The sequence below is a fragment of the Molossus molossus genome, unplaced genomic scaffold, assembly GCF_014108415.1.
Source record: "Molossus molossus isolate mMolMol1 unplaced genomic scaffold, mMolMol1.p scaffold_m16_p_2, whole genome shotgun sequence".
Classification (NCBI taxonomy): Eukaryota; Metazoa; Chordata; class Mammalia; order Chiroptera; family Molossidae; genus Molossus; species Molossus molossus.
Genome location: NW_023425355.1, coordinates 50,358,992 through 50,503,170, shown reverse-complemented (window position 1 = coordinate 50,503,170; position 144,179 = coordinate 50,358,992). Strand labels below are relative to the sequence as shown.

Genomic DNA, 144,179 nt, shown 5'->3' with positions numbered 1-144,179 from the left:
GCCTGTTCTTATGCCAGTACCAAACTGTCTTGATTACAGTGGCTTTGTAGTATAACCTGATATCCAGAATTGTGATCCCTCAAACTTTGTTCTTCTTTTTCAAGATTGCTGTGGCTATGAGTCTTTTTTGATACCGTATAAATTTTTGGAGTATTTTTTCTAGATCTGTGAAATATACCATTGGTATTTTAATAGGGATTACATTAAATCTATAGATTGCTTTGGGTAGTATGGACATTTTAATGATGTTGATTCTTCCAATCTATGAATGTGGTATATGCGTCAACATTTTTATATCTTCCTCTATATGTTATTTCAATGTTCTGTAGTTTTCTGAGAACAGGTCTTTTACCTCCTTGGTTAAGTTTATTCCCAGGTATCTTAAATTTTGTTGTCGTTGCAGTGATAAATTGGATATTTTTTTTGTTTGTTTCTCATTCTGTATGTTTGTTATTGATGTATAAAAATGACAACAATTTCTGGATATTAATTTCATCTCCTGCTACTTTGCCATGTTCATTTATTAAATCCAGTAGTTTTTTGGAGGAGTCTAGGTGTTCTATGTACTATATCATGTCATCTGTGAATAACTATAGTTTTATGTCATTTTTTCCAACTATGTTTTCTACTTCTCTTATCTCTGTGGCTAAGACTTCTTGTACTATGTTGAATAAGAGTGGCAAAAACGGCCATCCCTGTCTTGTTCCTGTTCTTAAGGGAAATGCTTTTAGTTTTTACCCATTGACTATGACATTGACTGTCGGTGTGTCATACATGGTCTTTATTATGTTGAGGTAAGATCCTTCTATTCCCACTTTGCTCAGAGTTTTTATCAAAAATGGGTGCTGAATTTGGTCAGATGTTTTTTCAACATCTATTGATACCATATATTATTTTTATCTTTCATTTTGTTTATGTGGTATATCATATATATTGATTTGCAAATATTGTACCAGCCTTGCATCCCTGGGATAAATTCTACTTGGTCGTGGTGAATAACTTTTTAAATATATTGCTGGATCCAATTTATTAATATTTTTTTGAGGAGTTTGGTGTGTATGTTCAGGGTTATTAGCCTGTAAAATTTTTTTTGTAGTGCCTTTATCTGGTTTTAGGATTAGGATTATGCTGGCCTAATAAAAAAAAGCTTGGAAGTCTTTCTTCCTCTTGAATATTTTTGAATAGTTTGTGGAGAATAGATATTAGTTCTTTGTATGTTTGTTAAAATTCCCTGTGAAGCCTGCTGGACCAGAACTTTTGTTTGCTGGGAGTTTTGATTACTGCTTCTATTTCCTTAGTTGGTATTGGTCTGTTCAGGTTATCTGAATCTTCCTGCTTGAATTTTGGAAGACTGTGATTCTAGGAATTTGTCCATTTCATCTAGGTTGTCCAATTTATTGTATATAATCGTAGTATTTTCTTACTATCCATTGTCTTTCTGTGTTGTCAGTTGTTACTTCTCTTTTGTTTCTGATTTATTTAGTTTCTCTTTGTTTCTAGGTGAGTCTGGCTAAAGATGGATCAATCTTGAGTATCTTTTCAAAGAACCAGCTCTTGGTTTCATTGATATTTGGGATTGTTATTTAGTCTCCATGTCATTTATTACTTCCTTGATTTTTATTATTTCCTTGCTTCTACTAACTCTGGGTTTTTCTTTTTCTTCTCTTTCCAAGTCTTTAAGTTGTAGGGTTAGATAGTTTATTAGAGATGTTTTTCTTGTTTCTTAAGGTAGGCCTGTAATGCTATAAACTTCTCTATTAGGACTGCTTTCACTGTGTCCCATAGATTTGGGGTGGTTGTGTGTTCATTTTCCTTAGTTTCCAAGAAGTTTTGATTTTTTCCTTGATGTCATGGATAATCCATTCATTGTTTAATAATATGCTATTTAGGTTCCATGTATTTGAATGTTTTTCAGTGTTTTTACTGTAATTGATTTCTTGTTTCATGCCAATTATTTTTCACATTTTTATTTATTTATTTTTGTTACAGATGTTTCTCCTTTTTCCCCCACTGATACGCCCATCCCCCCTCCTCCCCGACCCGTCCCCAGGTTTGTTGTCCATGTCCATTGGTTATGCGTACATGCATATAAGTTCTGTGGTTTATCTCTTCCCTCCCTCCTCCCTCTTTTGTAAATTGTCAGTCTGTACCCTACTTCCACGTCTCTGGGACTACCCTGTTCTTCAGACTGTTTTGTTCATTATATTCCACAAATAAGTGAGATCATGTAATATTTGTCTTTCTCTGCTTGGCCTGTTTCACTTAGCATAATACTTTCCAGGTTCCTCCCTGTCTTGTGAAAGGATAAGAGATCTTTCTTTCTTACAGCTGCATAGTACTCCATTGTGTATATGTACCACAACTTTTGTATCCATTCGTCTACTGATGGACATTTGGGCTGTTTCCAGATCTTAGCTATTGTAAATAGTGCTGCTATGACCATGGGGGTACATATATTCCTTCTGATTGGTGTTTCAGGCTTCTTAGGGTATATTCCTAGAAGTGGGATCACTGAGACAAATGGCACTTCAATTTTTAATTTTTTGAGGTAACACCATACTGTTTTCCATAGTGGCTGCACCAGTCTGAATTCCCGCCAGCAGTGTACTAGAGTCCCCCTTTCTCCACACTCTCGCCAACACTTGTTATTTGATGATTTGTTGATGGCGGCCATTCTGAAAAGTGTGAGGTGATACCCCATTGTTGTTATAATTTGCATCTCTTTGATGATTACTGATATTGAGCATTTCTTCATATTATGTCTCTTGGCCATTAGTATGTCCTGTTTGGAGAGGTGTCTATTTAGCTCCTCTGACCATTTTTTAATTGGGTTCTTTGTCTTTCTTTTGTTGAGTTGTATGAGCACTCTATATACTTTGGAAACTAACCCCTTATCTGATGTCTCATTGGCAATTATGGTCTCCCATACAGTGGGTTGCCTTTTTATTTTGGTTGTTTCTTTTCCCTTGCAGAAGCTTTTGAATTTGATGTAATCCCATGTGTTCATCTTTTTCTTTGTTTTTGTTGCGTTAGGTGATGTATCAGTGAAAATTCTGCTGCATGTGATGTCTGAAATTTTGTTGTCTACATTTTCATCTAGGATTTTTATGGATTCACGAGTCATATTTAAATCTTTTATACATTTTTAGTTTATTCTTGTGTATGGTGTAAGTTGATGGTCTAGTTTCATTTTCTTGCATGTAACTGTCCAATTTTCCTATTCCATTTATCTATGTGCTGTTCTTGTACCAGTACAAGGCTGTTTTGATTACAGTAGCTTTGTAGTATAACCTGATATCTGGTATTTTGATCCTGCCTACTTTATCTTTTTTTATAAGATTGCTGTGTCTATTTGGGGTCTTTTTTTTGTTCCATATGAACTTTTGGAATGTTCTAGTTCTGGGAAGTATGTCGTTGGTATTTTCATGGGGATTGCATTGAATTTATAGATTGCTTTGGGTAGTATGGACATTTTAATGATGTTAATTCTCCCAATGAACAAGGTAGGTGCTACCACTTTTTTATATCTTCCTCTGTTTCTTTTTTCAATGTCCTGCAGTTGTCTGCAAATAGATCCTTTACTTTTTTGGTTAACTTTATTTCTAGGTATCTTAATGTTTTTGCCACATTGGTAAATGGGATTGTATTTTTAGTTTCTCTTTCTGTGAGTTCCTCATTGGTGTGTAAGAATGCCGTTGATTTCTTGAAATTAATTTTTTATCCTGCTACTTTGCCAAATTCATTTATTAAGTCTAGTAAATTTTTGATGGAGTCTTTAGGGTTTTCTATGTACAATATCATATCATCTGCAAATAATGACAGTTTCACTTCCTCTTTTCCAATTTGTATTCCTTTTATTTTTCTTTCATGTCTGATTGCTGTGGTAAGATTTCCAGTACTATGTTAAGAGAGTCGAAAGTGGGCTTCCTTGTCTTGTTCCTGTTCTTAAGGGAAATGCTTTTAGTTTTTGTCCATTGAGTATGATGTTGGTGTAGGTTTTCATATATGACCTTTATTATGTCGAGATATGATCCCTCTATTCCCAGGTCGCCGAGCGTTTTTATCAGAAATGGGTGCTGGATTTTATCCAATGCTTTCTCAGAGTCTATTGATATGATCATATGATTTTGATCTTTCATTTTGTTTGTGTGGTGTATCACATTTATTGATTTGCAAATATTGTACCAGCCTTGCATCCCTGGGATGGATCCCACTTGGTCATTGTGAATAATTTTTTGGATGTATTGCTGGATCTGATTTGCTAGTATTTTGTTTAGAATTTTTGCATCTATGTTCTTTAGAGATATTGACCTGTAGTTTTCTTTCTTTGTAGTGTCATTTTCTGTGTTTGGAATTCGAATTATGTTGGCCTCATAGAACGAGTATTGAAGTGTTCCTTCTTCTTGAATTTTTAGGAATAGTTTGAGGAGAATGGGTGTTAGTTCTTTTTTGAATGTTCGATAAAACTCCCCTGTGAAGCCATCCAGGCCTGGGCTTTTGTTTGCTGGGAGAGTCTTGATTACATCTTCAATTTCTTCTGTTTAAGTTTTGTCTGTTCAAGTTTTCTATCTCTTTCCGGTCCAGGTTTGGGAGACTATGTGTTTCTAGAAATTTGTCCATTTTGCTTAGATTGTCGAATTTCTTGCCGTATAATTGTTCAGAATATTCGTTAACAATCCTTTGTATTTCTGTGTTGTCAGTTATTATTTCTCCTCTTTCATTCTGATTTTGTGTATTTGGCCTCCATGTTTTCAAATGTCTTTGTTGCAGTTGATTTTTAGGTTCATGGTATTGTGATCTTAGAGGATGCTTGATATGATTTCAATCTTCTTTAACTTGTAGAGACTCAGCTTGTGTCCTAACATGTGGTTTATCTTTGAGAATGTCTCATGTGCACTTGAGAGGAATGTGAATTCTGCACTTTTGGGGTGTAATTCTCTGTAGATATCTATTAAATTCATTAGATCTAGTACTTCATTTAGAGTCTTTTTCCTTGTTATATTTTTTCTCTAGATGATCTATCCAGTGATGTCAGCAGGGTGTTGAAGTTCTCTGCTATGATTGTATTGCTATCGATTTGTCCTTTGAAGTCGTCCAGATGGTTTTTAATATATTTGGTGCTGCTATATTGGGTGCATATACATTTATGAAGGTTATATCTTCCTGTTGGAAAGATACTTTCAATATTATGTAGTGGCCTCCTTTATCTCTAGTTATGGCTTTTATTTGAAATCCAATTTATCAGATGTGAGCATTGCTACCCTAGCTTTTTTTTCTTTTCGTTTGCTTGGAAGATTTTTTTTATCCTCACCTGAGGACATTTTTGCATTTATCTTCTGATACAGTGGGAAGGAGAGAAGCGGGGAGAGAGATAGAGAGAAACATCGATGTGAGAGAGACCCATCGAGTGGTTGCCACCCACATGACCCCAACCAGGGCAGGGACAAACTGCAACCGAGGTTCATGCCCTTGGCGGGAACCAAACCGAGGACTCTCTGTTACACAGACCAATGCTCTAACCACTGAGCAAAACCAGCCACGGCTCCTTGGAAGATTTTTTTCCATCCCTTTACTTTCAGCCTATGTGAATCTTTTGTTGTGAGGTGGGTCTCTTGTAAACAACATATATGTGAGTCATGCTTTCTTAACCAGTCAACTACTCTGTGTCTTTTTATTGAAGAATTCAGTCCATTTACCTTTAAGGTGATTATTGATATGTACTTATTTATTGTCATTTTTGTTTAGTGTGGTTATATTTTTCTTCCTATTTCTACCTCTAATTACAGCAGTCCTTTTAGCATATCTTGCAGTGCTGATTTGATGCTAATATATTTCCTTAGCTTTTTTTTGTCTGGGAAGTTCTTTATTTGACCTTCTCTTTTGAATGATAACCTTGCTGAATAGAGTAGTCTTGGATTCAGATTCTTGTTGTTTCATGACCTTGATTACTTCATGCCATTCCCTTCTGGCCTGTAGTGTTTCTGTTGAGAAGTCAGCTGAGAGCCTTATGGAAGTTCCTTTGTAGGTAACCTGTTGCTTATCTCTTGCTACCTTAAGGATTCTCTCTTTGTCTTTAATTTTTGGCATTTTAATTACTGTGTCTTGGTGTGGGCCTGTTTGGGTTTTCTTACTTGGAGCTCTCTGTCCTTCTTGAACTTGAATGCCTTCTTCCTTCAGGAAATTAGGGAAGTTTTCTGTCACTATTTCTTCAAATATATTCTCTAACCTTTGCCCATTTTCTTCTTCATTGACTCCTACGATGCGAATGTTACTATGTTTCCAGGTGTCCCACAGTTGTCTTAAGCTGTCTTCCTGTTTTTTTAATTGTTTTTTCCTTGTGGTTTTCTGATTGGTTGAATTTTTTTCTACCCTGTCTTCTAATTCACTGATCCAGTCCTCAGCTTCCTCTATTCTGCTGGTTAGTCCTTCCAATGTGTTCTTTATTTCTGCTATGTTGTTCTTCATTTCTTCTTGGCGGTTTTTCATTTCCAATTGGTTGATTTTCAGTGTTTCTATATCTTTACTCATGGTGTCGATGTCCTTACGCATGCTGTTGAGCTTCCTCAAGATCATGGCCCTGAACTCTAGCTCTGATAACTTGCTTAACTGCATTTCATTGATCTCATCTTCGGTAGAGGTCGCTTGTTCTTTCATTTTGGATTTTTCTTTGTTTCACCATTTTGGCTATCTCAGTGGGTTTTGGAGCCTGCCTAATTTTCCCTGTGGGTTTGGTGTTCTGCTCTTTGTGGCTCCCTCTACTGCATCAGTTCTCAACCTGTGGGTTATGACCCTCTTTGGGGTTCGAACAACCCTTTCACAGGGGTTGCCCAAGACTATTGGAAAACACATATTACCAATCATCTTAGGAATCGAGACACCAATTCTCTATTTGTCTCCATGCAGGCCTGCCCACATGCAGATATGCCCACATACAACATGAGGAACTGTATTAAAGTGTTGTGGCATTAGGAAGGTTGAGAACTACTGCTCTACTAGATTTGGATGAGCGTGGGAGGGCCCAAATTAAACACCACTTTCAAGTCTTACTTTCCTGGGTAGATTTGCAAGCCCAGGAAAAGTTCAGTAATTTTCTAGCTTTTTTCCTGGAGGCTATTAGTCTCAGTTACTCAGGGCCTTGGAATGTATTCCTCTGTAATATGTATAAGAGGATTTCCAGAGGGTGGGACAGATGCTAGTTGTTAATGAGCATCAATTTGTATTTCTTTGGCTCACCTGGAAGGGGCTGAATCTCCAAGGGAGGGGCTTCTGGTTTTCCCCACAGCTCTGGGAAGGAGCAAGCTGGCCACCGTCCTTTGTGGCCGTGACTCAGCTAAAACTCTAAGGGCCCTCCAAATCCTGGAGGTCCCCACAGAGTTCCGGTCCAGTCTGCCTTCCCTCTGCCAGACCCCAGGGTGAGTGGCTGTATCCAATTCAGTGCTCTCTTCCGACCCTCTGCTCTTTGGCACAGGGTTGGGATTTTAACCCCGAGGGCACTGCTTACACCTAAGAACACTGCTGCCTATGTGCTACCAGCCCACCACCCCCTCTGCAATCCTACCAGTGTCCCTGGTTATATGGCCCTTTCCCGCTGCTTTTCTGTTGCTTTTTTTCCAATGATTTGTCTTTATTTTAGTTGTAATTTCTGTTTGGTCCCGGGAGATCATCTGTGTAGCATCCATTCACTCCACTGCCATGCAAAGTTTTTGTTTCATGACAATTTTGTCTGAGAAGATGATTGATATGATTTCAGTCTTCTTCAACTTATAGAGACTTAGTTTTTATCCTAATATGGGGTCTATCTATGAAAATGTCCCATGTGTAAGTGAGAAGAATGTATATTTTTCAGCTTTGAGGTGAAATGTTCTATAAAAATCAAAACTATCTGATCTAGTGTGTCATTTTGGGTCTCTGTTTCCTTGTTAATTTTTTTGTGTAGAGGATCTATCCAGTGATGTCAGTGGAGTGTTAAAGTCCCCTACTATGATTGTATTGCTATTCTTCTCTCACTTGAAGTCCTCCAGAAGGTTTTTAATATATGTTGGTGATTGCCCTGGCCAGTTTGGCTCAGCGGTTAGGGCGTCGGCCTGCAGTCCAGAGAGACACGGGTTCAGTTCCCGCTAAGGCCATGTACTTCGATTGCAGTTTGTCCCCGGCCCTGGTTAGGTCGTGCGGGTGGCAGCCACTCGATGTGTACCTTTCACGTAGATGTTTCTCTCTCTCTCTCTTCCTCTCTCTCCCTCCCACTCTATCTGAACAAAAAATGGAAAAATGTTCTCGGGTGAGGATTAAATATGTGTGTGTGTGTGTGTGTGTGTGTGTGTGTGTGTGTATATATGTTGGTGCTCATATATTTGGTACACATATATCTACCAGGGTTATATCCTCTTGTTGTATCAATCCTTTTAATATTATATGGCGATCTTCCATATTTCTTATTATGGCCTTAATATTGAAGTCTATTTTATCTGATATGAGTATTGCTACACCAGCTTTTTTTTTTTTTTGTCTTCATTTACATAGTAGAATTTTTTCCATACCTTCCCTTTCATCCTGTGTGAGTCTTTTTTTTTTTTTTTTTTTTCCTGAGGTGGATCTCTTGTAGGCAGCATATATATGAATCATGGTTTCTTATCAATTGAGCTACCTTTTCACTTTTGATTTGAACATTTAAGCCATTTATATTTAAGGTTATTATTGGTTGTTTCTTATTTGTTGCCATTTTTATTCTTTATATCTGTGTTCCTCTCTCTCTCTCTCTCTCTCTCTCTTCTTCTTCTTCTTCTTTCTTCTTTCTTCTTTCTTTTTTCTTCTTTCTTCTGTCCCTTCAGCATTTCTTGCAGTGCCGGTTTAGTGGTAGTAAATTCCTTTAGCCTTTTGTTGTCTGTGAAGCTCTTTATTTCATCTTCAGTTTTGAATGATAGCCTTGATGGATAGCATAGTCTTGGATTCACACCCTTTCTTTTCATTACTTTATATACTTCATGCTACTCCCTTCTGGCCTGCAGTGTTTCTATTGAGAAATCACTTGACAGTCTAATGAGAGCTCCCTAGTAGGTACCCTTCTGTCTCTCTCACTGCCTTTAAGATTCTTTCTTTATCTTTAATGTTTGCCATTTTAATTATGATGTGTCTAGGTGTGGGTGTTTTGTGGTTCATCTTGATTGGGACTGTGTGTTTCCTGGACATGTGTGACTCCTTCCTTCACTAGGTTAGGAAAGTTTTCTGTCATTTCTTCAAATAAGTTCTCTGTTCTTTTCTCCAATTCTTCTCCTCTTGTACCCCTATGATAAGAATGTTGTTGTGTTTCATGTTGTCCCAAAGCTCCCTTAAACTCTCCTCTTGCTTTTTAATTTTTTCCCATTTGCTCTAATTGGGTGTTTTTTCCTACCTTGTCTTCTAACTCACTGATTCATTCTTCAGCTTTTTTTATATCAGCTATGTCATTCTTCATTTTTACTTGATTTTTATTCATAGCTTCTACCTCTTTTTTTTTATGGTGGTGTAGTTCCCACTGTGTTCTTTATAATTCTCATTAAGTTACTTGTAATTCTTACTAACTTGTTTGAGCACCTTTAAAACTATTACTTCGAACCCTTTATCTGACAAACTGCTTGCCTCCATTTCATGTAGTTCCTTTTCTGGTGTTTCCTACTTTTCTTTCATTTGGGGGTTGTTTGTATCACCATTAATGCTCTGGTAGTTCAGAGTCAAGTGAGGTGCATGGGGATGTTTAGGAAAGTCTGTGTGTATCAGATAAGGCTGCTATGCCTTAAGTCTTGGTGATGTGGCCTTCTTGTGCCACCCAGTGGATCTATCTCCTTGATCTTCTGAGCTGGGTTCTCTAGGAATGACCCTTGTTGCATTATGTGGGCTCCTCTGTAGAGTTTGGGTTTTGACTGCTAAATCCATTTGTGGGTGTGTTCAGCCTTCAGTGTTGTTGTCTTTGAGTCTCAATCTCAACTCTGTCATGCCAACAGTAATATAGGTGTTGCCAGAACAAAACAAAGCAAAACCAGACCAAATCAAAAATAACCCCCCCAAAAAATATCAGCATCTACAATAATAAAAGTAACTGCCTCAGCAAAAAGATCAAAAGACAAGCAAAGAAACAAAACACACACACACACACACACACACACACACAATACTAGAAGGCACGAGATCAAAAGAATTAGAAGAAGGAGAAAGAAAATGAAAGTAAAGAAGGCAAGGCAAAACCAGACCAAACTAGGAAGAACCTGAAAAAGAATCAGCATCAACAGTGATAAAAGCACTTAGCCTCAACCAAAAGATTAAAAGACAAACTAACAACACACACACACATGCATACATACACACAAGAAGAATACTAGCAAGCATGAGACAAAAATGGTTAGGAGAGGGAGAGAGCAAAAAAAAAAAAAAAAAAAAGGATATGAAAGCAAACAAGGCAGAGACCAGAAATAGAGTAAGTATGAAAAGTAAAAGGTAGAAAGTAATGACTGAAATAATGATAATTTTAGAAGTATGAATGCTAAATTGAATAGAATATAGAATAGGAAAGTAAAAAATGGGAAAAGAAGAAAAAAATGAATTAAAAATCAAAATTAAAACATACACACACACAAACAACCACAACAACAAAAAACCTTGGATCTGCAATTTATGGATATCACTGGGTTTTGCTCTGATGTTGTTGAATCTGGCCAGTTGGTGTGTAGGTCCTTGTCCTCTTGGGCAGTTCTCTGGTGCAGGCCAATGTGAATCGCTGTCCCTGCCTGGCCCTAGGCCTCCTGGCTGAAGCCCTTCAGGGCAGGGTCACAGGTAGTGGGCCTGGCTTCCCTAGCCCAGAGACTGGGTCTTCTTTGAGGCTTGCCACTTGAATATATTTGTTCTGGACTGCTTTTCCTTCCCCCATGGCACTGTGCTCTATAGGGTATCAGGTGCAATCACGATTGTTTAAACAGATTTGCATTGGTGGTGGTGCCTGTAGGAGGGGCAGGCAGTTTTTTAATCTCCTTCCAATACCACAGTTCTGCCTGGGTTGCTGGCTTCTCCTGGTTGCCACCCCAAGGAGGGAAGAACAGAGAAAAAAGAAGGAGAAAGGAAAACTGCCCTGCTTGGCTCTTTAATCTTTCAGCACAGCTGGCTCTTGCTGGGCAGGGTTTCTTCCCAGGCTCCCACCCAGCCAGTTGCCAGAATCCCCAGCAGCCAGGCTCTGCCTCTGGGGTGCCAATTTCCAGCCCAGAGCTGTTCCACGTGTGGGGGAAGGGACACCTCCTGTTCCTTTGAGGTGGGGAGGAATGCGCCTTTGTCCCCAGGAACTCTGGCTAGCCCCTATCAAAGTTCTTTCAGAGAATACTCAGCCCCTCAGATTCCCTGCTGTGTGATCCGTTCAGACCCCTCAGGTCTGTCATTCTGCTTTGAGGCCTCTCCCAGCTCCCACAATCAGGTTGATCTTCCCAGGCTGGTGTAACCCCACACTCACTTTTAGCCTGGGATTGTGCTGACCCCCACCCCACCCCCACCATGGGCCAAATCACCTGTGATTCCCACTGTCTGATGCTATGTTGCTCTCATTTGGGGATCTCTGTGTGGGACTGAGTCCCCCCTCCCCAACTCCCGGGGGACAGGAGTTGCACTGCTGCATCATCCCTATGTTTTCCCAGCCCTATTGCACAGCTATGTGAGTTGGCTGATCCACTTCCTGTCTTTTCCTATTCTCTCTCCATAATCTCCACTCCCAGTATTTCAATCAGCTATTTCAAGTAGAATGTTCTGCAGTTTAGCCTCAAGTCCGGTCCTGTGCTAGGAGCAAGTGGATGGAACTTCCTTAGGCTTCAGTTATTTTGCCTCCCTCCCATAATATACTTTTATGTTTAACAGTCCTTAGAATTTTTGTCTAAAGAAGTAAAAAATTAAATCTAACCTTTCTTTTGTAGAACCTGTTTGATGTAGAATATAAGAATGTGCTACAGAGACACATTAGAACTTAATCGTTTTGCAAACTATAAAAACATTCTTCTCATATCCTTTAATTCTTGTAATAAAATTCTTTAAAATCTTTAATGAAAAACTTTTATTGTAAAATGCACATGATGTAAAATGTACCATTTTAACCATTTTAACGTGTACAGTTCAGCAACTAGTACATTCAGCATTTTATGCAATCATCACCATTCTCTAGTTCCAGAATATTTTCATCATCCCAAAAGGAAACCATTTACTTATTAAGCAGTAATTCCCCATTACCTACCCAGCCTCTAGAAAACATGAATCTGCTTTCTGTCTCTATGGTTTGCCTAGTCTGGATATTTCATATCAATGGAATCATACAATATGTGACCTTTAGTGTCTAGTTTTTTCTTTTGCCTAACGTGATATTTTCAAGTTTCCTCCATGATGTAGCATGTTTCAGTACTTCATTTTATGGCTGAATAATAGTACGCATATACCACATTTTGTTCATTCTTCTATTGATGGACATTTGGGTGGTTTTCTCCTTTTGGCAATTGTGAATATTGTTATGAAAATTTGTATGCAAATGTCTGTTCAATTTCCTGTTTTCAGGTCTTTGAGGTATATACCCAGGAGTGGAATTGTTGGGTTATATGGTAATTCTAAGCTTCACTTATTGAGGAACCGCCAAACTTTCCATAGTAGCCGTTCCATTTTACATTCCCACCAGCAATGTACAAGGGTTTAAATTTTTCCACACCCTCATCAACATTTGTTTTTATTTTCTATTACTGCTATCCTAATGGGTATAAAATAGTTTTTGAATTTTACTTTCTTAATGACTGACTAGAGGTGTTGAACATCTTTTTATGTACTTCTTGGCCATTTGTACATTTTCTTTGAAGAAGTATCTATTCAATTCCTTTGGCTATTTTTAAAATGATTGGTTTGTCTTTATGTTGTCGAGTTTTAAGAATTCTTTATATATTAGGGATACTAGACCCTTAGGAGATATAATGGTTTGCTAATATTTTTCCTATTCTCTGGGTTTCTTTTCACTTATTTGATAGTTTCTTTTAAAAATTTTATTTTTCAGCCCTGGCCGGTTGGGCTCAGCAGTTAGAGTGTCGGCCTGTGGTCCCAAGAGACCCGGGTTCGGTTCCCGCTAAGGGCATGTACCTTGGTTGCAGTTTATGCCCGGCCCTGGTTGGGTTGTGCGGGTGGCAGCCACTCGATGTGTCCCTTTCATGTCGATGTTTCTCTTTCTCTCTCTCTCCTTTCCACTCTATCTGAACAAAAAAATGGAAAAATGGACTTCCGGTCAAGATGGCGGCGTAGGTAAATGTGGTATCATGTCCTCCCACAACCACATCAAAGTTACAACTAAACTACAGAACCATCATTCAAAGCCACCTGAAATCAAGCTGAATGGACATCCTACAACTACAAAATTAAAGCAACAGCTACATCAAGACTGGTAGGAGGGGCGGAGGCAGACGGGCTGGTCCCACACCCACGTGTGACGGATAAAAATCAGGAGGACACCTCTGCTGGGACGGTCCTCCCTGAGGACTGAGGGGTCCCCGTCCCACACCAGACGCCCTGCTCAGGATTCCAGTACCAGGAAGAGAAGTCCCCATAACTTCTGGCTGGAAAAACCAGCGGGAACTGAGGCTCAAGGAAGCTGATGCAGCTGGAACCCCAGGCAGCTCCTCGTAAAGGGCCCACGCAGGGACTTATGGGACTCACTCTCTCTAAGGTTAGACAGGAGGCAGCTCAAGGGGCACTAGAGACATACAGGGAAGAACTGAGCTGTTTGGCACTGAAGCGAGGGCTGGAGAGGGGGCTTTCTCTGGGACAAACATGCTGTCAGAGGCCTTTGTTCCTTTGGTGAGCCCTTCCCTAGGGCAGCAGACAGCCGCCATATCTGGGACTCCAGCAACCTGGCTCACACTGGTAGCCCTGCCCTGGTGATTCCCTGAGGCCCCGCCCCACCCAACTTTCAGGCCCACCCAAGCGGTTGCCAGTTGCTCAACTATAGGATTGGCCTGTCTTGGATCCTGCTTCAGGTTTTCCTAAATTCTTTCAAACAAGCATCATCTGGTCTCAGCTAGCCCCATACCTCTCATTAAGTAATACACAGAAACAAACAGGGAGGCAGCCAAATTGAGGAGACAAAGAAACAGGTCTCAAAGGAAAGAACAGAACAAAACCCCAAGAAAAGAACTAAGTGAAATGGAGATAAGCAACCTAACAGATGCTGAGTTCAAAATACTGCTTATAAGGATGCTCAGTGAACTTAGTGAGGGCCTCAAGAGCATAAAAAAGGACCAGTCAGAAATGATGGATGCACAGTCAGAAATGAAGGAGGCATTAACTGAAATAAAGAATGATTTACACAGATTCAATAGTAGAGTACATAAATCCAAGAAGCAAACCATCGATTTGGAATATAAGGAAGCAAAAAATGCTCAATCAGAACAGAAAAAAGAATCCAAAAAAATGAGGGTAGTGTAAGGAGCCTCTGGGACAATTACAAGCATGCCAACATTCGCATCTTGGGGGTGCCAGAAGGAGAAGAGTGAGAACAAGAAATTGAAAACCTGGTTGAAACAATAATGGCAGAAAACTTTCCTAACTTGGTGAAGGAAACAGACATACAAGTCTAGGAAGCACAGAGAGTCCCAAACAAGATGAACCCCAAGAAACCCACACCAAGACACATCATCATCAAAATGCAAAAGGTTCAAGACAAAGAGAGAATCTTAAAAGCAGCAAGAGTAAAGCAATTAGTTACCTACAAGGGGGTTCCCATACGGCTGTCAGCTGATTTCTCAAAAGAACCTTTGCAGGCCAGAAGGGAGCGGCAAGAAATATTCAGAGTGATGAAAAGCAAGAACCTACAACCAAGATTACTCTATCCTGCAAAGCTGTCATTTAGAATCGATGGCCATATAAAGAGTTTCCCAGACAAGAAAAAGTTAAAGGAGTTCATCACCACCAAACCATTATTATATGAAATGATGAATGGTCTTTTTGAAGAAAAAGATAAAATATATGAACAAACAAAATGGCAATGAATACATATCTATCAACAATGGAATCTACAAACAAAATGAACAGGCAGAACAGGAACATTCTCTTGGATACAGAGAACATTTTGTTGGTTGCCAGGTGGGAGGGGTGTTGGGGGAATGGGTGAAAAAGGTGAAGGGATTAAGAAGTACAGATTCATTGCTAGACTGACAAACCTCAAAGGGAAAGGGGTTGGGGGATGGGAAGAAATAAACCAAAGAACTTATATGCATAACCAATGGACACAGACAATAGTGTGGGAAAAGGCGGGAGGGGGTTGGGGGTGGGAGTGGGGAGGAGGAGTCAATGGGGGAAAAATGAGGAACATCTGTAATACATTCAACAATAAAGATTTTTTAAAAAATGGAAAAAATGTCCTCGTGAGGATAAAAAAGTATATATTTTTTAAGACTTGATAGTATTTTGATGCACCAAAGTTTTCATTTTAATGAAGTCCAGTTAATCTATTTTTTTTCTTTGTGTCATCTGCTTTTGGTGTGATAGCTAAGAAACCATTGCCAAAATGGAACCCATGATGATTTACCCCTATATTTTCTTTTTTTAAAAAAAATTTATATGTTTTCCTTATTGAATTTTGAGAGATGAGAGGAAGGAAGAGAGAGATAGAAACATGGATGTGAGAGAGAAACATTGATTGGCTCCCTCCTGCACACCCTCTATTGGATTTCGAGCCCGCAACCCCGGCATGTGCCCTGACTGGGAACTGAACCGGGACCTCTCAGTCCGTGGGACAATGCTCAATCCAGAGCCACACTGGCTGGAGTTTTTTGAATCTGTAAAATTGAACTTATTATGTCTGCTTCCTTTCCTTAGTATTGTTAGTGAATCAAATGAGATTCTGCATGCCATGGGCTGATGGAAGTGATTACTGTGAGACAGGATCATCTTCTCCCTAAAGTTCTGCATTTTTCCTCTTGTGAAAATATTTTTAAAAGATAATTAGTTGTTTGAAAATTCGTTAACATTATACCTAAAAGGGTGGTATGAAATTTGCTAGATTTTTAAAGACAACGCAAAAGAAAAGGCAAATTTTCCTGGAATCAGATCTACATGATGAAAGAGGCTTCTGTTCTAAAACTAACTGCAATATAGGCTGTGGAGTTGGCATCTTTCTTTCTTTTTTTCTTCAATTTTTTTTTTTCTTATTCTTACCCAAGGACACTTTTGCATTTATCTTTATTTATTTATTTATTTTAATCATTTTTGCATTTATATTCAGATAGACATTTTTGCATTTATGTTCAGATAGAGCAGGAGGGAGACAGGGAGGAAGAGAGAGAGAAAAACATCGACCTGAGAGAGACACATCGACTGGTTGCCACCCACACGACCCCAACCGGGGCTGGGGACAAACTGCCACCGAGGCATGTGCCCTTAGCAGGAACCGAACCCAGGACTCTCTGGTCCGTGGGCCAATGCTCTAACCACTGAACCAAGATGGCTAGGGCTTGCATTTGTCTTTAGACAGAGCAAGAGGGAGTGAGAGTAACATCGACGTGAGAGAGACACATCGAGTAGCTGCCACCCACACGACCCCAACCAGGACCAGGTACAAACTGCAACCAAAGTACATGCCCTTAGTGGGAAGCAAACCCGGGACTCTCCGGTCTATGGGCCAACACTCTAATTGCTCTTTGAATTAAGGAGCTATGATTATGAGGCAGAAAGATACTGCACAATTTTCCCTTTTATCTAACTTTCAAAAATATTAAGTTCTTAATACACCTCATCATTTATAAAATATTTAAGAATATTGAGTGTCTTCTTTAACAGGGTTTTGCATTTAATTATTTCAAGAGGAAATTAGGTATAAATAGGTGAAATGTTTTAATCAAAGACAAGAGTAACATGAAAGCTTCAAGGCTCTTAAATGCATGGGGCCTGTGTTAGCCTTCTCACCCTACTGTTTTGTAGGCAGTAATAAAGTCATTTTCTTCACAATTGAAGTGGACTAGAAAAGTTAATTGTTTTACACCAGTATATATAATCCCCACATAAAACAGATTATTAGGTTCTGTCAGCCAAGGATATGTATTTTGGGGCTATCAAGTTTTATTGTAATACTAGAACATTCTATCCATTTAATTTCTAATTTATTGATCCAAAGCACACCCTTAAAATGTGCTATTTATGTGAAGAAAGTGGGGTGCAAGAAGCAGTGGTGACTGAAGTAATGGTCATTTTTAGACTATTTTATTGAAGGTAAAAATAAGATTGGCACTTAAATACTAAAGGAAACTAACATGGAAGATGGGAAGGGAGAGTTTGGAATTTAAATGTATTAAGGTCTGTGTATTGTGCAGAAGGAGGATAAAGATACTATGCATATTAAAATGTAAGCATAACTAGAAACCTCACTCCTAAGTGACCATAAAGGGATGGAAACTTATGTATGCACAAAAGCCTATATGTAAATGTTTATAGTAGTTTTATTTATAGGTGCCAAAAACTTGAAAAAACCAAAATGTCCTTCAACTGGTGAATAGCTAAACAGTAGTATCTCTGTGCAGTAGAACATTACTAAAGGAATGAACTATTGACATATTCAATACATGAATAAATCTCCAATGCATTATGCTAAGTAAAAGAAGCCAGAATCAAAAGGCTGCATATGGTATAATTCTATTTACATTACATTATGCAAAAGGTAAAACCAGGCATAGAAAACAGATCAGCAATTAGCATTGGTTGGCATGGGGGAGGGGCTAACTAAAAAGGGATAGGCTGGTTTGGCTCAGCAGTTAGAGCTTTGGCCCTAGGACCGAAGAGTCACAAGTCTGATTCCCAGTCAAGGGCACATACCTGGGTTGCAGGTTCAATACCCGGCCCTGGTCTGGGTCATGGGTGAGGCAGCCAATTTTTGTGTGTCTCTTACATAGATGTTTCTCTCTCTCTCTCTCTCTCTCCATCCCTCCCTCCCTCCCACTTCTCACTCTCCCCTGCCCCCTCGACTCTATCTAAAAAAAAAAAAACAATGGAGCCCTGGCGGGTTTGGCTCAGCAGTTAGAACATCAGCCCTTGGACCAAAGAGTCACGGGTTCAATTCTGGTCAAGAGCACATACCTTGGTTGTGGTTTGGTCCCCACCCTGGTTGGGGTCATGAGGGAGGTAACCAATTGATGTATCTCTCTCACATCGATGTATCTCTTGTATCTCTCTCACATCGATGTATCTCTCTCTCTCTCTCTCTCTCTCTCTCTCTCTCTCTCTCTCTTTTCTCTCTCTCTTCTTCCCACTCTATCTGAACAAAAATGGAAAAATATCCTCAGGTGAGGATTAAAAAAAAAAGAAAGAAAGAAAAGAAAAGTTAGTACAAAGCTTAAAATAATATGGTAGAGATGGCACCAATATTAAAAATCAAAAGGCACCATAAAAAATTAAAATAAAATCCACTAAAATATTTCTCCAGCAAAAATGGGTTTATTTGGGCACAACAGAGAAATGCAATTTGGGACTTGAAGTCTAATGGTGAACAACGTGCAAGTCTAGAGAAACAAAAGAGAGGAAGGCTCTTTTTTGGATTTGGTAGACGCTATTGTAGATGAAGACTGTCCATTGCAGGAAACTGAAAGTTGGGAATATAATGAAGTGACTTTTCATTGTCTGAGTTATGTCATTCTCACTTTGGCTGAGCTGTTACTAGGCAAAGATAAATCTTTTCTTCCTCCTGCTGAAGTAGTATAGTAGTATCACTTTCTGTCAGATAACAAAATATGACTCTTCCTGTTGGGGTCAGTAGTGTGTTTTGAGTGGCACATGGGCAAAAGTTCTCTCTTCTAGCCTCTTGACCATTTAAAATAAATTTTCCTTTTATTAATTTTCACAAAGTCAATAAGAAAATTAGGCATCTCAAAAATGAGCAAAGAATATGAATAGGCAGTTCACAGAAGAGGAAACCCAAATGGCTAATAAATGTATAAACCAGCATCAAAAGGCTGCATATGGTATAAATCTGTAATGGGGCATGCAAAATAAAACAGTAAGGTACTATTTCACATTCATTAGATTACCAAAAAAAAAAAAAAGGAACAGTCTCACAGCACTAGATGATGGTGGCAATAAGCAATGCCAGCTCATCCATGGTAAGGATGTAAATTGGCACAACTACTTTGAAAATCAATATGATGATATTTAGCAAAGTCAAAGGTGTCCATATCTTATTTGAGCAATTCTATTCTTAGATATGTATCCTAGAGAAATTCTCACACTATGTACAAAGAGAAATATACAAGAATGTTGATAACCTCAATTAGTAAAAGAAGTTGAAACAAAATGTCCAACAGCTCAATGGATAAATTGTGACACATTTGAAAATAGTTAAAAATGAGTGAATTAGTATTATATCAATACAAATAAATCTCTAAAACAATGATAAGTGAAAATGCAAGATGCAGGATGATACACATCCAGTATGGTACTGGTACAAGTTTTTAATAATTTATTAAAGTTAAATATTTAAAATTCTCTTTTTAAAATTTAAAGTATAAACAATATAATGTTTAGGGGTACATGAATACACATGCACATTTGAGATAGTGAAATTTAAAAATTATCTTAAAATGATAAACACTGCATTCAGGATAGTGGTAATCTTTGGAGGAAGAGGGAGAATAGTAAAGTCAAGAGGGGAACATGGAACTTGAGTGCTATCTGTAGTGTTTTATGAAAATGTGCAAACCCTATAATCAAGCAATTCCACCTCATCCTGGAGAAACTCTTGCCCCATGTGCATGAGAAGACTTGTATATGAACATTCATAGCAGCACTTTTCAATCAAGTTTCTTAAGTAGCTCCTTTGAATTTTCTGTATGCTACTAACTTATTGTGTTTAATTTTAACCTATCAATAATTGATAAAGATGCCTTACAATCTTCCACCCTTTATTATTATGCAGTGACCCACTCAATCCCTACCAATGCATTTTGAGTTCCATTTTGTCTTATACTAATATAACTACCCTGGCTTTTGGTTAGTATCTGCTTGGTATAGCTCTTCATTACTTAACTGTCAGCCCTTTGTATTCTTATATTTTAGGTGTGTCTCTTCTGTATTAGCTGGATTTTCCCTTTTTTTCCCTCCCTAATCTGACTAACCTGTCTTTTAACTGGCAAGTTAAATCCATTTGCATTTATTGTGGTTATATTTATGAACATCTTACTGGTTGCTCTCTATCTGTTCTAATTTTCTTTGCTTTTCCCCCTTTCTCAACTTAAAAACTTTATTGAGTTTTGTGTATTTTCTTTTTCCATTTCCCCACTACTTATTTGTAAATTATATAGTCAGTTTCTATTCTTTCACTGATTAACCTTGACATGTTAATATATATGCATAACAAAGTTGAAAATTAATATCTAAATTCTACCAATTAATACAAGGATGTTAGAACACTTTAATCCTGACACCTCTCTCCCAGTTTACATAGTATTGTCCAGTATTTTAGTTTTACCCTCCTTTTAAAAAAGAACACTTCAGCCCTGGCTGGTGTGGCTCCTTTGGTTGGAGTGTTGTTCCATACACCTGAGGTGGCAGGTTTGATTCCTGTCCAGGGCACATACCCAGGTTGAGGGTTTGATCCCCAGTCAGGGCACGTGCAGTAGGCAACCAATTAATATTTCTCTCTTATTTTGATGTTTCTCTCTCTATGTCTCCCTCCCTCCCTTTATCCCTCTAAAATAAATTAAAAAACTAGTTAAAAAATAAAAATAAACACTTCAATTTAGAACATTAGTCTTTGCTCAAACACTGCCTTCTCAATGAGGCTACTCTATTTAAAATATCAACTTGTTCACCAACCCCATGATGCACACACTCCTGATTCCTCACTCACCCTGCTCTTCTTTATTCTTTTTCACATATCACATGTCACCTTTTAGCATATTATGCAACTTGTTTAATAGGGAGCTTAAGCTCCATTAGGGCAGAGACCTTTGTTCATTGATGTGTCTCAAACACTTAGAGCAATATTCAGCCATAGTAGATGCATTAGTTGCCTGTGTCTGCTTTAACACATTCCATAAATTTAGTAGCTTAAAACTGTAGAAATTTTCCAACAGTTCTAGAGGAAAGAAGTCAGAAATCTGTTTCACTGGGCTGAAATCAATATGTTGGCAGGGCCACACTCCATCTAGACTAGGCTCTAGGGGAGAATTGGTTTCCTCATCTTTTCCACTATCTTGAGCTGCATTTCCTGCATTCCTTGGCTCATGTCTCCTTCCTTCACCTTCGAAGCCAGCAATGTAGCATCTTCTTTCTCTGACTCTGCTTTCATCACATGGTTTTTTCCTTTCTTTTATTTATAATCTCCCCCTGCCTTTCTCCTATAAGAACACTTCTGATGTCATTCTGGGCCCACCCAGATAATCCAAGGTAATTTCATCTCAAAATCCTCAATCACATCTGCAAAAAACATTTTTTCTAATAAAATTACATTTTACAGGTTTCAGGGGTTAGGACCTCGTATCTCTGGGTGAACATTATTCAGCCACATTATTTTATACAAGGTATAGATTAATTTACATATTTGCCAATTTCCCCCTCACTATTCCTTCTGGCATCTCAGCTTCTCCCTCCCTCAGTTAATTTACTTTCCTTCTGAAGTACATCTCTTAGAAATGTATTTGGAGTAGATCTGTTGGTATAAATTTGTTTTTCATTAACTGAGAATGTTTTTGTTTCAACTCTGTATTGAAATATTTTTCTAGTCACACAATTCTTAGTTTTCTGGTTATTTTTTTCTCAGCACTTCAAAGATATTATTGCACTGTGTTCCACCTTCCATTATTACACTATAGAATCTACTGTTAGCTTCACTTTTGTTCCATTACAGATGATCTGACTTATCACTCTAATTTACATTTAAGGCAGCCACTTTGCAGCAGTTATTCTGCAGTTTCAATATGGAAAAGTGTGAAATTGTTTTTCTCTGTCCTGTTTGGTATATAATAGTGCGTCAATAGCATGTGCACTCATGTCTTTCATTAGTTCTGGAAAATACTCAGTCATTATTTGTTTTTCAAATATTGCCTTTCCTACATTCTTTCTCTTTTCTGCCCCTGGAAATAAATTTGACATGTTAGATAGAACTTTTCAATGTATCTTTTATGTCTCTTATCTCTCTTTCATGTTTTCCATCTCTATAGGCTGCATTCTGGATAACTTCTTTCATCTGTTTTCCAAGAAAATAATTCTGTATTCAGTGCCCAGTTTTCTGTTTAATTGAAATTTTAATTTCAGTTATTTATATTTTATTTCTAAAAGTCATATTTGCTTCTTATATAGGTCTACTTGGTCATTTTAATTGTTATTGCTATCTCATTTTTGTAGTTCTTTTTTTTTTTTTAATTCCTCACCCAAGAACATTTTCTTCGAATTTTGTTGTTGTTGTTGTTGTTGTTGTTCAGATAGAGTGGGAGGAAGAAAGAGGGAGAGAGAGAGAGAGAAACGTGAAAGGGACACATCAAGTGGCCACCACTCACACGACCAACCAGGGCTGGGGACAAACTGCAACTGAGGCATGCACCCCTAGCAGGAACTGAACCCGGCTCTTGGGACTGCAGGCCGACACTCTACTGCTGAGCCAAACCCACCAGGGCTGTAGATCTTTCCATTAATTAAATATTTATCTTACCTTAGTAACTATACATTCTGTATCAGATAATTCCAATATCTTAAGGACTTGGGAAATATAAGCTTGTTCTTTTCTATTCCTGATGACTCATTTATGGTGGTTTGTTTCCTTGTATTTTTATTACTATTAATTAATTTTGTTACAAATGTTCCTCCTCTTCCCCCCTAGACACCCTCCTCGTGACCCGCCCCTCCCCCCAGCATTGTTGCTATGTCCACTGATTATGCATACATGCATATAAGTTCCTTGGTTTATCTCATCCATCCCCGCCCCCCACCTACTCTGAGGTTTGTCAGTCTGAATTGTACTTCTTTCTATGTGTCTGGGACTATTTTGTTCATCAGCTTATTTTGTTCATTATATTCCATAAATAAGTGAGATCATGTGGTATTTCTCTATCTCTGATTGGTTTATTTCACTTAACATAATAGTCTACAGGACCCTCCATGTTGTCTCAAAGAATAAAATAACTTTCTTTCTTACACCTGCATAGTACTTCATTGTGTATATGTACTATGGCTTTTTTATCCATTCTTCTACTGATGGACACTTGGGCTGTTTCCAGATCTTAGCTATTGTAAATAGTGCTGCTGTAAACATGGGGGTACATATATTCTTTCTGATTGGTGTTTCAGGCTTCTTGGGGTATATTTCTAAAAGTAGGATCACTGGGTCAAATGGAAGTTCAATTTTTAATTTTCTGAGGTAACACCATATTGTTTTCCATAGTGGCTGCACCAGTCTGCATTCCCACCAGCAGTGTACTAGAGTCCCCTTTTCTCCACACCCTCACCAACACTTATAGTTGGATGATTTGTTGATGGCGGCCATTCTGACAGGTGTGAGGTGATGCCTCATTGTTGTTTTAATTTGCATCTCTCTGATGATTAGTGATGTTGAGCATTTCTTCATATGTCTCTTTGCCGTTTTTATGCCCTGTTTGCAGAGGTGTCTATTTAGTTCCTCTACCCATTTTTTAATTGGGTTCTTTGTCTTCCTTTTGTTGAATTGTATGAGCACTCTCTATATATTGGAAATTAACTCCTTATCTGATATATCATTGGCAATTATGCTCTCCCATACAGTGGGTAGCCTTTCATTTTTATGATTGTATCTTTTGCTGTACAGAAGCTTTTTAGTTTGATATAGTCCCATGTGTTCATTTTTTCCTTTGTTTCTTTTGCTTTAGGTGATGTATCAGAGAAAATTCTGCTGCATATGATGTCTGAAATTTAGTTGCCTACATCTTCTTCTAGGATTTTTATGGATTCATGAGTCACATTTAAGTCCTTTATCCATTTTCAGTTTATTCTTGTGTATGGTGTAAGATGATGGTCTAGTTTCATTTTTTTGCATGTAGCTGTCTAATATTCCCAGCACCATTTATTAAAGAGGCTGTCTTTAATCCACTGTATGCTCTTGCCACCTTTTTCAAATATTAATTGAGCATATTGCCTTGGGTTTATTTCTGGGTTCTCTGTTTTGTCCACTGGTCTATATGTCTGTTCTTGTGCCAGTACCAGGCTGCTTTGAGTACAGTGGCTTTGTAGTGTAACCTGAAATCTGGTAATGTGACCCCTCCAACTTTGTTCTTCTTTTTCAAGATTGCTGTGGCTACTTGAAATCTTTTTTAGTTCTATATGAACTTTTGGAGTACATGTTCTAGTTCTGTGAAGTATGTTATTGGTATTTTGATGGGGATTGCATTGAATCTATATGTTGCTTTGGGTAGTATGGACATTTTAATGATGTTGATTCTTCTGATCCATGAACAAGGTATGTGCTTCCACTTTTTTATATCTTCCTCTATTTCTTTTTTCAATGACCTGTAGTTTTCTGCAAATAGGTCCTTTATTACTTTGGTTGAGTTTATTCCTAGGTATCATAATTTTTTTGCTGCGATGGTAAATGGGATTGTTTTTTTAGTTTCTCTTTCTGTGAGTTCATCATTGGTGTATAAGAATGCCATCGATTTCTTGATGTTAATTATGTATCCTGCTACTTTTCCAAATTCATTTATTAAGTCTAGTAAGTTTTTGATGGAGTCTTTGAGGTTTTCTGTGAATAGTATCATGTCATCTGCAAATAATGACAGTTTCACTTACTCCTTTCCCATTTGGATCCCTTTTATTTTTTCCTCCTTTCTGATTGCTGTGGCAAAGACTTCCAGTACTATGTTAAATAAGAGTGGTGAAAATGGGCATCCTTGCCTTGTTCCTGTTCTTAAGGGAAATGCTTTTAATTTTTTGCCCATTGAGTATGATGTTGGCTGTAGGTCTTTTTATATAGCCTTTATTATGTTGAGATAGGATCCCTCTATTCCCAGATCGCTGAGCATTTATATCAGAAATTGGTGCTGGATTTTATCCAATGCTTTCTCAGAGTCTATTAATATGATCATATGATTTTGATCTTTCATTTTGTTTATGTGGTGTATCACATTTATTTATTTGCAAATATTGTACCAGCCTTGCATCTCTGGGATGAATCCCACTTAGTCATGGTGAATAATTTTTTTGATGTATTGCTGGATCTGATTTGCTAGTATTTTGTTCAGGATTTTGGCATCTACGTTCATCAGGGATATTAGTCTATAGTTTTCCTTTTTTGTAGTGTCTTTTTCTGGTTTTGGGATTAGAATTATGCTGGCCTCATAAAACGAGTTTGGAAGTCTTCCTTCTTCTTGAATTTTTTGAAATAGTTTTAGGAGAATGGGTATTAGTTCTTCTTTGAATGTTCGATAAAATTGCCCTGTGAAGCCATCGGGGCCAGGGCTCTTGTTTGCTGGGAGAGTCTTGATTACATCTACAATTTCTTCTGTTGTTCTTGGTCTGTTCAAATTTTCTATTTCTTCCCAGGCCAGTTTTGGGAGACTATATGTTTCTAGAAATTGGTCCATTTCGCTTAGATTGTTGAATTTGTTGCCGTATAGTTGTTCATAATATTTGTTAACAATCTGTTGTATTTCTGTGGTGTCAGTTATTATTTCTCCTCTTTCATTTTGGATTTTGTGTATTTGGGTTATCTGTTTGTTTCTTGGTGAGTCTAGCTAAGTGTCCATAAATCTTGTCTATCTTTTCAAAGAACCAGCTCTTTGTTTCATTGATCCGTTGAATTGTTTTTTGTGTGGTCTCCATGTCATTTATTTCTGCTCTGATCTTTAATATTTCCTTCCTTCTACTTGCTCTGGGGTTTTCCCCTTATTTCCTTTCTAGTTCTTTAAGTTGTGAGGTTAAATATTCCATTAGAAAATTTTCTTGCTTCTTGAGGTAGGCCTGCAGTGCTACAAACTTCCCTCTCAGAACTGCTTTTGCTGCATCCCATAGATTTTGTGTTGTTATGTGTTCATTTTCATTGGTTTCCAGGAAGGTTTTAGTTTCTTTTTTTTTTCTCCATGGTAACCCATTCATTGTTCAATAACATGCTATTTAGCCTCCATGTTTTCAAATGTCTTTGCATGTTCTTGTTGCAGTTGATTTCTAGTTGCATGCCACTGTGATCTGAGAAGATGCTTGATATGATTTTAGTCTTCTTGAACTTGTAGAGACTTAGTTTGTGTCCTAACATGTGGTCTATTTTTGAGAATGTCCCATGTACACTTGAGAGGAATGTGAATTCTGCCATTCTGGGGTGTAATTCTCTGTAGATATCTATTAAATCCATTCGATCTAGTGCTTCATTTAGAGTCTGTGTTTCCTTGATAATTTTTCGTCTAGAAGGTCAATCCAGTGATGTCATCGGGGTGTTGAAGTCCCCTACGATGATTGTATTGCTGTCAATTTCTCCTTTGAAGTCCTCCAGAACATTTTTAATATACATTGGTGCTCTCATATTGGGTGCATATATGTTTACCAAGGATATCTCTTCCTGTTGGACAGATACTTTCAATATTATGTATTGAACTTCTTTGTCTCTAGTTATGTTCTTCATCTTAAAATCTACTCTGTCAGATATGAGTATTGCTACTCCAGCTTTTTTTTCCTTTCTGTTTGCTTGGAAGATTTTTTTCCATCCCTTCACTTTCAACCTATGTGAGTATTTTGTTGTGAGGTGAGTCTCTTATAAACAACATATATGAGAGTCATGCTTTCTTATCCAGTCACCTACTCCGTGTCTTTTTACTGGAGCATTCAAACCTTTCACATTTAAGGTGGCAATTGATATGTACTTAATTATCACCATTTTTGTTTAGTGTGGTTCTATTTTTCTTCCTATTTCTTCTACTAATTACAGCAGTCTTTTTAGCATATCTTGCAGTGCTTCTTTGGTGTTAATATCTTCCCTTAGCCTTTTTTTTTTTTTTGTCTGGAAAGCTCTTTATTTGACTATTTTGACTGATAGCATTGCTGGATAGAGTAGTCTTGGATACAGATCCTTGTTTTTCATGACCTTGATTACTTCGTGCCACTCCCTTCTGGCCTGTACTGTTTCTGTTGAGAAGTCAGCTGAGAGTCTTATGGGGTTTCCTTTGTAGGTGACCTGTTGCTTATCTCTTGCTGCCTTTAGGATTCTCTCTTTGTCTTTAATTTTTGGCATTTTAATTATTATATGTCTTGATGTGGGCCTGTTTGGGTTCTTCTTAGTTGGGGCTCTCTGTGCTTCTTAAACTTGAATGCCTTCTTACTTCACCAAGTTAGGATCGTTTTCTGTCATTATTTCTTCAAATATATTCTCTAACCTTTGCCCATTTTCTTCTTCTTCGAGGACTCTTATCATGCGAATATTATTATGTTTCCAGTTGTCCCACAGTTCTCTTAAGCTGCCTTCCTGTTTTGTAATTGTTTTTTTTCTTTTGGTTTTCTGATTGGCTCATTTTTTTTCTACCCTGTCTTCTAATTCACTGATCCGGTCCTCAGCTTCCTCTACTCTGCTGTTTAGTTCTTTCAATGTGTTCTTTAATTCTGATATGTCATTCTTTATTTCTTCTTGGTGATTTTTACTTTCCAACTTGTTGATTTTTAACATTTCTATGTCCTTACTCATGGTGCTCATGTCCTTACACATGCTGTTGAGTTTCCTCAAGATCATGGCTCTGAATTCTAGTTCTGTTAACTTGCCTAACTTGTCCATATTTCTCTCATCTTTGGTATAGGTCTCATGTTCTTTCATTTGGCTTTTGTTTCTGTGTTTCACCGTTTTGGCTATCAGTCTGGGCTTTGGAGCCTGCCAAGTTTTCCCTGTGGTTGTTGGTGTCCTGCTGTTTGTGGCTCCTTCTTCTGGTTTTGGATGAGCGAGGGAGGACCCACGTTAAACACCACTGTCAAGTTTTACTTTCCTGGTTAGAGTTACTAGCCCAGGAATGGTAGTTATCCTCTAGCTTTTTGCCTGGAGGCTAGCAGCAGAGGTTATTTAAAGAGTTTTGGGTTGTCAGTTGATTGAAAAACTCCCTCAGGTGCTCAGCATAAGGGGATTTCCTGAGGGTGGGGCATATGCTGGTTGTTAGCGAGCCTCAATTTGCATTTCAATGGCCCACAGGGTGGGGTTGAATCTTCAAGGGAGGGGCCTCTGCCTCCCCAGAGCCCTGGGAAGGAGCAAGATGGCCACCGTCCTGCATGGCTAGAATTCAGCAAAAGCTCTGAGCCCCCTCCAAATCCCGAATGTCCCCACACAGTTCCAGTCCAGTCTGCCCTCCCCCTGCCACAGTCCAAGGTGAGTGGCTGTGACTATTTTAGCCTCTGTCCCGGCTCTGTGCTGTAGAGCCACTTGGGAGTTTAACCCGAGGTCACTGCTCACAGCTAAATCTGCTGCTGTCTGTGGGCTCCCAGCCTTCCTCTCACGCCTCCGCAATCCTACCAGGATTGAGTCAGTGTTCCTGGATATATGATCCTTGCAAGCTGCTTTTCTGTTGATTTTTCCCATCAATTTGTCTGTGTTTTAGTTGTAATTCCAGTTTGGTCCTGGGAGACGGTCTGTGTAGCTTCCATTTACTCTGCTGCCATTTTGGAATCTCTGAATTTAATTGATATTTATAAAACATTTCACTCCAAAGCTGCACAATATACATTCTTCTCAAGTGCAGATCGGGTATTCTCAAAGATAGACCACATGTTAGGACACAAATTAAGTATCTACAAATTCAAGAAGATTGAAATCATACCAAGAATCTTTTTTTGTTGCTGTTTTTTGCAATTTTTATTAATTTATTTTTGTTACAGATGTTTCTCCATTTTCCTACATTTACACCCTCCTCCCACTCCAGGACCCCCCATCCCCATAATTATTGTCTATGTCCACTGCTTACTCATATATGCATATAAGTTCTCGGGTTTATCTATTCCCTTCCCCCATCCCTCTCTTTTGAGGTTTGTCAGTCTGTACCCTACTTTTATGTCTCTGGGTCTATTTTGTTCATCAGATTATTTTGTCCATTACATTCCACAAATAAGTGAGATCATGTGATATTTGTCTTTCCCTGACTGGCTTATTTTGCTTAGTGTAGTACTCTCCAGGACCCTCCATGTTGTCTCAATGGAGAAGAGATCTTTCTTTCTTACAGCAGCATAGTATTCCATTGTGTTTATGTACCACGACTTTTTTTATCCACTCATATATTGATAGACACTTGGGCTTTTTCCAGATTTAGCAATTGTAAATAGTGCTGCTATGAACATAGGAGTACATATATTCTTTCTGATTGGTGTTTCAGGCTTCTTAGAATATATTCCTAGCAGTGGGATCACTGGGTCAAATGGCAGTTTAATTTTTAATTTTTTGAGATAACACCATTATTTTCCATAGTGGCTGTACCAGTCTGCATTCCCACCAGCAGTGTTCTAGAGTCCCCTTTTATCCACATCCTCTCCATCACTTGTTGTTTGCCGATTTGTTGATGGCAGCCATTCTGGCATGTGTGAGGTGATACCTCATAGTCGTTCTAATTTGCATCTTTCTGATGATTTTGATGTTGAGCATTTTTTAATATGTTTCTTGGCCACTTATATCTCCTGTTTGAAGAGTTGTCTGTTTAGGTCCTCTGCCCATTTTTTAATTGGGTTCTTTCTTTTCCTTTTGTTGAGTTGTATGAGTACTCTATATATTTTGGAAATTAACCCCTTATCTGATGTATCATTGTCAATTATGCTCTCCCATATAGTGGGTTTCCTTTCCATTTTGACACTTGTTTCTATTGCTGTGCAGAAGCTTTTTAGTATGATGAAATGCCATTTATACATTTTTTCCTTTGTTTCTGTTGCCTTAGGCATTGTATCAGGGAAAATGTTGCTGTGTATGATGTTTGCAATTTAGTTCCCTAGATTTTCCTCCAGGATTTTTATGGATGCATGAGTCATGTTTTTATGGATGCATGGCATATTTTGAGTTTATTGTTGTGTATTGCATATGTTGGTTGTCTAGTTTAATTTTTTTGCATATACCTGTCCAATTTTCCCAACGCCATTTATTAAAGAGACTGTCTTACTCCATTGTATGCTCTTGCCAACTTTGTCAAATATTAATTGAGCATAATATTCTGGGTCAATTTCCAGGTTCTCTGTTCTGTTCCACTGATCTATATGCCTGTTCTTGTGCCAGTACCAGGCTGTTTTGATGACAATGACTTTGTAGTATAACTGATATCCTGTATTGTTATCCCTTCTACTTTGTTCTTCTTTTTCAAGATTGCTGTGGCTATTTGGGGTCTTTTTTTTTTTGGGGTCCGTATAAACTTTTGGAGTATTTGGTCAAGTTCCATGAAATATGTCATTTGTACTTTAATGGGAATTGCACTAAATCTATAGATTACTTTGGGTAGTATGGACATTTTAATGATGCTAACTAATTCTTCCAATCCATGAACAAGGTATATGCTACCACTTTTTTATATCTTTTTTTTTTTTTTCAGTGTTCTGTAGTTTTCTGACAACAGGTCCTTTACTTCATTGTTTAAGTTTATTCCTAGGAATCTTAATTTTTGCCACAATGGTAAATGGGATTGTTTTTTTTATTTGTTTCTCTTTTTGTGAGTTCATTATTGGTATATAAGAATGTCATTAATTTCTTAATGTTAAATTCTGTGTACTGTTACTTTGCCAAATTCACTTATTAGCTGTAATAGATTTTTTTTTTTTTTTTAATCCTCATCTCAGGACATTTTTCCATTTTTTGTACAGACAGAGTGGAAGGGAGAGAGAGGAAGAGAGAGAGAGAGGGAAACATCAATGTGAAAGGGACACATCGAGTGGCTGCCACCCGCACGACCAACCAGGGCCGGGGACAAACTGCAACCGAGGTACATGCCCTTAGCGGGAACCGAACCCGGGCCTCTCCGGACCGCAGGTGGACGCTCTAACCGCTGAGCCAAACCGGCCAGGGCGCTGTAATAGATTTTTGATGGAGTCTTTAGGGTTTTCTATGTACAATATCATGTCATTTGCAAATAATGACATTTTCATTTCTTTCTTTCCAACTTGGATCCCTTGTATTTTTCTTTCTTGTCTAATTGCTATGGCTAAGACTTCCAGTACTATGTTAAATAATAGTGGTGAAAGTAGTAATCCCTGTCTTGTTCCTGTTTTTAAGGGAAATGCTTTTAGTTTTGCTCACTGAATATGATGCTAGCTGTAGGTTTTTCATATATAACCTTTATTGTTTTAAATATGATCCCTCCTTTACCACATTGCTGAGCATTTTTATCAGAAATGGGTGCTGGATTTTGTCAAATGCTTTTTCAGCATCTATTGTATGGTTTTTATCTTTCATTCTGCTTATGTGGTATGTTGTATTTGCTGATTTGCAAATATTGTACCACCCTTGCATCCCTGGGAGGAATCCCACCTGTTCATGGTGAATAATTTTTTTAACGTATTTGATTCGATTTCCTAATAATTTATGAAGGATTTTGGCATCTATGTTGATCAGGAATATTGGCCTGTAGTTTCCTTTTTTTGTAGTGTCCTTATTTGGTTTTGGAATTAGAATTATACTGGCCTCATAAAATGAGTTTGAAAGTCTTTCTTTTGATTGATTTTTTTTGGAATAGATTGAGGAGGACGGGCATTAGTTCTTCTTTGAATATGTGGGTAAAACTCCCTCATGAAGCCCTGTGGGCCTGGGCTTTTGTTTGCTGGGTGCTTATTGATTATGTCTTCAATTTTCTTAGTTGTTATTGGTCTGTTCAAGTTTCTGTGTCTTCCCGGTTTAGTTTTGGGGGACTGTGTGATTTTATAAATTTGTCCATTTCACCTAGATTTTCCAATTTGTTGGCGCATAGTTTTTCATAATACTTTTTAACAATCCTTTGTATTTCTGTGTATGTCAGTTGTTGTTGTTTTTTTTCCTCTTTCTTTCCCGATTTATTTTTTTGTGTTCTCTTTCTTTGTTTCTTGGTAAGTCTGGCTAAGGGTTCATCAATCTTGCATATCTTTTCAAAGTACCAGCTCTTTGCTTTATTGATCTTTTGAATTGTTTTTTTAATCTAGTTAATTTATTTCTACTCTGACCTTTACTATTGCTTTCCTTCTACTTGCTCTAGTTTTTTTTGTTGTTGTTGTTTTACATTCTAGTTCTTTAAGTTGTAGTGTCAGATAGTCAAGTACAAATTTTTCTGGTTTCTTAAGGTAGGCCTGTAGTGCTATGAAATTTTCTCCCAGTACTGTTTTCACTGTGTACCATAGATTTTGTGTTGTGTGTTCATTTTTATTGGTTTCTTGGAAGTTCTTTCTCTTCTGATATCCTTTGTAACTCATTCATTGTTTAATAACATGTATTTAGTCTCCATGTGTTTGAATGTTTCTGAGTGTTTTTACTGTCATTAATTTCTAGTTTCATGCCACTGTAATCTGAGCAAATACTTGATATGATTTCGATCTTCTTGAGCTTTTTATTCTCTGGGAAGCCCTTTATTTCACCTTCTATTTTGAGTGATAGCCTTTCTGGATAGAGCAGTCTTGGATTCAGATTCTTGTTTTTCATTACCTTAATTACTTAATGCCTTTCCCTTCTGGCCTTCAGTGTTTCTGTGAGAAGTCAGCTGATGGCCTTATGGGGGTTTGTTTGTAGGTTACCTGTTGCTTATCTCTTTCTACCTTTAAGATTCAATCTGTGCCTTTAATGTTTGACATTTTAATTATGATGTGTCTTGGTGTGGGCCTCTTTTGGTTCTTCTTACATGGACCTCTCTGTGCTTCCTGAATTTGTATGCCTTTTTCCTTACCACGTTAGGGAAGTTTTCTGTCACTATTTCTTTGAACAGATTCTTTAACCCTAGCTCATTTTCTTCATCTTCTAGAACTCCTATGATGCAGATGTTGTTACATTTTATGTTATCCAACAGTTCTCTTATCCTGGCCTCCTGTTTTTTAATAGTTTATTTTTTTTTCTTTTTGGTCCTCTGATTGGGTAATTTTTTCTATCTTGCCTTCTAATTCACTGATCTGATTCTCAGCTTCCTCTACTCTGCTAGTTATTCTTTCCAATGTGTTCTTTATTTTTGCTGTCATTCTTCATTTCTGCTTGGTGGTTTTTCATTTCCAATTGGTTGATCATCAATATCTTTGTATCTTTACTCATGCTCTTGAGATCTTTGTTCATGCTGTTGAGTGTCCTCATAATCATTACTCTGAACTCTACCTCTTATAACTTGCTTTATTCAATTTTGTTTATCCCTTCTTCTGTAGAATTTTCTTGTTCTTTCATTTATGATTTGTTTCTTTGTTTCGCCATTTTGGCTGTCTCCGTGGGTTTTGGAGCCTGCCAAATTTCCCCTGTAGGTGTTGGTGTTCCACTAATTGTTCTCCTCTATTGTGTTTGGATGACTGTGGGAGGGCTCACGTTAAACAGCAATGTCAAGTCTTACTTTCCTGGGTAAATTAGCAAGCTAAGCAAAGGTTCAGTGATTCCAGAGCTTTCACTTGCAGGCTATTAGTCTCAGTTATTTGATGAGCCTCATGGTTTTGCCCTCATCTGAATGAAAAATCTCTTAGGTGGACAAGAGAATTTCTAGCTGATGGGGCAATTTCTCCTGCATTAAAGTTGCTTTGATAAGAAAGTGGTTTCTGCATTGTGGTTTGTTGGCTCAGTGTGGGGGTCCTGGCCTCTGCTTTCACAGTTTAGTCCCCAGAGACACAGGGTGGTGGTAAATTTCTGAGGGCGGGGCAGTTGCTTCTCCCTCAGTCTAAAACTGAGGGCTACTTGAGAGAGATGACCACTGAAGCCATGGGGGAGGAGCTCAGCATAGGAACTCAGGCCCCAGTTTTCACAGCTCTACCCTAAGAGCTGGGTCCCCCAACACTGAGAGCTGAATCAAAATTTCAAAAGGCTTATTTTTTTTCACCTCTGTGCTTGTTGGCAGCCTCTAGCTGTCAATGAGCCTCAATTTACATTTCTTCCACCAGATGATGTTAAATTCCTGAGGGAGGGGCCATTTTCTTCTCCCCAGGGCTCTGGGAAGGGGCTCTTTGAATAATATGGTTACATTCCTACAAAAGAGTGATTCAGCATAAACCTCCCAGTGTCCTCCTTCCCAAGTCTCTACCTAGTGCCACAAACAACTGACTCTCATTACACAGTTGCAGTCCAGTCTGCTCTTCCTCTGCTGGAGCCCATGTTGAGTGGTTGTATCTGATTTAGTACCCTGGCCCTTCAGGGAAGTGCTGATGTTCCCAGCACCTCTGCTCTTGTGAATTTCTCAGCCAGGCATTATGTGGAAGCCTTTCCCTGCTCTGCCACTCTGTGCTGTGGAGCCAGCTTGTGCCTCTGCAACTCCGACCAGGCTCAATTTGGTGTCCTCTTTCCATCCCTGGTTATAAGGGTTCTCTCCAGCTGCTCTTCAGTTGTTTATTCCTGATGACTTTTCTTTATTTTACTCATAATTCCAGTTTGGTCCTGGGAGATGGTCTGTGTAGCTTCCCTTCCCTCCATTGCCATTTTTCAGAACCTGTAATGGTAAGTTTTCAAAAGAACTGCTCAAAGCAGTAAGTTGTTCCAAACACAGATGTATATTTCAATTCATGTCTCCTCAAAGTGGGAAACTCATCATTGCTTATATAACATTTATAGAACTCAAGCAGTAGGAGTTTGTTGTACCTACCTTTCAGCTTATCATCACTTTGCTTTTGAATAATTTTATCTTGTAGGTTATTAGGCACATTGTATAGTTCCACATTGAATGGTGCAACAAAGATGTTCAATTCTGTTTGTTTACTTTACACGTCCTTGAATTCTTCATTAAATGCATCAGTTAGTTTTTCACATTCAACAGCATATTCAAGTGTCATCGAAGGCTTTTGTCCTTCTAGAGTGGGGAAATGTACTGTTATTTCTTTAGAGTTGCACTTTCCACAGCCTTAATTTAGCTTCAAATGATTCACTTTTGAAAGCTGGGAGCTGAGAAGCTGGTTGGGGCCCCGCTGCTTGACGTTCAGCTCTGAGAGGTTCTTGGTAATGTCTACCATGAATGCTAAATCACACAACCACTTGTTATCATTGAGTTCCCTGACAGATTTTCCCTTCATCTCCATGAACTTCTTGACTTCATCCGACAATTTGTAAAACCTCATGAGCATGTTCCCATGATTCATTCCCTGCACTTCACAGCAATAAATAAGGTCACTGTATTCAGAGTCAAAATCATTCATTAACTCCTAAAACAGGCAGCTGTTAAACTCTCTACTTTTGACAAAATTTATACATAAAACTACTGTTGACATCACATTGTTGAGCTGCAATGACTGCACAAAGAGACTTTCTTGGTATATGATACAGTGACATAAAATTAAATCATTTGAATCAAGATTGAGATGATTCAGTTTTTTCTTTTCTTTTTTTTTTTTATCCTTACCCGAGGACATTTTTCCATTTTTTACACAGATAGAGTGGGAGGGAGAGAGAGAGAGAGAGAAACATCGACATGAAAGGGACACATCGAGTGGCTGCCACCCGCACGACCAACCAGGGCCGGGGACAAACTGCAACCGAGGTACATGCCCTTAGCAAGAACCGAACCCGGGTCTCTCTGGACCGCAGGCCGATGCTCTAACCGCTGAGCCAAACCGGCCAGGGCAGTTTTTTCTTTTTTTTTAATTTTTTTTCTTTATTGATTTTAGAGAGGGAGAGAGAGCGGTAGAAACATCAATGAGAGAGAACATCGATTGGCTGCCTTCTGCATGCCCCCCACTGGGGATTTGGCCCACAACCTGGGCATGTGCCTTGACTGGGAATTGAACTGGTGTCCCCTTTGTGCATGGGTTGATGCTCAACCACTGTGCCACACCACCTAGGTGATTCAGTTATTTCTTGAGAAATACAATTAACCCATTTTGTGAGCCAACTATGACTGGAGCTCCATCTGTAGTAAGGCCTTTTTATTTTTCAAATGTTAGCTCAAGTTTTTTCACTGATAAAACAAGGATCTCAAACAAGTCCTCACCTTTTGTAATGACATGCATGGCTTCCAGTGCCAATAGTTCCTCTCATGGGTCATACTCTTTAGTTATCTCACAAACAAAAATAGCCAGTTGGGCAATATTTTTTATGTCTGTTGTCTCATCACAAGCCAGAGAGAAAAATTGGAAATCTTCTTCATAATCCTTCATTGTTTTTTCAATATCTGCTACTAAGTCAGTAATCTGATCTGAGATGGTTCTCCAAGACAAACTAACACTCCAAAATCATTTTACTTTGTCTGATGTTAACTCCACAGCAGCCACCATATACTTTTTCATAAACTTTCTCTCTACATGAGGCCTCAGCTTCTTTGCAGTTAGCTCACTCACTATATAACTCGTCTGAATAACAGTGTCTCTGTCATAATGAGACTTAGTAAAAGTGGCTTGTTGTGTCCAAACTCCACTGAAGAGCATTGATTTTTATCCAGACACATTTGTCCTCCCAATTCATTGAGTTTAGCATGTTTTGAGCTATAATGATGCTTCAGATCGGCTTTTTTCATTATTGTTAATATACCACCACAAACTAGGCACACAGGTTTGCCTTTGACTTCAACAATAATAATAATAATTTGTCCATTTATCTTGGAAAGATTGACACTCTGCATCAACTTCTCTTTTATTTATAGTTGCCATTTGTAGAATGTCACACCACTTAAGTTTTAATAACTATCCAGTGTGTGTGTTGCCAGTGATGGAATTATTTTGCTTTGATCACTGTTCTAATCCTGCATCTTGGATTAGGAACATATCCAATGTTCACATCATCAATTCTTGAGATCTTTCCTGTAATTTCCTTAATTTTCATCTGAGATTCTGTTTTTGCAAGGATTATTGATCATGGACATGTGGATAAAGGTTAGATTGGAGTTAACATCTGTGTCAACAAAGAAGTAGACAGCATTGTTGTCAGTAATCATAAACAACATCATCGACATTGCAAGGAATCATCTCGACACATCTCATCTCATATTCACTGCATTGCTGTAGTATCACCACAGTGTTTTAACACTTGCACACTCCCTGCCTGCCTGGCACTGACTGTCCTCTGATTCACCACCATACAAGCAGACAATCCACAGGCAGCCATTGAGAAGTATACATGTCTGTCCCATCATGTACTCTTATATGTCTTGTCAATCCAATAATGGCTATTTCTTGCTTGTCCCTCAAAATTTATGTTATTATTATGATTCACTTAATATTAATTTATGTTGCTATGTAAAAAAGGTCCTAGATTTATTTAATTTTGAGTCCTTACTGTGATTGCCTTGGAAGGACCAGACCAAATGATTTCACGGGCCTTATATGGCCCATGAGCCATATGTTCCCCACCCCTGGCCTAGTAGGCTTTATCCCAGGGATGCAAGGCTGTACAATATTTTTACAAATAAATAAATGTGATAAGCCACATACAAAGAATAAAAGATAAAAAGTATGTGATTATAACAATAGTGCCAGAAAATCCTTCAACAATACCCACACCCATTTATGATAAAGTGGAATAGAGGGATCATACCTCAACATAATAAAGGCTATATATGACAAACAAGTTCAGGAAGCACAAAGTCCCAAAATGAACCCAAAGAGGCCCACACCAAGACACATCATAATTAAAATGGCAAAAGTTAAAGACAAAGAGATAATTTTAAAAGCAGCAAGAGAAACACAGCTTATTACCTACAAAAGAGGTCACATAAGACTGTCAGCTGGTTTCTCAACAGACACATTTCAGGCCAGAAGGGATTTGCACAAAATATTCAAGATGATGAAAACTGAAGATCTACAACCAAGACTACTCTAGCCAGTAAGACTATAATTTTTAAAATTTTTCTATTTATTAATTTGTTTTTGTTACAGATGTTTCTCATTTTTCCCCCATTGACACCCTCTTCCCCTTCCCCCCACTCCATCCCCAGCTTTATTGTCTATGTTCATTGGTTATGCATACAGGCATGTAATTTCTGAGAAATAAAAACTTCCCAGAAAAGAAAAGGCTAAAGAAGTTTATTAGCACCAAACCAGTATTACAAAAAATGTTAAAGAGTCTTCTTTAAGAAGAAAGAAAAATGGGGAACATAGTTAAAAGAATAAAATTGCAATAAATACATACCTATAAACAATTACTTTAAATGTAAATGGTTTAAAAGCTCCAGTCAAAATACACAAGGTAGCTCTAGCTGGTTTGGCTCAGCAGTTTGTGCATTGGCCAATGGACTAAAGGGTCATGCATTCAGTTCCCAGTCAAGGGCATGTACCTGGGTTGCAGGTTCAGTCCCTGGATCCAGTCAGGGTCATGTGGGAGGCAACCAATTAATGTGTCTCTCTCACATTGATGTTTCTCCTTCTTTATCTCTTTCTCTCTTCCCTTCCCCTTTTTCTACTCTAAAAAAAATGATATAGGGTAGCTGAATGGATAATAAAACAAGGCCCATATATATGCTATCTACAAGACCCACCTCAAAATAAATGACACACACAAACTGAAAGTAAAGGCATGAAAAAGAATTTCATGAAAATGGAAATGAAAAAAACAGCTAGGGTGGCAATACTTATATTAGACAAAATAAGAAAGAAGAACATTACATATGATTACAAAAATTATCAATCCAACAAGAAGATTTAAGTATTTATGAACCCAACATAAGAACACCTAAATATATACAGCAAATCTTGATGGACATAAAGGGAGAGATCAACAGTAATATAGTCATAGTAGGGGACTTTAACACCCCATTGAAATCAATGGATAGATCTTCCAGATAGGAAATCAACAATAAAAAGAGTGGCCTTAAAGGACATGCTAGACCAGATGCCCAGGTTTGGTTCCCAAAGCACATACCTTGGTTGCAGTTTGTTCCTGGCCCTGGATGGGGTTGTTTGGGTGGCAACCAGTAGATGTGTCTATCCCACAATGATGTTTCTCTCTCACTTTCCCCCACCTCCTGCTCTATGTAAAGATAAATGCAAAAAATAAAAAAACTAAAAAAAAAGACACTGGAGAACAAAATTAAAGAAGACACAAACAAATGGAAGCATATATCATGCTTATGGACAGAAAGATTAACATCAGTAAAATGTTTATACCACCCAAAAAAATCTATAGATTCAATGTAATCCCTATCAAAATACCTATTGCAGATTCCAAAATAGTGGCAGAGTAAATGGAAGCTACACAGACCATCTCCCAGGACCAAACTAGAATTACAACTAAAATAAAGACAAATTGTTGGGAAAAAAACAAAAAACAAAAAACAAGAGAAAGGTACCTGGAGAGGACCCTTATAAACATGGTCTGGAAAAGGACACTAAATTGAGCCTGGAAAGAACTGCAGAGGTGCAAGAGGGCAGGCTGGGAGCCCATGGAGAGCAGCTGTTTTAGCTGTGAGCAGTTCCCTTGGGGTTAAAGTCCCAAGCCGGCTCCATAGCGCAGGGGGCCAGCAAAGAGCACTAAATTAGCTACAGCCACTCATTTTGGGCTCCAGCTGAGAGAGGGCAGACTGGACTGGAACTGTGTGGAGAGACTCTGGATTTGGAGGGCACTGAATCACTCCCTCATAGGACAGTAGCCATCTTACACAAAGAGCCCCACAAAGCCCCGAAGAGAAGCAACAGCCCCTCCTCAGGAATGTAACACTACCCAGCCAGGACAGAGAAATGCAAATTGAGACTCATTAACAACCAGCAAGTATCTGCCCCACACACTGGAAATCCTTTTACCTAAACACCTGAGGAATTTCTTCATTCACTTGAGGGCTACAACACAAGGATCATCAAGAAAATGAGACTAATAGCCTCCGGGAAAAAATCTGGAAGATAACTAAACCTTTCCTGGGCTTGAAAATCTAACAAGGAGAGTAATACTTGACAGTGGTGTTTAACGTGGGTCCTTCCATGCTCATCCAAACCCAGTAGAGGGAGCCACAAGCAGCAGAACACCAACACCTACAGGAAAAATTTAGCAGGCTCCAAAACCCACTGAGACAGCCAAAATGGTGAAACAAACAAACAAACAAACAAACAAACAAACAAAACAAATCCCAAGTGAAAGAACAAGATAACTCAACAGAAGTTGAAATAAATGAAAGGGAATTGAGCAAGATATCAGAGGGAGAGTTCAGAGTAATAATCATAAGGAAGTTCAACAGCATGAGTGAAGATATGAAATATATTAGAACCAAACCAGCACTACAATGAAGAATGACAGCAGAAATAAAAACCACATCGGAAGAAATAACCAGCAGAGTAGAGAAGGCCAAGTATCAGAGCAGTGATTTAGAAGACAGGGTAAAAAACAATTGCCCATTTAGAGAATCAAAAAGAAAAAAAAAATTAAAAAACAAAAAGACAGCCTAAGAGAACTGTAGGTCAATATGAAATGTAACAACATCCACATCATAGGAGTCCTAGACGAAAAAAAAGATGAGCAAAGGTTAGAGAATATATTTGAAGAAATAGTGGCAGAAAACTTCCCCAACTGGGTGAAGAAAAAAGGCATTCAAGTTCAAGAAGCACAGAGAGCCCCAAGTAAGAAAAACCAAACAGGCCCACACCAAGACACATAGTAATTAAAATGCCTAAAATTAAAGACAAAGAGAGAATCCAAAAAGCAGTAAGAGATAAGCAACAATTTACCTACAAAGGAACCACCATAAGGCTATCAGATGACATCTCAACAGAAACTCTACAGGCCAGAAGGGAATGGCATGAAGTAATGAAGGTCATGAAAAATAAGGATCTGAATCCAAGACTACTCTATCCAGCAAGGCTATCAGTCAAAATAGAAGGTGAAATAAAGAGCTTCCCATCCAAAAAAAAAAAAAGAGGCTAAGGGAATATATTCGCACCAAACCAGCACTACAAGAAATGTTAAAAAAACTTTTGTAATTAGTAAAAGAAACAGGAAGAAAAATATAACCACACTAAACAAAAATGGCAACAAGTAAGTACATATTAATAATCACCTTAAATGTAAATGGATTGAATGCTCTGATCAAAAGACACACAGTAGTTGATTGGATAAGAAATATGATTCATATATATGTTGTTTACAAGAGGCCCACCTCACAACAATAGACTCACATAGGTTGAAAGTGAAGGGATGGAAAAAAATCATTAATGCAAATGGGAATGAAAAAAAAAGCTGGGGTAGCAATATTCATATCTGATAAAATAGACTTTAAAATGAAGGCCATAACTAGAGACAAAGAAGGCTACTACATAATATTGAAAGGATCTATCAAACAGGAACTTATATCCTTGGTAAACATATATTCACCCAATATAGGAGCACCAAAATATATTTTAAAACTTCTGAAGGACTTCAAAGGAGAAATCGACAGCAATACAATTATAGCAGGGGACTTCCACACCCCACTAACATCACTAGATGGATTCTCTAGACAAAAAATTAACAAGGAAAACAGAGACTCTAAGTGATGCACTAGATCAAATGCATTTAATAGATATCTACAGAGAATTACCCTCCAAAACTTCAGAATTCACATTCTTCTCAAGTGCACACAGGACATTCTCAAAAAGAGACCACATGTTGGGACACAAACTAAGTCTCTACAGGTTCAGAAGATTGAAATCATATCAAGTATCTTCTCAGATCACAATGGAATGAAACTAGAAATCAATTACAACAAAAACCTTTAAACACATGGAGGCTAAATAGCATGTTATTAAACAGTGAATGAGTTACCAGGAGATCAAGGAAAAAATTAAAAACTTCCTGGAAAACAATGAAAATGAACACACAACAACACAAAATCTATGGGTTGCAGCGAAAGCAGTCCTGAGAGGGAAGTTGATAGCACTACGGGCCTACATCAGGAAACAAGAAAAATTTCTAATTGACTCTCTAACCTCACAACCTAAAATACTAGAAAGCGAATGAAAAGAAAAACCCAGAACAAGTAAAAGGAAAGAAATAGTAAAGATCAGAGCAGAAATAAATGACATAGAGACTAAAACAATTCAAAAAATCAATGAAACAAAGAGCTGGTTCTTTGAAATGATGAATAAAATTTATAAAACCGTACTTAGACTAACCAAGAAAAAAAGAGAGAGGCCCCAAATAAACAAAATCAGAAATGAAAGAGGAAAAGTAACAACTGACACCACAGAAATACAAGAGATTGTGAACAAATACAATGAATGGCAACAAATTGGACAATCTAGAAAAAAATGGACAGTTTTATAGAAACACACAGTCTCCCATAACTGGACCGGGAAGGGACAGAGAAATTGAACAAACCAATAACAACCAAGGAAATTGAAGATGTAATAAAGACTCTCCCAGCAAACAAAAGCCCAGGCCCAGGCGGCTTCATGGGGGAGTTTTACCTAACATTCAAAGAAGAACTAACATCCATTCTTCTCCAACTATTTGAAAAAATTCAAGAAGCAGGAGGACTTCCAAACTCATTTTATGAGCCCAGCATAATTCTAATTCCAAAACCAGACAGACACCACAAAGAAAGAAAACTACAGGCCAATATCCCTGATGAACATAGATGCAAAAATCTTTAACAAAATGTTAGCAAATTGGATCCACCAATACATTAGAAAAATTATTCACCATGACCAAGTGGGATTCATCTCAGGGATGCAAGGCTGGTATAATATTTGCAAATCAATAAATGTGATACACCACATAAACAAAATGAATGATAAAAACCATATGATCATATCAATAGATGTTGAAAAGGCATTTGACAAAATCCAGCACCCATTTCTGATAAAAATGCTTAGCAATATGGGAATAGAAGGATCTTATCTCAACATAATAAAGGCCATATATGAAAAACCTACAGCCAACATCAATGGGAAAAAACTAAAAGCATTTCACTTAACAAGACAGGGATGCCCACTTTCACCACTCCTATTTAAAATAGTACTGGAAGTCTTAGCCCCAGCAATTAGACATGAAGAGAAAATAAAAGGGATACAAATTGGAAAGAAGGAAGTGAAACTGTCATGATATTCAGATAACATGATACTCTACATAGAAAACCCTAAAGATTGCATCAAAAATCTACTAGATTTAATTAATGAATTTGGCAAAGTAGCAGGATACAAAATTAACATGAAGAAACCAACAGCATTCTTATACACCAATAATGAACTCACAGAAAGAGAAACTAAGAAAAACAATCCCCATTTACCATTGAGACAAAACAATAAGATACCTAGGAATAAACTTAACCAATGAAGTAAAGGACCTATTTGCAGAAAACTACAGCACATTGGAAAAAGAAATAGAGGAAGATATAAAAAAGTGAAAGCATCTACCTTACTCCTTTATTGGAAGAATTAACATCATTAAAACGTTTATACTACCCAAAGCAATCCATAGATTCAATGTAATCCCCATTAAAATACCAACGACATATTTCATGGAACTAGAACAAATACTTCAAAAATTTATATGGAACCAAAAAAGACTCCGAAGAGCCACAGTAATCTTGAAAAAGACCAAAGTAAGAGGGATCACAATACCGAATATCAGGTTATACTACAAAGCCATTGTAATTAAAACAGCCTGGTACTGGCACAAGAACAGGCATGTAGATCAATGGAACAGAACAGAGAACCCCAAAATTGACCCAGGACATTATGCTCAATTAATATTTGAGAAAGGTGGAAAGAGCATACAATGGAGTAAAGACAGCCTCTAATAAATGGTGCTGGGAAAATTGGACAGGTACATGCAAAGAAACAAAACAAAACAAGAGAGCAACTAGATCACCAACATACGCCATATACAAGAATAAACTCAAAATGGATAAAAGACTTAAATGTGACTCATGAATCCATGAAAATTCTAGAAGAAAATTTAGGCAACAAAATTTCAGACATTGCACACAGCAGAATTTTCACTGATACAATGCCTAAGGCAAGAGAAATAAAGGAAAACATTAATACATGGGACTACATCAAACTAAAAAGGTTCTGCACAGCAATAGAAAGACCATCAAAATGGAAAGGGAACCCACCAAATGGGAGAGCATAATTGCCAATTGCCAATGACATATCAGATAGGGGGTTAATTTCCAAAATATATAGAGTCCTCATAGTACTCAACAAAAGGAAAACAAAGAATTCAATTAAAAAGTGACAGAGGACCTAAACAGACACTTCTCTTGCAAGGACATAGAAATAGCCAGGAGACATATGAGAAAATTCTCAGTATCACTAATCATCAGAGAGATGCAAATTAAAACAACTATGAGGTATCACCTCGCAGCTGTCAGAATGGCTACCATAAGCAAATCATCAAACAACAAGTACTGGCGAGGGTGTGGAGAAAAGAGGACTCTTCTACATTGCTGGTAGGAATGAAGACTGGTGCAGCCACTATAGAAAACAATATGGTGTTTCATCAAAATATTAAAATTTGAACTGCCATTTGACCCAGTGATCCCACTTCTAGGAATATATCTTAAGAAGCCTGAAACACCAATCAGAAAGAATATATGTACCCTTATGTTCATAGCAGCACTATTTTAAACTGCTAAGATCTGGAAACAGCCCAAGTGTCCACCAGTAGATGAATGGATAAAAAAGCTGTGGTACATATACACAATGGAGTACTATGCAGCTGTAAGAAAGAAAGATCTCTTATCCTTTGATACGGCATGGAGGGATCTGGAGAGTATTATGCTAAGCGAAATAAGCCAATCAGAGAAAGACAAATACCACATGATCTCACTTACTTGTGGGATATAATGAACAAATAAAAAAGCTGATGAACCAAACAGACCCAGAGACATAGAAAGGAATATGGTTCAGACTGAGAAACCTCAGAGGAGGGGGGCAGGGAGGAATGAGATAAACCAAAGAACATATATGCATGTATGCAAATAATGGACATAAACAACAATGATTGTGGGGGATAGGTAGAGGGGTGTCTATGGAAAAAAAGGAGAAACATTTTTAACAAAAATAAATTTATTATTAATAATAATAAAATAGCTATTGCATTTTTTGCAGAACTAGAACAAATAACCCAAAAAGCTCCTATGGAACCACAGAAGATCCCAGATAGCCACCACAATTTGGAGAAAGAAGAATAAAGTTGAAGGTATCATGCAACCTCATATAAAACTATACTACGAGTTTTTTTTAATCAATAAAGTAGACTATGAACTTCCGGTCAAGATGGCGGCGTAGGGAAACGCAGTATCGCGTTCTCCCACAACCACATCCAAGTTACAACAAAACTACAGAACAACCATCATCCAAAACCGCCTGAAATCAAGCTGAATGGAAGTCCTACAACTACGGAATTAGGAAAAAAAAAAAAAAGCGGCTACATCCAGACTGGTAGGAGGGGCGGCGGCGCGAGGGGTGGACGGGCTGGTCCCACACCCAAGTGTGGCGGATAAAAATCAGGAGGCTCCCTCGGCTGGGAAGGTCCTTCCTGAGGACTGAGGGGTCCCTGTCCCACACCAGGTGCCCCTCTCAGGGTTCCAGTGCCAGGAAGAGAAGTCCCCATAACTTCTGGCTGGAAAAACCAGTGGAAACTGAGGCTCAGGGAAGCTGACCTGGCTGGAGCCACAGGCAGCTCCCTAAAGGGCCCACGCACGGACTTATCGGACTCTCTCCCTCTAAGCTTGGAGGGAAGGCAGCTCGAGGGGCGCCAGAGACATACAGGGAAGAACTGAGCTGTTTGGCACTGGAGTGAGGGCTGGAGAGGGGGCTTCCTCGGGGACAAATTGTAAGAGGCCTTTGTTCCTTTGGTGAGCCCTTCCCTGGGGCGGCAGACAGTCGCCATATCTGGGACTTCAGCAACCTGGCTCACACTGGTAGCCCCGCCCTGCTGACTCCCTGAGGCCCCGCCCCGCCCCACACAACTTTCAGGCCCACCCAAGCTGTTGCCACTTGCTTAACCATAGGATTGGCCTGTCTTGGATCCTGCTTCAGGTTTTTCCTAAATTCTTTCAAACGAGCAGCATCGGGTCTCAGCGAGCCCTTTACCTCTCATTAAGTAATACACAGAAACAAACACAGGGAGGCAGCCAAAATGAGGATACAAAGAAACAGGTCCCAAATGAAAGAACAGAACAAAACCCCAAGAAAAGAACTAACCGAAATGGAGATAAGCAACCTAACAGATGCTGAGTTCAAAATACTGCTTATAAGGATGCTCAATGAACTCAGTGAGGGCCTCAAGAGCATAAAAAAGGACCAGTCAGAAATGATCGCTGCACAGTTAGAAACGAAGGAGGCTTTAACTGAAATAAAGAATAATTTACATAGCTTCAATAATAGAGTACGTAAATCCAAGGAGCAAACCATCGATCTGGAATATAAGGAAGAAAAAAACGCCCAATCAGAACAGCAAAAAGAAAAAAGAATCCAAAAAAATGAGGATAGTGTAAGGAGCCTCTGGGACAACTTCAAGCATGCCAACATTCGCATCTTGGGGGTGCCGGAAGGAGAAGAGAGAGAACAAGAAATCGAAAACCTGTTTGAAACAATAATGGCAGAAAACTTTCCTAACTTGGTGAAGGAAACAGACATACAAGTCTAGGAAGCACAGAGAGTCCCAAACAAGATGAACCCCAAGAGGCCCACGCCAAGACACATCATCATCAAAATGCAAAAGGTTCAAGACAAAGAGAGAATCTTAAAAGCAGCAAGAGAAAGGCAGCTAGTTACCTACAAGGGAGTTCCCATTAGGCTGTCAGCTGATTTCTCAAAAGAAACTTTGCAGGCCAGAAGAGAGTGGCAAGAAATATTCAGAGTGATGAAAACCAAGAACCTACAACCAAAATTACTCTATCCTGCAAAGCTGTCATTTAGAATCGATGGACATATAAAAACTTTCCCAGACAAGAAATAGTTAAAGGAGTTCATCACTACCAAACCGTTATTATATGAAATGATGAAGGGTCTTTTTAAAGAAAAAGATAAAATGTATGAACAAACAAAATGGCAATGAATACATATCTATCAACAATGGAATCTACAAACAAAATGAACAGGAAGAACAGGAACATTCTCATAGATACAGAGAACATTTTGTTGGTTGCCAGTTGGGAAGGGGGTTGGGGGAATGGGTGTAAAAGGTGAAGGGATTAAGAAGCACAAATTTATTGCTAGACTGACAAACCTCAAAGGGAAAGGGGTTGGGGGGTTGGGGGGTGGGAAGAGATAAACCAAAGAACTTATATGCATAACCAATGGACATGGACAATAGTTTGGGAAAAGGTGGGAGGGGGGCGGGAGTGGGGAGGAGGGGGTCAATGGGGGAAAAATGTGGAACATCTGTAATACATTTTACATCCAACAATAAAGATGTGGGAAAAAAAAGTAGACTATGAAAATATAGTAATCAAAGCAGTTCGTACTGGCAGCCCTGACCAGTGGCTCAGTGGTTAGAGCATCAGCTCTAGCACCGAAGGGTAGCAGATTTGATCCCCAGTCCCAGTCAGGGTGCATGTAGGAGGCAACCAATTGATGTGTTTCTCTCCCTCCCTTCCTCCCTTCCACTCATTCTAAAAATCAATGAAAAAAAAAAAATCCTCAGGTAAGGATTAACAATACCAACAACAAAAAACAGTATGGTACTGGCATATAAACAGACATATTGATCAATGGAACAGAATAGAGAACCCAGAAATAAATCCATGCCTACATGGTTAATTAATATTTAACAATGGAGATAAAAACATTAACTGGCTAAAGACAGTCTATTCAATAAATGCTGTTGAAAAAATTGTACAGATACATACAAGGAAATGAAACTAGACCAACAACTTACACTATATACAAGAATAAACTCAAAATGGATTAAAGATTTAAATGTAAGACTTGAAATCATAAAACCCATAGAGTAGAACATAGACAGTAAAATCTCAGACATTTCTCTTAGTGATATTTTTTCTGATATATCTTCTCAGGCACGGAAAACAAGAAAACATAAATAAATGGGACTACATCAAACTAAAAAGTTTTTGCACAGCAAAGAAAACCATCAACAAAATGAAAAGTCAACCTATTGAATGGGAAAATATATTTTTCAATGATACATCTGATAAAGGGTAAATATCCAAAATTTATAAAGAACTCATACAATTCAACACCAGAAAAACAAATAGCTCAATTAAAATTGGGCAGAAGACCTTAATAGCCACTTCTCCAAAGAGGACATACAATTGGCCAATAGACATGAAAAGATGCTCAATATCTTTCATCATCAGAGAAATGCAAATTAAAACCACAATGAGATATCACCTCACACCTTTCAGAATAGCTATCATCAATAAACCTACAAACAAGTATTGGCGAGGGTGTGAAGAAAATGGAACTCTCATGCACTGTTGGTGAAAATGCAGGTTGGTGTAATCACTATAGACAACAGTATAGAATTTCCTCAAAAAATTAAAAATCAAACTGCCTTTTGACACAGCAATTCCACTTCTGGATACTTATATGATGAAACCCCAAAACACTTACTCAAAAGAATATATGCCCCACTATGTTCATTGCAGTGGTATTTACAATAGCCAAGAAATGTAAGCAACCCAAATGTCCATCAATAGATAAGTGGATAAAAAGGTGGTGTACATATATACAATGGACTATTACTCAGCCATGAAAAAGAATGAAATTTGACCATTGGCAACAGTATGAATGGACTGAGAGGGTATTATGCTAAGTAAAATAAATCAGTCAGAGAAAGACAAATGCCATATGATTTCACTCATATGTGGAATCTAAAGAACAAAATAAATGGACAAAAATTGAAAGACTCATAGATACAGAGACCAGACTGGTGATTGCCAGAGGGGAAGGGGTTGCAGGACTGGGTGAAAGAGGTTAAAGGATTAAGAAGTACAAGTTGGTAGTTGCAGAAGTCACAGGGAATATAAATCTACAAACAAGTATTGGCGAGGGTGTGGAGAAAATGGAACTCTCATGCACTGTTGGTGAAAATGCAGGTTGGTGTAATCACTATAGACAACATAGCATAGCATTCCCACAGCATAGGGAATATAGTCAATAATATTACAAAAACTATATATAGTGCCAGGTAGTTGCTGAAAATATTACACGGAACACTTGTATATAATTGTCTAATCACTATGCTATACACCTAAAACCAATACAAAATAATACTGAAAAAAGATTTTATTTTGGTGTTCTGTTTCTTTTCTATTTTTGAGGCATGATGGCTTGCTATTCTCTGGGGTGTCACAGTAATAGTAAATAAAATATTAATGAAATACCTGCATTTAGGAAAAACTGTGCAAGTAAAACCACGTGCCTACATTTACAGAAATATAAGGCTTTAAACTACATCACAATAACTCACCAGAAAAGGACAACAGGTATTATTTTTCATTAGTCAATGACATAGATAAAAGAAATATATTTTTGTATTTTATCAGTTACTTACAATTTATTACTTAATCCCTTGGATGTATTCATTTTATATAGCTTTATTGACATTCTTCAGTAGATGAATGGATAGAGATGTCACACACACACACACACACACACAATGGAATATTATTCAGCAGTAAAAGAATGAAATCTTGCCATTTGTGGTAACATGGATGGACCTTGAGGGTATTATGCTAAGTGAAATAAGTCAGACAGAAAAAGTCAAATGCCATATGATTTTACTTATATATGACATATTTTGTTGTTGCTAATAATCCAAGGATATTTTTTTCCATTGACTTTTAGAGAGTGAAAGGGAGGAAAGGAGGTAGGAGGAGAGACATTGATTGGTTGCCTCCTGCACATACCTGGACTGGGGCCGGGAATCAAACCTGTAACCCAGGTGCATGCCCTTCACCAGGAATTGAACCCATGACCCTTTGGTGGACAAGCCAATGCTCTAACCACTGAGTCACACTGGCCAGGGCTATATGTGGCATTTTAAAAAATAAAACAAACAAATAAACAAAACAAAACAGAAACAGACACATTATGAGAATAAGTTGATAGTTGCCAAAGGGGAGGTGGGTAGGGGATGGGTGGAAAAAAAACCAAAACAAAAAAATGTGTGTTATAAATAGTGATCAACAAACCTCACACCTTCACTTATTTCTTTGGCCCATAAGTCATAAAGAAAGAAAAAGACTGCCAGATTCTTTTTCAGATTCAAAACTTCTGTTTTTACAAAAGATACCATAAATAAAAAATAATAGTCTGAAAGACACTATTTACCACAATTATAACAGATGAATTATTACTTTTAGAATACACAAAGAGGTCCTACAAATTAATGATAAAAGTGGGCAAAGATGTGAACAGGTAATTCACAGTAAAAAAAAAAAAGAAAAGCCTAGTGAGGTACAATTGACATTCAATAAACAACATATATTTAAAGTGTATGATTTGATAAATTTTAACATACATATTTGCATAAAATTGTTACTGGTGGCATGAGACACTGGTTCTTGTCTTCTTGAAGGAAAAAATTCAGTCAAGGGAGTGCAGCAAAGCAAACCTGAATTTATTGGCTGTGTCTGGCTGGTGTGGCTCAGTTGTTGAGCATGACCCATGCACCAAGAGGTCCCTGGTTTGAGTCCCAGTCAGGACACCTAGGAAAAAAAGAATTTATTGGCTGTAGCAAAAGCACACTCAGGACAGTGAAATAAGGAAGGACTTAGCATAGAAGAAGCAACGGGAGAGCCTAGGCTGCGCTGCTTTAGCTCAGTGGGAAGTCAGAGAAAAGGGGGCTTGGAGACAGGTTCAGGGGTTAGCCCAGGGAGAGCTGCTGCTGCCCATTGCTCCCATGGTTGCAAGTCTCATGGAGTCCCTTAGAATTTAGGAGATGTATGTATGCCTGTGGGGGAAGAGGGAGAGGGGAATGGTATGGGCATGCTTCCTAGAGGAAGAGTGCCCACCCTGGGTCCTCTGTACTGAGGGTTTTTATCTCTTTTGGTCTCCAATTATTGGTCAGTGCCAGGGCAGAGAGTCATTTTTCAGTGCAGCTGGTCCCAGCATCACCCACCCAGTTTTGCTGCCTTTCTGAGCCTGGAGCTGAACACAACTGACACTTGGACGTTGTCTGTCAGGAGGAAAGGTCAGGGGGTCTAAACCACATGACCAATGACATGAAAGGTCAGGGGGTCCAAAGCACATGATCAGATGACCAGGGATATGCTAGGGAAGGAAAGGTCATGCTGGGGTGGAAGTCCTTGTTTCGCCCATTGCTAGGTACCTGGGGCTTTCCACCCTGGTGACCTTCTGTACCTGACCATCATCCTTACTCTGCTCATGTCTGTCTGACTGCCTACCACAAAATATTGGAGGTGTCTCTTACATTAAAGTCAATCTATAGCCAATCCAGGAAAGCACTAGGCTTTGGTGCAGGTTCTTGCGGTTATAAAGGATATCGGGTGAGCAGTACGCTAGACAAAAGCTTCAAAACAGCTACTGCAGGTGAATTCAGAAGCATCAACTTTAGACATAAAGGACAGCACTTTATTGTTCTTTTCTCCCAGAGGCCACCATTAACTGGTAAGGATTACGTGCTACTCTTGGCGCCAACTCTAAGAATAAAGAAGCACCACACAGCAAAAACAAACTGCATTTACAGGTTAGGCCTCCAGGGGGGGAAGCTCGTGGAAGAATGCCTAGACAATGGCAGAGCCTCCGGAGTCACTAGATCAAAGTACAATAGTTGCTTTGCGGAGCAAGGTCGTCTTGACCGCTGGCCTGGAGCCTGGTTTCCCACAGCAGCAGCAAGCTCTCCAAAGGTACCAAACGCAGGAGACACAAAAAGCTAATGTTTTGCCCAGAACGGTGTGTTCGCCTTCTGAAACGCTGACCCACAGTCCAACGGTGCGCCTACCCGTCCAGATCCCCTCCTTCCACCACCCCATTCGCTCTGGCCGGTCTGGGGACCGCCCAATCCAGGATCCATAGGATAGGTTGAAGGGACGCTCCCAGGAGCCAGTAACAATATCAAGAAAGGATGGTTAGGGGAGGGAAAGCCAACCACTTCTGGTTAAGTTTCGGGTTTTTGTTTTGTTTTGTTTTTTATTAAAAACTTCACGTGATTGCCCGATTCATGACTCAGCGATTTCTCCATTCAGCCTCTTTTATTTTATTGGTTTGTCATCACCGCCTTCACCTTTTCTTGTATAGCCCTACCTACCAGTTTTGAACATTTAAGCAGACTTTCCCATTTGATACAAATAACAAATAAATCACCTATTTAATTCATTTCAAGCCCCCTAAATGATATAGGGGTTTTAAATAATCACTTAACACAGTCTCCTCCCTCATTCTGCAGGGAAGCGACTGCCATGCATTTTCTTAAAAGGATCATCAGGTTTTTTTTGTTTCCTTTTGTTTTTTTCCCACTCGTCTACCTTAGTTCTAGATTATAATAGATCCATTCTCAAGCAAATGAAAGAATTAGATAAAGGTTTGATGAACAGTTTTCCTGGAATTTTTCCCTCTCTCCCCCCAGGTATACTCCAATAGTGACAATTATGAAAAGTTTTGTGCAAATTGAATTTCTAGAACTCAAATCATGATTTTTGTTTTAATAAGTTTATTTTAATCTTTATAATAAAAATAATACAAACTCATTTTAGAAAATGTGGATAAACAGACCATTAAAAAGACAAAAAGGTAATTATTTTAATAATCTCAACACTTGGAAACTATCCCTATTAATAATTTGGTGTCTTGCCTTCCAGTCTTTTGATTATAGATTTTTTTAAAAACCATTGTAATTGTACAATTTTGTTTCCAACTTCTTTATATTTTTCCCCTTTTACCCCATCTCCCACCCCCTCCCCTTTGGCAACCATCAACTTGTTCTCTGTACCAATGGGTCTGTTTGTTTTGTTTTCTTCATTTTTTTTAGGTTCCGCATGTAAGTGAAATCATGGTACGTGTACTTGTCTTTCTCTGTCTGACTTATTTCACTTAGCATAATACCCACTAGGTCCATCCATGTTGCTGCAAATGGCAAGATTTCATTCTTTTTTATTGCTGAAAAATATTCTATCATGTATGTGTACCACATTTTTTCATTCCTCTATCAGTGGGCACTTAGGTTGCTTCCATATCTTGGCTATTGTAAGTAATGCTGCACTGAACTTAGGGGTGCATAAATCTTTTCAAACTCATGTTTTGGTTTTCTTTGGAAACATACACAGAAGAGGTATTACTGGATTGTATGGCAGGTCTATTTTTAATTTTTTGAGGAATCTCCATACCATTTTGCATAGTGGCTGTAGCAATTTATGTTTCCACCAAAAGTGCACAATGGTTCCCTTTTCTCCACATTATCGCCAGTGTTTCCAACTTCTTTTCCCTCATTACAATGTTAGCATTTTCCCATTGTATTAAGAACATAACCTTTACTGTCTGTTGAATAGTCCATTGTATGAATGTAACATGCATCACTTAATCTTCCACTTTGGAACATTCAACTTCAATATTTTCAATTGAGCCAACCATTTAAAATAACCCTGTGATAAATTATTTCTGTGTAGTGAGGTATCCTTTGAAATGTGACTAGCTACTCCCAGACCCAATCTATTTTTGTAAATGTAGGGTGGGAAACTTTCCCTTCTATATTCTTTGGCTGGCCTAATAATCAAATTGACATAAGACAGATTAACAGGAGAAAAACATTTAATTTTATATTTAAGAGTAAGAGTATGAGACCCACAGGCAGCTAATTGAGGCTTATGTGCCATCCTGAGCTAAGGAAAAGGGCTCGGGCTCTGAGGATTCAAACAGGAAGGAAGACAATTCACAGGAATATGGGAAAAGCATATGTTTGGTAAACAAATCTTCGCCATGCCATGCAGATAAGTCTTTCTTATATAAAAAGTTATCTCTGGTAATAGCCCTCTTCTTGGTACAGGACACCTATCTAGATTATTTTAGGCAGTGAAGGGGGAGGTAAGAAGTGTTTCCTGACTCTGCTGGGTTTTAATTGCCTTCAACTCAAAACAATCCACATGTGAAAGGGGCACATTTTAGGGTGGCATATTCTGCTCCCCTGCAGAAGTTTTTGAGTTCTCATTTATTGGATTTGCTTAAGATAAACACACCTAAAGTTGCTTGTGTTTTTTCTTTTTTAATTTCAGGAGTTGTTTGAGCATTTTCTACAAGTGTATGTTTGAAATAACCCAAAAACTATAAAACTGTTGTTCTAAACATCTTCTGTGTTTTTCCCAAATTGCTTCAACACCATAAATATCCATTAGTACCTCCATCAGAGAAAGGAATGATTTAACTCCCTTCCCACTAATTCCTTTCCACTGGGCAGAGGAAACTTGAAGATAATGGGTAATCACTAGCAATTAGGGTTGGGGAGGAGGGAGAGAAAGGTACTGAGCTCCAGGAGACTAAAGGAAAGTAAGTATGTGTGTGCCCCCAGTGTTTACAGCCCAGCCAGTCACAAGGAAATCAAACCCATGTGCAATATTGGGGAGGCAGATTCTAAGTCACCCAGTGTCTTATTCTTTTATAGCTCTACCCCAGGATCTGGCCTACCATGAGCACAAAAAGATAATCAATTCACTCATTCAACAATGAGTATCTACTATGTACTAAGAACTGTTCTTGGTGCTCAGGATATATCAGCGAACATAAGAGGCACAAATTTCTGTACTTTGTATTATTAGCATTTTAATGAGGGGTGGAGATAGACCCTAAACAGTAAACATAATAATAAATAAAATACATTCTATGTTAGGAGAAGATAAGTTCTATGAAAGAAGGGCAAGAAAAGAGAGTTTGAAAAGTGTGTGTGTGTGTGTGTGTGTGTGTGTGTGTGTGTGTGTGTTTCAGTATTAAATTGGGTAGTCAGGGAAGACCTCATTAAGAAAGTGACAGGAGCCCGGCAGATGTGGCTCAGTGGATTGAGTGTCCTCCCATGGACTGAGAGGTCCCGGTTTGATTCCTGGTCAGGGCATATGCCCAGGATGTGGGCTCTATCCCCAGTGGGGCGTGTGCAGGACGAAGCCGATCAATGTTTCTCTCATTTATGTTTCTACCTCTCTCTTTCTTTCTCTCTCTCTCAAAAATCAATAATAACATATAAAAAAAAAAAGTGACAGGTAAGCAAAGACTTGGAGGAAATGAGAGAGTTAGCCATCTGGATATAGGAGGGGAGAATGATTCAGGCAGAGGAAACAGCTGTTATAAAGGCCCTGGAGTGGGACTGTAACTGAAGAACAGCCAGGCAGCACACATGGATGGAGAGGAGCAAAGTTTATTGCTTAAATGAAGAAAAGACTAAATATGTGATTACAAAGCAAGATGTTAGCAAGTATGAAAAAACCCTACCCATACTGCAAATTGGTATGGTGCTTGAGCAACTACTGAGTTGGAAAGAAGTTATCAGATGAAGACAGTTCTAGATATGCTTTGTAGAACTTGAGTAGTGGAAGGATGGGGAGAGTGGAGAAGGCCTATAAAATGGAACCAGAGCCTCAAACCACCCCATGGTTATTGTCCAGACATGCAGGTCTCTATAGGGCTAGATGATAAAGTCTTGAAAACTGGCATATACTCTTTTTTTTTTTCCATATGCTCTTATTCTAGGACTTTCAAGTAGCAAGGGAAGCAAACAAATCAACCCAAAGCAAAAGCAACAAACTATATTTTCCATCAAAATCTTATAAAAGCTGACATCAGGGGTAAAATGTTCAGGGATCCACCTACTATTCTTCCATACAAGGGTTGTTGTATTAATTTTCTTTTTAATTTAATTGCTTATTAAAGTGTAGTTGGTATACAATAGTATATTAGTTTCAGGTGTACAACATAGTGATTTGACATTTATGTACCTTACGATGTGGTCACCATTTGAAATCTAGTGATCATCTGTCACCATGCAAAGTTACCACACTATTATTGACTCTTTCACTTATATGTGGAATTAAAAAGAAACAAATGAACAAACAAAACAAAAACAAACTCATAAAAACAAAGAACAAACTGATGGTTACCAGAGGGGAGCGAGATGGAAGGATGGGTGAAAAAGGTGAAGAGGAATATAATCAATAATAGTGTACTGGTTTTCTGCTGCTGCTTTAACAGATCACCACAAACCTGGCGGCTTAAAACAACACAAATTTATTACCTTACAGTTCTGGAGGTTAGAAGTACTGAAATCAAGGTGTCAACAGGGCTGTGTTCCTTCTGGAGGCTCTGGGAGAGAATCCATTTCCTGCCTTTTCTAATTTTATAGGCTGCTCACATTCCTTATCCCATGGTCCCTTTTCATCGACTATAAATTCCTTTCTTTAACAACTACTGGGGCTCAAGGAAAATAAAAAAGCTGTGTGATGCAAGTTGATAGAGTGCTTAAAGGTCATCTTATCTAGCTTTTCTCTAATGCTAAAACTCATTCAACATTTTCTGGACAAGTGCTCATTCAGCTTCTCTTTAAATATTTACAGTGACTCGGAATAAGTCAGTATAAGTTACTAGTTTTTCAGGTATTATTGTTAGAAACAACTCTTCCCACTGAACTGAATCCTATCTCCTCATAACTTCAAACTAATCTTCCTGTTTTCTCTCTGGAGTTTCACAGAATGATCTCACTACCATGTGAAAACACAGCAAGAAGGTAGCTGTCTGTAAATCAGGAATTGTGCTCTCAATAAACACTGAAATCTCCTGGGACCTTGATCTTGGACTTCCCAGCTTCCAGAATTATGAGAAATAAAAGTTTTTTGTTTAAGTCACCAATATATGGTAATTTGTCATAACAGTTCAAACTGACAAAAACAGGTAAGTCACTTAACCTTTCTATGTTTCAGTTTCCTCATCTGTAAAACAGAGATTGTGATATCTATTTTATAGAGTTGTGAGAATTACATGAAATAATATATGTAAAAGTCTGTAACAGTTCCTGCTATATAGGATGTGCTAGCTATTATTACTTTATGGTTGTCTCCAGCTTAGAAGTAGTTAATCCTAGAGGCCTGCCATGGATGTGCTTTTTGGTGTTCTCATTTGAACTACTATTTATAGAGTAAAATACACCATAATGATTTATTATAAGACAGGGCCATCTTGGAAACTCAGAAAGAGCCTCAGATTTTAGACTGTTAAAGCTGAAAGTGACCATGGCGATTTTCTAGTCCAGTGTTTTAGCCACAGAGCCCCTTGTTCAAACAAAATTTCACCCAAAAACTCATGATCTAAAAACAGAAAACTGGGTCCATGCTGGCTGGTGTGGGGTGAAAAGCATGATGTCCTGCCCACCCAGTCTCTTCTGTACCCACTCAGAAATACCTTCTCTAAACCCAAGGACTCTAGAACATATGCCGAGAAACGCTGATGAAGTTCAAGCACTTAGACAGTAGAGGAAAGTGTCATTAAATGGCCCAAGAGATTACGTGACCTGAACAGGCCACAGAGCGGTGGCCAAACTGGGATCATAAACCTGCTTTTCTAGTTTTTATGCTGCGGAGAGCAAGTGGTGGCTGTTAGGTACAAGCACTGTGCTATATGTGGCAATATATGGGGTGGGGAGCTCAGCAGGGGACCTGTGATATCCATCGCTTAGATTTTATCTGTGTGGTTGATGTCTCTAGCCTAGTTTATAAGTCTTCATGTGGATGTGTCTACCCCTGAAAGCTACCTTGGCTCTCAGAAATCATGTGTCTGGGGAGAAAGGATGGGAAAATATGAATGGAAAGAAAAGGATTGAATAAAGTGAAGTATGTGTACTTTTCTTAACTTCTAGTACATCCCTAATGAAGGGGTTGGTGGGATGGACTGTCTTGCTGAAAGCCCATTGTAAAGCCAGCAAATACTTTCCTGAGCAAGTCAGCTGGAAAACAGAATAAATAACATTTGGAAGAGTAAAGTTGCTAGGAAACTTACACATTTCAATTCATATGACTACTAAGGTCTCCATATAATAAGTTCTATATTGGAACTGAACAGGGCTCTCAGTGTTTTTCTGGCCTTTCTCACTGACATGCAACTTTAATGAGGGGGGCCTTTTAGAGCACAGGGTTTGAGCCAACTGAGAATAGACTCCCAGACAAGAACTACAGAGGTAAGAGTTCTATTGTCAGCTCTGCTGCCTAATTGGGCAAGTAACTTGACTTCTCTGGGAAAAATGAAGGGGTTGAAGCAGACAAGGGCTCTTCTGATTTTAAAATGTCAAACATTCCATATCAAGGGTCTGCAACAAATGGTTACCATCATAGGCCAAAGAGATGGCTGCAACCTTCTCAGTTACAGCTGCAGAGTCAGATCATTGTCATTATCAATACCGTCATAAAGAGTAGGTAATGAGCCTGGTCAGTGTGGCTCAGTGGCTGAGCATTGGCCCATTCACCAAGAGGTCACTGGTTCGATTCCCGGTCAGGGCACATGCCCAGGTTGTGGGCCCAATCCCCAGTGGGGGGCATGCAGGAGGTGGCCAATTGATGTTCTCTCTCATCGATGTTTCTATCTCTCTCCCCCTCTCCCTTCCTTTCTCTCTAAAAATCAATAAAGAAATTTTTTTAAAATGTAGGTAATAATTTCTAAATTTAAACTCTCTCCTCTAAACCACTACTGTAAAGGAAGAGAACAATATGAGATTATTTCCTAAGCAACATATCACTTCAGTTTCATGGGTTATAATATCTTGGGACAACTTTCCTTCTGCAGAGTTGAAGGAGAAGGTGGAGATTACAATGGAGAGATAAGTAAGGCTGGCATACAAGTGTGTGTGTGTGTGTGTGTGTGTGAGAGAGAGAGAGAGAGAGAGAGAGAGAGAAAGAGAGAGAGGGAGAGAGAGAGTTAAACAGAGACATACAGTATAGACAAGGAGAAAGTGGTAGAAGTGGAAGTTAAAAGTGTGTCAATGGTCAGCTGGCTAATCTAGTGGAAAGAAGGCATATATCCTGCCACTTTCTCTGGTGTGAGGCAGATGGAGAAAACCTGGGAAACATTTTGCTGGGGAGACCATTCCACTAGCTCAGCACTTAGATCATATAGTCTCAAAAAGCCAGAACATATTCTTAGATCTGCTATTTATTCATTAATTCAATAAACATTTACTGAGCACTTACTAGGAGAGTAGACCAGTGGAAAAAAATGGCCATGTTCTCACAGGCTGCTATGGGTTCTGGGCCACTGAATAGATAATTATAGCATGATGAATGCCATGATGAGGGAAGTCTGGGGTTTTAGGTGAAACTCCCCAAAATTCAGCCTTGGCTTGTTAAAGGTTTCTTTGGAGAAAATCATATCATTTGAAGGAGAAGCACAAGACAGCCTGTTATTGGAGGAGGTGGATGGAGAAGGAATGTTTTAGGCAGAAGTAGGACTACAGCTTATTTTAATTTTTCCTTTTGTGCTTAGCAGTGTTTTTCAAGTGTTCTTCATTGAACATATATTACATTTATACAGAAAGAATTTTAAAATATGAAGGTTAGCAATGGTCATCTCTTTTTAAAATAAATTGTTTTTTTAATTACAGTTTATATTCAATATCATTTTGTATTAGTTTCAGGTGTACAGCATAGTGGTAAGACAATCATACACTTTACAAAATGTTCCCCATGATATTTCAAGTACCCACCTGACACCATATATAGTTATAGCAATATTATTGACTGTATCCCCTATGCTGTACTTTACATCCCTGTGACTAATTTTTTGTGTGTTAATCCTTACCCAAGGATATTTTTTCCACTGACTTTTAGGGAGAGTAGAAGGGAGTGAGGAGGGGGAGAGGAGAGAGAGAGAGAGACAGAGAGAGAGAGAGAGACAGAGAGAGAGAGAGAGAGAGAGAGAGAGAGAGAAAGAGAGAGAGAAAGAAACATCGATGTGAGAAAGACACATCAATTGGTTGTCTCCTACATGTGCCCCAGCCAGGGTTTGGAATAGAACCTACAACCCAGGTATGTGTGTTTGACCAGGAATCAAACTCATAAACCTTCAGTGCATGGGCCGATGCTCCAACCACTGAGCCAGGGCTCCTGTAACTATTTTGTAACTACCAATCAGTACTTCTCAGTCCCTTCACCTTTTTCACTCAGTCCTCCAACCCCCTCCCCTCTGGCAACTACCAGTCTGTTCTCTGTATCAAAGACTCTGTTTCTGTTTATTTATTTTGTTTGTTTGTTTATATTTGTTCTTTAGATTACACATATAAGTGAAATCATAGGGTGTTTGTCTTTTTGGCTGACTTATTTCACTTAGCATAAAATCCTCTAGGTTTATCCATGCTGTCACAAATAAAACTTTGCTCATTTTTATGGCAGAGTAATATTAGCAATGGCCCTCTCTTAATCAGTGAGCACCAATGAAAACTCCCTTAGGTATGTGAAACAGTGACAGGGAGAAAAGGGAACACTGCAATTACTACTACTAATAATAGGATTGAGAATATTTGTTCAGTGCTTAATATATGTTGGTGTTTTCCAAGCACCTTATTTAATCTTTACACTAATCCTCCATGATAAGCACAACTATTATCATCTTCATTTATAGATGATAAAACTGAGGCCCAGAGGTCACATAATTATTAAGTGATAGAGTTTCAGGAATCAAATCCATAATCTAATGGCAGAGCCCTGGCTTATGACTACTACACTATACTGCCCCTCTTTATATACTTAAAGCGTTACCCACAAGAGATCAACTAATGTTTTAACTCCTCCCTCTTACAAGAAGCAACTGTTTGCCATCAGCTGACTATGTGCCTGTGTCCTTCAAGTGGAGGCAGTAAGGGATAGTCTTCATGTGTGTGCTGAGAGGGAGTTCAGATGCACAAAGAACATGAAGTAAATTTCCTAAGACTGCATGACAATCTGATGGAATGGGTTCCAAAAATCCATTCAGTATCACAACTGCTGAACCTTGCTTTGTTCTGGTCATACCAACAAAGCTTATCTTATGGGAGGTATCCAGTTTTCAAATCTGAGACTTAAATCCAAATGGTTTATTAACATCCCCTTATATTAATGGAGTTGTTCTGTGATGCATTTCCTATGTTAACCACATGATGATGCTGCAGACAAATCTAGGAATTTGAGGAAGTGTCATTTAAGAACATTTGTAGTACTTTTATAAATTGTGACACAGCTACACAATTAAAGATTATGTAGCCATCTAAAAGAATGAGGTAAAGCCATATGACTTTTAAGGAACACCTTCAAGATGTGTAAATAGGTGAGAAAAGCAGGTCTCTAAACAACGTGAAAAACAGGTTTGCATTTGTCTAATTAAAAGAAAGAGTATACATACATGTGCAGATATATGCATATTTTTCCTGAGCTTATAAAAAAAAAGACTGTTAATAATTATTACTTTGACGAATGGGACTGGGGTACAAGGAAGGGGAAAGGGTATTTCCTTTTGATTTTATACTTTTTAAATTATTTTAATTATTAATTATTTGTATCCATTAATTTAAAAAGCACTAACAAAGACAATCCAATTGCTGTAAAAATTTAAATGCAGCAGAAGTTAATAAAAGTCCCTTCTCCTCCACCTTTTAATCCCATCCCCAGAGGACAGGTAACCATGGATATGAGTTTGGAACCTTGTTACTCAGTGTGGTTTCCAGAACAGCAGCATCAGGATCATCTGGGAACTTGTTAGAAATGCAGATTCTCATGCCCCACCCCAGATTTGCTTAAACTCGATAGTGGGGGTCTACTAATCTCTGTTTTAAAAAGCCCCTTGGAGGGATTCCAAGATGGTGACACATTAAGTGGAAGCTACACTAACCTTCTCCAAGGTCACTAGTGGAATTACAACTAAAATATAGAAAAATCATCCTAAATAATCAACAGAATGTTAGATGGAAAAAAACCCATATAACCAAGGACGTAAAGAGAAGCCCACATCAAAACTGGTAGGAAGTGCAGAGGCACAAGAGGCCTGGCTAGGCTTCTACAGGCAGCAGATTAAGCTCTGGAAGGATATCTCAGGTGAGGGGAGTTACCCCTGAGAAGTCTGTGGTCTAAGCCCAAAACTTGGTTCCCTAGCCCAAAGAAACAGGTATCTATCTGGCAGAAAGAGGTGGCTAGAAACACAGGCACCCTTTTAAAGGGCCAACACACTAAATTACATTTGCAGCCATTCACCTTGGGCTCTGGAAGAGGGAAGACAGAGTGGATGAGAGCTGCATGAGGAGAGTCTAGGGTTGGTGGTTCTGGGAAGAGCCATGAGAAGACAGCTGCCAGGATCTCTGTGCTGAGTCATTCCCCAATGCTGCAGAAGTTATCTTTCTCAGGCAGAGTTTTCCCATCAATGCAGCTTTAGCCTGGGGAGAAGCCCCTTCACTGGAAACTTTCTTATACCACCCTGTGGAGTTTATACCTGGTTGAGGACTACAATCTGAAGTTCATTAAGTGACTGAGATATAATCAGCCTGCAGGCAGAGGTGGATCTCTGGGTGCTTTGAATCTTTGCTGACCTGCTCCTCTGCCAGGGCTAGTAAAAGTGGACCTTGGTGTTTAGCTTTCCATATGTACCCAACCCCTGCAGAGGGAACCACAAGCTTCAGATTGCTAGTAGCTCCAAACAGAGTTCTCACGGGCAGTCACAAACAATGTCTGACATTGTCCTGCACCAGAGTCCCAAGAAAGAGGCCCCAAACCAATAAACCCAGTGACCAGATTCAGTCAACAAAAGAGTAGGACCAAATAAACTTCACAAGCAATATATCTACAGGGATATCTAAGAAGGCTCCAAACTCTGCTGAAGCAAATTGTGCTACATGTGATAAGCACCTGTACAGCAGCATACACACTGCATTGGGGGTTAAGCCTCATCATCAAACAGCCTGAGGGATGAGCTCATGCACAGATAGGCCAGTAGCAATCAAGAATAAAACACCAGGAGGACCCAAACAGGAAGAAATAGAGACAGTATTAGAGCACCAAGGTCTGATGACCAGGGAGACTGTGCCACAAAATTGCACAAGTCACCCACAAAAATCCACCTTACCAAGACTAGGAGTCATAGCAGATCTATCTAATAAAGAGAAACAAACCCAATCAGGCAGCCAAAATGGGGGACAAAGAAACAAACCCCTAGTGAAAGAACAAGAGAATTCTCCATAAGAAGAGCTAAATGAAACAGAGATAAGCAATTTACCAGATATAGAGTTCAGAGTAATGATTATAAGGATGCTCGGCAGCATGAAAAAAAAAAAAAGAAAGAAAGAAAGAAAGATGTAGACACTATGAAAAACAACCAGTCAGAAATGAACAATGACATAACAGATATACAAAATAGACTAGAATGAATAAACAGCAGATTAGAGGATGCCAATGGTTGGATCAGCAAATTAGAAAACAGGGTTAAAAAAATCACTTGATCCGAAAACCAAAGAGAAAAAAAAGCAATTAACAAACAGGAGGACAGTTTAAGGGAGCTGTGGGACAATATGAAATGTAACAGGATCAACATTATAGGAGTATCAGAAGAAGAAGAAAGTGAGCAAGGAATAGAGAACCTGGTTGAAGAAAAATGACAGAAATATTTCCTAACTTGGTGAAGGAAAATGTCACACAAGTTCTGGAACCACAGAGTCTCAAGTAACAAGAACCCAAAGAGGCTCATACTCCCCAAAATCACAATTAAAATACCAAGAATTAAAGGCAAAGAGAGAACCTTAAAGGCAGCATTTTCTCTTGCAAAGTGTGACCTACAGAGGAGCTTCATAAGGCTGCCAGTTGACTTCTCAACAGAAACACTATAGGCCAGAAGGGAGTGGCATGAAGTGTTCATGCTAATGAAAATCAAGGACTGAAACCTAGAATACTCTATTCAGCACTGCTATCATTCAAAATAGAAGGTGAAATAAAGAGCTTCACAGACCAAAAAACAAAGGCTAAAGAAATTTATTACCACCAAACCAGCATTGTAAGAAATGTTAAAAGGACTGCTGTAATAATGAGAAGAAATAGAAAAAGAAAAAGATAGGTATAATGAATAAAAATGGCAATAAATACATACCTATCAATAATAACCTTAAATGTAAATGGATTAAATGCTCCAATCAAAAACGATTAAAAAACAAAAAGACATCTTAAGAGAACTGTGGGACACCTGGAAATGTAATAATATTCACATCATAAGAATCCCAGAAGAAGAAGAAAATGAGCAAGGGTTAGAGAATATATTTGAAGAAATAGTGACAAAAAACTTTCCTAACTTGGTGAAGAAAGAAGGCATTCAAGTTCAAGAAGCACAGAGCCCCAAGTAAGAAGAACCCAAACAGGCCCACACCAAGAACATAGTAATTAAAATGCCAAAAATTAAAGACAAAGAGACAATTCTAAAAGCAGCAAGAGATAAGGTTACCTACAAAGGAACCCCCATAAAGCTATAAGCTGACTTCTCAACAGAAACACTACAGGCCAGAAGGAAATGGCATGAAGTAATCAAGGTCATGAAAAACAAGGATCTGAAACCAAGACTACTCTATCCAACAAGGCTATCATTCAAAATAGAAGGTCAAATATGGAACTCCTCAAACCAAAAAGAAAAAAAAAAATGCTAAGGGAATACATTAGCAACAAACCAGCACTGCAAGATATGTTAAAAGGACTACTGTAATTAGTAGAGGAAATAGGAAGAAAAATATAACCACAATAAACAAAAATGGCAATAAATAAGTACATATCAAAAAACACCTTAAATGTAAATAGATTGAATGCTCCAATATAAAGACACAGAGTAGCTGATTGGATAAGAAAGCATGACTCATATATGTGTCGTTTACCAGAAACCTACCTTACAACAAAAGACTCACATAGGTTGAAAGTGAAGGGATGGAGAAAAGTCTTCCAAGCAAATGGAATGGAAAAAACAACTGGAGTAGCAATACTCATATCTGATAGAATAGATTTCAAAATGAAGGCCATAACTAAAGACAAAGGAGGTCACTACATAATACTGAAAGAATCTACCCAACAGGAAGATATAACCTTGTTAAACACATATGCACCCAAAATAGGAGCACCAACATATATTATAAATCTTCTGAAGAACTACAAAGGAGAAATTGACAACAATACAATCATAACAGGGGACTTCAACACCCCGCTGACATCACTGGATAGATCCTCTAGACAACAAATTAACATGGAAACAGAACCTCTAAATGAAGCACTATACCAAATGGATTTAATAGATATCTACAGAGAATTACACCCCAAAACTACAGAATTCACATTCTTCTCAAGTGCACATGGGACATTCTCAAAGGTAGACCACATGTTAACACACATATTAAGTCTCTACAAATTCAAGAAGATTGAATTCATATCAAGCATCTTCTCAGATCACTATAACATGAAAACTAGAAATCAATTGCAGCAAGAAAATGCAAAGACATTTGAACACATGGAGGCTAAATAGTATGTTATTAAACAATGAATGGGTTATCAAGGAAATCAAGGAAGATGTTAAAAACTTCCTGGAAACCAATGAAAATGGACACACAACACAAAATCTATGGGATGCAGCAAAAGCAGTTCTGAGAGGGAAGTTCATAGCACTGCAGGCCTATCTCAAGAAACAAGAAAAATTTCTGACAGACTATCTAACCTCACAAGTTAAAGAACTAAAAAGCACACAAAAAGAAAACCCCAGAGCAAGTAGAGGGAAGGTAAGAGTAAAGATTGGAGTAGAAATAAATGACATAGAGACAAAAAAACAAATAAACAAACAAACAAAAAAACAATTCAAAGGATCAATGAAACAAAGAACTGGATTTTTGAAAAGATAAACGTCATTGATGGACCCTTAGCTAGACTCACCGAGAAACAATGAGAGAGAACCCAAGGACACAAAATCAGAAATAAAAGAGGAGAAGTAACAACTGACAGCACAGAAATGTAAAGGATCATAAACAAACACTATTAACAATTATATGGCAACAAATTCAACAATCTATGCGAAATGGACAAATTTCTAGAAACACCTAGTTTCCCAAAACTGAACCAGGAAAAGATAGAAAACTTGAACAGATTAATAACAACTAAGGAAATTGAAGGTGTAATCAAGACTCTCTCAGCAAACAAAAGCCCAGGCCTGGACGGCTTCACGGGGGAGTTTAACCAAACATTCAAAGAAGAACTAACACCCATTCTCCTCAAACTATTTCAAAATATTCAAAAGAAGGAAGACTTCCAAACTCCTTTTATGAGAACAGCATAATTCTAATTCCAAAACCAGAAAAAGACATTACAAAGAAAGAAAAGTACAGGCCAATATCCCTGATGAACATAGGTGCCAAAATCCTTAACAAAATACTAGCAAATCGCATTGAGCAATACATCAAAAAAATTATTCATCATGACCAAGTGGGATTCACCCCAGGGATGCAAGGCTGGTGCAATATTCACAAATCAATAAATGTGATACACCACATAAACAAAATGAATGATAAAAACCACATGATTATATCAATAGACACTGAAAAAGCATTTGACAAAATCCAGCACCCATTTCTGATTAATAAGCTCAGCAATGTGGGAATAGAGGGATCCTATCTCGACATAATAAAGGCCATATATAAAAGACCTACAGCCAACATCATACTCAATAGGCAAAAACTAAAAGCATTTCCCTTGAGAACAGGAACAAGAAAAGGATGCCCACTTTCACCACTCTTATTTAACATAGTGCTGGAAGTCCTAGCCACAGCAATCAGACAGGAAGAAAAATAAAAGGGATCCAAATTGGAAAGGAGGAAGTAAAACTGTCATTATTCACAGATGACATGATATTATACATAGAAAACCCTAAAGACGCCATCAAAAATCTACTAGACTTAATAAATGAATTTGGCAAAGTGGCAGGATACAAAATTAAAGTCAAGAAATCGACGGCATTCTTACCAATGAGGAACTCGCAGAAAGAGAAACTAAAAAAACAATCCCATTTACCATCATGGTAAAAACATTAAGATACCTAGGAATAAACTTAACCAAAGAAGTAAAGGACCTATTTGCAGAAAATTACAGGTCATTGAGAAAAGAAATAGAGGAAGATATAAAAAAGTGGAAGCACATACCTTGTTCATGGATTGGAAGAATTAACATCATTAAATTGTCCATATTACCCAAAGCAATCTATAGATTCAATGCAATCTCAAAGACATAATTCACAGAACTTGAACAAATTCTTCAAAAGTTTACATGGAACCAAAAAAGACCCCAAATAGACACAGCAATCTTGAAAAAGGACAACGTATGTGGGATCACAATGCTGGATATCAGGTTATACTACAAAGCTACTGTAATCAAAACAGCCTGGTACTGGTACAAGAACAGGCATATAGACCAGTGGAACAGAACAGAGAGCCCAGAAATTGACCCAAGGCATTATGCTCAATTAATATTTGACAAAGATGGCAAGAGCATACAATGGAGTAAAGACAGCCTCTTTAGTAGATGGTGTTGAGAAAATTGGACAGCTACATGCAAAAAAAAAAAAAAAAAATGTAGCTAGACCATCAACTTACACCATACACAAGAATAAACTGAAAATGGATAAAAGACTTAAATGTGACTCATGAATCCATGGAAATCCTGGCAGAAAATATGGGCTGCAAAGTTTCAGACATCATGCGCGGCAGAATTTTCACTGATGCATCACCTAAGGCAACAGAAACAAAGGAAAAAAGTGAACATGTGGGACTACATCAAACTTAAAAAGCTTCTGCACATCAAAAGAAACAACGATCAAAATGGAAAAGGAATCCACTATATGGGAGAGCATAATTACCAACGATACATCAGATAAGGGGTTAATTTCCAAAATATATAGAGTGCTCGTACAACTCGACAAAAGGAAGACAAAGAACCCAATTTAAAAATTAGCAGAAGAACCAAATAGACACCTCTCCGAACAGGACATACAAATAGCCAAGATTCATATGAAGAAATTCTCAACATCACTAATCATCAGAGAGATGCAAATTAAAACAACAATGAGGTATCACCTCACACGTGCCAGAATGACTGCCATCAACAAATCATCAAACAAGTGCTGGTGAGGGTGTTGAAAAAAGGGGACTCTAGTACACTGCTGGTGGGAATGCAGATTGGTGCAGCCACTATGGAAAACACTATGGTGTTACCTCAAAAAATTAGAAATGGAACTGCTAGTTGACCCAGTGATCCCACTTCTAGGAATATACCTTAAGAAGCCTGAAGCACCAATCAGAAAGAATATATGTATCCCTATGTTTATAGCAGCTCTATTTAAAGTAGCTAAGATCTGAACTTATATGCATATATACATAACCAATGGACATAGACAATAGTTTGGTGAAGGCAGGTGCAACGCTGGAGCCAGGAGGAGGAGATCAATAGGGGCAAAAAAGAGGGACGTCTGTAATACTTTCAACAATAAAGATAAATTTATAATAATTAAAAAAAAAGCCCCTTGGTAATTTTGATGCATGCTCAAAATTGAGAACCATTTCATTTTAGCAGGTTAGACCAGATCTTTAGTGGTGGTGTTGGGAAAAATCCTCCTGAGGGTAACTAATAATTCAAAATGGTATGTCCCCATTCACCCATCCAGCTTTATGTCAAGGGTTCACAGCTCCTTGAGCTAACTGTGACCTCTATGTTGGGATTTAGCAATGATCATACTTCCACAGTTGGGAGGCATTACCAGAAAAGAGAAACATGTTAGAAAGAGAAAGGTACAAGGAGTGTAGAAGAAACTAAATTACTAGGAAAGGAAAAATGGCAGAGAACACAGATTTAAAAAAATCGTAAGATTGCAAGTAGATGACACTAACATTTCAGGGTCAGTCATTCATTGAGTTAATAAGTATTTATCATTTTAAAATTCTTAATCTCATCCTGGCTGGTTTGGCACAGCGGTTAAAGTGTCATTTCGCAGACAAAAGAGTTTTGGGTTCAATTCTGGTCAAGGGCATGTACTTGGGTTGTGATTTTGTCCCTGGCCCTGGCGGGGGTCGTGCAGGAGGCAACCAATTAATGCGTCTCTCTCACATCGATGTTTGTCTACCTCTCTCGCTTCTTCCCACTCTGAAAAAATAAAAATGGAAAAATATCATCGAGTGAGGATTAAAAATAATAATAAATAATAAATAAATAAATAATTTAATCTCTGTATTTTTATGTTGATTTCCTTCTTCCAACCCACACATTTCATTGTCTATGAAACTGAGTGTCCTTATTACGTTGATTAAAGTTAGCTGTAAATAATAGCTCTATAAATCATATGTCTCTCTCTCTGTATGTATATACATACCCCTCAGAGATCTAGCTTCCCTGCCCTGCCCTGCCCCATAATCAACAACCTATGAGGCAGCAGAAGATAGAACTCAGTCCTGACTAACGGTCTCAAGGTCTGGACCTCTGGTAGGCTAAAGATAACATTTTGACCTAAGTTAGGTGGAATGACCCCCTGGCTACTTTCCAGTGAAGCCAGACAGAGGGACATGGGAACAGACTTCAGAGCTGTCCTCAAGACCTGAAGAAATGATTTATTACCCTTGCCTCACCTCTGACCAATCAGGTCCCAGGACGACCCCAAACCCCTAACCCACAGGTATCTTGTGATTCTGTGACCTATATGCCATCAGACAGTTGGGGATATTGAACATAGCTTCCCATTCTCCTGGGTATTGCCATTTATAATAAAATAACTAATATTTCTCTACTGCAATTCTTAGTGTTTAGTGGTTGGCTCTGCCAACACCAGGTGGATAGACTGACTCTTTCTGTTCCTCTGACACACACATTTCTTTTATTAATTTATTGTTGAAAGTATTACAGATGTCCCCCCTTTTTTCCCCATTGACCCTCCTCCTCTACCCTCACCCCCCTCCTGCTTTCCCCAACCTAATGTCTGTGTCCATTGGTTGTGCATATATACATATAAGTTTTTTGGTTTATCTCTTTCCACCCATCTCACTCCCAATCCCTCTGTTTGTTAGTCGGTTCCCTACCTCCACGACTCGGGATCTAATTTGGTGGACAGCTTATTTTCTTCATGATGTTCCATAAATAAGTGGAATCATATAATACATGTCTTTCTCTGTTTGGCTTATTTCACTCAGCATTATACTCTCCAGGTCCCTCCATGTCGTCTCAAAGGATATGAGATTGTTCTTTCTTACAGCTGCGTAGTATTCCATTGTGCAAATGTACCACAGCTTTTTTATCCACTCATCTACTATTAGACACTTGGGCTGTTTCCAGATCTTAGCTATTGTAAATAGTGCTGCTATTAACATGGGGGTACATATATTCTTTCTGATTGGTGTTTCAGGCTTCTTGGGTCATATTCCTAGAAGTGGGATCACTGGGTCAAATGGCAGTTCAATTTTTAATGTTTTGAGTTAACACCATATTGTTTTCCATAGTGGCTGCACCAGTCTGCATTCCCACCAGCAGTGTCCTAGAGTCCCCTTTTCTCCACATCCTCACTAGTACTTGTTGTTTGATGATTTGTTGATGGTGGCAATTCTGACAGGTGTGAGGTGATACCTCATTGTTGTTTTAATTTGCATCTCTCTGATGATTAGTGATGATGAGCATTTCTTCATGTCTTCTGGCCATTTGTATGTCCTGTTTGAAGAAGTACTTGCTCGTTTTTTAATTGGATTGTTTGTCTTCCTTTTGTTGCATGAGTACTGTATAGATTTTGGATATTAACCCCTTATCCGATAAATTGTTGGCAAATATATCCTCCCATACAGTGGATTCCCTTTTCATTTTGATGTTGGTTTATTCTGCCATTTAGAAGCATTTTAGTTTGATGTAGTCCCATTTATTCATTTTTTCCTTTTTTTCTCCTGCCCTAGTTGATGTATCAGTGAAAATTTTTCTACATATGATGTCAGATTTTTCTGCCTACATTTTCTTCTAGGATTTTTGTGGTTTCACAAGTTACATTTAACTCTTTTATCCATTTTGAGTTAATTCTTTTGTATGGTGTAAGTTGGTGGTCCAGTTTCATTTTTTTGCATGTAGCTGTCCAATTTTCCTAACACCACTTATTGAAAAGACTTTTTTCTCAGTTGTATGCTCTTGTGACTCACACATTTCATTGTTTATAATTTACCACATGTGATAAGGTAATTATTTTTCACACCATTCAGTGTCTTCAGATTTGGGAAGTGTTTTCCAGTAATCATTTCTCCAGGGCCAAAAAGTCAAGACCTCTCAAACCTGCTCCAAAAAGTCATAATCTACCTGGGTGTGTGTATGTGTGCACATGCGCGCAAGGACGCGAGCTTCCTGAGGAATTTTTCCCTTTGGGGAGGTGTAAGGTATTGTAGAATAGAAAGTGCACATAAAAGCACTCTGGATGCAGCAGTATCAACAATCAAATCAACTCATATGAACTTCAGATTGGAAAGTATCTTCTGGAGTTCCTCAAATATTGACCCTAGTTCCATAGACTTTCCTCTAATGAAGAAAAGCCTTGGGAAAGTTTCTTCAATTAAGCTGGGGTAATGGGAGACAATGTATACAAAACTAAGTTGTTTTCACAAGGTTTGTGGTGGGGGTGGGGGGACATTAAACAACTGTGAGTATGGAAGCTCAGACCAAGCAAAGATTTAACAATTTTTAGTCTATCTTTTTCTGAAAAAAATACCCACCATTTACTTACCACTTCCAAAACATTGTTCTATCTCAGGAACATGCCTGCCCCAAAGAACCAGCATTTGTTTTGTCAGGGGGAAAGGTTGTGGTGGGGGGATTTAGCATAAAAGGCTGCTCTATCTCACTGTGTTCCTTTTTTTTAAAATTTTTTTAATTTGATAACATCTGCAAGAGGTTAAGGGCAAAAACTTGATTAAACTGGTTCTTTGACTTATTGAGACACTTCGCTTCCTTATATTTTAAATAAAAGAGCATTTATTCTTATAGAATCCAGAACTGTAAAACTTGAGCCACCTTAGAGATCATCTCTGACCCATTAATATTGCCTTGGGGAGTTTTGAGAAAAATACAATGCCCAGGCCCCAGTCCGTACCAACTGAATTTGAATTTCAAGGGGTGGGACCAAGGGGGAATCTCTAGTTTTAAAGCCCCACAAGTGATTCCAACATGTAGTTAGGATTGAGAAACAGCTCTTGGTAAAAACAAAAACAAACAAAGACAGGACATACTTTTTCAGAATCTCTGAGAAATGAAGTACAAGAATCTGTATGTTATTAAAAATACCCAGATGATTCTTTTGGAAACTAACATTTGGGAAGCAGTGCTTTATTACAATTTGAAATTTTTATAGTTTTTGAATGCTTTCATTTGTTGAATATTTTAGGTTTCATTGGTTCATCTGTTAAGTATACCAAATAGTATGTTTAGTATGAATTCATTAAAGAATATTTACATGTATATATACATAGGAGAAACAACTGTAGGGATAATGAATGGATATAGATAGATAAACAGTGTCTGTGGGTAGTAAGCATATGAATTATCTTTGTCCCCACCCCTTTCTATTTTATTGCTATCTCATTTTCTTTCTTTCTGTATTTAAAGAAGATTCTTCCTCTTTCTGAGTTCAATTTCCCCATCTGTTGTAATTTAGTGAACTTCAAGGCCAACTCCTGCTCCGGCAGTCAGTGACTCCATGTTACTCCCCAGCTCCCTTGTCCATTTAACAGCATGAACTGCTTAGGTAACAACAGTGTTCGGAGAATCATCATGTATGATTCTTGTGTTACGTTGTGATGCCCAGCAACCACTTTTACTCCAACAAAATTATTCTCTTCTTCCCCAAGGAATTGGAACTAAAATAATTTCTATCATCTGCACGCCTAAAAGTTCATCCTCTCTCTTTCACCTCAGATAAGGCCGTCCGCGCATACATCTTAAGAACGTTAGAATGATCGTGAACCAAAAAGCCAGGGCGTGGTCGCTCCGCCCACCCGCCACTACATCACTACCCCTCGCGCCGCTTTCAAGCCCGGAGATTGGCTGAAGACAAGAAAGAGCCCCGCCCCTAGTCTTATGACCCGCGCTGAATCTCCCAGTCCCAGCTTTTGCTGCGCTGTGGTCGGTGGTCAGCGATTGTCTTTCTCCACTTCCCCAGAGCTTTTTCAGTGGTGTTGCTGCTCTCGCCACCGACCGCTCTTCCGGATCATGGTGTGCTTCCGCCTCTCCCTGATGCCGGGCTCGGGGCTCGTTTCGCTCTGCCTCGTCCTGGGTGAGTTGTGCCCTTCTGCTCAGTCCTCCCGCCTGGGCCCGGGGCGCCCAGTTCAAAGGCCACAACTTGCAGAACTGGTCCCAGGGGAGGGATTTAAGACACTGGGCGGCGCTGCTTGCCCCAGGTGGCAAGCATTGACCTAGAGAAGACCTGCCTGAGAGATGGCGGGGAAGAGAGCCAGTGAGAGTAAGAAGGGGCAAGTAAAGGAGGTGGACTGGACCCCTAGAGAGTAGGTTGGGAAGAGCGAGGAATGAAGCGCATTGGGGTAGGAAGAGTCACTAGGGGAAAATAGTAAAGAGTGAGCTTAGGAGGGTGATACGTGCTGATTCTGAGGTGGCAGAGACAATTAGGAAAGTCCTGGTTTCGTAGGATCAGGGAAGAGTTTTGAAGATGGTGGAGAAGTATGGGGTGAGAGAAAATTGGGGAAGGAAAAGGTTGTGCCTGCGTGAAGAACTTGAGGGAAGTGGGGCAATATGACAGAATCTGAGAGGCAGTGAGAGGGTTGACTTCCGTGGGTAGGAATTGGAGGCTGTGGAGAAAGGGTGATTAAAGAGATGAATGATGCTGGATTTGAGTTTGGTAGTCGGAGTTTTGAGGGGGAAGGGACCTAAGGTAATTTCTAGGCAAGAAAACTCGGGCTCACCCTCTGGAGAGTAAAGGGGTGAGTAGGAACTTCGATGGTGAGTGGATATCTGACTTGGAGGTGTTGAACATGTCAGTTTTCTACCAGTTTTGCTACTTTCCCAGCCCCCATAGCCCCAAATGTTTCATTTGGGAGGGCCTCCCAGATGCGAGGTTTTGGAGCTGTATCTTACTTAGTCTTGTATGCCTCTTTACCTTCTAGCAGCTCATTTTCTTCTTCCCTATCATACAACTGGCCTATTACCTGGTTTTCAGATGAGAAGAAGGAGGGTACAAGTAACTTTCTAAGGATTAGGTTGTTACCATGTCCTCAGAATGGCTGGGTGAATATTGGCTGATTGTGCTGTGATGCCTCCCGCCCCCATAAGCAGCCAGTTTAATGCCTGAAAAGTGAACTTTGACCAGAATGTCTTTTCCTGACCTGATTCATCCTGTTTGTTGCTACACACTGACTCTTGCTGTTTGTGACCTAATTAAAAAAGAAAGAAAAACAAAAACATAGGAACAGAGCAGATGGGAGTAGAGAGGAAACAGATATATTAGGGGCCTGAGAAGACAGGGAGAGGTACACATCTTATTATTCACATTTCAGTAGAATAAAATCAGCCCCCTAGAACGGTGGATTCTCAATTGGAATATTTGGCAATATCTGGAGACATTTTTGGTTGTCACATTTGGGAATTGCTTTTGGCATCTACTGCATAGAGGACAGAGATGCTTCTAAATATCCTACAATGCACAGGACAGCTCCCACCCACCCCCAAACAAAGAAATATGGACCTCAAAATGTCAGTAGTACCAGAGTTGAGAAATCTTGCTCCAGAGCCATAGCATTGGAAGGATTCTTGATGATCTGATCTAGTGATTCTCAAAGATCTTTGTTGGGTATCTGTCAGATCAAAAAAATTTCCAGAAAAATACTAAGAAGTAATTTGCCTTTTTCACTCTCCTCTCACTAGTGTAGAGTGGAGTTTTCCAGAAGGCATATAATGAGTGATGACATCACCCTTATGCCTCTGATATGTTTTATTCACTTCTCAGTTTGAGCTTCTACAGCAAATGCCCATAAATATCACTCACATAAATGAAAGCTCTTTGAGGGTTTTGGTGGATAAGAGAGTAAAGGGGGTCTTGACACTGAAATGTTTGTGAATCTCTGATCTAGTCTAGCTGTCCACACAGTGCAGGAAACTTCTGTACCTCTTCTGAAAGGGTGTCAAGGAGGCTTTGCTCAAGTACAGTTTTGAAGCCTTTATGCTACTGAGGGCTGAGCGACCCTGAGATGACTGTTTACCAGAAAAGTACCTTATCATTGACTAGAATACATCTGACCAAGGCATCTGTTAACCAGTGATTCACTGCCAATTGAATCTGCACAAACACAACTGCTATTGTTTAGAGAAAGTTAAAAAAAAATAATAGTTGTCTTACTTGTTGGTTTTCATGTCATTAAATTTTTTGGTTTTTTAATGAAAGCTTTTTTTTTGCTTTGATTTTACAAAAACAATGCTCATTAAAGAAAATAAACAGGCAAAAAGAAACACATAGAAGAACCCATCAGCTCTCATCTACTCTGTTCACTACTTATTGATGGGGACTAACTAGATTCATCCTCTTAGAAGATTTCCTAGATTGATTCCCTCCACTTCCAAGTTCAGAACAAAATTTGGAGAAGTAAAAGTTAATAATATACCCAGATCAGATTTTTTAAAGGTACTAGGATGAAATAAAAACCATCTCTTCTGTGCAGCTGCTTTGTCTGACAGCTGTTGGTTCAGTGTGGCAATAGCTCCATCTGTGTTAGCTAACTCCTTGTCTCTTGAAAATTTAGCAGGTCTTCAGTTGCTTGGTGCATTTTACTTGTTGCTTTTGTATATCAAAATGACTACCAAGAATAGGTTTTTGAAAACTCAATAAATGTTTGTTAAGTACCTGTTGTGGATCTCATGCTGTTCCTGGCTGGGTACTACAGAGGGTAATGAAGGATGATCTGTTCTGAATTTATAGTTTTATTAGCATTAGTGTTCTAGCTGTGTTACTTTGTGACTTTATAACTCTATCCCGGCTTCACCAATAACTTTACTTTTTTAAATAGCTGCTGTAGAGTAAGTAGAGAAAAGAATTATTTGAGTCTATGTATTGGTCTTTTTCATAGAGATTAAAATATGCTGATATATTTCAATTGTAACTGACTAGAGAACTCTCTGGAGAAGAACCATATAGCAGCACTAAAAAGAGATACTAAATGAAAATCCTTTCCTAGCATCATTGCCTAACTGTGTTCCTTTTGTGTGACATAAGAGATTTCAGAATTCTGTGGTTTTTGATTCTTATAACTAGTGACTTCTGGTTTTCATAGGGTTGAAGCTTTTCTGGGAGGGGAAAACCTCATAGAAATAGCCTGAGTGTGTGCTCCACTGGTTGGAGTCCCTCCTTTCCACAAATGTTTATCGAATACCTGTTGTGTCCCAGCCGCTATACTATGTGAAAGGGTTAGAAAGAGCAACGGAAAAGACAGATGAAGTCCCTGCTCTCAGGGAGCTTACATTTTAGCGGGGGAAGATAGCCTGATAGGTAAATAATAGAATTTCAGATAGTGATAGGCACTGTGAAGAAAATGCAGCAGGTAATGTGGAAGAGGAATGAGCAGATGATAGGAGTGGGTGATGGGGTCAGAAGGCCTTTCATTGTTGTGTGACATTTGAGCAGAAAGCTAAGTGTTGGAAGGAGGACAGCCAGGTGAGCATCTGGGCAAATAGGAGTAAATCTTGACTTTCCCGAACTCCTAGTTTATTACGCTAGCATATTTTCCACTCCTTTTTTCCTAACAATCAAGTACCCCCACCCTATGGTATTAGTTCTTGAGAGTGGAGACTATCTTATGTCCAGTTATTTACCTGTACCTACCTAGCACAGAGCTTGGTACATATTTAACCCTCTGTAAATTTTTGTAGGAGGTATTCATTGGTGAGCACTGGGGATATGATGAACTAAACCAACTTGGTCTCTGTATTCTTCTTGAATCTTAAATTGTGTTTTACAAGAAGGTTTTTTTGTGTAGTGCTAAGCAGTACAGACAATTATAAACCAATTTGCTAAAGTATAATCCCATATAATAATGCTAGTATTTTACCTATACCCCTTCAGATGTGCCTACATAGTAGTGAAGGTTAACATGAAGAAAAATGATGTCTTTGGTGAGAAGAATACAATTTTCACAAAGAACTAACTCTCCTTTTGGAGTTGATCTAAAAGGGAACGTAAGCATTGAGATTTTTCTGTAGCTTTGGCACATTTGGTTAAACTGATAAGTTTGATTTCAAGGTTCTGCAAAAAATTATTCTAGCTATAATAGTGCTACTTGAAAGGACATCCTATTATTCGTCCATTAATAATTGGTTATCACATCTGATAGGATTATAGATATTCAGATATTTCCCGTGAGTGCAGCTTTCTTCCTCTATATCCTTGGGTTGAATTTGTGGTCAAGAATTATTTCATAGTACTATGCCTGACTTAAGTGATCCGTTGGTGCAGGAAGTCTGCTTTTCCTCATGTAGTGACAAAAGCATTTCAATCATAATTTCATATTACAGTGATCATAGATCTCTGATCCAAAAGTATACTTTATAAGTACTTGGTATCCTGCTGTGTGTTGCAAGAGAGTTGTGGAGGTCTGCCAAATACCACTCAGCAGTAAGCACTTTCCATTAGTTGAGTAATGTTGAATCTTATTTCCTTACCCACTCTCTGATCTTAAAAAATTAAATTATTTTGTAGCTTGCAATCATATTATTACTTTTCTTTTTAAAGAGATTTACCAGAAATCAAGAGTATCAGCAACTGAATGTGATGATTGTACCTATATTAGGAATTGTAAATGAGGAACAGTTAATCTGACTTAAACCTATTAATAGAAAAGAAAGAGTAAATAGGAAGTATATGCCTATGTCCTATTCTTTTTTAAGAACCTTTGCTCAACATCATTCTGAATTGATGAATTTGAGACGAGAATCTATAACTTAATATGATGAAAATAACCATATACCTAAAAGTTGGGAAGAGGCTGTGTTTACTAGAAGGGAAGATTGTAAGCTGGAACCTCTTAACTTGCTTGGTAATGTTCTCTTAACTCTGAAAGGTTTACATGCTTCTGAAGAACCTGTTAGAGAATTAGGCATAGTACTACAATTCTTCACAAGGTTAGCTTGCCCAGAGTCTCATAGCTAGTAAATTGGATGGCCTAATTTGAATTCTAGCTCTTGAGCTCCAAAGATGGAGCTCTTAATCACCTCATAGTATTGCCTCTTAGATAGTTTTTTTTTATTAGTTTTGTTTTACCACCAGTATTATGTTCCAACCAACCCCATCTTGTTTACAAATTATATTTTTCAGCTACATTAGGTCAAATAGACTTGTAAAAACCTAGCCATATTTTGTAGTATCTTTTGCTTCTAAAAACAAGTTCTGAGTTCTAAAAGAACCTATAGATGATTTCTGTGCAAAAAACATTGAGAGGATATTTGAATTTGAGAAAGTTGCCTGGCCAGTGTGGCTCAGTGGTTGAGTGTCGACCCATGCACCAAAAGGTCGCCGTTCCCGGTCAGGGCTCATGCCCAGGTTGTGGACCAAATCCCCAGTGGTGGGCATGCAGGAGGCAGCCAATCAAAGTTCTCTCTCATTGATGTTTCTATCTCTCACTCTCTCTTCCTATCTCTCAAAAAAATCAATAAAGAAAAAAAAAGGATTTGAGAAAGTTGATTTTGAGGATTGCCTTTTACTTTTCTTTGGAGAATAAACTCTCAGCTCTGTAATTACATACTCTAGGATGTATTCAGCTGCGGTTTTTTAATGGCATAAAGCCTTTAAACAAAAATGGTTTGGTTTGTTCTAAAATCAAACACAGAAATAAGGATGGAAAAGGCTTATTGGAGATTTCTTTTTTACCAAAGTGTAAATATTTCAACTACACACTTACTTTATGAGAAAGCATTATTCCTAGCTTGAATCCATGTCAGAATTTATTTAGGAAACTGACATGGGGGTTGGAGGAGTATCCAGAAGACTGATAGGTTTGGTTCATGATTTGGAAGAGCTAAAAGATTGGCCTTCCTGTAACTAGATTAAGCTATATTTCAGGTCCTATTGTAGGATATTTTTACCTCGATATAGTATATCAGTACTTATTGAGAATCTAATATGTATTCAGCACTACTAGGAATGATAGGAGATAGAGTAAAGATAATAGACATAGTCTTCCCCACCATGAAACCCCTGATGGATGACATTCATATAAAAGACACATTCATAGTGCCTGTGGCATAGATAAGATTATCTGTTTAAGGGGGCATAATGGAATTCCAAAGAGTTGCAAAGATATTTTTCAAAAGGGAATCATGAATCCGTGTGTGTGTGTGTGTGTGTGTGTGTGTGTGGTGTGTGTGTTTATTCATTCACAGACTTTGGTGCTTTTATTAGTTAACAAATTACTTGTTGTATGCTATCATTTACCATGGCACATCAGTTTGTTGCAAAGTGACAGTGGAAAACTGTTTTGGAGTTTATGACAACAGGGAAGACAAAATTTGCTGACATAAAATAAATGAATAATTCAGGATAGTATGAGATATATTGAAATTTTGGGATGTACACCATGACTGTTCCTCCAGGGCTTTTATAGCAAAAGCAGTCTTTGTGGAAAAAAATGACTGCTGAAAAATGGATAGCATATCAGTACAGGTTCTTAACTGTAAGCGACAGAAATAAAATCTGATTGATTTTTAGCAGAAAACAAATTTATTAAAAAGATATTGGGGTATATGCATACCCTTTGACCCTTCAATTTTATTCGTATATATATATACATATATATATATACATATATATATATATATATGTATATATATACACACATATATATATACCAACAGATGCACATACACATGTCTATTTGTAATGGAACCAAACTGGATTCTATCCAAATGCCCATCAACAGTACCATAGATAAGTGGTGGAGTAGTCACCCAATGATAGAAAGCTATATATACCTATATATACAGAGTGAGAATGGATAAACTGTAGTTATGCACAACAACTGGAGTGAATCTCACAAACATAATATTGAGTGAAAGAAGCCAGACACAAAAAAGTATAGTGAGTGATTCCAATTATATCAAGTTGAAAAACAGGCAAAACTAATCTATCCTGTTAGAAGTCAGGATAATGGATAATGGTTGTCCTTGGGAGGGAAATGGTAACTGGAAGGGGGAATGAGGGGAGCTTCAGGAGTACTTGGAATGGTCTGTTTCTTGACACAGGTGGATTCAATTTGCGAAAAATCTTTGAGCTGTATATTTAATGTTATGTTTACTTTTCCCTTCCACATGTTATTCTGTGTACTTTTCCATATGCATGTTGTACATCAATAAAATTTTTCTTTATAAAATATCCATATTAGGTAATGCAGAATTACTGGAGGTTCTGGCTATAGATCCCAAAGTCTGGTTCAGTATCCCAAATCATGTTCTGAACTGTATTTCCACTGCCAAGCATTGAACTACAGATTGCATCACTGACCACTGACACTATCAGCTTGCCTGCCTTGTTCTCTGGGAGCTTGATCCTGCCGGTAGCTACTTCCACCTGAGGGAGATAGATCCATTCCTGGCTTCATTCCCTGGCTCTCCTATTCTGATTCTGGTGTGGATGTCTTTGTTAGGTGGAACCTAGCACAAGATCCCATCCTTATTGCAAGGGAGGCTGGAAAAGCAAGTATCTGACATTTTCAGCTTTTATTTATTTATTTAAAATTTTTTTTTTCATCCTGACTCTTCATCCCAAAATACTTCAGCGTGTGTCTCCTAAGAGCAAGGCCGATGACACACAGAAAATGTAACTGGTACAGTATCATTACTTAATATATAGATCTTAGTGTTGAATTTCTTCAGTTGTCCTGAAAATGTCATTTATAATTTCTTTTATAAATCTAGGATCTAATCAAAGGTCACTGACTGTATTTGTCATGACTCTTGAATCTCCTTTGTCTGGAATGGTTCTTCAGCCCTTTTTTTTCTTTTTTAATCTTTTATGAAATTGACATTTTTAGACAGTCCAGGCCATTTTTTTTTGCATTTATTTGATTCTTTTGATTTTTTTTTTAGCGAGAGAGTAAGGTGAAGAGAGAGATAGAAACATCAATGTGAGAGAAACATCAGTTGGCTGCCTCCTGTTTGCCCCCTACTGGGGATCAAGCCCACACCTGGGCATGCGCCTTGACCAGGAATTGAACTGGGACCTGTCAGTCCATGAGACGACGCTCAATCCACTGAGCTACACCGACTGGGCAACATTTTTAGCTTTTAAAGTAGGCAGTGATATCTGCCAGAAATTGTTTATATATATTTTTAAAAAGTAGTGGAGAGAGTGTTTCAGAGTGAAATCCTTCCTGAGGTGAACATTTAGGTCAGTAGAAGAAAGTACATTTCAAATGTTAGGTAGGGGTTGAGATTGAATACAACATAGCATTTGGGTCCAGTGGAACAAGTTTAACCAGATCAAAGGGTGTGGGAAAACAGCTTGATAAAAGTGGAAGGAATAGGGTAGAAAAGATTAAGGATTACTTTGAAAGCCAGGCAGAGGAGTTAAAATTTTTTTTTGTTTATTTTTATTTTTTAATTTTATTTTTGTTACAGATGTTTCTTCTTTTTTACCACATTGACACCCTCCTCCCCATTCCCCAACCCCGTCCCCGGCTTTGTATTCCATGTCCATTGGTTATGCGTACATGAATATAAGTTCTGTGGTTTATCTCTTCCCTCTCCCTACCACCCCCTCTTCTGAGGGTTGTCAGTCTGTACCCTACTTCCACATCTCTGGGTCTACCATATTCCTCAGACTGTTATGTTCATTATATTCCACAAATAAGTGAGATCATGTGGTATTTGTCTTTTTCTGCTTGGCTTGTTTTGCTTAGGATAATACTTTCCAGGTCCCTCCATGTCATCTCAAAGGATAAGAGATCTTTCTTTCTTACAGCTGCATAGTACTCCATTGTGTATTATGTACCACAGCTTTTTTATGCATTAGTCTACTGATGGACACTTGGGCTGTTTCCAGATCTTAGCTATTGTAAATAGTGCTGCTACAAACATGGGGGTACATATATTCTTTCTGATTGGTGTTTCAGGCTTCTTAGGGTATATTCCTAGAAGTGGGATCACTTGGTCAAATGGCAGATAATTTTTTAATTTTTTGAGGCAACACCATATTGTTTTCCATAGTGGCTGCACCAGTCTGCATTCCCACCAGCAGTGTACTAGAGTCCCCTTTTCTCCACACCATTGCCAACACTTGTTTGATGATTTGTTGATGGCGACCATTCTGACAGTTGTGAGGTGATACCTCATTGTTGTTTTAATTTGCATCTCTCTGATGATTAGTGATGTTGAGCATTTCTTCATATGTCTCTTGGCCATTTGTATGTCCTGTTTGGAGAGGTGTCTATTCAGTTTCTTTGTCCATTTTTTAATAAGGGTTCTTTGTTTTCTTTTTGTTGAGTTTTATGAGTACTCTGTATATTTTGGAAATTAACCCCTTATCTGATGTATCATTGGCAATGATGCTCTCCAATACAGTGGGTTGCCTTTCCATTTTGATGGTTGTTTCTTTTGCTGTGCAGAAGCTTTTTAGTTTGATGTAGTCCTATGTGTCCATTTTTTCCTTTGTTTCTATTGCCTTGGGTGATGTATCAGTGAAAATTCTGCTGTGTATGATGTATGAAATTTTGTTGCCTACATTTTCTTCTAGAATTTTTATGGATTCACGGGTCACATTTAAGTCTTTTATCCATTTTGAGTTTATTCTTGTGTATGGTGTAAGTTGATGGTCTTGTTTTATTTATTTATTTTTTTTGCATGTCGCTGTCCAATTTTCCCAGCACCATTTATTAAAGAGGCTGTCTTTACTCCACTGTATGCTCTTGCCTCCTTTGTCAAATATTAATTGAGCATATTGCCCTGGGTCCATTTCTGGGTTCTCTGTTCTGTTCCACTGGTCTATATGCCAGTTCTTGTGCTAGTACCAGGCTGTTTTAATTACAGTTGCTTTGTAGTATAATCTGATACCTGGTATTGTGATCCCACCTACTTTGTCCTTCTTTTTCATAAAATTTAATATGGGAATTTTGGAGCCAATAAAACTTTGTGAGCAAGAAAGTGTCCTGAGAGGAAGAGGCATTCAAGGACCATTAATCTGGCAGTTCTTCTAGGAGCAGGAACTAGGAGGTGTCTGGTAATTTAGGGGTTGGTGGTAGATTGGGAGTAGAAATAAAAGACAAAGATTGGATTTATGAGAGAATTTGAAGGGAAAAAATCAATAGGACTTAATGAAGAAAATGAAAGAGAAGGTAATTCTCATACTCTTGAGCCTGAGTGACTATATGTGGTGTTGCCTTTTATTCAGAGGTAGAGAAGCCTAGAAGGGGACCAGTTTGGAGGAAGTAGAAGAATGAATTTTAGTTTTGGAATTGTTGAGTTTGAGGTAATAGGCCATTGAGTAAAAGCAGTCTCTGTACAATTGTCAATAATGACCAGACAGTGAAGTAAGCTCTGTGGAAAGAATAGCTCTCACAGAGAGAGACTCTGAAGGGACTGGAACAAATGTGCCAGATCCCTCAGGGTGTTTCTCAGATCTCAGATTTATGTAGTGGTAAATTTAATGTGGTGGAAAATTTGGACCATAACCTGTACCTTCTGTTTCATAAAGCTTCGCCTTGACCCACATTAATACTATTATTATTTTATGCTGTTTTCTTTCTGTTACTCTAATATCTTTGAAATGTAAATAATTCATCCATGTGAGGCTTCTGTTGGCTATTTATAATAGTTTTGAATGCTTTGAATACAAGGAGAATATGTTAAAGCTAGGGACTTTAAACAAGACTGAGAGACATAGCATATAAAAAGCAGGCCTCCAGTTGATTAGAAAAATTATGGGCTGGAGTTCTCACCACTACTACCGGGTAGCCTTGGATCAGTGACAAAAGCTCCATTCCATATTGTACTTAGAAAAGAGTGACTGTAAAATCTACTTAGGCCTCACAAGGTCTTTTCAAACCTTAGCCAACACATTTAGGCACTGTCAATAACCACAAGCTTTAGCATAATATTCAGGCTTGGCAAGGCAACCCAGACTCTGGAGCCTGACGACAGACTTGTGTACAGCTTGAAAGCTGTTGCTGAGGCACGCCTTCTTAATATTCCTCTTAGGAGTTTATTCTCTATAGTCTATAACATGTCCCTACTTGTAGATGAAGGTAGATTGCTCAGATATTATTAAAGGATCTGCAGCTATCTTAACAGGAAACAGCTCATCCCTTGGGTAATGTATGAGACAATGAAGTAAATCCTTAGATGGTTGGTTACCCATCATTTATGCTGCTGGTGTGTTTGCCAGCATATAGTACCTTGAGTCCTCAGGCTCTCCAGTGTAATAGGTAATATCCTCCCTATGTTTAACCTAATGTAGAAGATCTGAGTCAAAATAGCGGAAGAGTCTCAAAGCCTTTTCTGTTTCCGTATGATTTCCCTGCCTAAAGAGGTAGGAGGTTGAGAATGCAGGAAGTGACTTTGAGTCCATGTCAAAAGATCCATCAGCCTTTGTAATAAATTGGATGTATATATATGTATATATATATACACATTTTTTTTTATCCTCACCCGAGGACATTTTTCCATTTTTTGTTCAGATAGAGCGGGAAGGAGAGAGAGGAAGAGAGAGAGAGAGAAACATCGATGTGAAGGGACACATCGAGTGGCTGCCACCTGCACGACCAACCAGGGCCGGGGACAAACTGCAACCGAGGTACATGCCCTTAGCGGGAACCGAACCTGGGTCTCTCTGTACCGCAGGCCGACGCTCTAACCGCTGAGCCAAACCGGCCAGGGCATAAACTGGATGTTTAAATGAAACAAAAAGTGAGGAACCAATATTGCATTTATAAAAATTAATCTTTTGCTTATAGGTCAAGCAACCTTTGAAATTCTGCTCCTTTGCTCACATGGTAGACATGCTTCAAAAGAGTTATCCCACCTTTTCACATAAGAAGACACCCGTATGTCATAGTTCATGTAGTTTGTGACAGACTTTAAGGCAATAAGGCCATTGAACGTTAGATCTATCGTTATTTTTGCAGAGAAAGTTCCATGAGCTGGTTTGAGAGAAGCAGGAGTTTAACACCCCTTTCAAACTTCCCCTTACGTTGTTTGCCTTAAAGGATAAAAATCTGAACAGGCAAACTATAATGACCTAAAACAAAACCAGTGAGGCATAGACGAATGTGGAAATTATTATTAGGAGGCAAGAGGGAAATGTACACCAGTCTGTGCTATTAACTATGAATCCTAGGTCAAGCAGCCATTCTTTTGGGAAGAGGTAATGCTAAAGTTATCAATAGCATTCCACTAAAGATATACAGAAAAACAATCACCAAGATGCCATATCTATTCAAAATACTTTGTTTCATTTCAGAGCTGGCTGAAATTCAGTGGTGGATAGAGCTTATTTTTATATATTTTTGTAGTACAATTTTAAAATCTTATTCTTTTTTATCTAGGAGCTGTCTCAGCTTATGCATTAGAACTTAATTTGATGAATTCAGAAAAAGCCACTTGCCTTTATGCAAAATGGCAGATGAATTTCACAATACGCTATGAGACTACAAACAACAAATATGTAAGTATTTTTCTTTGAGTTTTATAATAATTCTATATTTTTGTCTTTTAATCCTTACCTGAGGATATTTTCCATTGTTTTTTTTTTTGTTTGTTTGTTTTTTTTAAAATAGACTGGAGGGGGCAGCGGAGAGGGAGAGAAAGAAACATTGAGATGAGAGAGACACATTGATTGGTTGCCTCCTGCACAACCTCAGTACTGGGGATTGAACCTGCAACACCGGTACATGCCCTTGACTGGGAATTGAACCTGAGACCCTTCGGTCCATGAGCCAACATTCTAACCATTGAGCCAAACTGGCCAGGGCTAATTCTACTCTTTTCATCGTATACATGCATTTATACAAATACAATTTGTATGTTAAATAACTTAACATTTAAATTCTGTGGTTTTGTTTTTTTTTTTTTTAAACATGTATCTTTGAATGTATTTTGATCAGTGTTGGAAAGAATATATATATATATTTTTTTTAACATCCTCACCCGAGGACATTTTTCCATTTTTTGTTCAGGTAGAGTGGGAGGGAGAGAGAGGAAGGGAGAGAGAGAGAAACATCGATGTGAAAGGGACACATCGAGTGGTCGCCACCCGCACAACCAACCAGGGCCGGGGACAAACTGCAACCTCGGTATGTGCCCTTAGCGGGAACCGAACCTGGGTCTCTCCGGACCACAGGCCGATGCTCTAACCGCTGAGCCAAACCGGCCAGGGCGGAAAGAATATTTTAATTCATTGTTTTTTTTAAGTTTTTTTTGGAGTTGCTTAAGGGCAAATGATCTGAAAACTCTATGGTGTTCTGACTACTTCTGTAATGTTTTTAACATGTATTAACATCAAAGCTTGTCCCTTTTTTAATAGCTTGCTATTAAAAAATCCCCCTTTTTGGCAGTACTTCTTAATCCATTTGCCTTTTTATTTATTTATTTTTAGTTAAGGTCCTATCTGCTTACAACCTGATTTTTTAAAAAATCAACTTAACAGAAGTTCAAGCCAGTTTTCCTTTTCCTTTTAGACATAGTACACGAATTTGTCCAGAGGACTGTGTGTAGCTGAGGAATCCAAGACTGGTTTACACGCAAGTCAGGCAAAGGGCAACCTAGCCACAGGAGATGTGTGATGTAGACTGAAGTAGTACATCCTGCGAAAATGCTTGTGCTCATTACTGCCTGTTTGCTCCTTACCTCCAAACTTCTTTTCCTTTTCCAACCTCATCTCTTTTGTTTATTTATTTATTTATATTACTATTAAATTTATTTGGGGTAACATTGATTAATAACATTATATAATATTCAGGTGTACAAAATTATAATGCATAATCTGTATATTGCATTGTATGCTCAACACTCAAAGTCTAGTTTCCTTCCATAACCATATATTTGATGCCCTTTACCCACATCACTCTCCCCCACTCTCTTTCCCCTGTGGTAACCACCATTCTGTTGTCTGTATCTATGAGCTGGTTTTTGTTAGTTTGTTACTTTTTATTTTCTATTCCATATATGAGTGAAATCTTATGATTTTTGTCCTTTTCCATCTGGCTTACTTCATTTAGCATAATAATCTTAAGATCCATCCACGTTGTCATAAATGGCAATACTTTTATCTTTTTATAGCTGAGTAGTATTCAACTGTATGTATGTACCACATCTTTATCTAATCATCCACAAATCAAACTTCTTTTTCTTTTAGAAAACTGTAACCATTTCAGGCCTTGGCAATGCAACATACAATGGAAGCACCTGTGGGGATGACCAGAATGGTCCCAAAATTGAGGTGCAATTTGGATCTGGTTTTTCCTGGACTGTGAATTTTACAAAGGAGGTGTCTACTTATTCAATTGAAAACATCTCATTTTCCTATGACACTCATGATAACACAACATTTCCTGATGCTAAAGAGAAAGGTAATTGGATTTGTGTTATGGTCTCTTGCTGTTCAGTAATAATAAAAATATGAATAATTTAAAAATCATCCTTATGCATGTCTGTCTTTCTAACTAGAATGGAAACTTTGTTTTGTATCCTTCCCAACAGTGTTCAACACAGTAATGGTATTTGCTGTACTTTGTAGCCGGTAGTATCCTAAATGTGTTACCAGCAGCATCTCACTTAATCCTTACCAGTCAGCCTGAGAAGTAGATATTATCCCAACTTTATAGGTAAAAGGAATGAGGCCTGATGAGATTAAGTGACATTCCCAAAGGTTACATAGGCTAGTAAGTGGATGAGCTGTTTTGTTTCTTTTAATAATTTTTACTGCTTTATCAAAGACATTCTTTTTTTTCCCTTTATTGATTTTAGAGAGAGGAAGGGAGAGGGAGAGAGAGATAGAAACATCAATGAGAGAGAACATTGATTGGCTGCCTCCTGCATGCCCCCCACTGGGGATTGGGCACACAACCTGGGCATGTGCCCTGACTGGGAATAGAACTGGCGACCTTTTGGTGCATGGGTCGACACTCAACCACTGAGCCACACCAGCGGGGCAGATGAACTGTTTTTTGAACCAAAGTCTATTGAACTATAGTTTATACACTTAACTATTACAATTTATTTCATTCAATAGTGGGCACTCAACAAATGATGAATCAATGAGCAAATCCTTTACTAATAACTATTTTTAATGTGTACAAGTTCAGTAATCTGAGAACAATAGAAATACTTCATGTTCAAATCTTTTTACCATTTAGATAGGATTTTGATTGAAAAGTAAATGATGATTTAAAAAATATGCTGCTGTTTTGAGACAATTTCAGGTCAACATGACCTTGGGGAAAGCATTGGCAATTAGGTCACCCTTGTAAAATACTAGGACTGAAATGTGTATTAAAATATTTTTAAGGCATGGATAATGGAGATTTCCATTGTATTAGGAATAGATTTCTCTCCTTTCTTACACCTCTGTTGAAGTTGAGTTAACATGGTGTTTGTAGTAGCTTAGCATTTCTCATTGGTATAATTTCATTCTGACCCCAGAAATAGGTACATGGGCTTCAGTTGCCTAGACATGGGGATAAATGACTCATTTGGATATATGGATATAAAAAGATCATATTTTAAAGACCTAGAAGTGAATGTGCTCATATAAAATGGGAGATATCACAGACCAAGACTTGGAAATCAAATCCTAGTTTCCTTTTTACTAATCTCCTAGTTTGAGAAGATAACTAAAGCAAGTTTGTTATGGGATATCTTATATATTTAGTTTTGTGCCCTACATTGTATTTCAGAACTAGTGTAAGATTTGCCCCTCACTTTCAAGGAGCTTAAAAACTAGTTGGAGAGACAAAGTGAAATTATTTTTTCAAGTACATGGATAAATTGGAAAGCATTGAGATCTGTGTGAATTTGTTGTTTGTGCTTGGGGTAGGGTGGAGGGCTCAAATATTTTCTGACAATGTGAGAGAAGCTTTACGTCCTTTCTCTCAAAGTACAGAGTGAAATTTGCACATTGTACATAGTCCCTGAGCCTGTTGTTAAGAGGCCGGATTTAAAGTGTTCTCACAAGGGGTCCTGATTAACAAAGAGCACAGAGAAAGGAGAGGTCTGTGTGTGTTGGAGGAGTGAAAAGTAGGACCTGAGCTGAAACTCTGAAAATGTAGAATTTGGATACGCGGAGAATTTTGAACAGTTTATTTCCAGCAGAGAGAAGCATAGTATGTGCAGCAGTAATTGGAGAGCTGTCTGATTAAAATAGAGGCTGTGTGCGTAGCAGCAAGAAAATCAAGTTGGCTGGGTGGCAGTGGATCTAAATTATATGGGGCCTTGGAAGCCAAGGAAAGGCTATTTAGCTTGATGAGATAGGCACTGGGGAACCATTTTAGATTTTTATCAGGAGAATGATACAACAAAAGCAGAGACAGTTTATAAAGAATGTTCTGCAGGATTCATCTTGAAGTGAGGAGACTACACAACTTCAGAGGCTGTTAGAGTAATTAAGGTATGATGTAATGAGTGCCTGGACCAAGGGGGTAGCAGGAAAAGGAGGAGGGGTTTAATCTGATAGATTTGATGGGAAAACTTTGGACTCTAAATGTTAACACATATCTCACCCACTTTTTATTTTAAACAAAGGAGAATGCAGATTTTTTTTTATTACTAGCATCTGTGTAATATTTTGAAACTTTGAAATTTAAAAGGGCTTCTTTAAATGGACTGTTGATGGTTTTTGAAATAATTTAGTGTTTTCTTTTTAGGCACCTGATCATTGAAGTGACTTTGAAATTACTGTTTTCTTTAAAGTGTTTTTCATGATTAAAATACAGAAAAATACCAAGACTAATATAACAGGCCCACATGTATCCATTACCCAGAATTAGTAAATGCCATCGTTTTTCATATTTGCCTCATCTTTTTATTTAAAGAAATAAAATATTACAGATATACTTGAGGTTTCCTTTGTACTCACTCCTGAGCCATTTTCCTCCCTGACTCCTGAGAGGTAACCATTTTCATGAATTTGGGGTCTAGCCTTCTTATCCATGTGTTCATACTTGACTAATACATATGTTGATATATATGTTCATAAACAATACATCGTTTAAAATGATAATTTTATAGTGTAATTCTAATATTTCCACAACTTGTTTTTTCACTGTTTGTTTTTGAGGTCTATCTATATACAGCGAGTTCATATATTTGTTCACTTACATTAACGGTGAAAACAGTTTCGAAGAAAAATGTTCTAGTTCATTGGTTAAAAATTTTTTTCCTTTGACCATTAGGGGGAGCCAAAGCAGCATTAATTGGCTGTCTTGCTACATGATTGAGAGCCTATATTATGAAGGCAGTCTATATTATGGACCTTGAATAGTACCTTCCTCCTTTGATGCTTCTCCAATAGAAACTAAGTCATTTGTGTGGATAAGTGTGATCACAGTCTTGAAGTTTTACTATAGGAATTATAATAAAAACTCTGTACAGAATAGCTATAACGTATTGCTTTCACATTCTGAAGATTTTATGAAATTGAATAGTTTTTAAATTCTATCAAGAAGAGGTTCCAAAAGTTCATGCAGTTAGCATAACTTACTCTGGGATAGTAGCACAAAAATAAGGATTTACTACAAAATCCCTGATTAATGCATCTGTCTTCCTTGTTTTGTCACTGTCCTGTTGATTCTACCTTAGATATGTGTTTTCAGTTTGGCCTCTTTGCTCTCTTCCTACTGCCCCTACGTATCTTAGTTTAGGTATCCCCCTCCTTGCTTTTCACCTTAACCATGTCAACAGCCTTCTAACTGGTTTCCCTCTTAAATGACTTTTCTTACCATTTTTCTCTCCTACCTACCCTCTGCAATTTTGCTGTTTCCCTTAAAATAAATTATACATGCGTTGTTTATTTCCATCTTTAAAAACTGAAGCTGACTTTCCATTGCTAACAAAATAAATCCCAATTAGACTGTCCTTAGATCATATAAGATACTTCAGAGTGTAACCACCTGCAAACTTGTCTTCCCTTTCTAACCCCCATTGTGTCTTTTCTCTTACGCCCTGTTTTAGCTACAGTGAATGTATCATTCCCTAAAGATGCCATGTCCTTTGTCACTTCAGGGATGGGGTGGGGTAGGCACACAGAAGAGAAGAACGTATAATATATATTTACATTATTACCTTTTTCCTACCTTCTTGAAAACAGCTGTTGTTAATCTTTTTTACAGGAGTTTTTACTGTTCATTATCCTGTGGCATTCAGAATTCCATTGGATGACATCTTTAGATGCAATGCTATATTGACTTTACAAGAGAACATGGTTGTCCAGCACTATTGGGATGTTCATGTACAAGCTTATGTCCAAAATGGCACAGTGAGCACAAAAGGTAACTACTTAAAGTATATATTTCTGTACTTGGGTTCTAATTTCAGATGAGTATACCAGGTAGCTTTGTTGAAGTTGTTACCTGCAAGCGTGAATCATACTAAAACTTATTCATAGTTTACACAGGACTGTAAAATTTTTATAAATAATAACAATTCTTATTCTTGTGGAACTTGCCATTTTAAGTTTATAATGTACCTCTCGTGGAAAGATATTTGAAAATGCTCTGCACATAGTGTTTTCAGCTGATATAACGTAGTCTTTGAACAAATCCTCAAATAGTATGTGATCCTCAGCTCTTTCGCTTTTGAAGATCCAAGACAAAAGCATAGAAATTAAATTTCTGGATTCTAATTTTGAATTTTATGAATTGGTTTTTTAAGACTTTATGGAAATGAAATAATTTTTCATTTACCAGTTCTGGGAAACTACCAACACTTCCTAAAAAGAGGTTGAATCAGAAATGAAAGAGGAGAAATAATAACTGACACCACAGAAATACAAAGGATTGTTAAAAAATATTATGAACAATTATATGGCAACTCATTCGACAATCTAAGTGAAATGGACAAATTTCTAGAAACACATAGTCTCCCAAAACTAAACCAGGAAGAGATAGAAAACTTGAAAAGACCAATAACAACAAAAGAAATTGAAGATGTAATCAAGACTCTCCCAGCACACAAAATACCAGGCCCGGATGGCTTCACGGGGGAATTCTACAGAACATTCAAAGAAGAACTAATACTCATTCTCCTCAAACTATACCAAAAAATTCAAGAAGAAGGAAGACTTCCAAACTCGTTTTGTGGGGCCAGCACAATTCTAATTCCAAAACCAGAAAAAGACACTACAAAGAAAGAAAACTACAGACCAGTATCCCTGATGAACATAGATGCCAAAATCCTGAACAAAATACTAGCAAATCGAATCCAGCAATGCATCAAAAAAATTATCCAAAATAACCAAGTGGGATTTATCCCAGGGATGCAAGGCTGGTGCAATATTTGCAAATCAATAAATGTGATACACCACATAAACAAAATAAAAGATAAAAATCATAATGATCATATCAATAGATGCTGAAAAAGCATTCGACAAAATCCAGCACTTATTTCTGATAAAAACGTTCAGCGATCTGGGAATAGAGAGATTATATCTCGACATAATAAAGGCCATGTATTAAAGACCTACAGCCAGCATCATACTCAATGGGCAAAAACTAAAAGCATTTCCCTTAGGAACAGGAACAAGACAAGGATGCCCACTTTCGCCACTCTTATTTAACATAGTACTGGAAATCTTAGCCACGGCAATCAGACAGGAAGAAAAAATAAAAGGGATCCAAATAGGAAAGGAGGAGATGAAACTGTCATTATTTTCAGATGACATGATACTATACGTAGAAAACCCCAAAGACTCCATCAACAATTTACTAGACTTAATAAATGAATTTGGCAAAGTGGCAGGATACAAAATTAACGTCAAGAAATCACAGCATTCTTATACACCAATGATGAACTCACAGAAAGATAAACTAAAAAAAAATCCCATTTACCATCACAGAAAAAATATTAAGATAACTAGGAATAAACTTAACCAAAGAAATAAAGGACCTATTCACAGAAAACTACAGGTCAAAGACCTTGAATATCCACAGCAATCTTGAAAAAAAAGAACAAAGTTGGAGGGATCACATTACCAGATTTCAGGTTATACTGCAAAGCTACTGTAATCAAAACAGCTTGGTACTGGCATAAGAACAGGCAGAGAGATCAATTGAACAGAATAGAGAACCCAGAAATGCACCCAAGACATTATGCTCAATTAATATTTGACAAAGGTGGCAAGAGCATACAATGGAATAAAGACTGCCTCTTTAATAAATAGTGTTAGGAAAATTGGACAGCTACATGCAAAAAAATGAAACTAGAACATCAACTTAACACCCTACACAAGAATAAACTCAAAATGGATAAAAGACTTAAATGTGACTCATGAATCCATAAAAATCCTAGAAGAAACTGTAGGCAACAAAATTTCAGACATCATACACAGGAGAATTTTCACTGATTTATCACCTAAGGCAACAGAAACAAAGGAAAAAATGAACACATGGGACTACATCAAACTAAAAAGCTTCTGCACAGCAAAAGATACAATCATCAAAATGGAAATGCAACCACTATATGGGAGAACATCATTGCCAATGATATATCAGATAAGGGGTTAATTTTCATTATATATAGAGTGCTCACACAACTCAACAAAAGGAAGACAAAGAACCCAATTAAAAATTGGCAAAGGAACTCAATAGACACCTCTCCAAACAGGACATACAAATGGCTAAGAGACATATGAAGAAATGCTCAACATCACTAATCATCAGAGAGATGCAAATTAAAACAACAATGAGTTATTACCTCACACCTGTCAGAATGGCCGCCATCAACAAATCATCAAACAACAAGTGTTGGCAATGGTATGGAGAAAAGGGGACTCTAGTACACTGCTGGTGGGAATGCAGACTGGTGCAACCACTATGGAAAACAATATGGTGTTACCTCAAAAAATTAAAAATGGAACTGCCATTTGACCCAGTAATTCCACTTGTAGGTATAAACCCTAAGAAGCCTGTAACACCAATCAGAAAGAGTATATGTATCCCCATGTTCGTAGCAGCATTATTTACAATAGCTAATATCTGGAAACAGCCCAAATGTCCATCAGTAAACGAATGGATGAAAAAGCTATGGTACATAATACACAATGGAGTAATATGCAGTTGTAAGAAAGAAAGATCTCTTATCTTTTGAGACGACAAGGAGGGACCTGGAAAGTATTATCCTAAGCAAAAGAAGCCAAACAGAGAAAGACAAGTACCATATGATCTCACTTATTTGTGGAACATAATGAACATAACAGTCTGAGGAATGGGGTAGTCCCAGAGACATGGAAGTGGGGTACAGACTGAAAATCCCCAGAAAGGGAGGTTGGTAGGGGAGAGATAAACCACAGAACTTATATGCAAGTATGCATGAACAATGGACATGGACAACAAAGCTGGAGACAGGGCGGGGAGGGGGAGGGGGGAATCAGTGTTGGGGGGGGGAGAATCATGTGTAACAAAAATTAATTAATTAAATAAGATAAAAAGTAAAAAGAGGTTAACTGCCTATGATTTGCTATAGGGGTGACACAAATAAAAGGTTCATTTGTATTTAAATCCTTCAATGATTTCTAAACTTTATTCTAGTAAATACTATCTTATAGTGGTTGTATGTGGGAAAGAAGAGGACAGGCCTAGGTTGGAGTAAAATTTTTTCAAACTTAAATTTATGATTTTCACATAAGAGGCAGATGAAGTTCTTTGAGAATAAGGGGATTTAAGGGTCTGAAAAGATGGCTGTGTGGCTGGCCATGTGCTAGTAGATAAAGAATTTGGATGTGCCTGGAGCCTGTCTGCTGTGTCATAACTTAGAGATTGTCTGCATATGAAGTAGCAGTTTAAGAACTCTACCTCATTTATTTTCAAATACACTATCAAAGTATTCCCTTCCCTTCTTTTGGACTGCTATTATGAGAAATATTTTGTTCTTCCCTGGCTTTATGAATTAAGAAAAAATCTGCTTTAGTTTATTTTGTCTTTTGTTTGTTTTAGAGTTTTTGTGTGATAAAGACAAAACAACCACTATGGTGCCCATTGTTCCTACCAGTTTGCCATCTCCTACTACAACACCCACTCCAAAGGAAAAACCAGAGATTGGATCCTATTCGGTTAATAATAGCAATGGCACTTGTCTTCTGGCTACCATGGGTCTGCAGCTGAACATGACTCATGATAAGGTATAGTTGTCTATATCACTCAAGATGAAGTATGGTTGTTGATTTTTATGGATACATTCTATTCCCATCTCCTTTCAAATAGTGTGTCCTGCATTCAGCTCAAGAGTAGTATTACGAGAATCATGGTGTTTTAAGTGAAGATTTGATATTGACTCACTGAGTTTTGATGAGTTTGGAGTTACTATAACCAGGAAGAGTTAATGTCGTTATCAAAATGTTATCTCAGGCAGCAGGAAATCTAGCAGTTTAAAGGACTCTTTGAGCTTAGATTCTATTTGCCATCAGTAGAATAGAGAATATCAGAGTTGATTGTTATTTCAGTCTGTTTAAACATAAGTCCTTCACACTTATATCTGAAACATGCACTGTAGGTTGATGTGTGGGAATAGGGCACCTGTCTGTTTCTCCAGCTATTTGATGACTTAAATCAGACAGATGTTGTTCAAGTACAGGATGGCACTTCTAATTGCAGTGTTCCACTGAGGCAACAGGGGGCGTACCAATGAATAAATCCCATGACATTAACAGGCCAGACAGATGGCTCTTATGCTCCATAAATTATGTGTATTTTAATTTGGCTCATTACTAAGGAAGCTTCTTTCGCTTTTTTTGTTGTTGTTGTTGTTTAAAGTCCTCTGAGTCATAGCTTGAGGGCCTGTGCCAACTTTGTTTGAAAGTAAGACATCATAAACTTAAGTATCCAGACTAAAGGGTTTTTTGGTTCTCCACTGAAGTTGGTCTTATTAGAGTATAAGGTTTTGTTGTAGACATTTATGGTTAATCTGTACCTTTCCTTCCTCTTCTTTCACTAAAGGTTGCTTCAGTTGTTAACATCAACCCCAATACAACTGACTTTACTGGCAGCTGCCATTCTCAAACTGCTCTACTTAGACTGAACAGTAGCAACATTAAGTATCTTGACTTTGTCTTTGCTGTGGTGAGTAATAGATTTTTTTCCAAAATTAGAGTCATTGTCTCAGAAAGACATCTGAGAGTATAAATAGTGTGTGTGTGTGTTTGTGTTGGGGGTGATATTTAACTCTATTTTCCATTTCAACATTACTTAATTATACAGTGTAGTCCATTGATTCTTGTTAAACCTTCCAGGTCATCTCAGTGATCTGTGGGTTGGGCTCTTATATTAATGTTCACCAATTATGGCTATTCTGCTGTTATATAGACCTTAGGATAGGAGCAAGAATTAACCCACATCAAAAAAACTATCTAATCTCTACATATATGTAAAGTATATGTGTGTGTGTGTGTATAGATAGATAGATAGATAAAGTAATATTCATAATATTTTTCTCTATTGGTTAGAAAACTCATGTTTATCTACTATAATATTTTAGGCATTTTGGAGTTTATACAATTTGTAGTAGTACCGGTAATAATAGCTAACATTTATTGATATGTATATACTTGGTATGTACAAGGCTGTGTATAATTACTTTACATGCATTAATTCATTAAATCTGGACAGTTTATAATGGCAACATTCAGGTTTTTATTGTTCATGCTTTTATCAAGGGCTGAACCTTAAACAGAAAGTTCCAGGTTAAACATATATTTTCTACTTGCTAGCATTAATGAATCATTGGGAACCTTTATTTCCACCTTCTCAGAACCAGTTATTATCCCCACAGTTTTTAAAAAGTTTAACTTTATTATTGAAGATATTATGGATGTCTGCCCTTTTTTTCCCCATAGACAACCTCCTCCCTACTTCCGCCCCCACCCCCCACCTTCACTACAGTGTTGTCTGTGTCCCTTGGTTATGCATATTTGTATATAAGTTCTTTCTTTTATCTCTTACAGCCCTACCTACCACCCTTCCCTCTGAGGTTTGTCAGTCTGTTCCCTACTTCCATGATTCTGGATCTATTTTGCTCCTTAGCTTATTTTATTCATGATATTCCACAAATAAGTGAGATTATGTGGTACTTGTCTTTCTTTGACTGGCTTATTTCACTTAGGATAGTACTCTTCAGGTCTCTCCATGTGGTCTCAAAGGGTAAGAGATCTTTTTTCTTACAGCTGCATAGTACTCTATTGTGTAAATGTACCACAGCTTTTTATCCACTCATCTGCTGATGGATGGACACTTGGGCTGTTTCCAGTTCTTACCTGTTGTAAATAATGCTGCTATGAACATAGGGTGCATATATTTTTCTGATTGGTGTTTCAGAATTTTTAAGGTATATTCCTAGAAGTGGGATCACGGTCAAATGACAGTTCTATTTTGAATTTTTTGAGGAAATACTGTATTGTTTTCCATAGTGGCTGCACCAGTCTGCATTCCTACCAACAGGGTACTAGAGTCCCCTTTTCTCCACTTTCTCATCAGCACTTATTGTTTGATGATTTTTTGATGGTAGCCATTTTAGCAGGTGTGAGGTGTTACCTCATAGTCATTTTATTTGTGTCTCTGATGATTAGTGATGTTTAGCATTTTTCATATGTTTGTTGGCCATTTGTATGTCCTGTTTGGAGAACTGTCTATTTAGGTCCTCTGCCCACTTTTTAATTGGGTTCTCTGTCTTCCTTTTGTTGAGCTGTATGAGCACTCTATACATTTTGGAAATTAACCCCTTATCCAATATATCATTGCCAGATATGTTCTCTCATACAGTGGATTCCCCGTTCATTTTGATACTTGTTTCTTTGCTGTGCAGAAGCTTTTTAACTTAATGTAGTCCCATTTATTGATTTTTTTTCTTTGTTTCTCTTGCCATAAGCGATGTATGGGTGAAAATTCTGCTACTTGTGATATCTGAGATTTTGCTACCTACTTTTTCTTCTAGAATTTTTATGGTTACATGAGTTACATTTAAGTCTTCTATTCATTTTGAGTTTGTGTGTGGATTAAGTTGGTAGTCTGGTTTCATTTTTTTGCATGTTGCTGTCCAGTTTTCCCAACATCGTTTACTGAAGAAACTATCTTTATTGTATGCTCTTGCCTTCTTTGTCTAATTTTAATTGGGTATAATGTCTTGGGTTAATTTCTGGGTTCTCTGTTTGGTTCCATTGATCTATATGTCTGTTTTTGTGCCAATATGAGGTTGTTTTGATTACAATGGCTTTGTAATATGACCTGAAATCTGGAATTGTGATCCCTCTAATGTTGTTCCTCTTTTTCAAGATAGCTGTGGATACTCAGGGTCTCTTATGGTTCCATATGAACTTTTGGAGTATTTGTTCTAGAACTGTGATGTATGCCATTGGTATTTTAATTAATTAATTAATTAATTAATTAATTAATTTTTGTTACAGATGTTTCTTCTTTTCCCCCACAGACAACCTCCTCCCTATCCCGCCTCCCCACCCCCCAAACATTGTTGTCTATGTCCATTGGTTACACATACATGCATATAAGTTCCTTGGTTTATCTCATCCCTCCCCCCTGTCCTCTTCCTCTGAAGTTGGTCAGTGTGAACCTCACTACTCCTTTAGATGACTCTGCGTTTAATTTGTTCATCAGCTTTTTTTGTTCATTATTTTCCACAAATAAGTGAAATCATGTGGTATTTGTCTTTCTTTGATTGGCTTCTTTTGCTTAGCATAATGCTCTCCAGGTCCCTCCATGTCATCTCAAAGGATAAGAGATCTTTCTTTCGTAGAGCAGCATGTGTATATATACCACAGCTTTTTTATTTACTCATCTATTGATGGACATTTAGGCTGTTTCCCAATCTTAGCAATTATAAATAGTTCTGCTATGATTGTAGGGGTACATATATTCTTTCTAATTGGTGTTTCAAGCTTCTTAGGATGTATTCCTAGAAGTGGCATCACAGGGTCAACTGGCAGTTCAATTTTTAATTTTTTGAGGAAACACCATATGTTTTTCCATACTGGCTGCACCAGTCTGCATTCCCACCAGCAGTGTACTAGAGTCCCCTTTTCTCCACACCCTGGCCAGTGCTTGTTGTTTGATGATTTGTTAATGTCAGCCATTCTGGCAGGTGTGAGGTGATACCTCATAGTTATTTTAATTTCTATCTCTGATGATTAGTGACATTGAGCATTTCTTAATATGTCACTTGGCCATTTGTATGTCCTGTTTGGAGGGGTGTCTGTTTAGGTCCTCTGCCCATTTTTCAATGGGATTCTTTGTCTTCCTTTTGTTGAGTTGTATGAGTATATTTTGGAAATTAACCCTTTATCTAATGTATCATTGGCAGTTATGCCCTCCCATATAGTGGGTTCCCTTTCCATTTTCATGGTAGTGCAGAAGCTTTTTAGTTTGATGTAACCTTGTGTATTAATTTTCTCCTTTGTTTCTCTTGCCTTAAGTGTTGTATCTGAAAATTCTGCTGCGTGTAATGTGTGAAAATTTGTTGCCTATACTTTATTCTAGGATTTTTATGGATTCACGACTCACATTTAAGGTTTTTTTTTATCCATTTTGAGTTTATTCTTATGTATTGTGTAAGTTGCTGGTCTAGTTTCATTTTTTTTTTTTTTTTTTTTTTTTTTTTGCATGTAGCTGTCTAATTTTCCCACACCATTTATTAAAGAGGCTTTCTTTACTCCATTGTATGCTCTTGTGCCACCTTTGTCAAATATTAATTGAGCATAATCTCTTTGGTCAATTTTCGGGTTCTCTGCTCTGTTCCATTGATTTATATGCCAGTACCAGGCTGTTTTGATTACAGTGGCTTTGTAGTATAACCTGATAAATAGTATTGTGATCCCACTTACTTTGTTCTTCTTTTTCAAGATTGCTGTGGCTGTTCAGGTCTTTTCTGGTTGCATATATACTTTTGGAATATTGGTTCTAGTTCTGTGAAATATGCTGTTGGTATTTTAATGGGGATTGCATTGAATCTATAGATTGCTTTGGGTAGTATGGACATTTTAATGATGTTAATTCTTCCAGTCCATTAACAAGGTATATGCTTCCACTTTCTTACATTTTCCTCTATTTCTTTTTTCAGTGTCCTGTAGTTTTCTGCAAATAGGTCCTTTACTTTTTTGGTTAAGCTTAGTCCTAAGTATCTTAATTATTTTGCTGCAATGGTAAATGGGATTGTCTTTTTAGTTTTTCTTTCTGTTAGTTCATTATTGGTGTATAAGAATGCCATCGATTTCTTCATGTTAATTTTGTATCCTACTACCTTGTCATATTTGTTTATTAAAGCTAGATTTGTAATGGAGTTTTTAGGGTTATCTATGTACAATATCATGTCACCTGCAAATAGTGACAGTTTCACTTCCTCCTTTCCAATTTGGATTCCTTTTATGTTTTCTTCATTTCTAATTGCTGTGGCTAAGTTTTCCAGTACTATGTTAAATAAGAGTGTCGAAAGTAGGCATCCCTGTTTTGTTCCTGTTCTTAAGGGAAATGCTTTAAGTGTTTTTCCATTGAGTATGATGTTGACTGTAGGCCTTTATTATGTCGAGATATGTCCCTCTATTCCTACATTGTTGAGTGTTTCTGTCAGAAATGGGTGCTGGATTTTGTCAAATGCTTTTTCAGCATCTATTGATATGATCATGTGGTTTTTATCTTTCCTTTTGTTTATGTGGTGTATCACAGTTATTGATTTGCAAATATTGTACCAGCCTTGCATCCCTGGGATGAATCCCACTTAGTCATGGTGACTAATTTTTTTTAATGTGTTGCTCAATCCGATTTATTAATATTTTGTTAAGAATTTCGGCACCTATGTTCATCAGGGTGTTTTCTTTCTTTGTAGTGTCTTTATCTGGTTTTGGAGTTAGAATTATATGATGTCTCATAAAACAAGTTTGTAAGTTCTTTCTTCTTGAATTGTTTGGTATAGTTTGAGGAGCATGGGTGTAAGTTGTTTTTTGAATGTTTGGTAAAATTCCCCCGTGAAGCTGTCGAGGCCTGGGGTTTTGTTTGCTAGGAGATTCTTGATTACATGTTCAATTTCCTTAGTTGTTATTGGTCTGTTCAAGTTTTCTATCTCTTCCCTGTTTAGTTTTGGGAGACTGTGTGTTTCTAGCAATTTGTCCATTTTCCCTAGATTGTCCAATTTGTTGGTGTATAATTGTTCACAGTATATGTAAACGAACCTTTGTATTTCTGTGGTGTCAGATGTTACTTCTCTTTTGTTTCTGATTTTGTTTATTTGGGTCTTCTCTCTTTGTTTAATGAATCTAGCTAAGGGTCCATCAATCTTGTTTATCTTTTCAAAGAGCAGCTCTTTGTTCCATTGATCTTTTGAACTGTTTTTTTTTTTTTTTTTTCCCTCTATTTTGTTTATTTCTGCTCTGATCTTTACTATTTCTTTCCTTCTACTTGCTCTGGGTTTTTCTTTTTGTTTGCTTTTTAGTTCTTTCAGTTGTGAGGTTAGATAGTCAGTTAGAAATATTTCTTGTTTCCTGCCCAGCTGGTGTGGCTCAGTGGTTGAGCATCGACCCATGCACCAAGAGGTCACCAGTTCGAGCCCCAGTCAGGGCACATGCCCAGGTTGTGGGCCAAATCCCCAGTGAGGGGCATGCAGGAGGCAGCCAGTCAATGTTTTCTTTGTCTTCAATGTTTCTAGCTCTCTCCCTCTCCCTTCCTCTCTTTCTAAAATCAATAAAGAGCCCTGGTTGGTTCAACTCAGCGGTTAGAGCGTTGGCCATGGACTTGAGAGGCCCGGGTTCAGTTCCGGCTAGGGGCACATACCTTGGTTGCAGTTTGTCCCTGACCCTGGTTGTGGTCCTGTGGATGGCAACCACTCGACGTGTCTCTCTCACATCGATGTTTCTCTCTCTTTTCCTCCCTCTCTCCCTCATGCTCTATCTGAAGATAAATGCAAAAATGTCCTCAGGTGAGGATAAAAAAAAAAAAGTAAAATCAATGAAGAAAAAAAATTTTTTTTAAATAAAAAAGAGAGAAAGAAAGAAATGCTTCTTGTTTTCTGAGGTAGGCCAGTAGTGCTATAAACTTCCCTCTCAGGACTGCTTTTACTGTGTCCCATAGATTGTGTTCATTTTCATTGGTTTCCAGGAAGTTTTTAATTTCTTCCATGATCTCCTTGGTAACCCATTCATTGTTTAATAACATGCTATTTAACCTCCCTGTGTTTAAATGTTTATGTGTGTTTTTGTTGTAATTGATTTCTAGTTTCATGCCATTGTCATCTGAGAAGATTCTTGATATGATTTCAATGTTTTTGAACTTGTAGAGATTTAGTTTGTGTCCCAACATTGGTCTGTCTTTGAGAATGTCCCATGTGCACTTGAGAAGAATGTGAATTCTGCAGTTTCAAGTTGTAATTCTCTGTAGATATCTATTAAATCCATTTGATGTGGTGAATCATTCAGAGTCTCTGTTTCCTTGTTAATTTTTTGAACAGAGGATCTATCCAGTGATGTTAGTGGGGTATGGAAATCCCCTGCTATGATTGTATTGCTGTCAGTTTCTTCTTTGAAGTTCTCCAGAAGTTTTTTAATATATTTTGATGCTCCTATGTTGGGTGCATATATGTTTACCAAGGTTATATCTTCCTGTTGGATAGATCCTTTCAATATTATATAGTGGCTTTCTTTGTCTCTAGTTATGGCCTTCATTTTAAAGTCTATTTTATCAGATATTAGTATTGCTACCTCAGTTCTTTTTTTCATTTCCGTACGCATTGAAGATTTTCTCCATCCTTTCACTTTCAACTTGTGTGAGTCTTTTGTTGTGTGGTGTGTCTCTTGTAAACAATATATATGAATATTGCTTTCTTGTCCAATCAGCTACTCTGTGTCTTTTTATCAGAGTGTTCAATTCATTTACATTTAAGGTTATTATTGATATGTACTTATTTATTGCCATTTTTTTTTATTGTGGTTATATTTTTCTTTCTGTTTTTTCTATTAATTACAGTAGTCCTTTTAACATTTCTTGCAGTGCTGGTTTTTTGATAATATATTTCTTTAGTCCTTTTGTCTGAGAAGCTCTTTATTTCACCTTCTATTTTGACTAATAGCCTTGCTGGATAGAGTAGTCTTGGATTCAGATCCTTGTTTTCCATGACCTTGATTACTTCATGCCATTCCCTTCTGGCCTATAGTGTTTCTGTTGAGAAGTCAGCTGAGAGCCTTATGGAGGTTTCTTTGTAGGTAACCTGTTGCTTATCTCTTGTTGCCTTTAGGATTCTCTCTTTGTCTTTAATTTTTGGCATTTTAATTATTATGTGTCTTGGTGTGGCCCTGTTTGGGTTCTTCTTACTTGGGGCTCGCAGTGCTTCTTGTACTTGTATGCCTTTTGCTTCACCAAGTTAGGGAAGTTTTCTGTCACTATTTATTCAAATATATTGTCTAACTCTTGCTCATTTTCTTTTTTTTTTCTGGAACTCCTATGATGTTGGTATTATTACATTTCATATCGTCCCAGAGTTCTGTTACACTATCTTCCTGTTTTTTAATTGTTTTTTCTTTTTGGTTTTCTGACTGGGCGATTTTTTCTGCCCTGTCTTCTAATTCACTGCCTCCTCTAATTCACTTCCAATCCTTGGCCTCCTCTACTCTGCTGGTTATTCCTTCCAATGTGTTTTTTATTTCTGTTATGTCATTCTTTATTTCCAGTTGTTTGGTTTTCAATGCTTTTATATGTTTACTCATGCTCTTTTGTTTCCTCATAATTATTACTCTGAACTCTTCCTTTGATATATTGCTCAATTCCCTTTCATTTATTTCATCTTATATCAAATTATCTTGTTCTTTCGTTTGGGATTTGTTTCTTTGTTTCACCATTTTGGCTGTCCCAATGTGTTTTTGAGTCTGCCAAATGTTTCCTGTGGGTGTTGGTGTTCTGCTGGTTGTGACTTCCTCTACTGAGTTTGGATGAGAATGGGAGGACCCATAATAAATACCACTGTCAAGTCTCACTTTCATGGTAGGTTTGCAAGCCCAGGAAAGGTTTAGTTATCCTCCACCTTTTTGCTTGGATGCTATTAATCCCAGTTTCTTGTTGAGCCTTGGATTGTAGCCCTCAGCTGAATGAAAAAATTTCTCAGGTGTTCAGGTTAAGAGGACTTCCAGAGGGTGGGGGGCAGATGCTTGCTGGCTGTTAATGAGCCTCAATTTGTGTTTCTCTGGCCTGGGTGGGTGGTGTTAAATTTCTGAGGGAGGGGCTGTTACTTCTCCCTGGGTGTCTGGGGCTACTATCATAGGAGGGAGTGATTCATCACAAAAACTCCCAGTGCCCTCCAAATCTCAAGTCTTTCCACACAGTTCCAGTCCTATCTGCCCTCCCTCTGCCAGAGCCCAAGGTGAGCGGCTGTAGCTAATTTAGTGCTCAGTCCTAGCCTTCTGTCCTGTGGAGCCAGCTTGGGATTTTAACCCCAAGGGAGTTGCTTACAACAAACTGCTGCTCTCTGCGGGTGCCCAGCTCACCTTCTCATGCCTTCGCAGTTCCTACCAGGCTTGATTTAGTGTCCTTTTTCTGTCCCTGGTTATATGGGTCCTCTCCAGTTGCTTTTCTGTTGGTTTTTCCCAACGATTTGTCTTTATTTTAGTGTAATTCCAGTTTGGTCCTGGGAGATGGTCTGTGTAGCTTCCATTCACTCTGCTGTCATTTTGGAATCCCATCATTGGTATTTTAGTAGGGATTGCATGGAATCTGTAGATTACTTTGAGTACTATGAACATTTTTTTATTTAATATTTTTCTTTATTGATTTTAGAGAGAGGAAGGGAGAGAATGAGAGAGAGACACATTGATGAGAGAGAACATCAATTGGCCGCCTCCCGCATGCCCCCTACTTGGGATTTGGCTCACAACCTGGGCATGTGTCCTGACCAGGAATCAAACCAGCAGCCTCCTGTTGCATGGGTCGACGCTCAACCACTGAGCCACACCAGCCAGGCTACTATGAACATTTCAATGATGATGATTCTTCCAATCCATGAACATAATATATGCTTCTGCTTTTTTATAACATCCACTATTTATGTTTTTCAATGTCCTGTAGTTTTCTGAAAACAGGTCCTTTACCTCCTTGGTTAAGTTTATTTTTAGGTATCTTAATTTTTTTTCAATTCTCACCCAAGGATATTTTTTTTTCCATTTATCTTGAGACAGGGAGAGGGAGAGGTAGCAAGAGACAGAGAGAGAGAGAGAAACATCAATGTGAGAGGCACATCAATTGATTGCCTCCCACATGACCCTGACCAGAGCCGGGGACCAAACCACAACCAATGTATGTGCCTTTGACCAGAATCAATTCTGTGACTCTTTGGTCTACAAGCCAACACTCTAACCACTGAGCCAAACCAGCCAGGGCTCTAGGTATCTTAATATTTTGTTGTACTGGTAAATGTGATTGTTTCCTTAGTTTCTCTTTTTGTTTGTTCATTATTGCTGTATGAAAATACCATCGGATTCTGGATGTTAATTTTGTATCCTGCTACTTTGTGGAATTCATTTTTTTGTTGTTGTTAATATTCACCCGAGGGTATTTTTTTATTACTGTTGTATATATAGTGGAAGGGAGGGAGGAGGAGAAAGAGTGAAAGAAACATGAATATGAGAGAGACAAATCAATTTGTTGCCTCCTGCATGATCCCGAACAGTGCTGGGTATTGAACTTGCAACTCAGTTACATGCCCTTGAACAGAAATTTAACTCGGGACACTTTGGTCCATGGGCCAATGCTCTAATCACTGAGCCAAACCTGCCAGGGCCCGAATTCATTTATTAAATCTAGTAAGTTTTTGGTGGAGTCTTTAGGATTATCTATGTACAATATCATGTCATCTACAAATCATGACAGTTTTACTTCCACCCTTCCAATTTTGATGTCTTTTATTTTTTCTTCTATCTGATTGCTGTGGCTAAGACTTCCAGTACTATTTTGAGCTATAGTGGCAAAAGCAGACATCCCTGTCTTATTCCTGTTCTTACAGGAAATGATTTTAAGTTTTTGCCCATTGAGTATGATGTTGACTGTAAGTTTGTCATATTTGGCCTTTATTATATTGAGGTATGATCCTTCTATTCCCACTTTGCTGGGAGCTTTTATCAAAAATGGGTGCTAGATTGTCAAATGGTTTTTCAGCATCTATTGATATGATATGATTTTTATCTTTCATTTTGTTTATGTGGAGTATCCTATTTATTGATTTGTGAATATTATACCAGCCTTGATGGCTGTGATAAATCCTACTTGGCCGTAGGATAAATCCTACATTGGAATAAATGTTTTAATATAATTCTGGATTCTATCTGCTAATATTTTGTTGAGGATTTTGGCCTCTTGTGTTCACCAGGGACACTGGCCTGTAATTTTCTTTCTTTGTAGTGTCTTCATCTGGTTTTGGAATTAAGATTATGCTAGCCTCATAAGAAGAGCTTGGAAGTCTTTCTTCCTCTTGAATTTTTTGGAATAGTTTGAGATGAATAGGTGTTAGTTCTTCTTTGAACATTTAGTAAAACTCCCCTGTGAAGCCATCCAGACTAGGGCTTTTGTTTGCTGGGAGTTTATTGATTACATCTTTAGTTTCCTTGGTTGTTATTGGTCTGTTCAGGTTTTCTGACTCTTCCTGTTTGATTTTTGGAAGACTCTATGATTCTAGGAATTTTTCCATTTCACCTAGGTTGTCCAATCTGTTGGCATATAATCGTTCATAGTATTTTCTTACAATCCTTTGTATTTCTGTGGTGTCAGTTATTACTTCACCTCTTTCGTTTCTAATTTTATTTATTTGGGGCCTCTCTCATTGCTTCTTGGTGAGTCTGGCTAAAGGTTGATCAATCTTGTTTATCTTTTCAAAGAACAAGTTATTGCTTTCATTGACCTTTTTGTTTGTTTATTTGTTTTTGTCTCTATGTTTTTTTGTTTTCCCTTTGGTCTTTATTATTTCTTTCCTTGTACTTACTCTGGGATTTTCTTTTTATTCTCTTTCTAATTCTTTAAGTTGTAGTGTTAGATAGTTTATTAGAAAATTTTCTTGTTTTTTGAAGTAGTCCTTTAATAATATGAATCTCTCTCTCAAGTATTATTTTGCTGTGTCCCGTAGATTTTGTGTTATTGTGTGTTCAAGTTTTTAGTTTCTATGAAGTTTTTTATTTCTTTCTTGATCTCATTGGTAACCCATTCATTGTTTATTAACTTGCTATTTAGTCTCTATGTGTTTCAACATTTTTGAGTGTTTTTATTGTAATTGATTTCTAGTTTCATTGAAACTAGAAATGCCATTGAAATCCAAGAAGATGCTTGATGTGATTTCAGTCTTCTTGAACTTGTAGAGACTTAGTTTGTGCCCTAACATGTGGTCTATCTTTGATTATGTCCCATGTGCACCTGAGAAGAATATATATTCTGTAGCTTTGGGTTGAAATGTTCTATACATATCAATTAAATCCAACTGTTCTAGTGTGTCATTTAGGGTCTGTTTCCATGTTCATTTTTTTTGTCTAGAAGATCTATCCAGTGATGTCAGTGGGATGTTAACATCCCCTACTATGATTGTATTGCTGTTGGTCTCTCTCTTAAAGTCCTCCAGAAGTTTTAAAACGTATTTTGGTGCTCCTATATTAGATGCCTATATGTTTTCCCTGGTTATATCCTTTTGTTGGATCTTTCCCTTTAATATTATATAATGACTTTCTTTGTCTCTTACTATGGTTTTTATTTTGAAGTCTATTTTATCAGATATAAGTATTGCTACCTCTGGTGTTTTTCATTTCAATTTGCATGGAAAATTTTTTTTTTCCATCCCTTCATTTTCAGCCTGTGTGAGTCTTTTGTTCTAAGGTGGGTCTCTTGTAGATAGCATATATATGGGCCATGTTTTCTTACCCATTCAACTACCTTTTGATTGGAGCATTTAAGCCATTTACATTTAAGGTTATTATTGATAGGTACTTATTTGTTGCCATTTTAATTCTTTATGCCTGTGTTCCTCTTTCTCTCTCTTTTTCTTCTTCTTCTTCTTACAGTACACCCTTTAGCATTTCCTGCAGTGCTGGTTTTGTGGGTGAAGTCTTTTAGGCATTTTTTTGTCTGTGAAGCTCTTTATTTCACCTTCAATTTTGAATGATAGCCTTGTGGATAGAGTAGTCTTGGATTTAGTCCCTTGCTTTTCATTACTTCATATATTCCATGCCACTCCCTTCTGGCTGTAGTGTTTGTATTGAGAAATCAGCTGACAGTCTAATGGGAGCTCCGATATAGGTAACTTTCTATCTCTCTCTTGCTGCCTGTAAGATTCTTTCTTTGTCTTTAACATTTGCCATTTTAATTATGATATGTCTAGTTGTGGGTCTTTTTGGGTTTATTGGGATTGATTGGTATTCTCTATGTTTCCTGGACTTGTGTGATTTTTCCTTCATCATAAGGATGTTTTCTATTTCTTCAAACAGGTTCTCTATTTCTTTCTCTGAATCTTCTCTGGTACCTCTATGATGTGAATGTTGTTAAATTTCATATTTTTCCAAAGCTCCCTTAAACTCTCCTCCTGGCTTTTAACTTTTGTTTTCTATTTGCTTCTCTAATTGTGTGGGGGTTTTTTTCTACCTTGTCTTCTAACTCATTGATTCTGTCTTCAGCTTCTTTTAATCAGCTTCTTCTAATCTACTATTGAATCATTCCAGGGTATTTTTCATTTCAGCTATATCATTCTTCATTTCCACTGACTTTTATTTATAGCTTCTGCCTCTTTTTTCATGCCTATGTAGTTTTCACTGAGTTCTTTATAATTCTTATTGAGTTGCTTGTAATTATCACTAAGTTGTTTGAGCACCCCTATAACCATTACTTTGAATTTTTTCTCTAATAAATTGTCTCCATTTCATTGTTTCTTTTCTGGTGATTCCTCCTTTTCTTGCAATTGGGGGTTGTTTCATTGTCTTACCATTTTATTGGTCTGGTGGTCCAGGGCCAGGTGGGTCAGGCCGGGTCATGGAAGCAGATTGGTGTGTCCTGAGGCGTCAGGTCCCAGCAGGTCATGTGTGCCCGATCTGGGATCTGGTCCAGTCATCTGGGGGTGGTAGTTGCTCTCAGTGGCAGCAGCAGGGCTGATAGGACAACTGCTCTCTGCTGCTGGTGGTCAACTGCTCTCTGCTGCTGGTGGTCTTGTGGGGTCAGTGTGCTCCTCTGCTGCCAGCGGAGAGGTGGTTGGGCTGGAAGTGTATCCCCACAATTTTTTGAGGTGTGTGTATATGTGTGTGCTCACATGTGCACACACAAGTTATGGCAAATTGGAATGGAAAAGAGTGGATAGCTCTTGGTGAGGGAAAATGTGGAAACATCGATAGTTCTCAAAGTAAGTTATTGTATAAGTGGGTAGAAAACAGTTCTGCTTTTCAATCACATAGTGTACCTAAGGGATGGGCAAATAGTCTCAACATCTGATATACAAAATGTTAGGTCTGTTCTTATTTGTTTTATACCTGAAATTGGTTTGCTGTGTCTAAAACTTTTTTGCTCTATGGACTATATGCCAAGAAATTCAAGATTATATTAAACAGTTATATTTTAGAAAGGTTTACAAAAGGCTTCCCCCTTCTAACATTCAAATCATTACTCTTTTATAGTACATATATGACTAGTAATTACTACTGAAAACATCTAGTTATGGTTGTCCTTTTCAGTGTGGTAAGAGTAGGCCTCCCCAGACATGTTGTCTTTTAAAGTTATTGCATGGTGATTATGTTATAGTTATTATGAATGAGGAAAGTAACATTTTAGGTTCATTCCCTTTTGAGTGACTGACTTTGATCTTTCTAGCTATGATAAGATCCTAAAAGGACCATGTATTCCTCTAACTCTTAGGGGAAATATTTCATAACTATAATATTTAATTTGCCCTGCACACTATTTAAAAATTTAATCCAAAACAGTGATATTTAACTATGCTACAGGCACTTTTATTTATTTATTTTATTAATTTGTTTTTGTTACACATGTTTCTCCTTTTTCCCCCATTGATACCCTCCACCCCATCACCCCCTGCCCCATCCCCAGCTTTGTTGTCTATGTCCATTGGTCATACATACATGCATGTAAGTTCTTTGGTTTATCTCTCCCCCCCCCCCGAACCCCCCTCCTCTGAGGCTTGTCAGTCTGTATCCCACCTCTATGTCTCTGGGTCAATTTTGTGCATCAGTTTGTTTAGTTCATTATATTCTACAAATAAGTGAGATCATGTGATATTTGTCTTTCTCTGCTTGGCTTGTTTCCCTTAGCATAATACTCTCCAGGTCCTTCCATGCCATCTCAAAGGATAAGAGATCTTTCTTTCTTACAACTGCATAGTATTCCATTGTGCACATGTACCACAGCTTTTTTATTCGCTCATCTACTGATGGACACTTGGGCTGTTTCCAGATCTTAGCTATTGTAAATAGTGCTGCTATGAAAATAGGCGTATATATATTCTTTCTGATTGGTATTTCAGGCTTCTTAGGGTATATTCCTAGAAGTGGGATCACTGGGTCAAATGGCAGTTTAGTTTTTAAATTTTTGAGGTAACACCATACTGTTTTCCACAGTGGCTGCACCAGTCTGCATTCCCACCAGCAGTGTACTAGAGTTTCCTTTTCTCCACACCCTCGCCAACACTTGTTGTTTGATGATTTGTGATGGTGGCCTTTCTAACAGGTGTGAGGTGATAACCTCATAGGTTTTTTCATTTGCAACTCTCTGATGATTAGTGACGTTGAGCATTTCTTCATATGTCTCTTAGCCATTTGTATGTCCTTTTTGGAAAGGTGTCTATTTAGGTCCTCTGCCCATTTTTTAATTGGGTTCTTTGTCTTCCTTTTGTTGAGTTGTATGAGCACTCTATTTTGGAAATTAACCCCTTATCTGATGCATCCTTGGTGATTATGGTGTCCCACATAGTGGGATCCCTTTCCGATTTGATGATTGTTTCTATTGCTGTGCAGAAGCTTTTGAGTTTGATGTAGTCCCATGTGTTCATTTTCTCCTTTGTTTCTCTTGCCTTAGGTGTTGTATCAGTGAAAATTCTGCTGCGTATGATGTCTGAAATTTTGTTACCTACATTTTCTTCTAGAATCTTTATGGATTCACGAGTTACATTTAAGGCTTTTATCCATTTTGAGTTTATTCTCATATATGGTGTAAGTGGTAGTCTAGTTTCATTTTTTTTGCATATAGCTGTCCAATTTCCCCAACACCACTTATTAAAGAGGCTGTCTTTGCTCCATTGTATGTTCTTGCCACCTTTGTCAAATATTGATTGAGCATATTATCTTGGGTCCATTTCTGGGTTCTCTATTCTGTTTCATTGATCTACCTGCCTGTTCTTGTGCCAGTACTTTTGATTACAGTGGCTTTGTACTATAACCTGAAATCTGGTAATGTGATTCCTCCTACTTTGTTTTTGTTTTGTTTTTTTTCTTTCAAGATTGCTGTGGCAATTCGGGGTCTTTTTTTGTTCCATATAACCTTTTGGAGTGTGTGTTCTAGTTCTGTGAAATATGTCATTGGTATTTTGATGGGGATTGCATTGAATCTATAGATTGCTTTGGGTAGTATGGACATTTTATTTATTTATTTATTTATTTATTTATATCCTCACCCGAGGACATTTTTTCTATTTTTTGTTCAGATAGAGTGTGGGAGGGAGGGAGAGAGAGAGAGAGAAACATCGACGTGAAAGGGACACGTCGAGTGGTTGCCACCCACACGACCCAACCAGGGTCGGGGACAAACTGCAACCGAGGTACGTGCCCTTAGCGGGAACCGAACCCGGGTCTCTCAGGACTGCAGGCCGACGCTCTAACCGCTGAGCCAAACCGGCCAGGGCAGTATGGGCATTTTAATGATGTTAATTCTTTTAATCCATGAACAAGGTACGTGCTTCCACTTTTTTATATCTTCCTCTATTTCGTTTTTCAATGACCTGTAGTTTTCTGTGAAGAGATCCTTTATTTCTTTGGTTAAGTTTATTTCTAGGTATCTTCATTTTTTTGCTGTGATGGTAAGTGGGATTGGTTTTTTTTTTAGTTTCTCTTTCTGTGAGTTCATCATTGGTGTATAGGAATGCTGTCGATTTCTTGACATTAATTTTGTATCCTGCTACTTTGCCAAATTCATTTATTAAGTCTACTAGATTTTTAATGGAGTCTTTAGGGTTTTCTATGTACAATATTATGGGATCTGCATATAATGACAGTTTCACTTTCTCCTTACCAATTTGGGTCCCCTTTATTTTTTCTTCATGTCTGATTGATGTGACTAAGACTTCCAGTACAATGTTAAATAAGAGTGGTGAAAGTGGGCATCCCTATCTTGTTCCTGTTCTTAACGAACAAGAAAACAAAATGATTTTAGTTTTTCCCATTGACTATGATGTCGGCTATATGTTTTTTACATATGGCCTTTATTATGTTGAGATATGATCCCTCTAGTCCCACATTGCTGAGCATTTTTATTAGAAATTGGTGCTGGATTTTGTCTAATGCTTTTTGAGCATCTATTGATATGATCATATGGTTTTTATCTTTCCTTTTGTTTATGTGGTGTGACATTTATTGATTTGCAAATATTGTACCATCCTTGTATGCCTGGGATGAAACCCACTTGGTCATGATGAATACTTTTTTTGATGTATTGCTGGATCCAATTTGCTAATATTTTGTTAAGGATTTTGGCATCTGTGTTCATTCAGGGATATTGGCCTGTAGTTTTTTTGTTTTTTTTTCTTTGTAGTGTCTTTATCTTGTTTTGGAATTAGTATTATGCTGGCCTCATTAAATGAGTTTGGAAGTGTTTTGTCTTCTTGGATTTTTTGGAATAGTTTGAGGAGAATGGGTATTAGATCTTTGAATGATTGGTAAAACTCCCCCGTGAAGCCATCTGGGCCTGGGATTTTGTTTGCTGGGAGTATCTCGATTACATCTTCAGTTTCCTTTGTTGTTATTGGTCTGTTCAAGTTTTAAGTCTCTTCCTGGTTCAGTTTTGGGAGGCTGTGTGTTTCTAGAAATTTGCCCATTTGTCCTAGATTGTCCAATTTGTTGGTGCATAATTGTTAATAGTATGTTTCGATGATCCTTTGTATTTCTGTGGTGTCAGTTGTTAGTTCTCCTTTTTCACTTCTGATTTTGTTTATTTGGTTTCTCTCTTTTTATCTCTTGATGAGCCTAGCTAAAGGTCCATCGATCCTGTTTATTTTTTCAAAGAACCAGCTTTTTGTTTCATTGATCTTTTGAATTGTTTTTTTGTTTGTTTGTTTGTTTTTTTAGTTTCTATGTCATTTATTTCTACTCTGACCTTTACTATTTTCTTCCTACTACTAGGTCTGGGTTTTTCTTTTTGTTTACTTTCTACTTCTTTAAGTTGTAAGGTTATTAAGTCAATTATGAATTTTTCTTGTTTCTTGAGGTAGGCCTGTAGTGCTATGAACTTCCCTCTCAGGACTGCTTTTGCTGTATCCCATAGATTTTGTGTTGTCGTGTTTGTTTTCACTGGTTTCCAGGAAGTTTTTAATTTCTTCCTTGATCTCATTAGTAACCCATTCGTTGTTTAATAACATGCTATTTAGCCTCCAAGTGTTTGAATGTTTTTGTGTGTTTTTATTGTAAATGAGTTCTAGTTTAATTCCACTATGATCTGAGAAGATGCTTGATATGATTTCAGTTTTCTTGAATTTGTAGAGACTTGCTTTGTGTCCTAACATGTGGTCTAACTTTGAGAATGACCCATGTGCACTTGAGAAGAATGTATATTCTGCAGCTTTGGGGTGAAATGTTCTGTAAATATCAATGAAATTCAACTGATCTAGTTTTTCTTATAAGGACTCTATGTCCTTGGTAATTTTTTGTCTAGAAGATCTCTCAAGTAGTTTCAGTGGCGTGTTAAAGTCACCCACTATGATGTGTTGCTATTGATCTCACCCTTGATGTCCTCCAATTTTTTAATATATTTTGGTGCTCCCGTATTTGGTGCTTATATGTTTACCAGGGTTATATCCTCTTGTTGGATTGATCCATTTAATATTATGTAGTGACCTCTGTCTTTTATCATGGCCCTTATTTTGAAGTCTGTCTTGTCAGATATGAGTATTGCTACACCAGCTTTTTCTTTCATTTCCATTTGCTTGGAAAATTTTTTTCCATCCCTTCACTTTCATCCTGTGTGAGGTGGGTCTCTTGTAGACAGCATGTATATGGGTCGTGTTTTCTTATCCATTCAGCTACCCTATGTCTTTTGATTGGAGCATTTAAGCCATTTTAATTTACCATAGTTATTGATAGATAGTTATTAGTTGCCATTTCAATTTTATGCCTGTGTTTCTCTCTCTCTCTCTGTTTATTCTTCTTCTTACAACAGTCCCTTCAGCATTTCTTGCAGTGCTGGTGTGGTGGTGGTAAATTTCTTTAGCTTTTTTTTTCTTATCCGTGAAGCTCTTTATTTCTTCTGCAATTTTGAATGATAGCCTTGATGGATAGAGTAGTCTTGGATTCATACCCTTGGCTTGCATTACTTGGTACACTTCATCCACTCCCTTGTGGCCTGCATAATTTCTATTGAGAAATAAGCTGACAGTTTAATGGGAGCTCCCTTGTAGGTAACTTTCTTTCTCTGTCCTGTTTCCTATAAGATTCTTTCTTTGTCTTTAATGTTTGCCATTTTTATTATGATGTGTCTAGCTGTGGGTCTTCTGGAGTTCATCTTGCTTGGAACTCTCTGTTTTTCCTGGATTTTTGTGACTTTTTCCTTCACACATTTAGGGAAGCTTTCTTTCGTTATTACTTCAAACAGGTTCTCTATTCCTTTCTCTGATTTTTCTCCTTAAGGTATCCTTATAATGCGAATGTTGTTACATTTTGTATTGTCCTACAACTCCCTTAAATTTTCCTCTGCTTTTTAATTTTTTTTTTCCATATGCTGCTTTATTTGGGTCTTTTTCTCTACCTTTTCTCCTAAGTCGCTGATTTGGTCTTCAGCTTCTTCTAATCTATTACTGAACTGTTCTAAGGTATTTTTCAAAATTGCTATGTCATTCTTTATTTCCTCTTGGTTTTTATGCCTAGCTGCTACCTCTCTTTTTAAGCTGAAGTAGTTCCCAGTGAGCTCTTCATAATTCTTATTAAGTTGCTTGTAGTTCTCACCAAATTGTTTGAGCACCCTTAAAATCATTGCTTTGAATTCTTTATCTGACAATTTGCTGTCTTCCATTTCCTGTAGTTCCTTTTCCAGTGATTCCTCTTTTTCTTTCCTTTGGGTCTTGTTTCTTTGTCTCCCCATTTTAGCCGTATGGTAGCTCTAGACCCGGTGAGGAATGTTTGGATATGTAGGCAGCTTACTGTATATTAAATAAGGCTATTGTGCCTCCCAGACTTTTTTGTTGCATGTCGCTTCTTGTCTGCTGTGGATCCTGGGGGACTGATTACTGAGGGCTGGTATTGATGTGTCCTGGTAGGTACTGCTGCTGGATCACATGGGTTCCTCTGGAGCTGTGTTCCCAGCTGGTCACTGGTGCCACCTGTAGCTGTATAGCTCAGGCCATGTTAGAGCCATGCTCCCTGCTCGTACAGTAGGCAGCTGTGTTGCACAGGCATCACTGGAGCCCTGGCTCCCTGCCGATCTTGTGGGCAGCTGGGTTGTACAGGCCTCATTGCAGCCCCTACTTCCCGCTGATCCTATGGGGAGCTGGATCGCACGGTCCCTTCTGGAGACCCCATGCCACACCTATCTTGTGAGCAGCTGAGTCACATAGGCCTCTCTGGTGCCCCAGCGCCCCGCAGGTCCCACGGGTAGCTGGATCGCACAGGCCTCTTGCTACAGGCACTTTTAAAATTTAGGAAACACTTGTAATGTCACCAGAGTTCAGTGGGGCCTATGTGACCTTCAACCCTGTCATAATACATGCTTCCTAAGAAGAATTTATTGAACTTGAGTGTGTTATGTGCCGGATGCTATGGTAGGATACAAAGAAGACCTGTATTCTTAAGGTGTTCATAGTTTAGTGGTGAAGATAGAAATAGACAATTAACCTTTTTGTGGAAGACCTTGAATGCCATACTAAGGCTTTTAAACTTGATTCCGTGGGCAATGGAATACTGCAGAACATGCATACAAAGTGACATGAGTGCTAGACCAGAGGAAAATACAAGGTGCTATGGGAATACAGAGGAGGAAGCCGTTAAGTCTGAGAGGAGGTAAGTCAGGAAGGCTTAATGGAAGAGATGACATTTGAGCTGGACCTTCAAGGGTGGGTCAGATTTTTACATAAGGGGAGTAAGTGCAAAGTACAGGTTATCTCTGATAAAGAAACCCAAGACAAGCCAGGAAAATAAGGCATGTTGAATATTTAGTGAAAGATAAGTATGGAAGAGTCGTTGAGACACATTGTGGATAGCCTTGAATGCTGAATTAAGACATAGCCTAAGCAGAGGAGAGATGTAATGAGGTGGTCAAGTCTTCCTTTATGCTTCCTTCTGAAATTTCACTGAGTCTATCCCCTCATTTTCATTCCCCACTGCCTTTGCCCTGATTCAAGCCTGCACTACCTCTTATCTGGACTGTTCAGCCTCCTTAACTAGTCCCTCCTCTTCTCCTCCCTCAGTGTTCTGCATCAGCTTAATCTTCTTGAAGCACAGCCCTTACTTAGAAACCTTCTGTGGTTCTGTTTTGTCAGCAAGATAATATCTAAATTCCCTGACAAGGTAGTTCTAGCCTCCCTCCTACCCACCAACTGTACCATGTGACCTGCATATCCAGCTTTGTCTCCTCATTCCCTCTTCATGAATCTCATGCTTCCCTCCCCTTGTTTCCTGTACACAATCCAATGAGGTAAGAGATAAGAGAATAGGGTAGTAACCAGCACATAGGCTCTGCAGCTAGACTTCTTGGGTTCAAATCCCAGCTCACTGACTACTAACCATATAGCCTCTGGGGAAATTACTTAACGTCTCCTCAATTCAATTACCAATTACCCCATCTCAAAATGGGGTGTTGTAATTATTCAATTAAGCTTCATATGTAAAGTTTTAAGAACAGTGCCTGGCACTTAGTAAGGTCTCAGATGCTAGTATACTTGTGATTATGCTAATTTTCTACCTTTACTCATGTGGTTGCCTTCTTGAATACCCTTTTCTGCTTGTTTCCTAATTGAATCCTACTCAGTTCAAATGGCCTATCCCCAAGCTAGCATTATTTTTGCTCCTCCCATAGTTGGAAGTAATTTCTCTCCTTTTCATTTTTATAACTTACCAATTTCTTTTTGTAATAGGGTTATTTATGTACTAGATAGATAGATAGATAGATAGATATAGGTATAAATAGATATATATATTTAGATATATTTAGATCTGTTAGTTGTTTCATATGTGAACTGGGTTTCTTGAGTCTAAAAACCTTTTTTATCTGTGGAATATATGCTGAGTAATTGAGGATTATATCTAATTATATTTTAGAAAGGTTTACCAAAAAATCTTCCCTTTTCTAACATTCAGATCATTCCTCTGTTATAGTACATATATGACCAGTGAATTAGTATTAAATTCCAAGACCCACTGGAACATTCCAAGACTGCCAGGGATGCCTGAAACCACAGATAGTACCAAACCCGATGTATACTATGTTTCTTCTTATACATACATACTTACAATCAATGTAATTTATAAATTGATCACAATAAGAGATTAGCAACAATAAAGAATAAAATGGAACAATATACTGTAATACAAGTTAAGTGACTGTGGTTTCTCTCTCTCCAAATATCTGGAATTTTCCATTCAATATGTATTCCCATAGCACCTTGTATTTTCTTCTGGTCTAGCACTCATGTCACTTTGTATGCACAACTGAAACCATGGAAAGTGAAAGCGCAGAAAGTGAAATTGAATAATGGGGACTATATTTATCTTATTTTCCCTGGCAGATTGCAAACGTAGGGGCAGAATTCAAGTCTGGTTCATTTTGCTAGCTCCATGGAGTACTTCATTATGTTACCTTGTACATACTAAGCACCGACATTATTGGAATGACTGGCTGATCAGATGAGTGCTTCAGAAAAATAATATCAGTGAAGGAAAGATTGAGCTTGAGAGGCTGAAAGGCATAGAGCCCAGTTAAGAGGCTATTATGATCCAAGCTAGAGGTGGTGAGGGCTTAGCAAGTGACAGGAGGAATAAAATGGAGGGAATGAATTGTTGAGTGTCAGAGAACCATATAACTACATCTCTGGTCCAAAAATTGGAAACAAAATGCAAAGGAAAAGGGTTTATGTCACATTTTGAGTTCTCTTTACTTAATTACAATTTATTCTACTGGTCAGGTCTAATTCATAGTTTTATCATTTGGGTAATGGTATTAGTTTGCTTTTCTTCTGTAGATAGTAACTTTACCTATAGAGAGTTGTGATGCATTGGTTAACTGAAAACTCTTTTTTAAATAGAAAAATGAAAACCGATTCTATCTGAAGGAAGTGAATGTCAGCATGTATTTGGATAATGGCTCTGGTAAGCAAAGTATTGGCCTTGGGGAAGAGTGTGGGTTACACTGAAGGAACAGAAACCATAGTTACCTTATATCAAATAATGCCATATTTAATGAAACAGAAGATTTCATGTGAAAATCATACCTTGACCACAACTTAAAATCAGTAACTTAGAACTATAATGTTCTATTTTTTACAGTGTCCCGTATTTTCAAATCATGGTGGATAATAGTTAAGGATGTGACTGATATTTAGACTATAGAAACATCTGTAGAAAAACAGGGAACAGTGGCAGATGATGACTATAATTAGTTGGGTGATCACATTGTAAGATATAAAAATGTTGAATCTCTATATTGTACACATGAAACTAATATAATATTGTATACCAACTATACTTAAATTTAGAAGAAAAGGAAAGATAGGGAACGTAGTGATCGGAAGAATTGCTTTTTGTAGGTAGACCTTGTACCCCAAGCTCTTAAACTTCACTGAAAAATCCTGAGGACTGTCCCACTTTTATGTTGAAAGGATAAGAAGTTACTAACATATTTTTTCCTTTAAAGTTTTCAGCACTGCAAATAACAATCTTAGCTACTGGGATGCCCCCCTGGGAAGTTCTTATATGTGCAACAAAGAGCAGACGGTTTCAGTGTCTGGAGCATTTCAGATAAATACCTTTGGTCTAAGGGTTCAGCCTTTCAGTGTGATAGAAGGAAAGTACTCTACAGGTAAGAATCAAGCCAGTTTTATTAATAATTAATGGTCTTATGTTGACTTTTCCTTTGAGTCATGGAGACTTAAGCATTGAAATAGAGAAATGTGAATTCACCTCTCAACTCCCTTGTAGAGTTCTCAAAGCCTTGAGCAAGTTGTGTTACTCTATATTTGGCTCATCATTTTGCTCAAAGTAGATTTTTTTGTCATCTGAAAACCATTTTCAACAAAGTTCTTAAAGCTAAAAACTGATAGAAGCTTTACGTGAGCTTTACTTAAGGTAGGGACGCTCCCCCCCAGGTTTTAGTTTATAGGAAGGATGGCACTTTGGAGCAGCAGCTTTGAGCTTCTTGCAGCTGCCTTGGAGCCATCTTCTAGCTGGAATACTCAAATAAAAGCAGTTTGGTCACATTTTGTTGAGACAGAAGATTACAGTAGCAAAGCCTCAAATATCATGAACTATGTTTTGGCCAGACAGAATGATTTGGAGAGTTTTAAAAGCATGTGCCAATGTAAATGTGTCATTTTGAAAATCTACTCAGTCCCAATGATGGTGTTTATCAGATTTTTAATGAAAACTTTGTGAAGAGCTTACAACTGTGTTTATACAAATATGAAAGATGCATTTGGCATTATAAGATTAAAATGTGCATGAAGAAAAATAGTACATAAAATTTCTTAATTAACTTGTCCTTTTAAACCATTTACTTAAAATTGGGGGTTTGTGGGTTATTGCTCTGCTGAGCACTCTTGTCCAGTCATCCACAGCATTTTAAACAATTCCATGGTTTAGAAGGAAACGTAGAAGCTGTGTTTAAAAGTAAGTATGCTTTGAGTCATTCAACTACTTTTGCAGTAGTGTTGAACACCTAGCCCAACTTGGTTAGGTGAAAATAAATTGGATTCTTTACCCTACCATTTTTGTGATGAGAGAGGTTAATCACACTTAAAAACTTTTTTCAAAATTTATTTTACCTTTTATCTGTTGTTTTGTTTTTTTGTATGTGCCCCTAGCAAGAACTGAACACGGGACTCTCTGGTCCACAGGCCAACACTCCAACCGCTGAGCCAAACTGGCCAGGGTTATCTATTTTTCTTTTTCACTTAAATTATTTTGATCCTTTAATAATTTTCTTCTTGAAATCTTTATCTAGCTCCTCTACATTATTACTTAAATTTAGGCCCAGATTTGTGTTTAGAATTTAACAGTATATCATTTGCAGTATAATACAGCTCAAACCTGTATATCTAGTCTGCTAAATAGAGATGAGCTCTGTAATTTCTCTAATTCAAGACTTCGCTTTTTATGTACATCGAATTTAAAATATCACCTAAAGGACTATACAACATGTAATACAGGGATTGGCAAAAGTAGGTTTATAGTTGTGAGTATGCAAAAGAGTTTATTCTTTTTTTTTTTTATCCTCACCTGAGGACACTTTTTGCATTTATCTTTAGATAGAGCTGGAGGAAGAGAGAGAAAGAGAGAAAGAAACATTGATGTGAGAGAGACACATCGAGTGGTTGCCACCCACACAACCCCAGCTGGGACGGGGACAAACTGCAACCGAGGTGTGTGCACTTAGTGGAAACCGAACCCAGGCCTCTTTGGTCCGCAGACTGACACTCTAACTGCTGAGCCAAACTGGCCAGGGCCAGAGTTTATTCTTATATTATTATTTTTTATTTGTATTTTTCCATACGAACAACTGTAAACCTACTTTTGCCAACCTCAGAATTGATCATGAATGCATAATTGATTTGTGGGGCTAGACTCTTCACTGTGGATACCTATAAATACAATGCTCTGATAATACTTGTCTATATAAAAGAAAGAAATAGACTTGCAGTAAAGTAAAAGACTGTTGATTGGATTTTACTGGGTCATACTACTCCCTAGAAATAGAAAAAAGTAGCCTCTGTGGACTGTTAGTCCTGACCAGATTGATAAATATATGATAAATGTAATAATGAACACTTAAATTAGTAAGCAGTCCCAGTTTCTTGATCTTTGCAGCCACTAAAATCATGTACTAAGTTCAGGGATCTGTATACTTTTCTTTAAAGGCTCAGACAGTAAGTTTTTTAGGTTTGAAGGCCATATGGTCTCTGTCACAACTAGTCAACTCTTCTATTGTAGCACGAATACAACCATAGACAGTAAACAAATGAGTGTGGCTGTGTTCAGTAAAACTTTATTTGTAGATACTGAAATTTGAATTCTATATAATTCTCATGTCTCAAATATTCTTCTTTAATTTTTTTGCAACTATTTAAAAATGTTTAAAAGCCATTTTTAGTTCTTGGCCATCCTAATCCCATGATTAAACCTTCCTGATCTGGTCCCAGTCTCCCAAAAGACATTCATTCTACCACTAAGAGGCTCATCTGGCCATGTGAAATGGGCTAGATTAGCTCTCTTCATTTCTAATAAAGTAATATTCCTGTTTTGGAAAGGACTTTGAATATAAATAAACACACGTATGTGTTTACTCATGGATATGAGTATATATGTATTCATATATATATGAATATATATACACACATACACGAATGAAAGGACAAATAAGTTTAGGATTTTAAAATATACCTGTCTTAATTACTTGAAGTTGAACTTGTAAGAGCAGTTCTGAATTTTGAATCAACATCTTTTACTTTGAGACATTCTTTTTTGATTATACTCATTATTTGTTACACACTTTTTCTCACCTACAGCGCAGGAGTGTTCGCTGGATGATGACACCATTCTAATACCAATTATAGTTGGTGCTGGTCTTTCAGGCTTGATTATCGTTATAGTGATTGCTTACCTTATTGGCAGAAGAAAAAGTTATGCTGGATATCAGACTCTGTAATACTAATCCATATGCGATGTCTGTTCCAAAATAATAAAGCAAGTACAAGTTCCAACATGTAATACTATTCAATTTAAAGTATATTTACTTGTAGTTCTGATCTTAGAACTGGTGGTATGGGGGATTTTGTACTTAAACACAGACACCCCAAAACTAGAAACTACAAATTGGTCACATGAATTTGGTTTTCCCAACCAAGGCATTTAAATCTGTTGTTTCTAGAGCAAAAGGCATGTGCAAAATCACCTGGATTATAGGTTCTATTTTATTGGCTTGATTTAGTATTTCAGTGTTTTTACTTTAGCTATTCTGACTAGAAATATACAGTTTAGGAAAAACAGTTTTTAAAAAGATTTGTTTTCATGCATGTGGTTAAATTGAGACAGTACATTCTACAGTGGATTTGTACTTGCTCCTTTTGCATTTTTTTCTGTGATTTTGTTTGCAGATTAACTTAGCTGCTTTGACATTGCTGCATATTTGACCTATGAGAGATATGCCAGTAGATTTGAACAGAGTCTAGTATTATTATGTTCTTAGCAATGACTGCATTCCTAATACTTTTTTAATACATTTATATTTAATGTAGCTGTAATGACAAAAGATGCAAAGCTTTTGAAATTTTAGAATAGGTGTTGAGCTTATTATTGAAGCTTTTTTAAAATAACTGCATATTTCAATCTTTTAAATTGCAAGATACAAAACTATTCCAGCTGGGCATTTCAATTTTCTAGGTGCTTTAGAGATAATTGCTAGGCAGTGTCACTTTTTGGGCATTAGTCTTCTGTACCCGTAAATTGGCCTCTACCTGTAGTGTTAAAGTTAATGTAGACTTCTCTTTAGACTTCCAGTGTCCTCGGTAACAGTAGTGTGTTTTATTCCTTTTTCGCCTTTTATTTTCCTTAAAGAAGAAATGCCAGTATGTCCGAGAACCTAGATAAAGAAGAGCACTTAGAGTTATAATTTGCACCTAACCCAAAAGTGTTGGCCTTCTCCATTAAAACATTGTTCTTAAAAAAAAAAATTTTCTTTGTTTCCAGCTTACATTGATTGCTACAACATTTACTAATTTGGCTTTCCCATTTAAATGGTTCTGTGCTAATCAAAACTTATATTATTATTGTTCATTATGGTAGAATCATTAATGATTCATGAATTTTGTGTTTAGTTTTGTCCTCTTGGGAAATTCACCAGTTGTCCATCTACTGTGCACCACCTAATGTTGATATGAGAAAGCAAAACATTTCATCCTCATTCTTAACATATCAAGTATTTTTCTGGGTGTTTTTTGTTGGAATGGCTGGGCGAATATTTAGAAATTGTTAATACACAGCCATATACTGAAGGTGCCTGAGTTTTTTTGGGATGAGAGATATCTATACCCCCATTCACTAGAAAATGAGATATCTGGGTTCCAAATAGTATTAATGTTGAATTATTTTGGTAGTCTAGCTAAAAACACACACACACACAAGCAATTGCCTGTTAGCATGTGTATGTCTATAACTATCTTTCGAGTTATATTGGAGTGCTGAATATTTTCTTAAATTTGCTCTCTGTTTAGAGTAGCCTGAAAATCTTACTGACTCAGAATCAGATTTCTGATCAGCCCCTCTCTTAAAGCTTATCAAGGACTAAATATAAATCTTATATTTTAAAATTATGTTTTATTTAAATAGTATCTTGTGTAAGATTGTTAACCTTAGAAGAATGGATAATGGTTATAAGAATGTAGGTCTTAGATATTTCTCATGAGTCAAAACAAAGCAGCTTAAAAAAAGAAATTAAAAGCATAAGTGGGTGGCACTGGCTTAATGCTGTTAATGTTTCTAAAAGTCGCTACATTTAATTATATACCTGATTCCTATTAAAATACCTCTAATTAGCACTGTTTTCTAGAAGATCTGAATTCATTGAATATTTTTATATTTTACATGGGCCAGTTTATATACGGTTATTTCCATTATTATTTCCTATAGCCACATGCTCTTTGTACCTTTTGTAGTTTCATTTGCTTTACTGGGTTTAACACTCCATATGTTTCTGGGTGTTTCTCATGTGTTAGCATTTGTATAAAGAAACTGGTCCATGTAAATAATTCTCATGTTTTTTTGTCAAATGTTTAAGCCACTAGTTGATGTACGGTATTTCTCTAGATATGTGCTTGTCTATTTGCTCAACATATTGCTTCGAAAACAAACAATAAAGATTCTTTTATTTCTTAAGGAAATTTGCTCACATTTTTTCCTGTTGGTTAAAGTCAATAATTTGTATACCACATAATGGCAATTTCTTCCAAAAGGAAAAACTTTGCAAATGCTTACAATTAGAACTAAGTTATTTCCAATATATTCTGTTGTATTATATTTTACTATCTCAAAGAGTGGTCTTATACATGGGTCTCTACTGATGCTGGGCTGGCTACAGAATAAGAATCACCTGGGAAGCTTCTTATAAAATTCAGATTCCAAGCGCCATTACTAGAGCATTTAATATTTAATTTAGCAGGTCTGGAATGAGGCATACGTGTGTGTGCGCGTGTGCATGTGTGTGTGTGTGTGTGTGTGTGTGTAAGTGTAAGCTCCCCAGCTAAATTGTTGTGCTAGCCAGTTGGGGAATAAGTGATCAAGAATATTTCTTAGTGAGAAGTGTCAAAGTATTGTGTTGTGCACTTTTCTTAACTCCTAAAATGAGGTTGATATTTAATATCTATACATAGCAGCTGTACATTGCATCCATACAATCCAAGCTACTGATCCAAACCAAAATGGGATTGTGCGTAATTTCTCAGATACCCTACAATACTTGAACCTTAGTATATCTCTCATACACACACACATACACACACTCACAAACACAAATTTAGCAGTCTGGCTTATAACTTCCCTCTGGATTACCCAGTTAAGCCATGTGACTGGCCAGTTAATCATCACAGCTCCCACCTCTGCAACTAGCTACCATGTAACTTTGGTCAAGATGCTTAACTTCTGGGGTATCTTAAAGCTGAAGGTCTTAAAATCCTGTTACTCTATTTCTTTTGGGCAGTAATTTTCCATTTCAGTGAAGATTTGAGTATATAAGAAATTTGATAAACTCCTTCTTATGTATCAAGAACATACTTTACATACAGTGTAAAATACAGCATCTTAAGTTTTATTTTTTAGGAGGAATTCTTATAAGGCGCAGATATTTTTTTAAATTAGAGCATTTCATCTCTGTTTAGGTAGATAATGTCAAATTGGCTTGGGCTCTTCTCTCTCCCACACATATCCTTATCCTTTACCCTGGTAACTAACTTTCTATATCAATAATTGCTATATTTTGATTTTGAAAGTAGTATAGACATGTTTGGGTGATATTGAATAGCTTCAAGTTATATTTTCAGATTCATGTGATATACTTCAGTTTGGTTATAGATCTAAAAGATATACAATAAAAAAGATGTCACATAAGACTGTGATTTCTAACACTGATTTTTTCCAAAGAGAAATTTGACACAATTGGTTTTTAAGAGGAGCTTTTTATTTACATTTTGTTATAAATATATATCTTAGCGATCCAACTTACACTGGATGTTATATTTGAAAGATTTCTGAACTAACAGAAAATTGAAGATAACAATCTGTTTAATGTACAAGAAACTTTTCATTGAAATTTCAGTGTCCTTGCATTTTTTTTATCTTTAAAAATCTTCCCTGCTTCTGTGACTATTAAACTCTTTCAAAAATATACTTTTCCTTTCCCCCAAAATATTTTCAGTACTATCTCAAGTGTACATTAGGCAAATAGATCAGGTCAAAATGACTTATAGAATGAGATTTTTTCTTCAGGACATGATCCTATTAAAATTGCTGTTTTACCAAAATATCTTTCCATTACTTAAAGAATCTTTAAAGGTTGAATGTACAAAATCATTAGTTATTATAAGTTAATACTTCACATGTTAATTGAGATCATTTTAAATAAGTGACAGCATCTAGAAATATCTTTGTATTAGTGGAATTGCCTTTTTGATCTACTTGGGAATATTTGTCTTACATGAAAGCCTTAGCATTATTTGTGAAGGTTGTTTCAGTACTAGACCAAATACTCAATTTGGGAAAGATGATTGAATTCATTGCCAGAATAAGAGATTAATAACTTTTTTTAAAAAAGTTATATTAAATCCAAGGCATAATACTATACTATATGGTATATGTTACCTAATAGTTTATATGCTGGGTGATACTTTGGGAAATTGAAAGGGAGAAGCTAACTTAGTGCTCTTAACAAACACCGTATAGTCACAAGTCACATCTGGCAACCTCAGCTATCTGAATTTTTAAGAGAACCAAGAAGCAAATAAAAAAGATCATTGAGCTGGCAGCCACAGTTGATGTCATAAAGTCCATAAACCCCAGGACTGCATCTTGTTCCCAGTTGTTGCCTCAGAGGCTAGCCTGGCACATTTCTTAAATGCAAACACAGTCAGAATTGCCTTGTGGCCTGTTCATTCTTATTTTCGACACAAATTCTAATTATCTGATTTATCCATCCCTGGTAGATTGTAAGCTAGGAAGAGATCCAGGGCAATATGACTCCAGGAAATGGAAAAATAGTGAGAAGTGATTCAACATCTTAGCCTTCTTCCCTTTTTGTAAACGTTATCTCCACTTGTATCACTCATTCTTTCATCCTCTCCAGTCTCTGTAGGTTTTCTCTTCCTGGTCAGTGCTACTGGAATCCCATTTCTTCTACCTCTTAGGAAACCTTGTACCATTCAGCATCTCCAACCTGTCAAATGCTAATGACTCTTTCCCTCATCTTATGAACATTTTTGTCTCTTCCTCCTTGAAGATATCCTTTCTTGACCCCATGTCCCCTGTATAATTACATCCTTATTGTCTTTTCTGTTCTTCTAAACTTCTTGAAACAAGTATTGTGTGTTCCCCATCCCAAGTTCTTTATCTACCAGTCACTTACTGTTCACTCTTAAACCTGCAGCAATTTGACTCATAGCTCTCAGCCTCCACACTGTTGAATCCAATTGCCATTTCTCAGACTTCACTAATATTTTACAGTATTCTCCTATGCTACTTGAAACTGTTTCCTTCATTGGCTTCCATGGCACTATTTTCTACCTGCCTTTTTCTACTTCTTTAAAAAAATTTTTTTTCTTTATTGGTTTTAGAGAGAGTGGAAGGGGAAGGGAGAGATAGAAACATCAATGAGAGAGAACATCGATTGGCCGCCTCCTGCATGCCCCGCACTGGGGATTGGGCCCACAATCTGGGCATGTGCTCTGACCAGGAGTCAAACCAGCAACCTCTTGGTGCATGGGTCAACACTCAACCACTGAGCCACACCAGCCGGGCTCTACTTTTTAAAAAAAATATTTATTTTTATTGATTTTTTTAGAGAGAGAGGGAGAGTGAGATAGAAACATTGATGTGAAAGAGAAACATCAATCGGCTGCCTCCTGCACAGCCCCTACTGGGGTTTAAGCCCACAACTTGGGAATGTGCTGTGACTGGGAATTGAACCAGGACCTCTCAGTCCAGGGGATGATGCTCAATCCACTAAGCCACATTGGCCGGGCTCTTTTCTACTTCTTTTTCTTGCTCCTTTACCCCTCAAATATGGATGTTCCCAAGGGTTTTGCCTCTGCTCCTCTTTTTATTACTTGCCATCACTGAGAAATATTTTTGTCCATGGTTTTAACTACCACTTAAGTTCATCAACCACTTGGTTCAGGCACATATATCTTAAACTCAGCAGATTTAAAACTGAACATCCCCCTCTTCCACATATTCCTCTCCACCCTCCCCCATACACAATATTTTTAAAAATTAAAAAAACAACTCCCACACACAAAAAAACTACAAGCAAAACTAAAATGCATATATTCTTCCTCCTGTATTCCCTATCATCGTGAACTGGTACCAGCATCTACATAGTCAGGCACTGACGCTATGTGTGGAATTGGAAACTATTCAGATTATCTCCTCCTACCACACCCCTGACATCCATTTGGTCAATTCTGTCTTCTAATCGGATCTCTAGTCTGTCCCTTATGCATTTGCACTTTGTTAACCCAGTTTAGGACCACATTATTGGATATCTGGACTCTAACAATAGAGGCGCCTCCTAACTTAATACCACCAGTCTTTCATCTGCCATAACTTCTGAAACAAATATCCTGCTTAAAACCTTGCTGCCCTTTTTTTTTTTTTTTTGCTATCAGTATAAGGCCAAACTACCTAGAGCATACAGTGCCTTTGTGAGAAGAGTACCCTTTTCCTGCTTTTTTCAGCCAAGAGTACCTCTTGATACAATGATCTAGCTACACCAACCTTCTTTTTTTAAATTTTTTTTCTGTATTGATTTTAGAGAGAGAGGATGGGAGAGGGAGAAAGAGATAGAAACATTGATGAGAGAGAACATCGATTGACTGCTTCCTGCACGCCCCCCACTAGGGATTTGGCCCACAACCTGGGCATGTGCCCTGACTGGGAATTGAACCAGTGACCTCTTGGTGCTTGGGTCAACGCTCTACTACTGAGCCACACCGGCCAGGCTATGCCAACCTTTTTGCATTTACCCTGAAGTGCCATGTTTTTATACCCTCCTTATTTTTGTCTGTGCTGTTCCCTACACATGGGGTGCCCTTTTCCCATTACCTGCATGGTTAATTCCCACTCATCTTTAAAAACACAGCTCCACCCTGGCTGGTGTGGCTTAGTGGATTGAGCATCGTCCCATGGACTGAGAGGTCCCGGTTTGATTCCCAGTCAGGGCACATGCCTGTGGACTCTATAACCAATAGGGGGCATGCAGGAGGCAGCCGATCAATTTCTTTCTCACATCAATGTTTCTATCTCTTTCTCCCTTCTTCTGTCTATAAAAAAAAAAAATCAATAAAAAACACAGTTCCAATGTCATTTTTAAAAAACACAGTTCCAATGTCATTTCTTTTAAAGAATGTCTTATGTAACAAGACTGAGTTGAATTTGCCTCTGAAACACTTCCGTGATACTTTGTGTGTTGCCTGCCCCTGTTACAGCCTATTTTCAAATTATAACCACTGATTTTCTTGTCTGACTCTCACACTGGACGGAACATCTTGAGGCAGATGGTTATACTGTCAGGGCCAGTCTAAATCTTTTCCAACTACTAAATGACCCCAGATTGCTATGCAGTGAGTTCTTACGTCTGCAGAATATAGTTAGTTGTTCACTTGGTTCATTTCATTAATACTTCATGACCTGCAGTGTCCCACTCTGCTTTTTCAACATCATAACAGTTTGCCTCTGAATGCTCAGCATTATCATCAAGGAAAGGCTAATTATATTTATCCATTATCTTCTGTTTAAGAAATCTGGGAAGTATATAATCATTTTATATATCTTTCATTCAAAAATGACTATTTTGGGGGTACTTAAAAGTGTATGATTTGGTTATTTGGAAAATTACTTTTGTGGAATATCTTATTTGCTGGTAATGAATGCCAATGACTTGTCACTTGGATGTAAAAAAACGTGTTGGGACATGATGTCATTTTAACTTAAAATTTACAGATTTGAAGTTTTGTCACTGTTTCTGTTCTCAATTTCCTTTCTTCACATCTAGCTCAAGACTGCAGTGCAGATGACGACAACTTCCTTGTGCCCATAGCGGTGGGAGCAGCATTGGCAGGAGTACTTATTCTAGTGTTGCTGGCTTACTTTATTGGTCTCAAGCGCCATCACACTGGATATGAGCAATTTTAGAACCTGCAATCTGATTGATTATATAAAAATACATGCACATAACAAGATTCTCTTGCCTCTTAATTTTGAAACACTTTGCTCCTTAAGATTGATTTATTGGAATTAAGTCAGTGCTAGCATTTTGAGATAAATCTTTATTAATAAAAAATTGTTATCTTTGATCAGCTTAAAATAAAAAATATTGTCTCTACTGGTCCCGAAGACAAACTTGTTAAAAAGAACATTGGTGTGCAATGTTTTAAGGTCTATCTTAAGAAGCCTTGGCCAAATTTTTATCCTAATCTAAGATGCCTTAAACTTATTAACATGATCATTATAAGAACAAAATATGTAGCTGTCTCTTAATAGAATTAATAATTACTATTTCACAACTGGTGTTCTGTGTCAATGTATAAGAACTATACCAATTTAAACTCAGTGCCTTTGCACATAATTCATTAAATATTGATGTGGCATAAATGCCCATCAGATATACTCAAACTTGGTTTTCAGTTAAGTGTCCTCAGGACCATGAGCATTTCTTAGGTTATGTGACTTTTTGTTGATTTCTTTGAGTCCAAGTTAAGGATGAAGTCAGTATCTCAGGCTTGTGATTCCCTCCCCCGAACCTAGGCAAACAATAGATCCAAAGGCCACAACAGAACTTAAACTGGCTTCAGAGTTAGTTTTTTTAAATGTTTCTTTTTCATAAATATAGACTGAAAAGATTCAAACATATTTAACCTCTTAGCTTTTTCTTTTTCTTTGTTATTCTCATCTTTGGATGCCTGATTAGCATTGAAAGATAGAAGTATTCTATGAACTAATTAGGACAGATTGTGTTGTGTTTCTCTACTTCATCTTGTTGATCGCTAGAGCATTAAAATCTATTTAGTGTTGTCATCAGACTGGTACTTATGAAATATAAGCTAACAGAAATCTCAGAAGGGATGCAGTTAAGCATAGCAACTAGGTCCCTGGGAACAGAGCATAGATGGAGAGTAGAGAGAAGCTGTTGGCATTATTAAAATGAGCTGGATAATCAGCCCCTATTGAAGCATATTCCTTGTTATAAGTGCAGCACAGATATTGAATATAAAAACAAGAAAGAAGCTTAATCAATAGACTTGAGAAGACTTTCACAATGAAATGATTATTTTATTCATTCTATGTGTACATTGGCTTGTTCAGAATTTCTGTAACTCACTGATTGCAGTATTTTGGTACCCAACTATCAGTCTCTGAAGGCTTTCATTAAAATACAGTAAATCTACCTGGCCAGTGTAAGCTCAGTGGTTGAGTGTCGACCTATGCACCAAGAGGTCACTGGTTCGATTCCCGATCAGGGCACATGCCCAGGTTGTGGGCCCAATCCCCAGTGAGGGGCATGCAGGAGGTGGCCAATCAATGTTCTCTCTCACTGATATTTCTATATCTCTCTCCCTTCCTCTTTCTCTAAAATCAATAAAGAAAAAAAAAATTATTTATTTATTTATTTAATTTTTTATTTATTTTTTTGTTACAGATATTTCACTTTTTTACCCCATTGGCACCCCCCTCCCCACCTCACCCCCGCCCCGTCCCCGGCTTAGTTGTCCGTGTCCATTGGTCATGCATACATGCATATAAGTTCTGTGGTTTATCTCTTCCCACCCCCACCCACCTCCTCTTCTGAGGGATGTCAGTCTGTGCCCTACTTCCATGTTTCTGGGTCTACTGTATTCCTCAGACTGTTATGTTCATTATATTCCGTATATAAGTGAGATCATGTGGTATTTGTCTTTTTCTGCTTGGCTTATTTCACTTAGGATAATACTTTCCAGGTCCCTCATGTCATCTTTCTTTCTTACCACTGCATAGTACTCCATTGTGTATATGTACCACAGCTTTTTTATCCATTCATCTACTGATGGACACTTGGGCTGTTTCCAAATCTTAGCTATTGTAAATAGTGCTGCTATGAACATGGGGGTACATATATTCTTCCTGATTGGTGTTTCAGGCTTCTTAGGGTATATTCCTAGCAGTGGGATCACTGGGTCAAATAGAAGTTCAATTTTTAATTTCTTGAGATAACACCATATTGTTTTCCATAGTGGCTGCACCAGTCTGCATTCGCACTAGCAGTGTGCTAGTGTCCCCTTTTCTCCACACCCTCGCCAACACTTGTTGTTTGATGATTTGTTGATGGCGGCCATTCTGACAGGTGTGAGGTGATACCTCATTGTTGAAAAAAACATATTTTTTAAATAAAATAGAGTAAATCCTTTCAACAAAGACTACCATAATTACTGAAATTCATCTACTCAGAACCTTAGCAACTGTTTTTCTTTTTTATAAATGACATAAGAGCAAGAGGAGGAAAGGATAAACTTAGAGAAAAATCAAGTTATTACTTATCATGATCATACCAAATACCACATTTTGTTAATTGCATTAGACGTATATTGGAAAGGACCTTAAAGATTATTTATTCTAACCCTATGCTTTTACAGAAAGAGAAGTAACTTCTCTGAGATTACACATCTCGTGGTCAACAAAACCATTATTAGCATTTTGATCAAAATTGTCCCAATAAAATCTAGTCACTGAATAGTAAAAATAGTTTAAACTTGAAATTATAAGATCAGAATGGGGCACTTTGAGCTTCTGCACTAACTACTTTCAATAAATAACACATGACCTCAACTTCTTTTAAGTATGTTAAACGTACTGAATACTTACTTTTTCAGTAATAATATATTGAAACACTTCTATTTTGATCTCTTTTTGCTACTTCAAAACCTAAACTTCCTTGGATGGGATTACAAACTCAGGAGGAAAACAGAAGGGAAAGAACACTTGCTCACCTGATGTGTATTAGATGCTTTAGAAATACAATTGTATTTATCGAATACCTTATAATATAGATATAATTATCCCCCTTTTACAGATGAGGAAAGTGAGGCCCAGTTTAAATAACTTGACCGAGGTCCTTTAACTAGTAATTGATGGAATTAAGTTTCAAACTCAGTTCTGTCTGAATACAGAGCTCAAAATCTACATGGCACACACTGACTTCCTGGTGGTCTAGTGGAATGGACTGAAATGTATGGGATTCTGCTATTATTCTTCCAGGCCACTGCTCAGCTAATAATAACTATATATAATCCTATAGTTACCTATTGCCGGTGTGAAAAAATGTATACTGCATTTTTTATGCTAAGTCCTTTCCGACTTAAATTTTGTTAATACAGAGTTCTTATTTATATTTAAATCATAGTTGTGGCAAGGGAGAAAGGGAGTGGGGAAATATTCAAGCATTGGTCTTAAGCATAGATGATAGTTCTTTTCCCCAGTGCTACTACACAATTAAACATAAAATCTCCCCTTGTTAGGCAAGCATGATTCTGTTTTGATTTTTTTTCTCTTCCCTTCTGCTTTTTGTACTGAGACATTAGGTGTAATTTGAGATGAACTGACGAGACCTATAGGAAGATCAGTTGCTTAGAAATATTTGGGTGGATACAGAGAAAATAAGGGTAAAGTTCTAAAAGACTAACCTATGTACATTTTCAAAATGCTTGTTTCTTGTTTCTGCTTAATTGTATTCCTTGCTAATTTCCTTTCCTTGCTTTCTGTCCTTTTCTAACAGCTGAAGAATGTTCTGCAGACTCTGACCTCAACTTTCTTATTCCTGTCACAGTGGGTGTGGCCTTGGGCTTCCTTATAATTGTTGTCTTTATCTCTTATATGATTGGAAGAAGGAAAAGTCGTACTGGATATCAGTCTGTGTAGCCAATTAAATCTAGTACTTTTTGTGTTTTGCTATCAGAAGTTATGTTTCTGTTGCGTAAAAGCCAGGAAATAATGTGCAATTGGTTGTCTGAGGTATGCAGACTAACCTCAGTGAACTGCTAGCTAACTTGGGCATGAATAGCACTTATTTAAGAAAAAAATGTATTAGGACCAATTTCTTTTGTTTTTCTATTTTCCCTTCCTTTGTTAAAGTGTAATTGAAAGAAAAGTTGTGGCTTAGAATATGTTTTTTTAGTAAGTAATAATTTTAAGCCTCTGGATCTAATTATGAAAGCATTTCTACTAAAGTATAATTTTATATGTTGTAGTTACTTATATTTTGCTACTTTGACATTATTTGCAATATTAAAGCTGTTAGAGAATTTAACTTGCTTCAGGAAATAAATTCAAGCAAATAATGAATTCATTTTCATTGGAGGCAAACATAAAATTTGGTTCATAATAAGGCTTCCTTTCCCAACCTCTGATCTAGAGTATTAAGTCTGTGTTTTTCTGCTAGTTAAAAAATGAAGGAAATAAATAGCTTAACAAAGCTGTATTTAATAGCAAAAGTCTGGCTGTTTTCCTCACTACTGTTAAACAGTGGCTACTACATTTTAATGAGAATGTCTTTTTTCTTCCCCTTTGGAATTTAGAATATACTGATTATCTCAGACTTGATGTTTATGCCAAAGGATGAAGATATTTGGCTTTTCTAAAAGTGTTGATATAGAATGGGTTATGGGTTTTAGGGTTATGATTTAGAATGCTTTTTCCCTTAGAGCCTTAACTTGTTCAGAAAGTTAATTCATCCTCCATTAAAAACAAACTTCTGTACTTTGTGTGCCTCCTGCACTCTCCTATTCCCTATGTGACTAAGTTCCAATTGATATTTTTAACGTATTATTTCTTTCTTCTCAGAGCTGCAAGTGCTAACTTTAGAGGCTAGCGAGCCCTGAAGTGTCATCAGTTTGGCTTCCTAGCCAAATCTGGACTGGAATTATTTTGTAAATTTTTTTATTTTGATATAGGTTTATATCCTGGTAGAGACCTCTAGTGGCTCTAGCTTTTGGAGTAAGGTTCTAGAGACCACTCATCCCAGTATTCGTTTGATTGCCTAGGCTGTTGAATTGCCCTTTGATTTGGAAACAGTGTTGTATTTCTCTAGGGCCCAAGTGGCTACTTTGTAAGCCTGTTATTAGTATAAGGCATATATTTATTTTATCAGGCAATTTTATCTCTATATAACTAAAAACAAAAGTTTCCAAATACCTGCCTTCATTTCAAAAATGTTTGATGGAATAATAAATTAAGCTTAAACCTTAAGTTAGTTTGTTATTAAATCCAAGGGTCAAGTTCCTCTCTACCTCTCAGCACAATGCAGATGCTCACCACTGTATTGTTTTTAAAAAGAAAGAAAATTCATCAACATCTTTCTTTGCTATCTCACCTATATGAGCATCTCAAAAGCATATATTGCAAACTGAAGTAGAAAGTCAGATTGCTCCATTACTTCTCCCTTAGAACACTCTGGTTCTGACTTGCAGAGTCAAGCTCTCTTCTATTTGCTAACTATATCAAGAATGGTTTATTTTTAAATGATCTCCTGTGAAAACAATTGCTTATTTGTTATTTAGTCAAAATGATGACACCATAAAGAACAGTGGCTTCATATCAATAAATATTTTTGAGATGATTGTCTAGAAGCCAGATTATTTAAATCAGATTGTCACCTTGCTAAGTATATGAATTGGAAGTTCAAATACATTCAAAATTATAGGTTTGTTTAAAAGTGTTCTACTTTTTGGGGTAGGTGACTAATATCACTAAATCTACACTAAAGCTTCTTCTTAGACAATTACCAAATGTGTGTTTAATCTTATTTGAAAATTAAGATTAAAATACAAAATATTAATAGAGGGTTAAAACAAATACTGCTTCAACTCCAATAAAATACAGGAAGCCCCAAATCTATGATCTGAGTGTTCAGTTAGCTTTGCTCACTGAGTTAATTCTTATGTCAGTACAACAGTGGATCAGACAGTAGGACTTTGAGCTCATGAATACAAAGAATTATTTTTCACCTAAGCTTCTTGGGAAGAACTGATGCTTGCTGCTAACAGAAGTCTTAGATATATCAATTTAATGAACTAATTAATTCCTGCAAAATAAAGCATACTGTGGTACACCTGTTTGATCTGATATGCGTGATTTTTAGATCAACAGATTATAAAATAATAAAGATCATACAATCCATACCACTGTGGATAACTTCATTTTTATTCTATATGCTTAGCCTTAAGAGCTTAGATTCATTTATATAATCTAAGTTCCTCAAATTCTAGTCTCTTGAATTATCAGTAGGAATCGCATAATCTCATAGGTCTTCAAATTAACTAAGTGCCATCATTAAGAAGGAATTAAAACCTTTAGTTCAGACACCTCAAGTATGAGGGCCTATCTGGACATGAAAATTCCAAGAAAATATTCTGAATAAAATCTGGATATCCGACAAATGTAACAACTTCTTATTAAATGTACTTTTAGCATATGTCTGCTGCATTGATGAGCTAGTTGTACTCATTGTTGAAGTTTATGCCATCCGATCAAGATATACCTCAGTGATGTGGAAGGAGAGAGGAGGAGCTATTTATTTTCTGAAAATTCCTTCAAATTCCTTACAACACAGGCTAATGTTCAAATGTTATATGATTGGATTAAATAACAACACACCATTTTACATAAGGAACACTTTTGGTGGCAGAAATAATTAAACATTGGCTCCATCTATATATGGTTTCTGAGTAACAGGGTTTCATATTCTGATTGTTAGATACTTAATGGCTTTTAATTAAGAAAAATGGCCTTACCTTGTTTTTGTGGGACTGGGGAGGGGGATCTCAATAGAACCTGTCTTTATTGTATCAGCTAATTCACTGAATATACTTCAGAACTCTGTGCACCTTGCAGGGCCTTTGAAGGACACACATTAAAATTACTGATAGCAAGAAGAGTGGTCCTTTATACAAGGTAGGATAAAGTGGGTTTATAGGTATTCATATGGAAAAGAATACAATAATTAATACATAACAGCACAAGAATAAACTCTTGTGTTTCATGTACTCACAACTATAAACCTTTTGCTCCCACCCTCTATACTGCTGGGAGGGTTACTGTGTATCTAAAAAGTCAATTTGGTGGTTCAGCTTTTAAAGGTAAATGCATGTACTCTGCATGCTAGAACTGCCTTGAGAACGCTAGAGAAATGTTGTACTTTCTCTACGCTTTTACTATCTGTATTTTTTAAATCCTCACCTGGGGATATGTTTTTTATTGATTTTAGACAGGAAGGGGGAGAGAGAGAGAACGAGAAAGATAGAAACATCAATGTGAGAGACAAACATTGATTGTGTCCAGGGATTGAACATGCAACCTTTTGGTGTATGGGACACTTCAACTAACTGAGCCACTGGGCCAGGGCTCCTTGCTTTTACTATCTGTAGTTTGATGACTGTAAATTTCAGTCCCTTTGTTTTAAGACATACATAATGAACAGACAAAACCTTGATATGCAATGCATTTTACTAGGAAAAAGTAGCTATAGTTTTACTGAGCAGTGGCAGTGCTATGCACTTTACACACTTTATTTCACTTAATCCTCACAGCAACTCTGAGGTTGGGCAGTATTATTCCCACTTTACAGATAAAGTAATTGAGGCTTGAGTTGGTTACTTAGCCAAAGTCGCACAGGGACTAAGTGGCAACACTGATATTTGAGCCCAGCTCTGCCTTCCTTCACACACCATGCTCTTAACCACTCTGCATCCTGGTTGCTAGAAAACAATTGATTTTTTAAAAATGTATGCTTTACATTAAATGGTTACAGAAATTGGATTTCTGTACTCTTCTGTCCTGTATGATGTAGTCACCCTATAAATGTTCTTGAATGTTCTTAAAATAACTTGAGTATTTCCCACTTGAGGGGCGGATGGATGTGGCAGCATGCCTTTTGAAAGATCAAACCAAAGCCAGTTTGTGCTGTACCTCATCAGTAATGTTTAAACCCTGAATGTCACTTTTTCCAGAGGAGCCTCATCTAGTTATTCTGATCACATACCATTATCATTCTGCCCTCAAACTGTTCTGCACCATGAATCATTTTGACTGTGCATTAGTGTGTTTAAGAGACTAAATGGAACTGTCTCTCTCCTCACTTTCCCTAAAGTAATGCATTCCTACCCCAAGCCATCCTGTGGCTTTAAATGCAGTATAGCCATGACAGCAATCCTTGCTAGGTGATTCTGAGCCCCAGTATGCAGTTTCTACACTCAGATTTAGAGTCCTTTAAAATGGATTTCAAGGAGTCCTTACCCACATATTTAAAGTCTCCAGCCCTAATTTGCAGTGCTCCCGTCTCCACCTCATCTACTGCTCTCCTATACACATTCCACTCCAGCCATATTGGCCCTATTGCTACTCCTCAAAGAACCTAAGACTGCTCTTACTTCAAGGCCCTTGCACTTTCTCTGCCTTCTACTTTGAAAGATCTTCCCACAGCTATCACGTTTACCCTCTCATCCCATTTAATTCTTTCAAATGTCACCCAGTGAGGCATTCCCTAACTACCCTATTTAAAATAGCACTACTAGCCCTGGCTGGCTGAGCTCAGCGGTTAGAGCATCGGCCAGCAGAGTGGGGAGTCCCGGGTTCGGTTATACTAAGGGCATTTACCTTGGTTGCAGTTTGTCCCTGCCCAGGTTGGGGTCATGTGGGTAACAACCACTTGATGTGTCTCTCTCATGCCAATATTTCTCTCTCTATTCCTCCCTCTCTCCCTCTCACTCTATCTGAAGATGAAGCAAAAATGTTCTCAGATGAGTATTAAAAAATTAATTAATTAAAATAAAATAGCACTACTTGCCCCCAGGACTGTCTATTCCTCTTAATGTTTCATTTCTTATCCCCTATCACCATCTGACACACTATATATTTCACTTAATCTGTGTTTCATGTATGTTTTTCACTAGAAGGTAAACATTATTACAGCAGGAATTTTTGTTTGTTTACTACTCTGTCCCAGTTCCTAAAACAGTGCCTATTACATAGTTCACACTGAATAAATATTGGCTGAAAGGCTGACTGGTTCTTGTCAGTTTCTAATAAGTTTTTTTTCCTTTATTGATTTTAGAGAGAGAAGAAGTGAGAGAGAGAGAGAAAAACATCCATGAGAGACAACATTAATAGGCTGCCTCCTGCCTGCCCCCCACTGGGGATCTGGGCCACAACCTGGGCATGTGTCCTGACCAGGAATCAAACCAGCGACTTCTTGGTGCATGAGTCAATGTTCAACCACTGAGCCACACCAGCTGGATGGTTCTTGTCAGTTTCAATTCCAAAAACAGCTATGGTTGCCATAATTTTTAACTTTAAAGCAGACAGAATATTTAATATCCATTCTTCCTTCTTTTAAATGCTATGTATTACAGTTTGGCAGGTATATCAGAACAGAACTTGAATTCTGGCTTTTACTACACAGTAGTGGTGTGACCTTGGACAAGTTATTAATCTCTTCAAGCCTAGGTTTTACCATCTGTAAAATGAAGATGGTACTACTGCCTATCCTGTCAGGTTTTAAAGAGAATTAAATAACATAATGCTACTAAGTATATAGTAGTAAGCAATGATATGTGCTTTTTTAAATGATCAGGGTAATTTTCCTAAAGTCTCACAGAATCCAATTAAAGTATATCCGGGGCTTTAAGAAAGAGGTTAAATTATAGAGCTTCAACTGAGAGAATAAACAGGTGATGACTACCAAGAAAGTTTAGAAAAAGATGAATAATGAGTGATAACTTGTACTACATTTATTAAAATGTGTTATAAAGCTAGAATCAAATATTAAATAAATATAAGAATAGAACAGCAGTTTAACAGACAACACAAGGACACACACACTGATATGTATTTGGCATTTGATAAAGATGTTCTTTTCAGATCAATGGGGAAAGAATGGAACATTGAAAAATGATGCTAAGATATAAGGTTAATTATTTTTGGAGAAAATACATTTATACACCACCACCACAATAAATACCAAAATAAATTCAAGGATGATTAAAGAGTTCAAATTTTTGAGAGATTCCAAAATGGTGGTGGAGTGAATGGAAGCTACACAGACCATCTCCCAGGACAAAACTGGAATTTAAAATGAAAATAAAGACAAATCATTGGGAAAAACCAACAGAAAAGCAGCTGGAGAGGACCCATATGAGCAGAGATAGAAAGAGTACACTAAATCGAGCCTGGTACAAACTGTGGAGGTGTGAGAGGGCAGGCTGAGAGCCCATGGACAGCAGCTGTTTTAGCTGTCAGCAGCTCCCTTGGGGTTAAAATCCCAAACTAGCTCCACAGCACAGAGTCAGGACAGAGCACTAAATTAGCTACAGCCACATACCTTGGGCTACGGCAGAGGGAGGGTGGACTGGATTGGAACTATGTGGAGACTCGGGAGCTTGGAAAGCTGGGAGGGCAATGGGAGTTTTGTGCTGAACCTCTCCCTCACAGGACAGTAGAAATCTTGCTCAAAGAGCCCCTTCCTAGAATCACAGGGAAAAGCAACAGCCTCTCCCTCAGGAATTTTTTTTAAATCCTAGCCCCAGGATATTTTTTTCTCTTTATCTTCAGATATAGTGGGAGGGAGAGAGAGGTAGAGAAAGAGAGAGGGAGAAAATTGATATGAGAGGGACACATTGACTGGTTGCCTCTCGCATGACCCAAACCAGGGCCGGGGACCAAATCACAACTGAGGTATGTGCCCTTGGCCAGAATCAAACCTGCAGCTCATTGGTCCACAGGCTGATGCTCTACCACGAGCCAAACCAGCCATGGCCAGGAATTTAACACCACCCAGCCAGGCCAGAGAAATTCAAATTGTGGCTCATTAACAGCCAGCAAGCATCTGCCCCACCCACTGGAAATCTTCTTACACTGCACACCTGAGGGATATTTTCGTTCAGCTGAGGGCTGCAACCCAAGACTCATCAAGTAACTAAGACTAATAGCCTCTAGGCAAAAAACTAGAGTATAACTGAACCTTTTCTGAGTTTGAAAATCTACCCAGTAAAGTAAGACTTGACAGTGGTGTTGAACGTGGGTCCTCCCATACTTATCCAAACCCAGTAGAGGGAGCCACAAGCAGCAAAACACCAACACCCACAGGGGTAATTTGGGAGATCCAAAACCCACTGAGATAGCCAAAATGGTTAAACAAATTCCAAAGGAAAGAACAAGAGAACTCTACCAAAGAAGAGATAAATGAAATGCAGTTAAGCAAGTTATCAGAGGTAGAGTTCAGAGTGATGATAATGAGGAAGTGCAACAGCATGAGTAATGGTATAGAAACATTGAATATCAACCAATTGGAAATGAAAAACCACCTAGCAGAAAAGAAGAATGAAATAGCAGAAATAAAATACACATTGGAAGGAATAACCAACAGAGTAGAGGAGGCCAGGATCAGATCAGTGAATTAGAAGACAGGGTAGAAAACATTGCCCAATCAGAGAAACAAAAAGGAAAAAACAAACAACAACAAAACAGAAAAACAGCCTAACAAAACTGTGGGACACTATGAAACATAAAAACATCTGCATCATAGGAGTTCGGGCAGAAGAATAAAATGAGCAAGGGTTACAGAATATATTTGAAGAAATAGTGACAGAAAACTTCCCTAACTTAGTGAAAGAAAAAGGCATACAAGTATAAGAAGCACAGAGAGCCCCAAGTAAGAAGAACCCTAGCAGGCCCACACCAAGACACATAAAAATTAAAATGCCAAAATTAAAGACAAAGAGAATCCTAAAGGCAACAAGAGATAAGCAACAGGTTACTTACAAAGCATCCCCCATAAGGCTCTCAGTTGACTTCTCAACAGAAACACTACAGGCCAGAAGGGAATGGCATGAAGTAATCAAGGTAATGGAAAATAAGGATCTGAATCCAAGACTACTCTTTCCAGCAAGGCCATCATTCAAAATAGAAGGTCAAATAAAGAGCTTCCCAGACACAAAGAAAACCTAAGGGAATATATTAGCACCAAACCAATACTGCAAGAAGTGTTCAAAAGACTGCTGTAATTAGTAGAAGAAATCGGAAGAAAAATAAATATAACCACAATTTTTTTAAAAAGGCAATAAATAAGGACATATAATAATAACCATAAATGTAAATGGATTGAATGCTTCAATCAAAAAACAGAGTAGCTGATTGGATAAGAAAGCACGACTCACATATATGTTGTTTACAAGAGACCCACCTCACAACAAGACTCATATAGATTGAAAGTGAAGGCATGGAAAAAAATTTTCCAAGCAAACCAAAATGAAAAAAGAGCTGGGGTAGCAATACTCATATCTGATAAAATAGACTTTAAAATGAAGGCCATAACTAGAGACAAAGAAGGCTACTACATAATATTGGAAGGATCTATCCAACAGGAAGATAATTTTGGTAAACATAAATACACCCAACATAGAAGCACCAAAATATATTGTAAAACTTCTGGAGGACTTCAAAGGAGAAACTGACAGCAATACAATCATAGCAGGGGACTTCAACACCTCGCTGACATCACTGGATTCATCCTCTAGACCAGCGGTTCTCAACCTGTCGGTCACGACCCCTTTTGGGGTCGAAGGATTCTTTCACAGGGGTTGCCTAAGACATAACAGTAGCAAAATTACAGTTATGAAGTAGCAACAAAAATAATTTTATGGTTGGGGTCACCACAACATGAGAAACTCTATTAAAGGGCCATGGCATTAGGAAGCTTGAGAACCACTGCTCTAGACAAAAATTAACAAGGAAACAGAGATTCTGATGATGGCCTAAATCAAATTGACTTAATAGATGTCTACAGAGAATTACACCCCAAAACTGCAGAATTCACATTCTTCTCAAGTGCACATGGGACATTCTCAAAGATAGACCACATGTCAGGACATAAACTAAGTCTCTATAAGTTCAAGAACATTGAAATCATATCAAGCATCTCTCAGATCACAATGGCATGAAATTAGAAATCAATTATAACAAAAACATTTAAACACTTGGAGGCTAAATAGCATGTAATGAAACAATAAATGGGTTACCAATGAGATCAAGGAAGAAATTTAAAAGTTTCTGGAAACCAATTAAAATGACCACAGAGCAACACAAAACCTATGAGATGCAGTAAAGTCAGTCCTCAGAGAAAAGTTCATAGCACTACAGGCCTACGTTAAGAAACAAGAAAAATTTCTAGTTGACTACCTAACCTCACAACTTAAAGAACTAGAAAGCAAAGAAAAAGAAAAACCCAGAGCAAGTAGAAGGAAAGAAATAGTAAAGGTCAGAGCAGAAATAAACAACATAGAGACTAAAAAACCAATTCAAAGGATCAGTAAAACAAAGAGCTGGTTTTTTGAAAAAAAAAATAAACAAGATTAATAGACCCTTAGGTAGACTCACCAAGAAACAAAGAGAGAGGACCCAAATACACATAATCAGAAACAAAAGAGAAGTAACAACTGACACCACAGAAATACAAAGGATCATTAACAAATACTATGAACGATTATATGCCAATAAATTGGACAATCTAAGCTAAATGGACAATTTTCTAGAAATACATAGTCTCCCAAAATTGAACCGGGAAGAGATAGAAAACTTGAACAGACCAATAACAACTAAGGAAAATGAAGATGTAATCAAGAGTCTCCCAGCAAACAAAAGCCTGGGCCTGTGTGGCTTCACGGGTGAATTTTACCGAACATTCAAAGAAGAATTAACACCCACTCAAATCAAACTATTCCAACAATTCAAAAAGAAGGAAGCCCTCTAAACTCATTTTATGAGGCCAGCATAATTCTAATTTCAAAACAGATAAAGACACTACAAAGAAAGCCGATATCCCTGATGAACATGGATGTCAAAATCCTTAACAAAATATTGGTAAATAGGATCTAGCAATACATTGCAAAAATTATTCACCATGATCAAGTGGGATTCATCCCAGGGATGCAAGGCTGGTACAATATTCACAAATCAATAACTGTGATACACCACATAAATAAAATGAAAGATGAAAACCTATGATCATATAGTCACTGAAAAAGCATTCAACAAAATTCACCACCCATTTATGATTAAAACACATAACAATGTGGGAATAGAGGGATCATATCTTGACATAATAAAGGCCATATATGACAAACGTACTGCCAATATACTCAATAGGCAAAAACTAAAAGCATTTCCCTTAAGAATAGGAACAAGACAGGGTTATCCACTTTCACCACTCTTATTTAACATAGTACTGTAAGTCTTAGCCACAGCAATCAGACAAGAAGAGAAAATAAAAGAATCCAAATTGGAGAGGAGGAAGTGAAACTGTCATTCACAGACAACATAGAGAAGCCTAAAGACTCCATCAAAAAACTACTAGATTTAATAGGTGAATTCAGCAAAATAGCGGGATATAAAATCAACAT

At 37.7% G+C, this 144,179-nt stretch overlaps 1 protein-coding gene across 3 annotated transcripts; it reads left to right on the top strand.

Moving 5' to 3' along the window:
* Positions 1-73,006: 73,006 nt before the first annotated feature.
* On the top strand, positions 73,007-134,028 carry LAMP2 (lysosomal associated membrane protein 2). Of its 3 annotated transcripts, none has more exons than XM_036270504.1 (9): positions 73,007-73,179; positions 85,433-85,551; positions 87,241-87,454; positions 91,211-91,369; positions 95,030-95,214; positions 96,029-96,151; positions 118,533-118,596; positions 119,141-119,305; positions 133,508-134,028. In XM_036270504.1, the coding sequence occupies exons 1-9, from the start codon at positions 73,116-73,118 to the stop codon at positions 133,648-133,650; spliced, it is 1,236 nt and encodes a 411-aa protein (XP_036126397.1). In that variant the 5' UTR covers positions 73,007-73,115; the 3' UTR covers positions 133,651-134,028. The 3 variants fall into 3 exon arrangements, with proteins under 3 accessions (XP_036126397.1, XP_036126400.1, XP_036126399.1); XM_036270507.1 differs by lacking the exon at positions 133,508-134,028 and adding an exon at positions 129,755-130,365; XM_036270506.1 differs by lacking the exon at positions 133,508-134,028 and adding an exon at positions 122,007-122,184.
* Positions 134,029-144,179: the final 10,151 nt, after the last annotated feature.

Bases quoted from the DNA above. Each gene is read 5' to 3' on its own strand.
- LAMP2 (XM_036270504.1), top strand. From the start codon at position 73,116: ATGGTGTGCTTCCGCCTCTCCCTGATGCCGGGCTCGGGGCTCGTTTCG. The intron at 91,370-95,029 runs GTAACTACTTAA...TGTTTGTTTTAG, and splicing joins TGGCACAGTGAGCACAAAAG to AGTTTTTGTGTGATAAAGAC. The intron at 118,597-119,140 runs GTAAGCAAAGTA...TTTCCTTTAAAG, and splicing joins GTATTTGGATAATGGCTCTG to TTTTCAGCACTGCAAATAAC.